This window comes from Crocodylus siamensis, chromosome 1, assembly GCF_052110815.1.
Source record: "Crocodylus siamensis isolate JL-2025a chromosome 1, ASM5211081v1, whole genome shotgun sequence".
NCBI lineage: Eukaryota > Metazoa > Chordata > Crocodylia > Crocodylidae > Crocodylus > Crocodylus siamensis.
This window is the reverse complement of record NC_143395.1, coordinates 156398035-156542213: the sequence shown is the minus strand read 5'-3', so window position 1 is coordinate 156542213 and position 144179 is coordinate 156398035. Positions and strand designations below refer to the sequence as shown.

The following is a 144179-nucleotide window of genomic DNA, read 5'->3' as shown; positions in this document are numbered from 1 at the left end:
GATGAAAGTCAAAATCATTTCAGAAAGCTGCAGTCAATCACCTTTCCAATGATGTACAACATCTCAATAATTTCTGGTTCATTCCTTTTTCCTGGAGAGGAAAAGCACTTGCACTTCCTGGTTAAAGCACTTGCTCTGCAGCCTATTTCTGTATGTGCTCTAAGCTCAGATATGAAAACTGCCATCAGATTGTTGGAACTCTGATACTGTAGTTTTCCTCATTTGATTTCTATATAATTCAATCTTCTCTTACTATAATTACAGTCTTTCAAATCTTATGCACCCATACACCACAGAAAATAAAGCAAAGTATTATTTATGTAAGCTCTCTTGAGAGGTAACTGTCTCTCTTATTTTGCTGTTGAAGAGTAGTGCAACAATGGTGTCCTCATCTGATTTTGGGCTTTTGCATACCACCACATTACAAATAATAACTACGTGTGTTCTCTTTCACCATGCTCCACCAGGCTGTTTAGTGGTAAATAGATTTGGTTTCTATTGATGAGTAGGGAGATGCCTAAAATGTGGGAACTACTGGAGTTGAAAGAAAATAGGAATGAACTTGTAAGTATAATTATTACCTGTATAAATGTCTAACCTGTGCACATAGCACTAGGTCGGGAACTGAGCTGCGTTGTTCCATTATTCATGGATTTTACAGATTCAGAGATCAAATGTTTTATGGACAGAATTTATTTCTGACTGCTTACATCATGTGACAGTAACCAAGCAAGCACAGTATGTAGTTACACACCTTGACACTACTGATTTGGTTTCCCACGCAAGCTTAAACTAGCTGGTTCACATGAAGCTAAGCTATGAAACCCATCATCAAAAGGATTTTAAAATCTTATTGCATGAGCCAAATATTTCCAGCTGTTGTTATCTTCCACTTATTTCCCACAGCATCTTGGCTTAGGTCCACTAGTGATCTTTCTTCTTCAGTGGCCTGAAATATTAGTAGAGTCAATGTTTATGCTGCACAGAAGGATATTCTTCAATCCTTACTTCATTAACAATTTTAAAAGCTTGTTAACCTGTTTATCTTCAAAGGATGGAAACTCTTTTATGCAATGTAAGTTGGACAAACTTTATGTAAATGTTGATAATGAGGACAATCAAATACCAAAGTAAGCTCTATTATAAACTGGGAGATTTCAGCCAGATGTCAGCTGTACATTGCTAAAGCAAGAGAGATTATTCTGTATATATGTGTGTGTTTTAAACAGTATTGCATTTGCTAACTCCAGTCCGATAAGTGGCACTGTTCGGCATTTTCGAAAGAAAACAAGCACAAAAATGTTTGATGAGTGGAAAATATTGGTGGATGATTGTAGTGGCTACTAAACTGTTGGCAGCATTATGGCATAACATTGACCAATCCATGGTATGCCTAGCTTAAAACCAAAGTGGATGTCTTGGAATCAGCTGTCTGTCATGAAACTTTATACAGGGTCCTGGTGGAGTGTGTATGAATACACAAAGCTTAATTGCATAAGGCTCTTGTTGATCAGCCCACAATACTTTTAAAAAGCTATCAGGTTAAAAATATTTTTCAAAACCAATTTTTTCTCTATACTTCAAATAACTCCTTAGATGATTAAAATGGAAAATTTTTTTATTTTTACTATGTATTCTTTCAGTTTACTTTTCTTTCTGTTTGAAAAATGAAAACAAATTAGTCAGTCTAACATGGGTTTATAAGCATTGGCATGTATATAGCACTTTATAATTCTTAATCAATTATACTCACTCTGAAGTGGGTGAATAAGTATTATCTCACTTTACTGATGGGGAAAGTAAGACATGGAGTGGTGGCGTGACCTGCTTAAGGCCATGCAGTGAGTCAGTAACACAGTCAGGATTTAAGTCTGGCTTTTGAGGCTTGCTCTAGTTTATGGCCAGTTTCAGGTTATGGTTCTCAGATTAATCCTGGTTGCAGTGTTGCTAGGGTCAGATTTACCTTATTTTAAGAATTGGTTCTGTCTGGGATCACCCTGTTTTTGATAAACAAAGATTTGTATTTGAATACAACTGAAGTGTTAGGTGTCATCTTACTTTTAAAGCAGGAGCAAGTTACTAACTATACCATATCAGTCACAAAAATAAGACTCTGAGGGGTGATGATTGATTTCCTCCCCTGCCTCTTCCTCAGGTAGTATGCAGGGAGGGAGTCCTTCACTCAAAGATTTCCACCTATTGGGTTGAGAAGCCTCTTTTTGTTGCATGCCTGCTTCCAACCCCAGAACATGGAGGGCCTGGCTAAGTTGTATGATAAGAGCCAGGGATAGTACAGCTAGAAATGTATAATGTCATCTTCTACATGCTCCACAGGGATACTGCCAAAACACCAATGCAACTGCATGTATCCCTCTGTGTCTGCCAAAACCAAAGGAGCCTCAGGAGCTCTTGGAGCCATGAAAGAGGTACCAGATTTTTGCCCAGTTGAACTATGCATCAGGCTGGTCTCCAGGCATCTGTGCAAACACCTGCTTTTCCGAAGGGACAGCACCATTTCCTTCCCAGCAGAAAAGCTTGGAGGAAATACAAGGGGAAAGTAGCTCTTGCCTTATTACATACTAACCATAAATAGTACAGTCCTATAATTTCTAAAGACATAAGACTCAGAACAGAACCCAAATCTCCATTGTCTTCTCTGCTACACTGCATCCGGTGACAGCAGAAACAGCTTTTGGGGATAATATACGTGCAGAATTACTCAGAACAGAAATTAATTACTATTGCCATAAAAGCTCCCTGGCTTGGGGAGATCTCTCAGGCCTGGAGTCCCAATCTGGTCTTTATTTCAGTGTGTTTTGACTATACTACTGATAAATACAACCTGAAACTATTCCCTCCTTGTCATCATACACACCGTCTGGCTTGCCTACTAGAACAGAATGACAAAGACGTGGAAGGGAAGAAGAGGATTTTCCAATTGAACTCACTCCCCCTTCTGCTCCCTCTTCCCCTACTCTTGCTTAGACATTGCTGAATAAAATCCAAGCCTCAAAAATTTGGTTTTGAGGCTTGTTTTCTTGGTTGGTTTGTTTTCTTGTATTCTAATATCTTGTTCTAAAGCTCTTTAATTCTGTGAAATAATAATGCCAGCTGGTCTTATGATCAATTTTGTATGAGAGAATTCTTTATTTACTCAATACCAAGATAAGGTTGTTCCCTCCATTTAACCTGGGGCTAGGAAGCCCTTCATCTTGGAATTGAGCATGAGGCAGTAACAGGAGAGGCACCTGCTGCAACTCCGGCTTTGGCCCCGACTCAGGTTCAGGGGTGGAGCTGCATCTCCTGCTTGCCCTCCCCACTGCCTTTTTTCCATGCCTGCCCAACTTCACAGCCTCAGGCCCCCTGCCCTCTGCCTCTTCTCCCTGCTTGCCCCCCAAACTCCTCTGCTTACCTTTGCTCTGATACTGGCAGGTTCCATCAATGCGCCAACTTGGGGCATGAAGTATGTGCTTGCCCTGGCCTGGTAGTGGTGGCTGCTGTGGCCAGAGTTGCTACTGGGCCAGGCAGGCTGGAGCAAGCACATACTCCATGCCCTGGGCTGGAGCTACCAAAGCACCGCCACTGTTGCTGCTGCTAGGCTGCACTGGAGCCAGAGCAACCACAAGCAGTGAAAGGCAGAGGTGGTGGGGAGGAAATAAGTAGCGGGGGGGCAGTGCGCTGGTTAGGGTGAGATACACACCTGATTCTGTGATGTAAAATGAAGAAAAAGATGTTTCCAGAGTTATGGTTGCATGCAGCAGAGGCAGAGCATAATCTTTAGCTCATTAACCCTTCCTTTCCTGCTCAGGCAAAAAGTTGCAGTTTTAAACCTTTCACAGCTGAATTCTCAGCTGCTCTTAGCTGTTCTACCAAAAGCTGAAAGTGTGATTGCTGCTGAAGACTGACTCTGTTGACAGATCTAGGATTTTGAAAAGAGTTAAAAATAATCTGCAGAGCTGTGAAGCAGGAGAAAGAAGACCAAGAGTAGCTAAACTGCAAATCCTTCAGAAAAATTGCCAAGGAAAGAAAACAGGCATACCTTGTTTTATTGCGCTTCACTTTATTGCGCTTCACAGATATTGCGTTTTTTACAAATTGAAGGTTTGTGGCAACCCTGCATCGAGCAAGTGTATCGGCGCCATTTTTCCAACTTCGTGTCTCTGTGTCACATTTTGGTAATTCTCGCAATATTTCAAACTTCAGCAACCACCACCCTGATCAGTCAGCAGCCATCAACATCGAGGCAAGACCCTCCACCAGCAAAAAGATTATGACTCGCTGAAGGCTCAGATGATGGTTAGCATTTTTTAGCAATAAAGTATTTTAATTAATGTATGTTGTTTTTTTAGACAATGCTATTGCACACTTAATAGACTACAGTATAGTGTAAACATAACTTTTATATGCACTGGGAAACCAAAAAATTCATGTGACTCGCTTTATTGTGATATTCGCTTTATTGCGGTGGTCTGGAACTGAACCCGCAATATCTCCGAGGTATGCCTGTAGTTGGATTAATGAAGCATTGAGACCATTAAAAAGGAGAGTGGGTCATTAACACCTGTTAAATAAAGCTCAGTGAGCAGGAAGCCATGAAGTCATGAGCCATGAAGTCAATTGAGTCCCTCATAATTGCCTGAATAGAAATGCTGCTGCTGCTATTCTGGACAGAAATCAGCTTCCCCGCTTAAAACACAGAGCTGAATTTTGGAGGTCTAATTTTTGTGAGAGGGAGATGAACATGATATGTGAGTAAATATGTTTGGTTTTCCATTATTAAATATTTTACTAACTCTTTTTTTTTTATGGGCTACATTCAGAGCAGTTGCCTGAGTCCACGGCTTTAGGTTTGCCTTTTTTGCTACAAATGGAAAAAATAAAAAATAGCTTGTTATTCCTAACTTGAAAAAAACCTGCAGTGCTAGAAAGATTTAGAAGAAAAAACTACCTCTTTCTTTTTCCGTTCTGGATTTCCAAACTATTTTTCTAACACACACGCTGTTTGCATTTTATTTGAGACATCTGGGGCCATGCTATACATTTTAGAGAAATGAAGAATAATACATTCTCAGAACAAGACAGAACTTGAACTTATGTTCTCTGGTTAGAACTGAAGCCAATATTTATCATCTGTATCACTTCATTCCAGTCTCTTCCTGTTTCCATATTTACAATCTGTACTTAACAACTTTGTGAATTTTTTTTTAAAACATAATCATGAACTTATACATGCTGCATATGATCTTTATTGCTGAAACTGCAAACTCTTGTGCTGTGTTCTAATACAAGTAGCTCTGGCTCTTTTATTTCCTGGAAGAATCTGCATTTCCTACTTTTATTATTTTATTCAGAGATGGAAAACCTATGAAATAAACAGATGTAGACAATACTTTAAAAAAAAAAAAGACAAAGGAAGAAAGTGCAGTATGAATGTACATAGTATTTAAAAATAAAGTATTGCCTACATCTGTTCATTTCAGAGGGTTGTCCATCTCTAACTAAATGTTTTCATTGACACTTACATTTGCCTCAATCTCTAAAGGCTTTATTTTTTATCTGAGTATGAAAGCCTATCTTAATATATCATTAATTACTGAGATCTGCTCTTTTTGTTTTGTCTAGTGTCTCAGATATCTTCAATTAGCAAGTGTATTTTTAGGTAACATCATCTTTCATGGACTTTTTTAATATGGATCTCTCACAGTGTATAATAAATACAGCTGGTTTTCCTAGTTTCTGTTCTGTCTTTTTTTTTAATGTATTTTCACCTTCAGAGATTCATTCTGGTACCAGGTTAATTTGTGCCACAATAGAGTATCTTTTGAAATTGGTAGCCCTAGGGCTCCCATCTCCCATGATATTCCAGCATTCCTTTTTGGTCTAGGACTGTTCCCAGTTTTAATGATGAAGTTAGAATCTCTAAACTCTCTCTTTTCTTATTGATCATCTAGTTCCTTATTTAATTTATGTGTCACTTGACGTTTGAACTGGAAATTATGACTTGGGTTGCTTTTTGCACTGCAAGGCTATCAACTCACTTTCAGCCTCCATGTTAATGATATGGGTCATGCCAGAAGCAGTTAGCAAGGATGACCATGGGAAGGTTGCCAGAATATGGCATGCTAGTATGGGCAGCTTTTCCCCGTACAACATCTGTTAACATGCAATTAAATACTGCTATGAAAATGGTCATGGTAATGCTGAAGTTATCATCACTAGCAATTAGACTCCCCTCTGCTTGGTCCTATCTTACTATTTAGTCTGTGATGAAAGCTTCTGATTTAGTTAGTATATGGCCACGTCTACACAAGAGGCTGACTGCACAGTCATTTAGTACTTTTTAAAACAAGTACTAAATGACGAAGCAGTAGTGACTGTGCAGTCAGCATCTTGTGTCGCTGAACAGCTTTTAGGTGATGCTGACTGCACAGTAGGTCATTACTACTGCACAGTAGTGTTGTGTCACGCTTCATGCTACATGACGCTACTGCACAATAGTAATGAGCTACTGCACAGTCAGTATCTGTACCTGTGGCTTATAAGGTGTAAATCTATTCTGCCGATCTCATCACCATCCCTCTGAGAAGCAACAATAATATGAAGTTACCATGCGTGACAGGGATCCATCCCCAAGCCTGTCTAACGTATTGTGTACCTCCCAGCTCTGGGTATCTTGTAGACTCCTGGAGCCTCATTAGCCATAGCAATAGTCTGGCCAGTAGCCACAACGTTCCTGGGTAGTTCTGCCGTGCAGGAGCTCTCTTCCCCTGGCCACTTGCCAGAGACCTTCTCCTGCCAGCCTCGGCCCTTAGGTTTATATGTGCCCTGAGGTCTATCCCCGTCCTATCAGCTGACCGGCCTGGATGGTTGGGCTATTAACCCCTACCGTCCTGGTGCTTGGTGTTCCTACATACTGGGGTCTTAAAGGGGGAGTCCTGTCTCTTAGTAACAGGGCTAGGGTGCCCTGTCACACCATGCAATAATGCACCCATATGTGCCAATCTATAAAGACTTCCAAAACTTCCTGGACTGGTGCCTCAAATTCAGGAACCTATTTTGGTCATTAACCAAAGCTTTAAAACACCTAGAACTTTATTCATCAGGTGAATGATACAGGTTGTGTTAAAACATTTGGGTCAGGACTTGATACCTTATTCCAAACAGTCAGCCACCTGTTCATGTTGTCTGTGCTGTCAAGATATGGATCATAGCATGTCACATCATAACCTCATGCAGCTGATTCAGTTATTTGGTATATTCCTGGAAAATTCAAGGCAGCCCAATGTGTGACTATGAAGAAGAATAGCCAGTGAACCACTGCCTTTGGGAGAAACCACCTGGATTCTTTCTATGTCAGGAGAATGGATGACAGACTTAAACACTGATCTTTTAATGCTGCTTTTCAAGTTGCCATACAAAGGAAGATTAAGTAGCAATCTGGACTTCTTAGGGTCCTATAGTATACCAGTTTCCAGGTCATTTGTGCATATGTAGCTGTTAACTGTATTCTTTCTGCTAGGATTTTGTCATTCCCTTTCATTTTAAGGAGTACTTTTAATGGCTGTCTTTGGTCTTCTTTTAGACATCAGTCTACTTAGTATTCTACTTGACTTGTTCTCCCACTCGTAGAAACCATTTTTTTTTTTTTTTGGCAAACAAGACTGCTGTCTGAGTTGTGTTAGGAGGTGTGTTATCTATATTTCTAGTGTTACTATCACATTTCTTAAACTCTCAGCAGATATAAATTTTTAATCATATTTTATTACTTCTGCAAACCATAAATGCATTCCTCCAAGGTCAGCCTGCTTTCTGTCTATTATGTTTCCTCCTATAACTGCACTAGACATTGTATTTTATTACCTACAAAGGTCATTTCAGTTCCCCTTTGTTGATACTTGACAAGCCTTCAGTTGAGAGAGATTTAACTTGAATGTAATTCCTTCTGGCTGGGAAGGAATGGCCTCCACCTCTCCCTACTGTGGAGGAGGCTCTTCTCAGCCAGACTGGCTGACCTGCTCCACTGGGCTTTAAACTAAGACCACGGGGGAACTGGGGAACTACTGCCACTGCTAGCCCGCTGAGCAACCCCTGTAAGGCACTTAAGGGAGCCCACCCCTGCCCCAGGCCTGGAACAATCTATAGGCAAGGCTAGTCAAGGGCCACCAAGGGGACCTGTACCCAAATGCCAGGAGCTTGGGAAATAAACAAGAAGAACTTGTCCTCCTGCTTAACACAAAGAAACATGATGTCATAGGGATAATGGAGACCTGGTGGGACTCCACCCAAGACTGGACCACAGGTATAGATGGCTATACTCTGTACAGGAGAGATCAAGGGGACAAAAGGGCCAGAGGTGTAGCTCTCTATGTCAAAGAGAGCTATGCGTCCCTGCAAGCCAATATTGGCAACCAGGGTGGATGACTGGAGACCCTTTGGGTTAAAATCTGTGGGGAACACAACACAGGGGACACTATGGTGGGAGTCTTCTACAGACCTCCCACCCAAAGTCAAGAGCTTCACCAGGAGTTCGCCAGGGAATTGGCTGAGGCCACATGCTCCTGGTCCATGGTTGTCACGGGAAACTTCAACTACTCAGACATCTCGTAGGAAGAGCGCTCGGTCAAATCCGAGCAGTTGCAAAGCTTCCTCTCGTGTGTGGATAACCTCTATCTGACACAAGAAGTCTACAGGCCAACGACAGGTAAAGCGCTGCTTGACCTGGTACTGGCAACTGGGGATGACCTAATCAGCAACCTAATGATTGAAGAGAAGCTGGGTGACAGTGACCATGAGCTGATCACCTTCATCATCCACCGTAAAGCTGGCAAGTCAGTCAGCAATACAGAAGTCCTTGACTTCAGGAAAGCTGAGTTTGATAAGCCTAGGAGGCTTGTCATTGAGGCCCTAAAGGACCACGACCCCAAGGCAGGGGGGTGGAGTTCAGGAAGAGTGGTTGCTCCTCAAGAGAGTGAGCCTAGCTAAGGCTATTCCATCTCAGAGGAAAGGCAGCAAAAGGGCACAGCAGCCCCCTTTGCTCAGCAAGGAACAAGCAGACCTTCTAGGTCTAAAAAGAAAGACCTACAAAGAATGGAGGACGGGATCCATCTCCAAGGAGGAATATTCTGCAGGAGTCTGGACCTCCAAGGAGCAAACCAGGAAAGCCAAGGCTGCGACGGAACTCCAACTGGCTACTAGGATCAAGGATAATAAAAAGTCCTTTTTCAGATATGTGGGAAGCCAGAGGAAAAGCAGGGCAATATTGGACCCCTGCTAAACCAGATGGGAGAACTGATGACCAATGCCCAGGAAAAAGCCAACCTACTAAATGAGTACTTTGTGTCAGTCTTTCACCAGTCCCACGGGACACCTCTGCCCATCATGGGACAGGCAGGTCTGAGTAAGGGAGATTCCCTGCCCTCCATCAATGCTGACCTCGTGAAGGATAACAAAAGTCTTTTTAAGGATAACAAAAAGTCTTTTTTCAAGTATATAGGTAGCAAGAAGAAGTCTCGGGGTAACATTGGACCCCTACGAGGCGAGGCAGGGCAGTTGGTGATGGACGTGCAAGAGAAGGCAGAACTCTTCAGCAAGTTCTTTGCCTCTGTGTTCCTGTCTGCTGACAATGGGGTGCTCTTGGGTGATAGCATAGAGGGGCCCGGGAAGGATGCAAGTCCCCCGACTGTTAGTTCAGACCTAGTTAAGGACTACCTAGAGGGCTTAGATGTGTCCAAGTCAGTGGGCCTGGATGACCTTCATCCGTGGGTGCTGAGGGAATTGGCTATGAGTCGCCAATGCGACGAAGCAATAGGCAGAGCCAACCGCACCCTGTCATACATCAACAGGGGCATCACTAACAGGTCCAGAGAGATCTTGCTCCCCCTCTATGCGGCACCGGTCAGGCCGCAGCTGGAGTACTATGTCCAGTTCTGGGTGCCATACTTCAAGAAGGACGTGGAGAACATGGAGAGGGTCCAGAGGATGCCACTTGTATGGTTGAGGGCCTCCGTGGCCAGCCCTATGAGGAGAGGCTGAAGGACCTGAATCTCTTCAGTCTCCGCAAGGGGAGACTGAGGGGGGATCTTGTGGCTGCCTACAACTTTATCAGGGGCCACCAGCAGGGACTTGGGGAAAGTGTGTTCACCAGGGCCCCCCCTGGGGTCACCAGGAACAATGGCCACAAGCTGAGGGAGGATAGGTTTAGGTTAGATATTAGGAAGAACTGCTTCACTGTAAGGGTGGCCAGAGCCTGGAATAGGCTTCCCAGAGAGGTGGTGCTCTCACCTTCCCTGGAGATCTTCAAGAGGAGACTGGATAGGCACCTGGCTGGGGTCTTATGACCCCTGCCACCCCCAGTGCTCCTTCCTGCCCATGGCCGGGGGTCGGACTAGATGATCTGTCCAGGTTCCTTCTGACTCATTGATTCTATGATTCTATGAAGGAACACCTTGACAGCCTGGACACCTATAAGTCAGCCAGCCCTGACAATCTGCACCCCAGGGTACTCAAGGAGCTGGTGAGCATCATAGCTCAGCCCCTGGCACGTATCTTTGAGAACTCCTGGCACTGTGGTGAAGTGCCCGAAGACTGGAAGAAGGCCAATGTGGTGCCTATCTTTAAGAAAGGGAGGAAAGTGGATCCGGCAAACTACAGGCCCATCAGCCTGACCTTTATCCCGGGGAAGGTCTTTGAAAAGATTATCAAAGAGGCCATTCTTAATGTACTGGCCCATGGCAACATCCTGAGGGATAGCCAGCATGGGTTTATTGCAGGTAGGTCTTGCTTGACCAATCATATTTCCTTTTATGACCAGATGACCTATCACCTGGACAAGGGAGAGAAGGTTGATGTATATCTTGACTTTAAAAAAGCTTTTAAAATCTGGCATCCCATGATCACCTGTTGGCAAAACTGGCCAACTGCGGCCTTGGGTCCACCACGATCTGCTGGCTGAGGAATTGGCTTCATGGTTGGACCCAGAGGGTGGTGGTTAACGAAAGTCAATCATCATGGTACTCTGTTACCAGCGGGGTCCCCCAAGGCTCTGTCCTTGGACATGTATTGTTCAACATCTTCATTAACGATGTGGACATTGGAGTCAGAAGCAGACTGGCCAAGTTTGCCGATGACACCAAACTTTGGGGTAAAGCATCCACACCTGAGGACAGGAGGGCAATCCAGGCTGACCTTGACAGGCTCAGGATACGGGCAGACACAAATCTGATGGTGTTTAACACTGAAAAATGCAAGGTTCTCCACCTTGGGAGGAAAGACCTGCAGCATCCTTATAGGCTTAGCAGTGCTATGCTGGCTAGCACTAAGGATGAAAAGGACTTGGGGGTCATGATTGATCACAAAATGAACATGAGCCTTCAATGTGATGCTGCAGCTAGTAAAGTGACCAAAATGCTGGCTTGCATCCATAGATGCTTCTCGAGCAAATCCCAGGATGTCATTCTCCCTTTGAATTCAGCCTTGGTGAGGCCGCAGCTGGAGTACTGCATCCAGTTTTGGGCTCCACAATTCAAAAAGGATGTGGAGAACTTGAGAGAGTCCAGAGAAGAGCCATGCACATAATCAGGTCAGGAAAACAGACGTTATGACAACAGGCTGAGAGCTATGAGGCTCTTTAGCCTGAAAAAGTACAGGCTGGGGATTGATCTGATGGCCACGCATAAGTTTATAAGGGGTGACCACCAGGATCTGGAAGAACGTTTGTTCACCAGAGCGCCCCAAAGGACAACAAGTTCTAATGATTATAAATTCCTGCAAGACTGTTTGAGGCTGGACATAGAGAAGAATTTCTTTACTGTCCAAGCCCCCAAGGTTTGGAATAGCCTGCCACCGGAGCTGGTTCAAACACCTACTTTGAATGCCTTCAAGAGAAAATTGAATGTTTATCTTGCTGGGATCCTATGACCCCAGCTGAATTCCTGCCCCTGGGGCAGGGGGTGGACTCAATGATCTTCTGAGGTTTCTTCCAGCCCTAATGTCTATGAAATCTATGAAATCCCTACTTTTTGACCTGTGTTTTAGTTACAGCACTGCAGTCAAGAATGGTGGACTTCCACTGGTGCATAGAAATGTGAGTTTGACCCACTTGAGGATAGCCAGAGATATCAGTGCAAACTGAAGGGTTTCTTCTTAGGGAGTTGCTTGCAAACATCTGTAAACTCAGTACTTTTCCTAGGTGCACATAGAACATGGGTGGGCAATTATTTTGGACAGAGGGCCGCTTACTGAGTTTTCATAAGCCATCGAGGGCTGTATGACAGGCAGCTCAGGGCAGATAAATATTAATTTTCTAAATTTTTTAGGGGCCCTGTGGGCCAGATAGAATGGCCTGGCAGGCCACATCTGGCCCCCAGGCCACACTTTTCCCACCCCTGACATAGAATAATTGTGATAGGCAGGGCTGGATTAATGCATAGGCAAACTAGGCACATGCCAAGGGCCCTGAGCTGCGGAGGCGGGAGAGGGTGGGTGTTGGTTGAGGGGAGGGCTGCAGCTGGGTGGGAGTGCAGAGCTTGTGCCCAAGGGGGCAGCAGGAATGCAGCTTGGGGGGGCAGGATGCGGGTGTGAGAGAGGGTGGTAGGTGGGGTCACTCCCCCCCATGGCGCACAGCCCCTGCCACCAGCAGCAACAGCCCTTGGGGTGCTCATGGTCCATGCAGGCCCAGGCGTGGCTCTGGCCAGCGCTGCATGGTGGGAGTGAGCTCAATCCCACAGGCCACCTCTCACACAGGGATCCATGCAGTGCACATGGAGCTCCATGCCACCAGGGAAAGCCCAGAGCCAACTGTCTTCCTTGCCCCCTGCCATTCAGATCTCAGGAAGCAGAGGGGCAGGGAAGGCATCCAATTCCAGCCCACTGCTTCCCCCCAGTAGTGTGGAGCTGCATGTAGGCTGCATGGAGCCCTGTACAAGAGATGGTCGCTACCACGATGCAGCACTGTCTGGAGCCGTGCATCGCGGGGCGCTACTGCCTGTGCGGACCCCGAAGGCAGCCACTGCTGGTGGCAGGAGCTGTGCACCATGGGGGGGAGTGTACAGGGGGGTCTCCACACCCCCCATATCCACACCCTGTACCCACAACCCCCCTCCCACATATATACCCCAACATACCCGATTTCCCCCCACACACACAGCCACACCCCTTCACACACCCCCAACACACACACACCTCCCTCCCCCACTCCCTTGTCTTTGAAATGTGTTGGGTTTGTTTTGGGCTTGTTTTTAAAGGCAATGTTGCTTTTTTTTTCTTGCAAGACTTGGTAACACTGCTCTGAGCCCCACTCCCTGCTGAAGGCAGTGCCAAGGTGGGGAGGGAGGCTCTTGACTGGCCTGGGACCCATGCATTTGTTTGCCCAGGGCCAACTAAAGGGTTAATCCTGACCTGGTGGTAGGAAGATAAAAGGTTGTTCTTCACTCTTACTTTGTTCAACTTCCTGACTGCTTCAAGAACAGAAAGCTAATTTCTGTGGTAGTGTTAACAGTACTATGACCAATAGTAGCCTCATAGAATTTCTGTTGTATATTGGTACCCAAACCAAGTGTGCCCTTTCACACTGGATTTTGATCTATCAGCTATGAAGCTTTGGTGATCCTTGTTTCAGTATTCTGTATGCCCTCTGGTAGTCTTGAGATTCTATGATTTTTTTTTTCTGTAGCCCCTAATTTTCCAGCTCTTCCTGGGTTTTTTGCCAGTGTTTTTTAGTTGAAATTTTACAGTTGCAAATCTCTTTCTGATCTTGTTCATCCTCAGTCTTGGCAATTCTGGAGTCCACTTCTGTTGTGGCTGCATTAAACTAACCACTGTGAACACTCAGTTTTGCATTAAATTTGCTGAAACAGGTTTGCAGCACCGCAGCTGAGAGGGCTATGCAATAGCTATATATATATACATATATTATATTCTTCCATGGGAGTGAATAAGTTGCTCAGCAACTTCATCATCCCCAATACTCCCTGTATTCTGAGTCTGGTTAGCAGCAGATAGTATCTACCATCTCTGGCTGAATTCAACGTGCTTGTGTTATTTCTTCATTGCAGCAGGTACTAAGAGCAGGACACATTTCTCTGGCTGAGAGAAAAATCATTCAGATTTCTTTCTTCACTTCCTTCCATTCCTGGGACACTGGGTGGATTTTTTTTACCTCTCTACCAGCGGGAGCCAGAGCTCACCCAGCCCTGAGATCAGTCCATGTTTTCAATCAGTACAAGGGGGGAGTTACAGAAGTGGTCTGTGCCACTGCTTTTATTAGCCATCTCCAGAGTTGCTGATTCTTTGGTTTGCATATTGCCCTCTTTTTTTTCTTTCTCTTGTTATCTCAGTTAAAGCTGCAGAGAAAGTGGGGAGTAAACACATTAGCCTGAAAAGCACCTTGTTCTCCTGTTTTACACTGTATATTCTGGGGCAAGAGGGAGGGAAACACTCAGCTCCATTAAGGCACAACTACCAGAACCTATGTTCACTGAACAGGGAGGGGAGGAAGGGGTAGGAGGTTGTGGGGAAGGAGAGAGAACCCCTTCCATTTCTATCAGCCAGGATGCTCCCCCTCTGCTGCCCCTGTTTTCACTTGCCACTCTGTGGATGCAGAAAATGAGGATGGGAAGGAGGTGGCCCCTTACCCAAACAGCTGCTGCCCCTTGCAAACCTTTGACTGGGGAGAGGAGAGGGCTAGACCACGTGACTGCTTGCCCTTGAAGCGAAGAGAGCATGTCTCCTCCTGCCGCTTTATCAATAAGTTTGAGGTGGAGGGCTATGGGGAAGGGAAGAGTTATCCTCTTCTTTGCAGTCCTCTGGGAAAGGGGAGAGAAGGGGAGATAGGTCACCTGTTCACCTCTCTTAGGTTCCTGGCACATGAAGAAAGTTTCTGTTTAGATTGCTCGGTCACTAGGAATTCAAACTATCTTGTGGCTTTTTAAGAAATATTTTAGGAAATTATGTTGGTGATGAGACCCTGAGGCTAGGAGTGCCAACCATAACCTAAGCAAAATGCCTGGCTGTACAGCGTGCCACAAGCTGGACAGTAACATTGGGCAAGAGGCTGATTAAAGTAGATTTCTCAGTCCCCAAGGCTAGAAGGCTCCTAGAGCAGGCGGTGAGTCAGAGCGTAGTATCAAGCAGCTGGATGTTGGTTGCACCAGGCAGTTTGGCTGCTGGGGCACGATGCTTGAGCAACTTCACATGGAAAGATGATCAGTGACTTAAAAATGGAAGACTACGAAGTCCACATGCGTAGGTAGGCACAGACTGGAAAGGAGGAAAGTTTGAGTAAAGACCTGACTCTACGGTGGAGCCATTTTGCTTTAATCTATTTTCCTTCCTTATCTTGAATCTGTGGAACTTCAGCTTGTCAGAGAAGGATGCTTAGTTTTCTGCTTGGAAGAAATAACTGGAACTGCGCACCTCCTCTTCCTAAGAATTTCAGAAGTGAACGATGAGCACAGCCAATAAACCAGAAAGGGAAGCATCTGCCTCAGTGAAAATCTAGATGAGATCCATTGGGACAGCATCTGTTCAGGCACCTACTTCCTTCTACACAGAAAGTAAACTTAGCTTAAATGTAATACTAAAAATGGATAGCTCATTAATGTGAGCAGCAGAGCTTAGAAGTCATGTACTGTAACAAACAGCCTAGAGAGTTTTTGGCATGCAGGATATTGTGGGGTTTGGGTTTGTTTTCAACAGGAGGGTATGAATTCAACTCGTGCTCAGGGGATGATCCTGTCCTCATCAGAGGGATGGACTAGATTACCTCCTGAGTGGACTAGATATTCACATAAGTAAAATTCATTGCAGATCAGGTGCCAGTACTACACAAGAGAATCTGCTGGTGTTTAGACACTCACTTTCATTTTTACCCTGTATCCTGTTTGGCATTCTGCTTTTCATTTTTCTAGATAATATAATTAAGCTAGTTACTTTCTGGTTCCTCTAGAAGAGTAGCATGATGAGGCACATGTAGGAATGATTTCCATCTTACAAAGTTAAGTTGGGTAGTAGTATTGGTATGCAGTGTTTATTGCTCCCGTTCTTGGCAAACATTTTCATTAAAGATGGGCCAGAACTAGTAGCAGCTGGATTAGGGTCCAAAACTTCCCAAAGGGCTGCAACATTTGGATCTATGATTTTGGTTTAGATTAATCTTTGCCCCTTTAGTTGCCCACCTGAGTGATTCAGGAAAGGCCAGAGAACCAGGGAATAAGAGGAAAAGGATAACATGCTTGAAGCCCAACACAATGGAAAATCAGGAACCAGTTCCTCAAAGTAGCTCAGCACTTGACAGTGCAGTATGCCCAACACTACTGCCTACCCTGAGGATACTTGATCTTGCGTACTGCACTTCTGTAACTGTGTCAGTGTCAACTCCTAATGCTGATGCATTTTTTACACTGTTGCAGAATGTGCATGACTTGCACTGAGGCAAATTGATTTAGTTTTTACACAACTGGCTTGCCCTTGTGAAGCTACAGTGGTATAGTATAAAGGACCCCATCACTAGCAAGCTCTGTATAAAGCAAATCAAGGAGTTCCATTAAAATAATACTGCTGGCCATGAATGGAAAAAGTAGCAGTGTGGGAGAGAACAAGCTAGCCTCTTGTCCACATAAATGGCAACTTCTTAGAAATGGGTGAATAATCCTAGAAATTCTGTTAATGCAAGAAACTTAAATAATATATTTTCTTTCAAATACCTTTTGTTGACAGCTGCATAATAGTTAACCCAGCGGTCTGTGACATCTGTCTGACTGAATTGTCCCTCTGTATTGACTACTAAGCCGAAAAGGTCTGCTAGTACCTCACTGGATCTTAATCATATTCAGTGGTGGAAAGACATTTCAGAATACACTCACAAATACTGTATGGTACCATTTTATAACACTATGCATAGAATGATTTTCCCATTACTGTTGTAACATCCTCCAAATGGCAGTGTATTTCAGCAATTCAGTTGGCAACATAGTTTACAGACAGTTCTTTGTTCTTGGGAAATTATTTGCAAGCTTTGCAAAATCCAAAATGGAAATCGCCCTGCTAATACAGTTTAAGATTTTGGTGGTTCTTCCATATCCAGTCATAAAAACCTAGGGCCTGAGTGTATGTCTCACTTTTGTGAGTGAATCGAACTCAGACCTGACACATCTGGGCAGTGCTTGGCTGGGCTGTGTGGAAGAGTGCTGTGGTTCTCAGAATATCCCTCTGAAAATCCACTGCACATTTTAAGCATTTGTCTAAGATCCTGTTGACACTGTCAGTATTTCTGTATGGTGTATCCTATTCCCAAGAAACTACCTAAGGAGGACATTAGATGTCAGAGATGACTTCATAGATTTTCATAGATTTCATAGACATTAGGGCTGGAAGGGACCTCGGGAGATCATCGAGTCCAGCCCCCTGACCAAAGGGCAGGAAGTCAGCTGGGGTCATAGGATCCCAGCAAGATAAGCATCCAATTTACTCTTGAAGGTGTTCAATGTAGGTGCTTGAACCACCTCCGCTGGCAGACTGTTTCAGACCTTGGGGGCTCGGACAGTAAAGAAATTCTTCCTTATGTCCAGCCTGAAACGGTCTTGCAGGAGTTTGTGACTGTTTGACCTCGTCATCCCTTGGGGCGCTCTGGTGAACAGACGTTCCCCCAGATCCTGGTGGTCACCCCTGATAAACTTATAGGTGGCCATCAGATCACCCCTGAGCCTGCGCTTTTCCAGGCTAAAGAGTCCCGTGGCTCTCAGCCTGTCATCGTAAGATCTGTTTTCCTGACCTCTGATCATGCGCGTGGCTCTCCTCTGGACTCTCTCAAGCTTCTCCACATCCTTTTTGAATTGTGGAGCCCAAAACTGGACGCAGTACTCCAGCTGCGGCCTCACCAAGGCCGAGTACAAGGGGAGAATGACGTCCCGGGATTTGCTCGAGAAGCATCTATGGATGCACACCAGCATTTTGGTCGCTTTACTAGCCGCAGCATCGCATTGCAGGCTCATGTTCATCTTGTGGTCTATGATGACCCCCAAGTCTCTTTCTTCTGTAGTGCTAACCAACTATAAGGGTGCTGCAGGTTTTTCTTCCCAAGGTGGAGAACCTTGCATTTATCGGTGTTAAACACCATGAGGTTCTCATCTGCCCATTTGCTGAGCTTGTCCAGGTCAGCCTGGATCACCCGCCTATCTTCTGGCGTGGATGCTTTGCCCCAAAGTTTGGTGTCATCGGCGAACTTGGCCAGTCCACTCCTGACTCCAATGTCCACATCATTAATGAAGATGTTGAACAGTATGGGTCCCAAGACACAGCCTTGAGGGACCCCACTGGTCACAGGGCACCATGATGAGTGACTGCCATCAATCACAACCCTCTGGGTCCGACCACGAAGCCAATTTCCCAGCCAGCGGATCGTGGTGGAGCCAAGGCCACAACTGGGCAGTTTGGCCAAGAGGTGATCATGGGAGAAAACAGTTCATGAAGTAATGATGCACGACAGGCACCACGTCCTAGGATCTGTGGATATAGAGCGAAGACATCTCTCTCCTCCAATGAATGAATAAAGGGGAAGCCATGAGTTTAAAACTGTGGAGTTTCCTCTGCCCTTTCCTGGAAAATCCCATGTGAAAGAGAAGTTGTCCCCTGATTGCTAACACTTCTTTTAAGTAGAACCAGGCCTTGGTACTTGTATTCGAAGACATTGTCATAATAATTCTAAACTACTTCTGGTAATCTCAATCATGATTTCTTGTTTCTAAATATAAATTCTGATAGTGATAGATGGAGGGATAAGAGCAATTTAGTCCAGGTTTGTGCACATTCCAGTGTTGTTTGTCTTCTGGGGGGTGAGGGCAAATAATACTTCAACATAGCACCACAGCTTTATTTTTAGATTAAGTGTTTTTAGTAACTTAATCTACTCTGTGCTTTAAGGAGTTCTCAAAATGAATGTGATAGAAATACAGTAACTTCTGAGTTATGTGCAAAGCCAAAGTAGTCACAAGTATTTTTCCTAGTGACACAAAATTGGGTCAGGTTTGATAGTGACATCTTAGTTTTTACAGAACCCAGAACTAGTTTTCACAAAATGAAGAAATTTCTCTTTTGTTTAATTCCAATACAGATATGGTGTGTGTTGGGGGAGGGGAGGTATTTATTTTATTTTTAATAAATCAGCGTTCCCCACTTTGTTTGGAAACCTTGTGCTGCTACTAGAAAACCACTCTATAGGTGGATGTTTCAAAATCCACATCCAGGGTCACATATTGGGCTGAATCCATACCCATGTAATTGGTATAATCACAAAATGGTAATAATTAATCATGTGTTATTTTTCTTACAGCATCTGCCCTCTGAGGATCTCAAAATACTGTAAAAACATTTAGCCCTTACATTTCTAAACTTCTCAATGTCATGCAGTGAACCAGAATCAGAGGAGGATGCAGAGCCCCCTAGTTTCAGTTTCTAACACTGAACAATTTGCCTTTATAAAAATAAAAGTTTCATTCATTTATAAATGTAGGTAATATTTCTATTATACTTCCTGTGGAAATGAATGTTAATATTTGGATTCTTGTATGTACCTGAAAATGTATCATTCCACTAATTTTTTGTACTTTTCCTACAGAGACCAAGCCCAGATACTGGAGTACATACAATTTTCAGAAACAATCACTCTCTCTGAGTTCCTGGGAAAGCTTTCCCAAATGTCTCTGCAAACAGGCTGGGCTTTCACATGGGGTAAGTATTTTAGAACTTTTCATATTCAGAATAAAAGTGAAAATCTGTGTCAATAAAGTAGTAAATATCCTTAATTAAGATAGATTTGATATTTGGATCAGGGAAGTGTCAAAAATAGAAATATAGAGAGCAAAATATGGAAAAATTAATGTACATTGCCAAATTCTGTCTGCGAGCACACAAACATAAAACTCTGACGGCAAGTCCTGGGCATTACTGAACACAATGCAATGTGGAATTTAAATGAATGGGACACACTGGAAAATAAGTTACAGGAACTTCAGGATGTTTACTATCAAGACACAAATATTAGATGAGGAAAAAAAAAAAGACTGATTGCCTTGGAGGGGTAGATGGAGAAAAGAAACAGTAAAAGATAGGAGTAAACAGAATCAATGCAATAGCATAGGGCTCAAGAAAAAAATAGATTATTAAAAATCAGAAGATGACACAAAGCCAAAAGTGAAAATGATGGGAAGGTAACAAAAGATGTGATGATAAACAAGTGCTTTATAATTGTGTCAGGAACAAAACTCTATGGGGCACCCTGGAAGCCAAGGGAAAAAGAGAGAGGAAGTTGGTCATGGAAGAAGCAGATAATGCTGGGAAATTGAGCAATTTCTGTGCCTCAGCATCCAGCAGGAAGAGCAGGGGAAATTTGCCAACATCAAAAAGGCATTTTTCTAGGGCAAAATGAAAAAAAAAAAAAAAAAGGAAAGGAAAAAACAAACAAACTAAGGGTCCGGGAACAGTCAGTCAGCATCCCAGACTCCTCCTAAAAGAAATGGCAAATGAAACCAAAGAAACTAGGAGCCAGAGATCTATAACTCACCTTGGAGAATAAGAGAGATGCCCCAGGGACAGGAGAAAGTCTCATATGATACTTATAGTGGAAAGGGAGAGACATATAAATGCTATGCACAGAGTAGCTTTCCTCCTCTCCTGTCCTCCCACATAATGTTTTATGTACTAAAGTCCTTGCACGGGTTCAGGCACTGTTGGACACCTTTATTTCCTCTCTGCCATATTCCTTGGCTTAGGAGGCCTGCTTGTTTCTATTCTATCAATGGAGTGGGCTCTGCCAAGACTGAACTCTGCGCTTGGAACCACCATCACCATTTCTCCAAATCCTTGTCTATTTAAAAACTCCAGGTGTCAGCTGATCAAGGTTGTGTTGCTTCTGTAAGGCAAACAGCAATTACAAACCCATACATCTGACCCCCATACTGAAGGTCAGGTATCTAATGCTGTAAGGTAAGGGGCGACAATGCTATAGCCCAGGCACATAAGGCTTTGGCACCATTTGGCAGAGGGGAGCTTCAGCTGCAAGGTGCTTTCCCTTACCATGGAGAGAAACACCAGCTGTGGGCACTTGCTAGTGTATGCCTACCTGCTTCTGACCCAAGCTGCTGACTGGTGCTTAAAGGACAAATGTAGGAGGGTGCATGGGAAAGTGGACATGTCAGGGTACCACAACAAAGTAATTTTCCCTTATACCACCCTGCCTCAGCCCCAATTTAGAGAGATTATCTCCCTCACACAGTCTGAAGGCAAATGACCTCTACGATTTCATAAACATTAGGGCCAGAAGGAGGGCAGTTCCATCATCTGGGATTACTTATTGTCCAACATGTACCAAAGAAACTGGCCCACTACCTTCTATGTCAAGCTCAAAATTCTGGGTTAGAACAAGTCTGAGAAAAGACTTAAAGTGACAGAAGATGCAACAAATCTCTAGCTCAATGGGTCCAATGGTTAATTGCCTTCACTTGTAAAGGTGTGCACCTTATTTCTAAATTGCATTTGTCTACCTTCTGCCTTCAGCCCCAAGTTACTTATTCATCCTGTGGGCCCTCTGCTGAGATTGCCAGCAAGGGATCATGTTTGGCTCTGTTGCAGCATAGAGGCTTTTATGATATGAACACCTGTTCTCCAAGGGTTGGAACAAGGAAACAAGTCCCTTAATCTAGTTGCCAAACAACCTGCATATAGTAGCAAATGAAGACAACTGGATTCAACCCAGCTTTCTTGAGGTAAAAGGCTCTCTATCCTATTACCAGTTTCCTGGCATAGAACTTGAAATAAATTCTATTTTTTTTGCGGATGTGACTAGAGAAAACTCGGTCGGGGGAACTTCATGTTATTATATCAAGAACCTTCTTAAATGTTTTCAAGGTTAATTAAATCATCCTTTTGATAGTCAAACAAAAACAAAAAAGCTGAGTTATTAGCCCGGGTGGCAGAGTGACGAATAACTGCAGATCACAAGGTTAGGGAGTACGACTGCGATGGAGATTGATATTCAAAACAGTCCTGTTTTACATTATTAATCTGTTGAAAGACAGATGAAGGAAAATGCCCATGTTTGTGTAAGGGGTGAAAAGAACTGGGGATATTTCTTGTATTGTCCATATTAAATGGATTTATTCAAAAAGTAAACAGTTGAAGAAAGCCTGGAATGCCCCAAGTTCAAGAGAAGCCTGTTGGTGGTTAATACAGTGGAGAAATTGTTCAAGAACAGTTTATCCTTATGAAAATACTACCCTAAGATGCTAGTAAGGCCAGCAAAAATGTGCAATATTGGCTGTTTTGCCTGTAAGCCAAACCTCTAAGTAGCCTCCAGGAAAGAAGGTCTCATTTGAAATGCTACACCTGGTGGTTTAAGACATTTTCTGAATTTTTGCTCTGGACCCAATTTATTTTTATTAACAGTTATTGGGCATGTCTACACATGCATTTACACTGGCTTAAATTTATTGCGCAGTACACTTGCAGGTGTTAAAGTGCATTAACACTGTGTGTGGTCTGACTTGGGACTAAAGTTAGTCTCAAGTCAGTCCACACAATGTTACTGTGCAGTAAGGCGTCTACACATGCGTTACTGTGCAGTAACTAATCAAAATTTGATACCTGCATGCAGGTATCAAATTTACACTCAATTTGGCATAAGTCACCATAATTACTGTGCAGTACAGGCATGCACATATAGATTCATGCCTGTACTGCGAGGCAATTTTGGTTACTGCACAGTAAATGCACATGTGTAGACATGCTCACTGTGTTTCCCCTCTGCATTTCACCCTCTGAAACTATGACAGCTAAGCTCAGAGATAGTTTATAGAGTAAAACCTGGGCACTGGTAAGTTTTCCTGGAAGCATCCAAGCTGAGCAGCAGGTGGGAAGATGTAAACTGCACCATCTAAAGTATAAGCCAGCAGGGTGGCATGTACAGTAATTCCATTACCTCTTCCACTGTTGTGTAGTAGTAGTTGGACTTCTGTTATACCCCTGTTTGACTGAGAAAAAGATGGAACGGGATACACATTGTGGTGTCTAGTCCCCCTCATGCTGCCTTACTATATTACTAAACTCCTTTCAGGCACCCACACTGTCTGCTCATGCTGTACTACAGAATCCTAGCCATTCTGCTGGGTTGCATGGAGCTGGTAGGGAAGCCTCTGGTGAGAAAGTTTTTATTAGAAAGTTGTCAATTTGTAGAAGCTGAAATTTTTTGCAGGCTTGTATAACTTAGTTTTGACAGCAAAAAGCTTTTTGGACCCATGATGGAGCAAATCTGAGAGCAAGCCACCTCACAATAGTGCTCAACTGGGATCCAAGATACTCAGGCTTTCTGTATACATGCTTTTTGGCATTTTAATTGGAACACGTGAGAGCAGACTCGATTAATCACTCTGACCCTGAATTGCCACAGCATCACATGTATTAAGCTCCCTCATGTTTTAAAATAGCCACAGGGTGCGTTAACTATTCCTCATCAAACAAGGTTTAGATAAAGCATCCCATGGCCATTTTTAAATGTGTGGGGGCTTAATACACGTGACAGTGAAGCATTTTAATTAGAGCGGCTGCCCAGAAACCACTCTAATTAAAACACTTCCCCAACCTCTGAGCATGTGTATAGGTAGCCTCAGATTCAAGCATTTGTTTTGAAACAAGGAGAGCAGGGATTTTGAACCTGGGTCCCACATCCCAGGCTAATGCCTTAACCATGATCTGTTATGGAGTAGGTACTTTTCTGTCTCTTCACACACACACACACACACGTACGCATGTGCGCGCGCGCGATCTCTCTCACTCTTCTGAAGCTCTTGGACTTGTCCCAGTATGAACCAGAACACTGTTTGAACTCCTGAAAACTTTAGAGGGATGAAAAAAGTTTTCTGTCCAGCTATAGTTTTTGATAACCTACTGTGTCTAGAAAAGAGGGTCAGTATTTGGCCCTTTAGGTTTTTGGTTCAAGATGTTTACCTGCAAACACAGCTAGTCCTATGCCCAAGATTTTCATACGCATAAAGTTTAAAAACTTTTAATTAATTTCAAATTAAATATTACATTCTGCAGCAACTGCTAGTGTGGACACAACCACATGAAGTGGCACAGCCCTGCTTCTTTTTTAGTCTTCCCAAAGCTGGGCTTGGTACTCTTAGGCTCCCCAAAACTTCAGGGCTTCTGAGAAAAGCACCCTTGTTCAGACAAAGTAACAGATCACACAAGTGGCTGGATTGCTCTTTGAGAATGGGATTTAGAAAGAAGTACAAAGGTGTGGCCTCATGTATTCTAGGATACCTAGAAGGAAAGCTGATCATCTTCTTATCACTAAGTAAATAATGCTCTGTCTTGGAGAAAATTCTGAGGTTTTGAAGATGTAAAACATTGACTGTAGCTTGTCCTTCTGTAAGCTTTTCCAAGCGAGAGGAGCACTTACCCCCAGGAGATCTAATGTAAAAGCTACATAATTTCTACATTCTAAAAATAGTCACTTTTTCATTTAGTTCTGTTCTCTGAAAAAGTGTAAAAGGATCTTCAGTTGGGTGCCTCAGTTTCTTAGTGTGGTAAAGAGATGTTGGATACTTAATGAAATGCTCTTAATCAGAGTCGTCTTACCATTAACATTCTGCTGCTACCACCTTGTGGGCATAACTATTAGAGCAGCTGTGATACAGAAAGACGCTTTGTTTTTGTATGTGAGTGGACTACAACTAGATGACAGGGAAAACAATCCCCAGAGGCTTGCTCTGACAGCTTTTTGCTGTATAAAACTTAACACAGCTGTTGCTTGGCCAGAGATTTTGGTTGTCCCTGATCCTACAGGTTCTTAAAGTAGGACTGGGGAGACAAAGACCTCCAGTGAAAGGAGAGACAATGGGGCTTGATGGTAAATTCCTATTCCATGCTATAGCTACGCTTGATGACCATGTTGGGAGTCCAGAGAAAGAAGGGAAGGCTTTTTTCCCCTTCAGAAAAAGGGGTAAGAATCACTATTCCCAATGTGTCAAGTTGCAGTTATCTTGTGGGTGTGACTATCTCAGTTTTGGACTGTCCCATATGCTGCCCCCTATTTGAATTTAGCCTGGTATTGTGCCATTCTTTGTGGTATTTTGCAAATGCCAAACCACAGCAACATATTGAGCTCAAGTAAGAAATCATCTAGGATTAAACCCTGGTCCTGTTTTCTCAACTGGCAAGGCTGATCTCTGGAAGCAAGTACAGTTGAGAAGAATTTGGAAACTAAGGTAGTGGCCTTGCAGATTTTGATGGGGAGTTTTTCCTTTGCATATGTGGGAGAATGTGCATAATCTTCTGTAAAAGAGCTGGGCTAACAAATGCAATGGCAGAGTGAAGGCTGAGAGGTGGTGAAGGAGCTAGGCACGTTCATCTTGCAGAAAAGACTCTTAAGAGGGGATACGATAACAGTCTTAAAATACTTGAAGAGCTACCGTAAAAAAGAGGGATAGCACCTTTTTGCTCTTGCTGCAGAGAGCAGGGTCACAGACCAATGGCTTGAAGTTGCAGCTAAGTAAGTTTAGACTGGATATCTAGAAAAACATCTTCACTGTGAGAAGAGTGAGGCAGAGGAACAGACTGCCTAGGGAATTTGTGGACTCTCCATCACTGGAGGTGTTCAAGAGGTTACACAGACACTGATCGGGGATGATCTAGGCATGGCTATTGTTTATGTTCTACTCAGTCTAAGATTTGCCCTCCCCATCCCCAAAGGGCAAATATGTGTTCTTTTCACTACAGATATAAACTATTCCACTTACAGAAAGCCACCTAAATTGATTCCACCTTGGGCTGTTTGAATGTCTGTACCTAGCCCTACTCTAAAAGTCAGCACTTTGTATTCACACCTTCCTTTTGACCTTATGGGTAGGAAAAGGTCTAGAAGAATAAGAGCAGGGTGCAGATTATGTCAATGCAACTACAAGCAGACAACAGAAAACTATGGCTTCCAAATATCAGATGTGCCTACATCTTCTAATATTTGGAAACTATGTTAGGAATACAGTGAGTCTACCTTCACTGAAATACATTGGTCTAAATTCTAAAAGAATGCAGCAGAAGGGAGAACACATTAAGTGTTTTGCTAACAGACAGAAACTGTCCCAGTTGGTATTTGAGTTAGATTCATACATCTGTTGGTAACAGCAAGTGGCCATGAGGAGAGGAAGGATGGTGGAAGAAATCTGGTAAATTAGCCAAATTTGGAAGGACTGACATTTCTCTGAGTGTTTAAACCTGAAGCTTTGTTAGGAGACAATGTAACCAGTTCTGAACCCTGCATATACTTAATAATGTTGCAGGTCAGAAAAAAGTCCTCAGGTTTATTTTCTAATATATAAGGAGCTGGATATTTCCAGTCAAACTTTCACGTCAGCTTGTCTTTCTAAGAGCTCATTATGGATGTCCAGCTGTCAACTGAAACTTCATATGCTCAACATTCAGCTCTTGATCGATCCCCTTCTCTTACACAGCTGAACATTGCTACCATCATAGCTGTCCCTCAGTTCATAACTGAGCATCTCTGGTTCAACCTTCTCTTTTGGCCTATACTTTACAGGCTGCACAACCCGTCAGAATTTCCTTGCTCACACTGCCTGAACTTCCTTCTAGGTTCTTATCATCTCCTGTCTTGTTTTGCAAAATCCACTCCTCTGCCAGTTACTGTTGCAATCTTGCCCTCCTAAAGCCTATTTGGTGTGTTGCTAAAATCATTATTCTTCCCTGTCACTTTGAAAGGATCATCCCTCTTTTCTAAGTCCTGCCATTGCAACCCCTCTCGTCCAGTGCACAGAACAAAAATTTGTATCTATACTTTCCAGACATTTCACAGTTCAGCTCTGCCCTAACTCTTCAACCAGTCAATCTTCTTACTATCATAGAGAAGTAGGGCTGAAACGGACCTCCAGAGGTCATCTAGTCCAACCCCCTGCCTGAGGCAGGATCATCCCTATCCAAACCCTCCCATACACATCACGGGACTCTTGATAAACCAGAGAACTGGGCTCTATCCAAGCCATCCCATACAAACCATACTCTAAACTCTGCATAAGACTACCATCAGCCCTGATGCAAAACAGACAAAACACCCTAACCTGCCACAAGTAAAGCAGAGGAACCGTGGCAACCAATGTCCTGGACTTGATGTTTACTCCTACTCCTTGGTGTTGGAGTCACAGGATCTCTTACACACATTTCCTAATCAGTGACATTTGGGGAAAAATGGTTCAGGTGGTGGTGGTGGTGGTGTGTGTGTGTGTGTGTCTGCACACGTACTTAAATCACTGCAACCTTGATCCTGAATGAAGCAAATGACTTTGCTATCTCTGCCTGAACCTGTAGTGATACAGTGTCTTACCAGCTCCTACTGATGTCAAAGGACAGATAGACTTGTTAGGCCTGTCTATACCGTGAGGTAATAACGTTGTGATGACACAACTGTAAGAACTTAAGAGCAGGCTGCACATGGCCATCCCAGACACGGCCATGTACTTGGTTAGTTAATCCATGCTCCTATGTATTCATTGCATTGTTACTGGAACTAGCTAGATTTAAGGTAGTATATTTGCACATGTTGCAATAAGATCTCCTGATTGCAGCATAGACATAATCTTAACTTCTTTATTGCACCAAATATAGGGATCACTTACATGCTTTATCATAATGTTGGGTTTTACATTATTTTAATTCAGTACTTCTGGCATGAACCAGGTTCTAAGAAATGTATACCCTCTAGGTAATGACATGTAAGTAAACTTGTCTGTGTTACATATTAGAAGTTGTTCATTCTGCAAAATTTCATCTTCCTTAACTGAGTCACGAAGAGACTCTCAGTTGAACTTACAGTTTTGTTTCAGCTTTAAAACCTAAATCTGGAAAAAGAAGGTGTTAAGGCTAGATACTTAGCAAATTAAATTCTGGTGATGACTTTAGTGCAGTTCAACTGATTTTCTGTTAAGCTGTACAAATTAATGATATCTGTGAATCTGGCCCTCACTGTTTCAGTATTATTATTCTTTTGCTGTATATTAACACAAATTCAGAAAATAAAAAGATTTAGCAACCTGAAGTAAAAATAATGCTGGGACAACTATACATTTAATTTACCTTAATAGAATCTAGTTTGTATGTAAGATCAGTACATGTTTTGCTTTTGCTTATTATCAATTGCACTTACCTAAATGTGATATAAATACTGATATACTGTATTTCAAAATCACTACTAAAAAAACTGTCTTTTACAGAACAAAGATAGTATTTCTTATCATTTCAATTTTTAAATACTGGTACTGAAAGTTTTTAAAGCTGTGGGTAGAGGGCAGAACACCAAACACATTAATGGAAGGAAGAGTATTACTAAGAAAACCTAAACTAAATATGAAAGCACTTTAAAAGGAAGGAGGTTAATTGTTTCTGGAAAGGCCACCTTTAATTCTTTTTTTAATGTGCCATGCATTATTCTCAAAGCACAGAGGGGTAAATAGAATTATTAGGTGGATATATAATGGGTGGGAAAACTGCAAACAAAGAGAGTAAATGTTACTGAATTGTTAGATTAGTAGAATGTCTAAAGTAGGATTCCAGAGAGGTCTGTTCTAGGCTTAGGGTTTTTTAACATCTATATTATGATTTATAAATGACAATAGAGAATGCACTGCTCCTTTTTCAGATAACCCAGAACTGGGAGGGATTGCAAATACTTTGAGGGATAGAAGTAAACATCACAGGAATCTTGATAAATCAGAGAATTGGGCTCTGGACAAAGACAAAGGCAAATGATAGAGATGTTAAAGGGTTAGGAATGTAAGCCATATGATAAAACTAACTGTGTTTACTTTGCAGAGAAGGAGAGCAAGGGCAGACATGATGTCAGCCTGTCAAATCAGAAAATTAGATGATGGATGCCACAGGGGGCAGAACAAGAGGCAATTATAGTAAAGTCCAATTATAGTAAAGCAGATTTAAACTAAAATCCATGGAAAAGTTTTTCCCACCTGTAAGAAAAATGGAACAGTGAAATGAGCTGCCTAGTGTTGTTATTGGCATTTTCTCTGGTGGTTTTCAAGAAGAGCCTTGTACAAAGGCTAGATGCATCCATCTAGAATGAGTCAATGCTTTGGGTGCATCCAGATGAGAGCACACGTGCCTCTTGCCCTGCCTCAAACCCCTTTGAGGTGGGGCAAGAGGCACATGCGGGAACGAAAAAAAGTTGCAGCGCGTGGAGAAAATCCCTGGATATCCAGGGGTCTAAAAAACTGCTCCACAATAGAGCAGAGTAAGGCACGGTTCAAGATGGTGCCCAGAGCCAGTCCTCCAAAAGAGACACTCTGGTTTTGGCCAGCGTCTCTTTGGTGTTCTTGCTGCCCCTGGTGCTGTCCAAGGTAAGCTGGGGTGGGGGTTTCTAGGTGTGGGTGGGTGAAGGGTGGCAGGGGGCTGTGGGGGGGGGGGGTTGGGGAGTGGCAGGGGGGATGTCCCCAGGGCTGCGGGGGGTGAGAACCTGGCTCAGGTTTCTGCGGCTCACTAGTCCGGCGTTGCACTAGAGCAGGTCGCACGGCTCCAGGAGGTGTGCAGAGGAGCCGTGCCTCCCGGAGCCCTGTGTCCCAGACTAATGAGCTACATGGGGCTGGGCCAGGTCCTCACCCCCTGCCTCTCTTCACAGGCACAGGGGGCAGAGGCAGGAGCCGGCCCTGGGGCCCTGCCCATGGTTACAAGACCCAGTGCGGCACACGGTCCCCGCGTGCCGTGCTGGGTCCTGCTGCCTGGTCAGACCCTTCCTATAGCGGCAGGACGTGGCCATGTGCGCGGGGACCATGCAGAGCTGAGCAAGGTCCTGCTGGCTCTTAGGCTACTCGTGCTGCCTGCCTGCCCCTGGCAGGACCTGGCTCAGCTCTGCGTGGTCCCCACGCACCAAGCCAGGTCCTGCCGCTGTAGGAAGGGCCCAGCCAGGCGCCAGGTCTTGTCACTAAGGAGCCATGCCCCAGGACCAGCTCCTGCCTCTGCCCCCTGTGCCTACAGGGGGGTGAGGACCTGGCCCAGCCCCATGTGGCTCGCTAGTCCATCTTTGCAAAGGAGTGGGTCACAGGGCTCTGGGAGGCACGGCTCCTGTGCGCGCCTGATGGAGCCGTGCGACCCGTTCCAGTCCACAGCCAGACTAGCGAGCCACAGGGATCTGGGCCAGGTCCTCATCCGCCGCAGCCCCAGGGACATCCCCCCAGCCACCCAGAAGAGTGGCCCCAAGGGCAGTAGGACAGTAACGCATGGTCCTCCCGCTGCTGCTGTTAAAGGTTAGGTACCAGCCCTGGGCGGGGTGGGGCTAGGGCCCTCCAGGGTGCTTGGGACACTGGGCAGGGGTCTGGGACCCTGTGGGGGATAAGGGCTGTGGCCCTCCGGGGGGAGCTGGGACCCTGGGTGGGGGGGAGCATTCCATGTGCTGGAGGGAGCTGCACCCTGTGGGGGCCAGGGGACTCACCCCTCCTGAACAGTCCCCCCACAAGGTTCCCCACATGCACAGTCCCCCCAGCAATTGCCCCACTTCTACCCGCAGTCCAACCCACATCCCTCCACACACACACACCAGCCTTCCCCCACATCCCTTCTTACCCCCTTTCTGCAAACACCACATCCCCCCATCACATACCCATCATGTGTGAAGAAAACCAAAAGCACACAGCACATATAGGTATTTAGAATGTATTTTTTCATGATGAAAGAGACACTGGTAGGCTTCCAAATTGCTTTAACATTGTAAATATACCAATAAAGATTTACCCAACTTATCACTCTTTCTCTCTCTCTTTCTCTCTCTAGATGTGTGTGTGTGTGCGTAGAGTGGTTTTTTGTTTTAACTGTAGAAGACCATGGATTTGGGGGTATTTTAAAAATGGATTTAGGATGCTGCTACAGCAGTCCAGCTGGCACAAGGGGTAGTGTCCCCAGATATCAATTGAATGGGCCCCAAAAGTTCCTGAGACTGAGTAGCTCTGAGCTGCTTGCCAGGGCAGATTTTGTATGGATTGGGCCAGGACAGGGTAGCTTTTTATACTGTTGGGGACAGCACAAGTGCTGGCCCTGGGCTCTAGATCCCCCTGGCTGCAGATCTGACCCAAGTGGCACAATTTGATCCACAACAAAGTTCATGTCTGAGCATGTGTGCTGAGGCAAAAAGCCCCGGCTCAAATTTGCACCATTTCTATTTGAGCTGCTGCAAGTGCATGTGCTTGCATGTGTGGATGTGCCCAAAGAGTTTGGACTCTTTGGAATCAGTTGTGTTAATGGCTATTATGAAGTGAACTTACTGCTCTGCTGTGGAAGTATGCTTACTTTTATGTCCAACCTGCTCCAATCCAGTGGAATGCACTGAGAGAAAGAGGGAGGGTGATATATTATACCTTAGAAATTAAAATTAGACTACTTTTTAAGGAACAGCTAGTTTAATCTATTCTCTATCTATAAATCATAATAATTTATAGATAAATGAAGAGATGCACTTTAACTGGTGTATCTTGTTTTAATTACCCATGGATAGCAGAGACCAGTTCTTTACAGGTTGCAAAAAGCATTCTACAGATGTGAAGTGCTTTATTAGTTGTTTACATAAGGCTATACTAGAAATAGTACAAATGCTTATTTCAGTGACACTTAGTTTCTAAAGTGTATTAAAAATTATAAGGCAACTTTTTCTCTCAGAATTTTACAATTCATGAATAATATATACTGAAGTTTTAAATACTCTTCATATATCAGATGACAGCAGGGGGTGCTGTTATTTCTTGTCTAGTTTGTTTTAATATTTCATTATATACTGTAGCTGGATCTACAGCACAATCACTTCTTGTCTCTTGCTATTAAGACTCCTGAAAAGTCACGTCATAAAATTTAGTGGAACTCATTTGGAGGTGAGTTAGAGAACAGCTTTGTAAAATGAACATACCTACTAATATCTGTTTAAAGTCAAAATAAATCACCTGTAACAAAGGAGCTACATCAAGCATTTCCCTAACGCAGATTGATCTGGTAGAAAAATTTCGTCTCTGGTTTGTTGAGTTTCTCTTTTCTTTAGAAAAATAAATTATAGGCCTCTAACAATCTTAAAATATTTCTATTGCACATTCATAACCCAGTAGCTTCCTTTCATTCTCTTTATAGAACCATTCACCTGGAAATGACGAAGAAAGGATACTTGCTAAATGGTTACAGCATCTTGACTATAAAGGATAATTACTTACCTGTAACTAGAGTTTACAGAAGAATCATTGGAACATAGAACTGGACAGAAGCTCCTGCCCCATTTGCAGGCATCATTTTACCCAAAAAATCCCCTTACCCCACATTGCCATTTCAGATCCTTACACATGACTACAAAATACAGAACTATAACCACTAAGAACTGCCAGGAACATGTCACAGGTAAAAAGTGGGAGGAAAGAGGGCAATGACATGCCCTACCACTACAGTGATAGAAGTAATTGCTTAATGTATAAACTCTTTACTGCTCCTTTATGATAAAGAAAGATATCCTCAAACTTAGTTTTTTTCTTCCTTCTGCAATTTCTGCTTGGGTTCACAGGTGAATTATCATGTCCTTGCTTCTCTATCTTGAACCGATTTCTGCAAAATGATGGTACTCCAGCCCCAGTCTGGCAAAGTACTTAAGCGCACACACCATCCCATTAAAGTCAATAGGGTCATTCATGTTTAAAGTTAAGTATGCATTTAATTGCATTGCTAGATGGGGAAGGGTACTAACCACTTCTCAGGATTGTGCCAAAGAAATTGCCAGCAAGTCTAGTCATTCACAACCCACTAAAAAAGAGAAGACTTTCTCTCTATGCAGTATCACTCCTGGTAAAAGTGACAAATGTATAACTCTATTCTAGAGCATTCTGGGGGAGGCAAAGGAAGTTACAGCCTATTTTATAGTGTAACTTCAAAGAAATTTATTCTAGTCCTCTCTATACTTGTTCCCTTTTGTTCCATCCCTGTCATGAATGCTGATGTCTTCGTTGTATGCAGAAGACACAAGAACTAGAACCCAGATTAACTGGAGGACACCCCATCAAAGCTAAAGTAGTTGGGTCAGTAGGATACTGAACTAACCTGTTCTGTTGGAAGGAAATTCACTTGTGGTTGAACTATGCAGGGATTTTGTGTGCAGCCTGGGACCCCACCATTGGCCCAGAGAGACCAAAGGCCTTGTCCTCAGTGGGCACATCTACACAAGACACTTAATGCCCACTGGACTAATTCTACTGCATATTAGTGCAGCTGGCAAAAACAGTGCTAACATGCAGTACACTAGTCTAATGGACATTAAGTGTCACACAAACAGCATTCATCTGAGCTAATGCACAGTAGTGCCAATTATACCGCATTAAGTTAGTACCCATTACTACAAGTACTAAACTTAATGTGATTACGGCTCATTAATGAACATGTAGACATGTCCAGTTTGTCTAAAGGAAAATAGCTCCATCAAAATCAGAAGGTAAAATCCTGTCCCACTGGAGTTAATGGCAAAACTCTTGTTGGTTTCAGGGAGGTCAGAGTTTCACATAGGGAAGCTGCATCCGTTCATGATAGCTGAGGATCTGACTTAGTGGCTGCCTCTACACGAGACACTATTGCAGTCATTACGGTGCATTGATTTAGTACTTGTACAAACAAGCACTAAATAAATGTGCAGTAACCCGAGTTACTGTGCAGTAGCACCAGTGAACACCTTGTTTGTGACACTACTGTGCAGTAGCATTGTGTCATGCTTCTTGCCACACGATGCTACTGCGCAGTAGTATCAGGCTCCTGCACAGTTAGCATCTCATGTAAACACACTCACTGTCAGCTGTTTCTGTACTTCTCTCCATGTCTTCTTTTAGCTCCCTGTCTCCAACCTGTCCCTTACCTTTATGTCACTCATCCCACCCAAACCCTCGTTTCTTTGTTGCCTCCATTTTTCACCTGGTGTACCCACCCCCTGGAGATGCCTCACAATCTGATCTGTGTCCTTTTAGGCCTGGACTGTTGTCTCTGGCCAAATGAAGCAGCTATTGAGTCTTAGGTCAACTGTTGTAGTGGTTGCAGGAATGGAAATGGGGAGCCAGATATCAGAGTGCTGCTGTGAAAAATCCCGTCCTGTGGTCAGAGGTGAACAAAGCTGCTCAGTAGAAGGTAGCAGCTGAATGCAGAGTGGCTAGCATGTTAACAACTGTGGTTTTTGATTTTTCACTGTTTCTTGAGGATTCTGCCTGGTTGCATTTAATTTGAGTACAACATGGAATTTTGCATTTTTCAGAGATGGGCCCAAGTTATCATCTTCAAAAAAGACACAAATAGGTTCTAGTACCAGAAAGCAATGATATTCTTTGCCAACTTTCTCAGGTTAGAAGCAGCTTCCATCCTCATCCTTGTTTTTATTTCCACTCTCATTCTCTCTCTCTTTTCCCTTTGTTCCATGTAGACTTTGTTTCAAGCTCTTCTTCAGTCCATTCACTAATTAGTGAACTGCTGATTATTTTAATACAGACATCTAAAATATTACCAAACATTGAAAGTAATAGGACAACAAGCTCACTCACCTCAAGCCCTGCATAATTGCATGAGGGACACATTTTCAATGTTTACTTTGCATAATGGATAAAACTATTTATCTATTGTCTATCTACTGTTGTTGGGGTTTTTCTTGTCCATTAATTGAGTTTAAAAAATCTTCAGAATCTGACTGTATTCTGCACCAGTTGCACCCGTTGAGCCAGATCTGACCCTTGGCCCAGGCATTGGATACCTGTGGATTAACTGGTTCACTATGTGGTCTAGTTCTTCCAGCCTTCATTAGGTTGATGTTAGCACTTGCTAGATGGATTTTTTTATTCATTTTGCTACTGATATTCCAGCTTTCTATGTGTACATCATCAGCGGACTCTCATTGATGAACGAAACCTTCTTATTTTATGGAACACAGGATACTTTGAGGCCAAATCTTCCATCCACTGTAGTGATGATCAGGTACTTGGACTGCTTTGGCTGGAAACAGACGTTGCTACCATAAAAATGTTTATGGTGGCACAAAGGCCAAGCAAACAGACATCGATGCCTCTTGTACTGCAAATGCCCCAGTTTGTGGCTGTGACAGGGGGTATGAATTTGTGCTGCTATTCTGTGGCAGACATCTGTTTGCTTTAAGGTGGGAGAGTGCTCCAGGTGGCATAGCCTGGAGCTTCCCCTACACTCCAGCTGCCCCAGGTAGGCACTTCCAGGGCTTCAGAGCCCCAAGCCTCTGTGTCCCAGGAATTCTGATTCAGGATCGGGCCCCTGAAGCCCAGGGAGTGCCTGCCTGGGTTTCCCTTTGGGTAGAGACCCATTGGTGAGCCTGATTTGGGGTGTGTTTCTGCAGATGGAAACCTTGGGTTCTCCCACTTGCAGAGCCATGTGTGGGGTTCACCTGTTTACAGAGATGTACCCCATGTGTTGTATAGCAGGCCCAAGCTCTTCCTGGGAGTGGCAGGGGCCTGATCCTGTAGGACAATGGGCAACATCTGTTTCACTCAATAAAGTGGATCGGCTATATTGGGCACATCCCAGAACAGCAGATCTGCTTCATTTGGTGACATCTGTTTATATCCATTGTCAATTTGTTGTCCCTTGGACTCTGTAAAGCAAACTACCAGGCTACTTCATGCTGAAAGCGTAGGGGTTCAGGTTTTATAAGTGAATCAGCTACCTCTTTCCGTTTCTGTATTTGTAATATCTTCAGAATTCACTCCTATACTAAAGACTGGATCCAGCTAAGGGAAGTTAGCTTTGTGAGCATAATGGTTTCCAATGTGTGCTAAGAGAGATGTCTGTAGCATTTTGTGCATGTGTATGCATGTGTGATGCCTGTGTGTATAAACTGGGATTGCCAAGAATGATAGATCTGTGGTACTCTGGTAGCAGATTCATTAGTTCTGACAGGATCTTAGATTCAAGACTAGCTTACAAGCAAGAATTTTAGGATTTTTTAAACACTTTGCATCATAGATTATTATGGATACAGTCAAACATTTCACTTGATAGGACATGTGAGGTGGGAGAGAAAGAGGATTGCTACTATGCTGCTTTCTGACTCATTCTGGGATTTTTATTTTTTTATTTTTATTTTTTTTGAGTTTTGCTGAATATCTTGTAGGAATTAGGTATGTTAAGGGTTGGAAATGGTTTTAAGCTTAATCTCAGTTACATAAGGTAATAGTGTTTCATCAAAAATCAATTCCTGAATGGTTTTGTTTTTGTTTATGATCAACATTTATCAGCAGACACACAAGGCTGTTGATCTTCATCTTCCCTGGTGGCTGTAAATTATGGCAAAAGTGATGACAGGACAACAATTTTGCATGATAATGTATCATGTCAGACACTACAGAAAGAAGGGGAAGTGTTGTAGATTCCTCTTGGAGGTCCCATGCTCCCTAATAGAGAGACTGTGCTGTCCTATTATCCAGAAGTTTTGTGAAATGGTCTATATACAGATGGAACTGATTGCAGCAGACTGCTAGAATGACAGATCAGCATGAGTGGATAGCTTTGCAGTAAAATCAACTTAAAACATAGGCAAACTGAAAAAATATTTGCAAGCCAACAACTAGCAGAAGGATTTGGAAGCATGAAGTAACGCTTTTTTTTAAATAAGTTGATTCAAATTGATGGTGTCCTTGTTCTCAAGACTTCTGAAAGTTGCTTTTGTTTGGTAATAACATTGCTGCCTTGTCCTTCGTTTTGCAAACCTACAGCATATTAATACTTTTTTGTACTGGCGCAGCATTTGCTATCTTTCCAGATCAGAGGCACAGGTGAAGCACTGTCTAGTGTCCAAAACTCCTTAATTTTAAGTACTATCTTACTGTGGAGTAAAAATCTCGGTAGCAGCACAGATGTAGATGCTGCCCTGCCTGGCTGGGGTATGAGGTTGCTTCAGTGTGGGGGCTGCCTGCCAGCTAGTCCCTGCACTGAAGCACTCTCATGCCCCAGCCACCCCCTCAACAGCACATTGCAGCCCCAGGCTGGCAGGCTGACCCCTAGAACCTCCTGCCAGCTGGGGCTGCTCCACGCCAGCTCCACATGCTGCACATAAATAAACTGTAGAACTTATTGCTCCAAAGTTAGTTGTTTCTGGGTGCACATTCAAATGGCATGCCTGGGAGCAATAAAATGTGGAGCAATAAGCTCCGCAATTTATTCATGCACCATAATTGTATGTGTAGACGTGCCCACTGACTGATTTTACAGTGCTGAAAAAGTGACTTGTCCCCTTTCTCTCACTTTCCCCATCTGCAATATAAAAATAACTATTATTTATTTTCCTCACTATAACCCCTGGCAGCCTTCATCACAGACCAAAACTCCACTGTCATAGGAGCTGCTTTACAAAGAGAACAAAAAGATGGTCCCTGGCCCAGACAGCCACATGTACTTTCCTGCCTTGCAAAGGAGTTGTGCTGACTGATTAATAATCATAAAGCACTTTTTTTCTTTTTTAAGCAAAGCTTTGGAATGACAAGTCTATTCAAATACAACATAGCAGTGTAAACAGGTAGAAGAAAAGAGACAGGTTGGCTCACTTGATGGAAAGGAAGGCTGTACAGGATTTCATGTGGGAAACTGCAATTTTTCCCACAGTAATTGCTTTCTGAGAAAAAACCCAAAAAGGGCAGTAGTCTGAGCCCTGGAGTTTCATAACATGTTTCAGCATTTTGCCTTTTGAATCATATCAAAGCTATGAGCAGAAAAGAAAATTATCCAAAATGTTTATAGAATGTTCATTATTTAAAAGTAATTGACAGGTTTGTTTTCTATTACAGTAGTTTTAGTATGATAGCATCTGACATTTACAGTTGACAGTATTGGTAGTAAGGGTGCATTCATCATTTTTTTCTCCTTCTAAAGGAGATCTTTATGAAAAGTTAGCAAAAAAACCAATTCATACCTTGGGTTTGTCCCTTCTAATTCTTTAACTGTACATTAGCTGTTTATGCAAAGAAAAACTGTAACTGCTAATATCTGAGGGCATTTATACACATGCTCTGGTTAGGGGTGTGGTGGGGGGGGGCTTTAATTATACTGGCTCTGAGAGCCACTCTAATTAAAGCCCCCGGCCCTGAAGCGTCTTGTGTATCAGCGTGCCCACGGTTCAAAAAGGCAGCAGGAGCACTCTAACTAAAGTTCGTCAAAAGAGCTGTATTTAAAGTGCCCCCACTGCCATTTTGAAGCATGGGGATGCTGATACACAAGTTGCTAGAGTCTGCTGAAGCACAGTAATTACCATACTCCAGCAGACTAAATGAACTGAGTCTGCTCGGATATGCTGTAATTACAGTGTATTAGAGCAGCCTCACTGCTTGTGTATAGACACCCTGATAATAACAACTAGGTATGCAAATAAAAATGGCTTTTAATACCGCATCAGATGTCTGAAGCTTTGAGGATCAGACCTTCATGGGTGACTGGTACCATCTCAGTCAGGGGGTGCACATGCCCCCACTAGTGACCAGTCAGCGGGTCCCCCGGTGGCCAGTCTCACAGACCAGGGCCAGGGGGTCCCCTGTGACCAATCGCACTCACCTGAAAGTGGTCACAGACCTCCCGAAAGTAGCTGCAGTCACTTCCAGGAATGCCACAGCTATTTCATCCAGTGCTTCATTCCAGCCAGCACTCACAGGGGGTCACTGGACATGTACATGCACCCCGTGCACCCCCTACACATTACCATTGCAGACCTTTCTAACGTAATAAAACATGGGACAAAAATCATCCTGTATCTTTAAAGATTAAGCTACACAGTGCTGGACTTTTAGAATAAAAATTATTCTAACTGACCTGGCCTAGAATAGAAGTGTCTTCTATTTATTTACTAATTGGTTCTAAAATACGTATACTCCTTATGATCAGAGAACTGAGGAAGAATGGTGTGCATTTGAAAGCTTGTCTAGCTTTATCCCAACTAGATGGTGGGTTAAAAGGTATCATGGTAAGAAATACTTGAGATATGCAAAAAGTGCAGTACAAAATTAGACGAGCACAAGTCTACCCACTCCAATCCAATTTATGTATTCTCACAGCCCTCGATAACTAAAATTAATGCAGACTTTGCCCCCTCAACTCCATTGAATTAATGAAGCCAGATGTTAATAACCAGTTGTTATTCTGTGTTAATGGCACTTAGCAGGTTGGTGTGTGTGGTTGTCCATCCTGAAGAAGAGTGAATTAGATTAGTCCTTTGGTACTTGAGAGAATTAATGCAATTTGTTCATCAGTATATTTCAGAACAGTCTGGCAAGCACATTGACTGAGAGAGATACTTTGTGGGGTTGAAAATTTAAAGCAGTAATGCCTCAAAATACTTTACTTCTCTTGACAGAAAAGTGTTTACTGAGGCTGTTGTACTGAATAAATTGATCACTGGTGCTGGGGTGTACTAATAATCTTCTAGTGAGGTTCTGGTTTCAGAGGAATCAGGTCAAACATGTGCCCAGGGTTTAAATGCTTCCCCAACTTTTTAGGTTAGGAAAGCTGGGATGAAAGTTTTGCAAGAGGTTTCCTTGTGAGAATTTCTAGGGCTTCTTGTCAGCTCAAGATACCCTAAGGATGATCTCTCAAACTAGTCTGCAACCCCTTCTGCTCCCAGAAGGAAGGAGAAAATGCAGAGGCTCATGAATTTTAATGTAATCACTAGAAAAGATTCAGATTAGATTTTGCAAAGAGTTTTGACTAAGATCTTATTTTATTAATCCTTTAGCATGAGCTAAAAACAGATGACCAGTTTAATCCAGGAGCTGATTAGTCGGAGATCTGACTTCCAACAAAAAAGGCCTGGGACAGTCATTTACACATGAGCTTTAAATGGCAATTAATGTGAATTAGCCATGGATGTTCCAGGGCAAAGTGTTAATTCAGATATTTTGCAGGTACTCAATGTGGGAGAATGGGCATCTGTGTAAGGTTTCAGGAGACTGTCTGTTTCTAGCCATAAAGTTTATTCCTGCTGTTTTTCTGATTGCACATGGTGTCCAAAGTTGCCAATAATACTAGATTTAGAAGCATCAGAGGAGTGTAGTCAATTTCACTGTATTGTAATTGCCTAGCTGAGAGTTTGACACTGATTTTGCAAAGAGTCTTTTGTAGCACATATGTGCCACAAGGTAATGAATGAATAGTTGACACTTAAATCATGGCAATGGTCTTCAGCCAAATTGCTGAGAGGTGCAAATGTCAAAAGAATAACAGATTATCTTCTATTTCACGCTCTTTTTCCTCTTGCCTACACAAAAATAAATCAGCAGCTAACTATGCTGCTCTGTATTTATAGGACACAGCAGTTATCATTTAGCACAACCCTAAGTCATTCCACTTTTTCAGTAACCTTAATGCTGTTTTCTGAACAAAGATGGATGTCCTGTATAATTTTAGTTATTAAGACTGACAGACCACAGATCTAAGAAATGCAGAGCAATCAAGAAACTCACAATTAAAAGCTGATCTCCTAACTGCAGCAGATGTAGGAGATACTTGCTTGATATTGTACCGAGTATGATGTAAGCTTTGATCATATCTTGCCATGTGCGCGCATGTATATAGCAAGTACTCTAGGGACCAAAAAAGTCTCTTTAAGAGGGTGGGCTCTTTAAATTGCTAGCTTACCCTGAATATCTAGTTGGATTATATTTATTATAAAGTGTTAGATCAAATGGCTGCTTTAAAATGCTGGCCTTCAGATGGAAAATGGCAAAGCTCCTAACAATGATACTCCAGCTGCTGTTTTTAAATGAAACTACAGCTTCTACAGATCTGGTGATGAACCTTGGTGGTCTGCATGTGACTTTATAGTGTAGCAATTGTTTTGCTCCAGGGTCTGTTTTGAAGCCATTCCTGGTCATAAAGAAATGATACTTAAGGATGGTCATTTAGGACAGATGGACACTAAAAATAGGTCTAATTAAGTCTACAGATATTTAATAATACAGAGCCAAGGACGAGGCTACAGTTGCACGCAGATCAAAAGTAACTGGTTGTCCCTTGCAAGCAGAAAACAGGCATTCAGACTCAGGATTTCAAACAGATATTAGATGGATCATAAATTTAATAGCAAACTTGTACGTCCTGTATCAAGATAGTTAACATAGTTCTGACTCTAGCTGACTTCCTGCCCCTGGGGCAGGGATGGACTTGATGATCTTCCCAGGTCCCTTCCAGCCCTAATGTCTGTTTAATCCATGAAACATTTGCTATTAATCTTTCTGACATGAACTACTTTACTTCTACACTGTGCATTTTAAATCTTTATGTTCTGTTTGAAAAGCATCATTTCAGAGATGCTGTATTTGTCCAACAGCAATAGAAAGGTCCCTTCCCCTATATACCAACTTCATCATCAGTCACAAAAGCAAAACAATGCCCTATGCTGTTGTAAAGCATTTCAATTTTTATTTCAAAACCAAGTGTCTTTCAACTGGGCAAAAGTTCTCCTTCAGAATGGGACTTGTGCAAAATCTGAAATGTGTAAGGAAGTTATTAAAGGCCAAATGCCAAAGAATCATAGAAATCATAAAGAAATGGGGCTGGAAAGGACCTTTGTAGGTCATCTGCCCCTGCCTGCCTTCATCTGCTCCTCCCTGCCCTGCTGTCTTTTCTTCCCTTGCTCTGCTGATTCCTACACATTTGCTAAGAGCTGCTTTTCTTCTCCCTCACAAACACAGAAGGATCCAGACTACACCCGGCGAGGGTAACCCTGGTAGCTTATGCTGAACAGGCTGGGGGCAGGGTTTCACTGGGCAGCGTCCACTAGCTTCTTGGACTTGTTTGAGGGCTAGTGGGCACTGGTTCATGTGCTCTGCTTGGTGTTCCCCCTTAGAGCACTTGTTATTAACCTCTCACCCTCACTCCTGTCCCTGCTAGTTGTCCCAAGAAACCTGCTGGCATACACTTGATAGCTCCCTCTAACTATAGGGGGGAGTGACCCATGTCTGTTTGGGCTCATGCCCATGATTCTTTTGTGCATCAAATATGCCAACCCCCTGCCTGAGGCAGGACTGTCCTGATCTGAACCATCCTATACAAATCCATAATCTAACCTCTTAGTAAAATGACTGTTAGCCCTGATGCAGCTTGAGACATGACATCCTAACCTGTCACAGGTAAAGCAGGGGGACCACGGCAGCCAAATGTGCATCTGAAACATGCCTTGCCTTAGCTTAACAAGGCAGTACTGTCCATGGTCTCTCAAAAAATAGCCATTTCCCACCCTCCCTTCAACCTTTTCCTGCTTGCTTCTGGGTTGACACTCCAAAGGGCAGCTCTGAAAAGAGAGAAAAGCAGCTGGAAACAACTGAGCAGAACAGCAAGCACATTGCTGTGGCAATGGTTGCTGTTGCCGATTAATTAATGTTGGGTTCCCCAGCCCCTAAACCCATTCCCATAAATGAAATTTAATGACAACATTTCATAGAAACAGAACGTTAGCTGCCATGATTTCCCTGCTTTACCCGTGGCAGGTCAGGGTGCTAGGTCTGCGTTTACATTATGGATTGTACGAGATGCTTTGGATCAGGATCATCCTGCCGCAGGCTGGGGTTAGACTAGATGACCGCTGGAGTTCCCTTCCAGCCCGGCTTCTCTGTAATTATAATTTTCCACTGAGAATAACAGGCCATGTCTACACGAGATACTGACTGCAGTCATTTATGCAAGTTTATGCCAGTACTAAATGACTGCGCAGTAACCTGTGTTACTGCACAGTATCACCGATGAACAGCTTTGTTGGGGGATGCTGACTATGCAGTAGCTTGAGATGCTTCATGGTTTCTGCCATGCGACACTACAGCAGTCAGCTCAGGCTACTGTGCAGTCAGTGTCTTGTGCAGGCACGGCCACTGTGGCAGAAGGATGAAAAGCAGAGCAGGACTGTACAGCGTATAGCTCTTACTGAAAGACAGGGAGCAAGATGAACTGCGCAGGCAGGACTGAGAAGGGTGTTTAGAGGGGCACTGCTTGGTCCTTCTCCACCCTGCAGAGCACTGGAAGGAGTTGGGACTAGGCTGCCATTTGGGCCAACGGCTCATAGGCTTGATGGCTGCTTTCTAGCTCCTGACCCCGGGAGCGCTTCAACCTCAACCCAGCAGCAGCCAGTTTGGAGGGGAAGCGTCTCATCTTTGAAGTAGAGCAAGGGGAGCAGAGGAAGGGAGAGGAGACAAACCCCAGCCTGCAACCTGCCCTCCCTCCTGGACCCACCTGCAACCCCTCAGCAAGGTCCATGGCTCAAGGACTGTGCTCTGCAGTCATCTCACAGCCCAAACCTGAGCTGCAGGACAGCTCATCCCCGGCCCAGGGACTGTCTGCGCCAGCAATCTATCTCCAACAAATGCTCGGAGGGCTCTGCTTCTTAAAACTCGTGTGAAGAGCCCAAGAGCTGGGCCCTCCCAAGTCTGTATTAACAACCTTTTATAGAAGCAGAATATTGGCTGCTGTGGCTCCCCTGCTGGGGCCCCTTGGGGTGTGCTGTGTCAGCGTCTCACGCAGAAGTTACATTAGAGCTTGCAGGGCTGATCAGGGGTTGGACTAGATGGCCCGTGGAGGTCGCTTCCCCCCAGCTTCTCTGTGATTTTATGAACTTTAGTCAGCGCGTACTCTTACCAGGGCTCAGCTATGCCACTGCCCCGGTGCCCCAGGCGTTTGCTGAGGGCGGGCTTGGAATGAAGAGGCGGCGGGGGAGGCGCAGGGCGGCTGGCTGGAACCGGAACAACGTTCCGGGCCGCTTGCTCACCGCGCGCCACCCCGACCCTCGCGACATCACCGCCCCGACCCGCCTACTACGCGCACGCGTGACTGCCCCTCTGCTGGGCGTGGCCTGCTGGCCACTCCCCCTTCCCCAGCTGCCAGGCCCGCGGCCTCGGGCTTTGCGCGCGGCCCGCAGCCGGGGGGGGACATGTCCGGCCCCACGGAGCAGAGGCTGGCTCAGTATCGCGCCTCCCGCGGCGCCGCGCAGCCAGCGGCCCCTGCTGCTGGGCCCGCCAGAGCCTGGAGGTGGGGCCGCTCCGCCCAGGTGAATGGCGAGGGGGAGGGCGGGGCTTGTGGAGGGTGAGACGTGGCCCTCGAGGTTGGCGGGGCGCGCAGAGGCCACGCCCCCTTCGGAACGTGGCGGGAGCATGACAGTTTAACTGCTGGGGCAGGCTGCTGTGTGCCCGAGGGGCGGGGAGGGGCTGCGAAGGCAGCTTGTAACAGAGGTGGCTCTTGTTCCCCAGGGGGCGCCCGGGCAAGCCGAGGCACCGGCAGGTCCCCCTTCGGGGTGGGCGCTGTGGCTGGCAGGGCACGTGTCCTTGCTGAAGTTCCTCCTGTGGCTGGTGCTGCTGGGGCTGTTCCTGGAGCTGGAGCTGGGGCTGCCCTACCTGGTGGTCTCCTCACTCTACTGGTTGTGTGCTGGGACCCGTGGGCTGGGGCAGCGACGCCGTGGGGAGATGAGTGCCTACTCCGTTTTCAACCCTGGCTGCCAGGCTATCCAGGGCACCCTGACTGCGGAACAGCTGGAGAGGGAGCTGCACTACCGCCCCTTGGCTGGGACCTAGCTCCCGTGTGTCCCATGAAGGCCTTACTTCGGGCAAGGACTTTCCTCCCGCCCAGGATGCAAAGGATGAGGTAGAGGCCCTTGCTAACTACATGTGGAGTTGGAAGTGCCCTACCGAGGAGCTGGGTGATCTGAGGGGGAGAGCACAGCAAGTGGAACAGCAGCTGAGGGAGAAAATGGTCCAGTTCTCCTTCTCCAACACACCTGAATGCTCTCCTGAATGTGGCAGACAAGATGCTAACCATACTGTGGAAAACCACTTACCACTGCGAGGCACTCAAGTACACTGACAAGCTGGCTGGAGAATTTGCAGCTGTGTCGAGTTTTCTACAAGACGCAGGAGCGGGTCCCAGACTTTGCCCCCCGCTCCCTGCACCTTATTGCATTTTGGCTCTGGGACTGGCTCTGTCAGCTGTATGAATACGTGCGTTTGGAGAGCTCGGCCCGTGTGCTCTCTGCTGCTGAATGGCTGCTTCAGGGTGGCTCTGATTCCCAGGGCCCTCACTTCATAGGTGTGTTTTTTGACAGTTCCTCTCCGTCTCACTCAAGGTGATGTTCAGCCTTGCAGTCTCTGCTTTCTCTCGGAATGAGCTGCCCAACCTGGCTGAGAGGGTGGCAACCTTCCAGATGCTGTGGAGGAAGATGGACAACTTTTTTTGGTGTCAGTTGAGAATGTATGAGAATCTTGTGCCCTTCCTTAGTGCCAGTTGCAAGAAGTTGGGTGGGGACACAGTGGCTCATGACCCACGAGATGCTCTCCTCTTTGCTCCGTGCCCACACCCCTCTGTCCTGTCTCTGCCTCTCATCTGAGAAATCCCTGCATTACAATTTAATTCAAGCCTATCATCCCCTGCCTTCCGGCTGGAACCTGCAGTTGAAGGAGAGATTCTCTTTCTTGATCCTGTGCCTTTAGTGTGGGGAGACCAAAGAGCCCTGGCTTCACATAATCCAGGCAGTTCTGTGTTGTCCCCATCATGCCCACTGCCAACTGTAGTCTGTAGCATACCACAATCACCATACACAAACATGGCAGAGACCTACGCTGCTGTGCCCGGCTCAGCCACTGAGGAGATTGGCTACTTGTGATGTCTACCCCAGAGGACTTGTCATTGGGAGATGATAGGAAGGCCCAAACAGAGAAGCAAAGTTGAGCTGCTCCTGTTGCACTGGACAGTCCTCTCCCCTGGGTCATCCTCACAGCATAGGCTGGTGAATGCAGCCCCCACACTTAGCATCTGTCCGAATCACCCGGACAAGCATTCCCTGCCTTCAGTTCACTGGCAAAGGATGCTACAGTGTGGAGGAATGTGGTCTCTGGCCTTTTGCATGTAATGTCCTTGCCCTCCCTCCCTGTCTGTCATATCCCTGTTTCCAGTTCATACTTCACTTTATCTGCCCCTTTTGTGTTTTATCTGTCCATGGCCCAGTCTTCCTTCAGGTGATTGCCTCCCATGCCTGCATGCCATCTCTGCCCTTGTTGCTTACCATCTGTTACTTCCGTTTTTCATTCCTTTTTGTTATTCTGCTATGTGTCTCTTGAGTCCTTTCAGTTGAGTCAGTTCAGCTGTTCATTGAGCCTTATTCTTCCTGTTCCCCACTAGCTCTATGCAGCCAGGAAAAGGGGCTGCAGGGACTCCCTGATGGCTTGACTATAACTGCAGGAGCAGAACACCCAAGTTCCTTTCTCCACCAGGAAGATTTCTGCTCTTGGGTTGCGTTACACTATCTAATAAACAATTCATGAAAAACCTTGACACAATGGTATGTTTGTTGTCTCACCTTGCCTCCTCTTTGCCAGGCTCCAAGCAGCTCAGGCCTTTCCCCTGCATTCCCATTAACCTCATGCTTGTAGGAAATCCAGGTACTAAAACATCCTAGAAGCACTTGAGCAATGGCTCTTCGTAGAGTGAGCCTGCCCCTACTGGAGAGAGGAATGACTCAGTGGTGACTAAGAATGAAAGAGTACTATCTGTTCCAGGTGAAATGTCTTATTTAAAGCCTGCTAGCTTGAAATAATGGCCACTTCTCACAATGGGCTGTCTGTTCCAATTTCATGCTAAAGTAGCAGAGTCGCCACATCTATGTCTTCTTGGCCTGCAAGGCAGTGAAAAGCTATCCTTAGCAGAAACTAAGTCAGCTCATAGCCCATTGCTATTATTTTCTTATGCTTCTGATTTTCTAAAGGAAGCAATTTATAAAAATCTGTTGTTTTAATAGTATGGAGCCCACAGGTGGGATACTAGGGGAAATGTACTCTGGAGAGGCATATAATAAAGCCTTCTGTATTCTGGCCTAATGAGACCAAGTTCTACTTCATTCGTTTCCCCTAAATGTCTATGTCAGGCAAGGCTGTAAGATTCATCTCACCCTACATGGGTGGTCCAGGGCTTGAACCCACACGTCAGCCCTAACCCTATATGGCATGCAAAGTGTGTGGCTCCAGTCTGGGGGGCCTGCACCAGACCAGCAATGCACAATGGATCTGCCATGTAGGGCTGGTCTTTGTGCCCAATCCAGACTAGTCCCATGCACACTTGCTCCAACCCAGCACAGCATGCAGTGCACAGGGCTGGTCTGGGGCACGTTCTGTATGAGGGGCCTGCACCAGCTTATTCCTGTGCATTGAATCCTGAATGGATAGCCTTTCTGTGGGCCAGTTTGGATAGATCCAGCATGCTGCCCTTTCCTGGCATCACATGCAGAGCAAAGGGCTAGGGCCAGTGTATACACTGTGGGTCATGTGATATGGCTCCATGGGCCATATCTTTGACACCCCTGGCATAGAGGAGAGGGCCTGGCTGCAGTTGTTCAGTTCCTGCAATATTTTGGCTGCAAACTAGAGGCTTGCAGTTGGGGAACCAAAACTGTTGCCTTCCTGTGTGGACCTGTGCAGGGAGCATGTCCTTGAGATTAATTTTCCGGTTATAAAGAAAGTTCTTGAAACATAGAAGAATGCTGCCCTCTAGAGTCCAGACAAAACAGGCACCTGGCTGCAGTCAGGTAGCATATTATCCAGGAATAGATGCTGCTATCTTGGAAAAACCCTCCAAAATATGTGACTGCAAAATCCCTTGGGTCTGGACTGCAGTGAATAGAGATAGTTTGTAGCTTGGAGTCACTGTCTCAAGCTCTCTGAAGATGAATTGAGGAGGACATCCCTGGTTAGATTGTGCTCAGGTCATATTTTCAAGATCATGTCTATGGTCACCAGAGCAGAAGACATTCTTTTCATTTAATTGCATTGAGATTCTGGAGCACACTTCTAAAGCAGAGGCTCAGTTTTGCAGCTTTCAAATGTAGAAAGCCCTGCTCATATTTGGCAAAATTGCATTTGTCTGTAGATGGGTCTTTAACAGGCATTCTTGTTTAGGAAGGAGCACTTTAAATGGAGTGTATAATATCCATTGTCAAGTGCCTGAGGACTCAAAAGTGACTATGTGCTTACCCGGCAGTATGTACTTATCCAAACTTCATGTCAGCAATCAGTGTTTTGTAAGTAAACCACTTTGTCAGTGTGATGATATTAGTAGCTATGACACTCTTAGTAGCTGTGGTAGGGTGGAATGGTGTTGTATCTGTGATGGGCCAGGAAATACGTGGGAAACAAGGTTCTGGGGGATAAGAACTTTTATTGGCCCAGCTGTACAGTTGGGAGAGGTTAGCAAATCTTTCCGGCACAAAATGCCAGACTTGAAGAAGGCTTCTTCAGCCTAACAAAGGGTGTTTGTACTTGATAGTTTGCAAAGAAGAATTTTTCCAACAGTTTCAGTTGATGTAATAAACGATATATTGGCTCTACCCAAAAAACCTTGTCTGCCTATGTCCTTAGACCAACATGGCTACAACCTATACCCCTGAGACCTGAAGAAGGGTACATTTGTGCTGGAAAGCTTTGCTAACCTCTCCCAACTGTGTGGTTGGGCCTATAAAAGATAATATCCTAAAAAAAACCCTTGTTTCTCATATACCTGTAACTGAAACTGTAGCTCCCATTATGAGAAGCTTCTACTGACAAGGCTGTGCACTTTAGAAACATTCTTTACAGCATGGTCAGTGCAGTGGTGTTAGTAGCCTCTAGACCAGTGGTTCTCAGCCTTTTTACACTCAAGACCTCCCCTGTGTAACTTATAACTTTAGTTACACCCCATTTAAAAATGTACTATGGTATGTAAAAAAACCCAAAAAACCAGACTGGAAACCCACTTTAACCTGGAAAATACTTGCGTGAGTAATATGGCAATAGTACAATTAATGCAACACTTGAGCTTGGCAGAGCCCCAGTGGAGAATTAGTGCTCTAGAAAGATACTATTATGGCTCCTGTCACAGTGGGATTTGAACACCGTACATCATAAATGTGTTTATTTTGGAACAATATTACGAAGCATAGGGTGAGATTCCATCTCCCTCTGAGCACTTAGAGGTTTGAGTGTGAGGGCTAGAAGTTGGATTTTTTAAAATGCAAAATCAGATTCCTTCTAGGAGTGGGGAGTTTGTACAAGACTTCACATATTTTAAGATTCACAATAAAACCACAAGTTTTCCCAGCTTGGTGGAAACTGGTCATTTTCTCTGTGTTGCCTAAAGAGGGGGCAGGCCTCTGAAGTGGGAAGGGAAGGCTCTATCTGTAGGACAGAGTTGCCTTTGCAGAGCAGTTAGGTCTGTACCATAGGAAGAGTCTGGCTCACACGGTCCAGTGTGGTGCAGCATGGGACACTAGAAGCTCCCACCAGCTGGCCCCAGGTCCTAGTCACAGACTCTCTTTGGGAAGAGTCTCCTGGAGTGGGGCCTCCTGCCTTGCCCAAGGAGAGAGGGGGCAGAAAGGACTGGCTTCCCCTGAGAGCTCCTGCCTCACTCTTGTTTTCAGTCACAGCTGTAGCTAGTTACCGTAAAGAAGACGTGAGCCTCTGTCCCCAGAGTTGCATTGGTTTATGCTGCAGCCATTTTCTGATCTAGCCCCCCGCTAGAAAAGAGGCATGGTGGGGTAGTTCAGCCTAGGAGTGGGGTCCAGTGTAACACCCATGAAAAGGTTGCACTGCATCCCAGTTGAGTGTAATTGCCATAAAGACTGCTTGCAGACATTAAAAAAACCCAAAAAACCTGCGCTTTACCAGAAAAAGCAGCACATTACTTGAACCTAGCTCTGCAGCACCTGTATAGATGAGGCATTTCAGCAGGGCTTTTTGGTGCTTTTATCTAAAGCTGATTCAATCAGCTATTACATAAAAGTGCTAAAAAACCTCCACTTAAAGTGCCTGATCGATACAGATGTTGGGTGACCCGGATTCAGCTAAAGCACTGCATCTTCTGGGCATGCACTGCACTTGGCGTGGGAGTGCACAGAATTTAAAGTAAAGCACTTGTTTGGCTTTTTTTTGCTTTTTTTTTTAAAATGTCTGCAAGTAGTCAAAGCAGCTAGCTCATTTTGGTTTTAAGGTTTTTAATACTCACTGCTGGGGCTTAAAATGAGGTGAGAGCAGCTGTGAATCTGACTAGTTCCCCTCATGTTTAAGGCTTCTAGCAGTGGTTCTTTGATAGTTACTTCCCCTTTGCTGTTTCTGGGGTAGGTAAAGACAGGTGAATGCAGTGAATTACAAGAGAGGCAGTGGGAATGTCTACACGAAATGTTTACTGTGGAGCTGCCCAATTAGCTCTGCCATAAATGTCATGGCATCTACAGGTGCAGAGCTATGATGCTGGAGTAAACTAATAAACTCAACAGCAGGGTAGTACTTGTAAATACAAAAACTACCCTGCTGTGAAGTTTTTTACTCTGCAGCATCGCATGTGTAGATGCTGACACAGCTGGCTAGGGCATGAGGGTCCTTCAGAGCGGTGGGGGGGGTTACCTGGCAGCTAGCCCCACACTAAAGCACCCTCATGCCTCAGCCAGCTCCTCTGCAGCATGGTGAGCTGGGGGAGTAGCCCCAGACTGGCAGACTGACCCCTGGGAAACCCTGCCAGCCAGGCCTGCTCCAACCTGCTACAGTCTCAGGCACAATAAACTCTGGAGTTTATTGCTTCATATTAATTGTATATGTAGACATGCCCAGTTATTGTTACTTTGCAACTAATTGGAGTATAATTAGGTTTCAGACTAGGCTGTGCAATTAAGTGGTTTATGCATGTAACAGGTATGGAGATAGATATATAATATCTAGCTAAAGATATAACAGGTATTCAGATATGCAGTAGGCCACAAAATGGAAGTGGCACTGTGCTGCACTTTTAAGTGAAGTATGCATTTGCCTGATTTGCATGCATGTGGAGTACATTATGTTTGCATTGTGGAGAGGATGGGGGATGTTAGCATAACTAATACCTTGCTGTAACTGGAAAATCGTTAACTTCTAGATGAGCTTGAACAATGCAGATTAAGGAGTATACCTTTTAGTAGAAGTCACAGCATACCAAGCTTCAAGTTGCCTCCCATCCAGATATACATCTCCTTTTTTAACACTGCATACAGACAGCAGTAGCAGCCCATTCTGTATTCAGCTGGTGAAGAGCTTTATAATCTTTACAATCTACGGTTTGATTTTCCATCTCCCTCATTATTTTTTGGGTTGGATTCTCAAGATTTTATTATGACAAATCACATGCAAGCAAGAGTGACTTTGGGTTTGAATAAGACATTTGCTTCAGGAGATGGAAATGGAAAATAATGATTAGATTTTCAGATTCCTCCTCTACCCAAGGCTGCATATTTAAGAACCAATATCTTCTTAATACTTACATATTTGAAAACCAAGATAGAGCATTTGATATTGCTTACTGGCAGTTATCTATGTTTGTATCTTTCAAGAAACTGTGTCTAGTTTAACTGGAGAGAGTCAGTGTATCTCAGGCTTGTCCAACGTGCAGCCTGCCAAGCCATTTTCTCTGGCCCGAGGTCCCTCGCTTGGGGCAGGCGAGGAGTCCTGGTGCCTGTTTTGCGCTCCATGGCGGCAGCGGGGCAGTGGTGAGGCGAGGCGGGCAGGCTGGCCCGCAGGCCCCAGCTGGCATCGAGGGGAGGGGAGCTGCTTACCCCCTGCGGGGCTGGACTGATCACATCAGCTGGGTGCTACTGCCCTGAGCGCCTGCTACTTCTCCTCTGGCCCTGCCTCTTGCCCCTGGCGTCCAGCTCACCTTCTGGGACCCACATGCAGCTGAAGCCGGATTCCCACGTGCTGCTGGGGACAGGAGGAGCCTGGCCAGGTCAGCACCGGCCAGCAGAGGTGGAGCCGTGTGCTGCTCAGGACTGACCGGTGCAGGCAGGGGGAAAATGCAGCTGAGCCTCTGTCGCTCTGGCCAGGTTCGTCCTGTCCTGAGCAGCACACAACTCCACCGTCGCTTCTGCTGGCTGGTGCAGACCCGGCGGGGCTCCTCCTGTCCCCAGCTTTAAACTTTGTTTATTTTCAATAGGTTGTATGTAACACAGTTGTGGGAACGTAGCAGTAGAGAAGAATATCAAATTGTGGCCTTTCGTCATACTGTTTGGGCATTTTTACATGTGCTTGGGGGGAGAAGGGGTGCTTTAATTAGAGTGGCTCTGACAGCCACTCCGCTCTGATTAAAGCGCTCAGACCGTCTCATTTGAAGAGCTTTAGATAAAGTGCCCCCACCACCACTGTGGAGCACTGGGACACCGATACATGAGACATGAAGGCTGGCTGGAACATGGCAATTACTTGATTACTCGATTAATTGAGTCTGCTCCAATGCACTGCTATTATAGCACATTGGAGCAGCCTCCCAGCTCATGTGCAGGCACCCTTTGATTGTATTTATTTCTTCTGTGATATCATATCTTTATTACAGTGATGTTTTAAAACCTGAGTTACCTGCAGGAATTGGAAAGTAAATACTTAAAGGAGACAGTAGCTTCAAGAGTGCTTATCTCTGGGTACAGACAGAAGTAACTTTTGAAATGTTTCCAAGTGTAATAGACTTGGAAACATTTCAAAAGAGTAGTGTTTCAGCTGGGGGACACAACATACAGCCCCTGTGGCACCTCTGGTTGGAAAACTTGTTTCAGTCATTATTTCACTCTGAACAGAGGGATGTGGAAATAAGAACAGAAAATTTGCTAAGTTTGTGTTGCTGATGAATTTTAACATTACTACTCAGATAATTGACGGAGCAAACTATCCAGTGCTAGGCACCAGAGTATACCCTATACAGGTTTCCCTTGCTTTATGCGCCTTCTGTATGAGCAAATTCACTGTTATTTGATGGCCCTTTTTATACCAAGAATTCATTATATGCAAGGTAAATTCATTCTTATGCAATTGGTGTTGTGGAAGCCTGCAGTCAGCTGCTTTGTGCAGTGCATTGTGGGAGTGATGCACACCAAAATACAGTCCTGTGTGGATCTGTGCTCTTCACTCGTCTGCGACACATGTTTCTGTAGTTGCCATCCCCTTTATGGCACTATTAACCACCACCCTGTGTGTACTGTCTGCTGTTGGCAAGTATCAATATTGCCTTGTAAAAGTGGTAGAAATTGGTCTGGGGGTTAGTACAATTGAGGTCTTGGAATGTATCCCTATTTGTTACATGGTAAAATGGATTTCCTTTATGCAAATTTGAGTTGTGCGCCATTTTCCAGGATCCGCATGTACAGCATAAAGCGAGGGAAACCTGTACTAAGCATCATTTAAGGAGCTCTCTATATGGCTGGCTTCCATACAACAACTATCCTTTCTCTCCGATTAACTCAATGGAAACATCTTGACATATCTCAGAGGGGGCAAAAATCACACAATTTGATCCCCCCCTCCCCTGCAGTCAAGGTCCTAACTTTTACATCTGCTCAGTTGGGATGTGTATAAAGGAGGTACAAGAAGACAAGGAAGTCTGAATATGCCTTTTTAGCCAAATGACTGGAGGCTATAGACTTTCACTGAGATGCTTTATATTCACTATGTAAAGAACTTTCTGTTTCTTTTGAAAGAACCATAAATAGTGGGTCTTTTAATTCTTCAAAAAAAAAATTCTATGACTGCTGCGTAAAGACAGGCAAAACAAAGATTTAGACCAATAACAGCAATAATGATAATTTTATGTGACAAATGTGACTTTTCTTACAAGGAAAAAAATGTACATCTGCTTACTGTACAGACAGTTTATACAGTATTTAAATACTTATTTTGTTCCTTATTTTATTTTTTTTTTACATGAAATACATGTAAAGAAACACTATTAAAATATAAGTTAACTTTTAAACATTCATGAAAACTTTTTTTTTAGCAGCAAGGATGGAAATGAAGCTTTTGCTCCCTATAAACCATAGCTACATAATTTTGAGGTGAGTTAAAGCCCAGGCCACCCTATTCCCTCCCCCCCCCAACTTTAAAACATAACCACAGTGAGTGAGCATGTTGCTGCAAGGCACAAGAAATACACATGCACATGGCTCATCTGTTCCAATTCATGGGGTTGCTTTACCTATTTTGAGCATTTATGTTAAAAGTGTACTTTAAAAAGATACTACAAATTCTGAAGCATAGGCAGCAAGAAGACAGTACCAAAGGGTTTTCTTGGAAATGCAGGTCAAGCATGGTGTGAAAACCAATTTACAACCTGTCTGAAAAACGTGGGTTTCAAGTGACATACTAAATTAGCATAAATATTTTTCTGATATACCAGCTAACCAACTGGCTTCAGGATTTTTTTCATTGTAACTGTTTCACCAGTAGGTTCTCACAAAACAAGTTAATCTACTAAAGGTTAATACATTTTCCCTCTAAAGAGAAGCTGAAGAAGGAGCAAGAACTTTGAAAACTTTGGTGGGGTGTCAATATATATTTTCCCCCAGAAGAAGATTTTAAAAGTTTTGCTTGTGTTTTATTGTGGAAGTACTGGGTATATCAAGCCAGATATTCCCTTCAGTGGACCTGGCACTAAAGGGAACAGCCAAGATAACACCCCCCGACCCTCTGATGGGGAGAGGGCTGCCTATTGCAGGGTCCCGCCCCCTCTCTGCCAATCAGCAGCACGGGTGGGACCGCACAATGGACAGTCTTCTCAGGCAAACAGTGGCGAGGGGCAGGCTTACCATGAAAAGGCTGCAAAATCTCTTTCACACTCTGTGAGTTAGGTAGATCCTTACCTGTGTCTGGATCTCTGCCATTTATTTGAAAGGGACTGACCAGAGATAAACATGCTATTCCTAACCAGATATATTACTGAGTTGGGCTACGGACAGATGTTGTATTTGTAGCACGACAAAAATTGGGTGAACAGATGCGCATGCCTCCTGAAGCACTACAAAAATGGCAGCAGCACTCTAGCTGTGGTTCTAAACCTTGTTAGACTCAATGCACCCCTTGGAAAATGCCAGCTCTTAGTTTTCACTCATTTTTGACTACAGAAAAATAACACAGCAAAAAACTGTTGCAAAAAACTCAGAAACACACAACAGGTCAGAATGGTTTTGTCACTGTGAAGTCCTATCCGAAGTCTCTGGATTTATCTTCACCAGAGTGTTAACTAGAGCACCCCAAGGGATGACAAGGTTGAACGGTCACAAACTCCTCCAAGACTGTTTCAGGCTGGACATAAGGAAGAACTTCTTTACTGTCCAAGCCCCCAAGGTCTAGAATAGCCTGCCGCCAGAAGTGGTTCAAGCACCTACATTGAATGCCTTCAAGAGATATTCGGACGTCTATCTTGCTGGGATCCTGTGACCCCTGTTGACTTTCTGCCCCTGGGGCAGGGGGCTGGACTCAAAGATCTTCCGAGGTCCCTTCCAGCCCTAATGTCTATGAAATTTTGTGAATCATGTTTGCACACCTAAGAATCCTAATATTGAGTATCACTTTGCTTGCACATTTAAAGGAGCTCAAAGTACCCTGGTTGAGAATCACTGAGCTACAAGACTGGATCTGGGGCTGCCACATGACCACCAACAGCCTGTGGTCCGTCGTGCCCCTTACAAAGCAGAGCTGCAGTACTGCGGGGACCAGACTACTGCACATTCACTGAGTTTTTCCTCTACAATGGGTGGGGAAGCCTGAGAAAAGTCACAGGGCTGAGCATCCCTGAATGGACAGTATAGTACTGCATGCCTTCTCATCCATTTTCTCCAGGCTGGGGGCTCAGCAGGAGTGCCTTGTGGGTCTTCACATCTGTAGTACTACCTTTGTAGTGCTTCCAAGTGCAGTGGCACTTGTAGGGCTGCAAATGTAACATCTCTCCATGACCTTAAACAGTGACATAACATCATTACAATTTTTCAATCCCATTTCCTGATGATCCCAAACTTAAAAAACCCAAACCAAACAAAAAAACCAAGCAGTGTAGCACCACGATAATACTTGCTTCAGAAGTTACCATTAATTTAGAACCCAGTAATATGCACAAGTAAAAATGCTTCCAACACACATCTTGCATTTGTCAGTTGTGAAGTCTGTCTACAATCATGCTGTCTATTCACCTAGCTTTGACTCTACTCCAGGAATCCTTTCTTGCTCACCCAAGCACTAAAAGCACATGTTGCAGCTTTAGTTAGTACTTTTATTAAGTTTCTCTGAAGTTCCTCAGTCTTTGCTAGCCTTCAAGAATTCAGATTTGGCTGGTAAAAACTAAGGCATGGAAAATTCCCTTTGAAAGAGAGCCTGGAACCTGCTTTTGTTTTGAAAGGAGACAAAAAAGAGAGGGCAGAGATGTGCAGAGGGCAGAGGTGTATAGAAGAGATTTAAACTTAACTTTTCTTGCAATGGGGGAGGAAAGGCACATTCAATGAGATTGAAAAGCAACACGTTTAAGCTGAAAGTCTATTTTTTGTTTTCCATACAGTGAATAAGTAGCCCCTGGAACTCACAGTCACAAGATCACATTGAGGTCAAGAGCTAGATTCAGAGAAAAGTTAAAGTGCTGCACTGAAGTAGCTAACTTTGAGATACTGAGTTAGGTGTGCAAGCTCCATTATACAGTCAATGTAGAATGCCCTCCCCCACCCTATGAGAAAACATGAACTTGTGTCTTTCACTTCCCAAGTGATTTCCCTATCCACCCATCTTGAAAGCATTCTGACATGGGATATTTTATAGCCCAGGAGAACATGTGAAACAACTTCAACAGGACAGACAGAAAGCCCCACCCAAAATATCTTCTAGTCCAGTTGTTAGTGCATGAGTAGGTTCATGAGCACTTTGGCCAAGGCCGAATTTGAACCTAGGTCTCCTACATCTGAAGTGAGTTATGTAAAGTTGCGGTGCTGACATCTCTCCTTCCATGTTTTTGCAAGAAGAGTAGTGTAGCCATGGGCACTCACTTGGAATTAGGCACCTAACTATGAATCCCTACACAGCATCCTAGCTTTTGTCAATTCAACTATGTGGCAGGGTACCTAAAAAATAGGGTTGCAATACTGGGCCTGCAGTCTTGAGTTGCTGTTGCATATATAGCTCTTACTGTTTTTCTCAAATCTTCAACACCACTGGAATTTAGTAGGAATTAAGGACAATTAGCACCTTGAAGGGGCCTCTCAACTGACTTCACCCACTGTAGGAAAAAAAGCTTTTGCATTTACATAAACAGTTTTACTAGTTAATTTTGCAGAATTTTAAGTGCTAAGATTCTAAAGTTCACAGCATTACGGTGAGTAACACAAGCAGAAAAAGAGGTCAGGGAGCTGTCCTCTGTGCTGAATATACTCAGTAAATCTTAGTTTCTGTCTGGCAGAGAAAACGAGCAAGATTAGAGACAAGAAAAACGAAAATACACTACAAACTGCTGGGGCTCCCATGATTTCAAAATGAAGTTTAGTAAGGTGCAGTGGCCACAAGATGATGGATGCATGTGTATACCCACAGGATGCAAAGCATACCTTCCACAAAAAAGGTTATCCATTGTCAGCCACTTGCGTGGAGGCACAACTCATTACTTCTATCCATAAGTTAATATTTGTACACCTATTTGAAGATGCCAAGTGCTATGTAAAAGCTAAGGGTTATGCATGCAGTTCTAACCCCATCAGTGTTAATAGAAAGGACACATTAACAGAATAGGTCCCTACTCTATACAGATTATGATCCTCCAAGTGACTCAAATTCAGAAATGTGCTAGAGAGGCAGCCCATTACCCATCCCAGTTATAGCAAAGTAGGCCTTCAATGCCTCTACTCCATTAAGTAGCTGCACAATCTCCAACCATAAATTTGGGATGCTTTTGCTATAAGAATATTATTTAAATCAAGTGATCGTACCAGAGAGAAATATGTTCATGCTTTACAAGTACTTCTTCCTAAAAATGGTGAGCATCTCATCCTTTCCTAGTAGAAACCTAAACATGTTTTTTTGTCAATAGTCATGTTCTGTATTTTTGTAATTGAATCAGCAGATCATTCGGCTCACCCACCTACAGTAATGAGCCATTGACCCTATGGTTTGTGACCAGATCAATGTAGCACTAAAGTTTTGGACACCTGGAGGCCTTGTGTGTTAATAGGAAGAAACTCTTTAAACTTACTTTAGGCATGATCAATTTTTCCTCTGCTGTGTTGATTACATTAGCAGATTGCTTTCCCTAGAAACCTTTGTCCAGCCGCCTGCAGCAATAAGCAACACATGCTTGCTTAAGTTGCTGGCTCCAGAAGGCATAAAAAAGCTGCTTGCCTGGACATTTAAGAGTTTTCAGGTGTGTCTTACACTTCTTTCATGCTGATCTGATTCATTTGCATTTTTGCCTGTAGTAATCTTAACTGAATGTGGCTTGGCAAGTCGCAGTATAGACACTGCTGCCCACCGTGCCTCCACTACTGATGCTGTTGCCTGGGCACTTCAGTGGTTTCATACTGCTGTCTCTCTGGACATAAAAGTGTTCCAGTCTCCAGCGCTCCCAGCTCTTCCGAAACTCCATCTGAACCTTTCACAAGCAAAGGAGGAAACAAAGGCAATTAGTAAGTATTAATCAGGTCTTGAAGTGATTCCAATATTTGGGCAGAAAAAACAATGCATAGCATTACTGAAGGATACTGGCAAGGTTTTATGGCTGCTTTATTATTGCTTCAAATAGTCTCCCTAATTACTTTATTAGAGCATCATAAGATTATTTTGTAAGTTAAATAATGGCAGCATTTTCTCTTACCTCTATAAATAAACCCATGTATTCTAAACATCAGACACTAGCTAGGCTAGTCTTGTATGATACTTTGCTCCAATAGCATTCAGGTGCAGTCTTGAGGGTGGGTTGGTTCTGTCTATACTTGTAATTAGATGATTTCAACGTGAATTCAGCTGCACCTGTTACTCACATCCATTGTCAAACCTTTTCTAATGCAGACGAAGTGACCAACTTTCCTACTTCATATTGTCACTGAAAATATTTTAGAAACCAAAGGCTATATATATATCCTTCCCGTGATTCCACTGCAAAATTCCTTGGAAGAATCTGGCCCTGTGAATTTTTAGTGTATTTGTCCCAATGAGGCAAACAAACAGTAACTGCTTTGCCAGAATGATATCATCAGCAAGCAACATAATCAGGACTTGCATCAATAAAGGACAGACTCAATTGAGAAAATAATTACGTTTGGAGCTTCCAGTAGTCCTGGAAGCAGCAGCAAGTAAAAGGAAAAAACAAATCATTCTTAAGGATTCTGTAAAATACCTTGGCAAAGTCCTTTCAAACCATAGCAACAAAGCCAAAAGGATTCTTATGTCTCTTGCAGTATGGTTAAGCATGGAAAATTATCTGTATAACACCATTTTGCCTAGCACTTTCATACATAGTTTTTCTATTACATAAAATCACAAAAAGTAGGGCTGGAAAGTAAATCAAGAGGTCATGCGAGTCCAACGCCTTACTTAAGGCAGGATCATCCATATCTAGACCATCCTACATAGTTGTTTATCTAACCTGTTCCTAAAACCTTAGAAACAGTCCTCACATACAAATACCAGGCAGATGCCGGAAACCTTTACATTATTAAACTGAAACATGGAACCAAAATATGGCATAGTACAATGTGGAAGTTTAGTGTACATACAGGAACAGCAATAAGAGGTGTCCAGATGTACTGGTTAACTTTCTCAGAAAAGACTATATGCACAAAAATAACTTTAAAGGGTTGGTTTCCATTTCCACGATGCATGGAAAGGATTATGTACACCATTTTATATCCCAAAATAAAATCACTGGTGGAGCCATCATAATTCTGGTACTTCCCTTTTATTAGGACTGACACTTTCAATGTATAAAATGTGCTCAGTCAGCCACAAATGTTGAATTCAAATATCTCTCTCTGCAGCTGCTTGAAATTTCATATTTGAAACTTTACTGCATGACCAGGAAATAATTCACATTCCCCTGCTCCTGTCTAATAAGAATCTCCATTCACTTTTAGGAGCACGGGGCCTAGGACATAAAAGTGAGCAGCGAGTAAAGCACAGTGGTGCCAAAAACACTACTAGTCATTTCATTATAATATGCATGTAAGTCAGAAAGACGCTTCTCTACAGGCAAGTTAGTCAGGTGTCTATTGTGGGAGTTTTGCATCTTCATTTGATTTTTCTAGTGCTGGCTGCTGTTAGACAAGATACCAAATAAAATGGTCTTATTTGGGTATGGCAGCTACTAGGCATGTTTTTTACAAACAGCTTCCTGCCAGACCCATTTCCACTCATGCATCCAACAGTGGTGGGAGGAAGCTTTCTTAACCAGTTTCTAGAATGAAGAAGAGGCCCCATGTGGTCATTATGATGGGCACTTCTACCCTAGCATATCAATTCTTATCTGCAATGTCCTCATTATTCTTGGTGTGGGAATGATATCAACCATAGGTAGCTAATTTTAGCTCTGAGGCAATAATGGGGATATCTCTCTAATAAGCCATGTTAAGAGTGTCTTCCCCCATCCTCCCTCTTATATGTACAATCTTCTTAGATTATCTTCAACTCTCATCTGCTGTTACTTAGGCCCCCTCTACCATTACAGTTATTGTGCAATTAATTGGTTAATTGTGCCATATTAGGCAATTCCTAAAAACAAATCCTGCAATTGTTCAAAAGTCTGAAACATTCCTGACTACTATTTGTGAATTGGAAAAAAGAAAGCTAACATTGAGGGTACCCAGATGCCAATGATTCTTTGGCATCACAATCACACTGGTGATTTGTGGCTTCTACAACTGCAAGGAGGACAGACACTTTTGAAAAATTGACAGCAAATACTCAATATCCAGAAGCTAGGCTGCATACCAAAGACCTCCTCAGACTGTAGACCAGAGCTACTTCATGGCCACCTCAAGGATTTTTATAACCTCTACATCACTGGCTAACAATTCCTCCTCCACAGAAAATAATGGCATGGGTTCACTGACTCAAACTAATTCATCTACAGGCTGACATTTACTTCCCTTGCTTTAACCTCTTTCTGAAGATAGGTAGAGTGAGTATGTACTGCACAACACCATGGAACACAAGGCAGGATCCACACGATACTATGTCCAAAATCCTGATCCCCCCTCATGTTGCAGTCTGGCAGGGCCCTCTGCAGCTGAGAGAAGAGGTGAAGAAGATTCAGCTCTAAGCAATCTTCCTGGAAGAATTACAATATATCCAACTAGGATTCTCATTAAAGGAGCTTTGATGGTTAGTTAGGTATGTGTGTGTGTTCCCTTAAAGACCTGATGAAGAAGATTTTACATTTGGCAGCTTGTCTAATGCTATCTTAACTATGCAGTTGGTCCAATAAGATATCACCCTATGAAATCCTTGCCTCTCTTAAAGACCTTGACATTTTCATGAGGGCTTCTCTGCTACAGTGGCCTTTTGGTGTTTAAACCTAAAGTGAAACCACAATCAAACTGTAATTAGCACAGCAGAGCTTGCTGCTATGGAATTGACTGGGATGGCACACAGCTAAAGTTAGGTCTCACTTGGACAGATCTGAACAAACAGAGGCCACACAACTATACATTTCCAGAAGTGAATCTAGGCCTATACAGGATACTGGAGTAGATGGGCAGATAAACATCAACAGACAACTTTATTGTAACAGAAAATCCCCAAAGCATTTACTGTTATTTACTCATTACTTGCAGTATTATAGCACCTAGGAGACCTAAGCATGGATCGGAACTTCTCTGTGTTAGACACTGTACAAACAAAATAAAGACTATTCCTAGCTCCAGACATCTTATTAGAGACAGAAGAGAAGAGATGGACACAGGCAGACTAGGAAGTACAAAGACATGCTAAGATGACACTGGTCAGCATGATAGAGAGCATGCTAAGGATAAATTCAATCGTCATTCTTGTTGTCGCACTGGCTGTCCTGGGATGGGTCCTGACACAGCTGATCTGTTTCACTGGGTAACACAGACATCGCCTGCTGTCTTGTACAGTTGAGCCCCTCCTGCTCCCAGGGCCTCAGGCATCTGATCTTGTGGAACAACTACAAGTTGGGGAACTGATTTGAGATGTGAGTGTGATATGTGCACCCAAGGAAGCCCCTGCCAGGGGATTTCAGGGGTACACCTCTGCAAACAGGGGCCCCTGAAGCCTTGTGAGTGCCAGCTCAGGGTTCCACAATTTGCAGAGGTGTGCCCTGAATCAGGGTGCAGTAGTATAATACACTTGTCTAGGGAATCCTTTGCTGAGTGATTCCTGCATGAACTTTGCAGAGGAATTCCCAGGGTATGCAGGACCAAGGCCCTGAAATCCTGGGAATGCCTGCCTGGAGCAGACAGAGTGCAGGCAGCTCAGAGCTCTCCCACCATAGGGCAAACAGATGTCTGCCCAAAAATAGCGACACAAATTAATACTCCCTTTTGTTGAGGCCACTGATTTGGGCATTTGTTGCATCACAAAGGGCAGGATGTCAGCTTACTTGGCCTTTGTCCTGATACAAACATTTTTATGGTGGCACAAAGGCAATGTCTGTTTTCAGCCTAACAGCCAAATATTATGGAGTTGTCATAAAAAGGGGAGATCAAGGATAATGTTGAAAGATGACATAGGCTTTGCAGATATTTTAGGAAAGTTTCCCCCAAACACGGGTAAGGAGATGAGGGGAGTTAGGGCAGAGGGGCAGCATGGGAGCAAGTACAATGAGTGACAGCTTGACATTACAGGCCACCTGGAGGCACAAGTCAACATCTTAAGATGCAGGTCCTGAGCAGAGAAAAAAAGTGAGTTGCCAGCATAGGAATAGTAGTTAAATTTGTGTTTATGTATGATATTGCCCAGAGGTAAGGTGGAGAAAGAGAAAAAAGGGGATTGAGGATGGAGCTTCTCAGGAGAAGCTGACAAAGACCTGGAGGGAGTGAGGAAGATCCTCTGAAAGGAAAAATAAGACAGGTAGGAGGAGAACTCAGAGGCGCATCTACATGTTCATTAGCATGCCGTATGCACATCAGCGCAGATTAATGCTTTTTTAGTGACATTAATGTGCATTAAACTAAACCTACTCAGTAGCAAGGCTTTGCCTGCCATGCTAATGCACAGTAAAATTAGTCTTCTGCTCACTAAGCCTCTCATGTAGATGTGCCCAGGGAGAACTCACCCATGGAGATGGAAGGAAGACAAGATTTAAGGAACAGCATGGTTGGATGTATTGAAGGCAACAGGTGGGTCAAGGATGATGGGAATCATCCCATCATCACCAGCACGTGTGATCACCACTACACCTATAAGCTGGGGGATGACTTTCTCAGCAGCACAGAGGTAGAAAGAGATCTCGAAGCCTTTGTCAACTCCAAGATGAATATGAGTCATCAATGTGATGAAGTAATTAGCAGAGCTAACTGCAATTTGTCATGCATTAGTAGGTGCATCACAAACAGGTCCAGGAAGGTGATGTTTCCCCTCTATGCGGCACTGGTCAGGCTGCAGGGGAGTACTGCATCCAATTCTGGGTGCTGTAATTCAAGAGAGATGTGGACAACCTTGAGAGGGTCTAGAGGAGGGCCGCTCTTACGGTTAGAGGCCTACAGGGAAAGCCCTGTGAGGAAAGGCTGAGGGTCCTGGACCTTTTCAGCCTCTGCAAGAGAAGGCTGAGAGGGGATCTTGTGGCAGTATACAAATTCACCAGGGAATAGGAGATGCTCTGTTTACCAGGGCACCTGTTGGAATAACCAGGAACAAGGGCCACAAGCTGAGAAAGTAGATTTAGGTTGGACATCAAAAAGAACGTCACGGTTTGAGTCACCAGAATTTGGAACGGGCTTCCAAGGGAGGTGATGCTCTCTCCTACCTTGGGGGTCTTCAAGAAGAGACTGGACAAGCACCTGGCTGGGATCACATGACCCCAGCACTTTTTCCTGCCACAGGTGGGGGGTCGAACTCAATGATCCATTGAGGTCCCTTCCAACCCTAACATCTATCAATCGATGGAATGGTGCACTGGTTCTGAGATTTGGCTAGAAAGGGATTGTTAGATACTTAGCCAAAGTAGTTTCAGTGGAGAAGAAAAGGTGGAATCCAAATTGTAGAGGGTCTAGGATGGAACCGGAGGGGATTAATTTTCTGGCAGCAACTGTGAACAGCACATTGAATAAATTTAGAAGGCATGGGTCAGAAGGGTCAAGGGTGGAGTGTGAAGCATCTTACTCTGTAAGGGGAAAGAACCAGAAGAGATTGAGTCACTGTGGGAAACAGAAGTTATAAATGGGTTTAAAAGGACTGGGAGCTGGAGTTAGCAAAGTCTTGCTGCCTGGAAGCTCTGCAGTGAAGAGCTGTTCAGCATGCAGGAGGAGGAAGGAAGGGGAGGAGGGGTTTACCACATTAATCCAGCTCTTTTCTGAAAACACTGAAGGTGACAGCCACTTCAATGAGGAACTGATGCTCGTCTCAGCACAGCTTTGTGTGAACTGGAATGGGTCCAGGACTTCAGAAGAACTATGAGCTCAGGTGTTTCAGTCTCCCAAAGGCAGGCTCTGTGTAGAAACATTAACATCTCTGCCACCTTCATTCTCACTCTCATCCTGGCATTAAGCTCATCTGCCCTGCAGAAGGAGCAAATTCTGTTTCTAACTGCATAGTTAAGAGGTGGGAGTCTGCTGGACCTAGGTACATTAAAGGCCATGCTATGCTGTTATTAATAAGGAAAGATAATGCTTTAGAAGCAGCAGTCTTCTGGTTTATCTGGAACTAGTCTAAAAACCAAACATGGCTTGCTAAGTCGAGGGCAGAATTAGAGTAGAAGGGACTTGATCTATTCAGACATGTTCCAAATTAAGGCCTTCAGACTCACATATTCAATAGATACAGGTTAATGGTTTTAGTCATGACTTAGGAGCTCTCTATTATTTACCTAGATGCTGAAATAAGGAAAATTCCTACCAAGCCCAGCATATTCTGGGTCAGAGCTGGGGAATTACTTTCCAAAGACAGCAGCTTGCACTAACTAGCAAGAGATAGATTCATAGATGTTAGGGTCGGAAAGGATCTCAATAGATCATCGAGTCCGATTCCCTGCCTAGGCAGGAAAGAGTGCTGGGTTCAGCTGACCCCAGCCAGATGCCCATCCAACCTCCTCTTGAAGACCCCTACTCACCAAGGTGACCTCCAGGGGCGCCTTGGTGAGTAGAGCCTCACCAATTCCCTTCTGCGCTCCCATGATAAACTTATAGGCAGCCACAAGATTTGAAGGCCCAGTGAGGTTTAAGCAAGAACTTTTTACTTATGTAATACCTGCCTTCAAATTTAAGCCACAAATAAAATAAGTTTAATGACCTTAGAGTTCCTAGCAGAGCCCTTTCCACATTGCAGTCACACTCTGCCCATGTGCAAATAGACAGTCAGACAACTAGTAGGTTCCGCTTAAGAAAAGCTAGGGCTGAAGCACCAGGGGATGCTACAAGTCTAGGCTAAGGAACATCAGTTGTGCCATACAGGCAACCCCTGCTTAACGCTGCTTCGCTTAGCACTATTTTGCTATAATGCTCATTTTAAATTGATACCTGATTTCACTTGGCACTCAGCGAGTTTTGTTATAATGCTCGCAGTTGCCATCTTGGGTCATTAAAAACAATTGCAGCCGCCATCTTGGGTCATCAAATACTTTTGGTTTCACTTAACGCTCATTTCGCTTAACACTCGTTTTTTTCAGGAACCAATTAAGAGTGCTAAGTGGGGGTTGCCTGTATTGGGGATGGAAAGAGTGCTATATGTCAGGGTGCTTGCTCAGTATCTCTCTCCCACTGTCCTTGGTGGTGCCAAACTTTGACCTTCGTGAACACTGTAATTCACACATTTTCAGAAAATATATCGACTGAAACAAAATCTCAGCAGTGAGTTACAGAAGCAAGCAGCCTCCTAAAGGGCTGGGTTAAAAAAGCATGCTTATTTCCTGTTTTAATCCAGCCTGACCATAACCAGCAAACAAAAGACTGTTTTTCTGTCTTTGTGCCATTTCCTTGGTGACACATCTGAATAGTCATCATCAAAATTGTCCATATTATAATTAGAAGCAGATTTAGCAGAAGTATTTAATATGGCAACATGCATTAGAGTTAATAATGCACTCCTCACTAAGCAGCATTTGCTTCACCCACAGAACAACTTCTGAATGCACTGGGAAAAGAATAGTTGCTTAAAAATTACCACTGGGGTTACCTTAATACAGAAGCATAACAGTCCTCTGCCTGGTAATAATTCAGGCCTTCAATATAAGCCACACAAGAAGCCATTTGTGACCACATAACTCAAGGTCCTGGTTAAAGTTCTGGTCTGTAGGATCAGAAAGGGAGGTAACACGACAACCTCTCTCCTCTGTGGTGGGCCATAAGAACAACAACCATATTTCCTGAGTATCAACTGCAAGGAAGCAAAACCTGAGCTTATCAACAAGTCTTTCAAGCCCGACTAGGTCAAATTGAAACTTCATTATTTTAAAGGCTAGAACCTTTTGTTAAATAGAAAGAGATGTAACAAAACATCTCTTGAGGTAAGGTAGAGTTTATGCTAATAGATGTAAAATAATTACTATAAAACATGCTTGTGTATTAGATTATGTAAGTATAGACTAAAGGCTAGGGTGTGAGGAGCGTGTTTGGACACCTTTGAGACTGCTGAGGCGACACGCTGTCCCTCAGAGCCTAACACCCTTAGGATAAGCCATATGCTTAGCAAGGCAACTAACTCATTGCTTTTTAATGCATTGTATCATCTCTGAATAAACAAAGTTTAAGAGTGGAACTCTTGTCTCTTCTTGTCCATCTCAACACTGACCACACCTTAAAAATAACTGTTTAGGGTAACACCGAAGGAATTCTAGTCCTAAATTTGGCAAAATAAAGGAAGTCCCAAATTAAGGCAAACTAATGAGAACAACTATAATCCAATGCAATGATTGCTTGGCAAAAGTTCCAGTAAGTTCCACAAGGTCAGGTGTAGAGAGACTCACAGGGCACCCTGCCCACAACCATCACTCCTCCACTGTGCAGCCTGAATCCCTGCATAGTGAGAAGTTACCCAACTAGTTGGTGACTGCAGTCCACAGGAGACCCTTTAACTTGTCCCACTATGGGGCCTGTTAACAGTTCAAGCCTATTTTCAGTGCGCTTTTTCACAACTGGATAGTGCTGCAGCAAACTGAACCGATTCCCAGCATCTCTCTTACCTCGTTATTGATGAAACAGTAGAGAATAGCAACCATCAGCCCCTGAAATCAACAAAACAAAAGAACAGCAGTCAGAAAAGCAATCCTTAAGGAGTGCCCTGAGTTTTGCTAATCCAACCTGGGCTGGGACAGGACCTAATCATGCCAGAGGAAAATGAATGCTCCATAGTTATAGAAATAAAATCAGAAAAGTAGAAGGCTTAATCCTCTGCTGAGAAAAAAAAATGGATGATACATTACCTCAAACAGCTTTAATGGAGCAAATGCAGTTTGGTTAAACACTAACTAAAACCATATACGGTCTTGAGAAAAAACCTGTAACTAAGCCAATCAATTTCATAAGGCTTTTCCATATGTGGGCCTTAAGACCTACCTCTTTTCTGACCTTAGGCTATAAATATTACATACATCAACAATTCATACAGACATTTTAAATGCATTCTCTGTAGGGATAGTAGCTGTGGGGATTTTCTCCCTCAACAGGGGAAAGTCTGGAAAAACAGGCCTGGGTGAGAAAATTGCTCAACAACAATTACTAAAGAATCACCCATGTCCTTTCCTATCCATCCTCTGTAACTCCCTCCACACCTGCAGTTACTGTTGTGCTGATATACTGTCAATGGGGCAGATTTCCAAAGAGACATTACCCCTTGGGGCAGGCACATACTTAGCTCGAAAACAGAAATGGCCATGGGCCTGGGAAGACTGAAGAAAAGCATGGTGACACACTGGGATCTAGCTAACAATAACTTTGCTAGTTAATAATAGTCTTCCTGCCTGCCCCTCTGGATACTGTGTTCCTCTGCCTAGTTTCACATTGATCAGAGTAGAATAAGGAAAGCTCAGTACTAATTAACTGTAGTTAACCTGGAACTGGTCTCCAACATGCATTTCCCAGATGCTACCTGAAAGGAGGCGAAGGAGAGTTCAGTAAAGAGCTTCACAAAGCGCAGCATCCCTCTGGCATGCTCATCTGTGACAAATGCAAAGATGACCTCGTGGGTCCCCAGCAGTGGGATCAGGGTCAGTGTAGACTTGGCCAATCTGAAGTTATAAAGAAAGGGAAGTCATAGCAAGCAGCATAGTAGCAGTGACAGAATCAGAGACCTGGGAGCCTGGCCTCCATGATTCCATTTCTGATTCAATATATGACTCCTTATGTTTCATAGTTTCATAGTTAGTAGGGTCAGAAGGGACCTGAGCAAATCATTGAGTCCGACCCCCTACTCTGGCAGGAAAGAGTACTGGGGTCAAATGACTCCAGCAAGGTGGTTGTCAAGCCTTGTCTTAAAGACCCCCAAGGTAGGAGCCAGCACCACTTCGCTTGGAAGTTGGTTCCACATCCTAGCCACCCTGACCATGAAGTAGCGCCTCCTGATATCTAGCCTAAATCTACCCTCTGCCAGCTTGTGACCGTTATTTCTAGTCACTCCTGGTACTGCTCGGGGGAACAGGGACTCCCCCAGTGCCTGCTGGTCCCCTCTGACTAGTTTGTAACAGGCCACTAGATCCCCCCTCAGCCTTCTCTTATGGAGGCTGAACAGGTTCAGGTCCCATAGCCTGTCCTCGTAGGGCCTGCCCTGCTGCCCCCTGATCATGCAAGTGGCCTCTGCTGGACCCTCTCCATGTTGTCCACATCCCTCCTAAAGTGCGATGCCCAGAACTGGACGCACTACTCCAGCTGCGGCCTGACCAGTGCCGCATAGAGGGGGAGGATCACCTCCCTGGACCTGCTCGAGATGCATCTGTGGATGCATGACAAGGTGTGGTTGGCCTTCCTGACTGCATCCCCACACTGCCAGCCCATGTTCATCTTGGCATCAGTGTTGACTCCAAGATCCTTTTCTGCCTCTGCACTGCCGAGAAGGGAGTTCCCCAGCTTGTAGGTATGGTGCTGGTTCTTCCTCCCCAGGTGCAGCACCTTGCACTTGTCAGTGTTGAAACCCATCCTGTTCTTGTCCACCCACCCCTGTAACCTGTCTAGGTCTAATTGTAGCCTATTCCTTCCTTCTAGTGTGCCCACATCCCCCCACATCTTAGTGTCATCAGCAAATCTGAACAGGGTGCTTTTTACCCCCTCGTCCAGGTCACTGATGAAGATGTTGAACAGTGCAGGCCTGAGGACCGAGCTCTGGGGGACCTCACTGCCCACATCCCTCCAAGTCAAAAATGACCCATCCACTACCACTCTCTTGCCCAGTGTGATTTTGGACAAGTCACTTCACCACTCTGTGCTTCAGTTTCCCCATCTCAAGGCTGGGGAGGATACTATTTCCCTCCTACTTGGGGAAGGATTAATTTGTTAATGTTTGCAAAACACTTTGAGATCCTTGCCTCAGAGACATTAAAGCCAAGCAAAGCATGGATATATAGAGTGACGGGGGTTAGGGAGGTCTACTGGGACATAGAGTATATATGGCTATTTTCTGGAGGCCTAAGTTAGTCTTCATTTGGCAGTTGGTTAATGTCAAGGAGAAAGTCATAAAGAACAGACTCTGAGGGCTATAGCTGCTGGTTTCTGCCAAATGTAATGGATGAGCCCTCAGAGGCTTTCTGGAAACAGTCCCTGTGGGAACTTGCATTAGGTGAGGTTTAGTGGGGACCAAATAGTCACCAAAGAGGGTGCTTGGGAAGGTGGAGGGAAGAAACTGCTCCTGTATGTTGTATGTAGACACCACCAGATTACAAAGGGTTTCACTGGCACAGTAAGGGGCTGGCCCTTTCCAATGAGCTTGAGGGAAGAAGAGGTGTTTCACTTCACTGCATTTGGGCACCTGGCAGGTTCCTGGGTTGTGCACAACTGTGCTCATCCTGGCTCTGAAGGACTACATTCTGGGAGGGAAGGCTCAGCTTTCCCGACAAAGACGGCTTAAACTGACGTGCCTTTTCAGAGGGGAATAAAAATGGTCCTGACAAGTCAGGACATATGCATGTGGAAAAGAATAGTATACTAGGCTGGCACCTGAACCACTTCACAGAGCAACAGGGTTTTACTCTGAAGGAGCAGCTGTACAAAGTCTGTAAGAGGCTGCTGGTGTATGTATGCACACACACATACAGAAATTAAAATGCTCTATTCTTGTTTGCATACACATGGCTTCATGGCAGAAATACCGGCAAATACCTGTGTCCTGCCCTTTGGACAAATGTATTTGCAAGCAAGTAAAAGGGCTACAGCACTTTGTGCATTTCTTCATATAACCTCCACCTCCCAAAAACCAAGTACCTTTCTCAACTTTCCTCAAGACCTCCTTACAACACTTCCTATGTTGATCTCACTGTCACCATACCTTCTTGTGCCTGAACTGTTGGTTTCTTGAACATTCATTTCACTCCTGTAAAGCAGGAATGATGATCAACGCTTACTTCTGTCAGGGGTTGGGGGTTTGTAAGGATTAAGGAACAAGCCATTCATGAAGAATTTTTGGTTCAAGCAAGATGCTTTTGCCAAAAAAAAAAAAAATAATAAAGATTATTTATTAATCTTTGGAATTTACATAGGCCTTACATCTTCAAGTCACTGTAAATAATGTGAACAGTAAGCTGCCAAGTTTTGTTGAAGGACTGAAGTAATCTTAATATAAAAGAAATGAGCTCTCCTCTTTGATAGTTCTTGTTTAAAAGGAAAACTCTGGAGACCAAGGACATGGCTAGCAAGGGGGAAAAAATCAGAAGTAAAACAGCTCTGCCTAGTGAGACAGCAATAAGCAGGGACAAATGCAGGGGAGGAGAAACATGCCTCTGGACACAATAATTTGTCACTGTCTGACAACACGAGGAAGGTATAGAGAAGCACAGCACCATAACTGAAGATGACTGAACCTTAAGATGGGAGCTTCTATGTTGCTTGGAACCAGCGAACCTGCCAGTGTGCTGGAGGCATCTCATGGAGAGCTGTCATTGCAGGGGAGATGCAAGCTGTTCTTCCAGGAACACAAAAGCAGAACCTCCAACAGAGATACAGGCTGTCAAAGTTGAGTGAGTAATGGATAAGAACATAGCCACCACCTATCCTGGTACCATGAGTGGTGCTGTGCAAATTGCCATATAAGCAAAGAGAGGTGAGGAATTGAAGCAGCTACATAAATCAGTCTGCCACTGCAGGCAAGCACAGAAGCAAGCTCCCCAACTGACCGAGGCTGGCAACTCCATGGAACAGGTGAGGGGATGCTTTTAAAGGGAAATCCCCTAGTGGGATTAGCTGCACAGCCACCTGGGTAAACTCACTTCAGCCTCTTGTGTCCTTGTATGGCAAGAACTGAATCTGTTCTAGAGATGCCTCTGGGAGTTGTGGGGGCAAAGGTGGGGAGGGGGGAAGGCCCTGTTTTTCTGTGCTGCAGGCCCTCTTAATGTGTGTATTACCAGTGTGAGCTGTTTCAGAAGGGAGTCCCACATAACTGCTCAAACAGGTGGTCTTGAAAACACTGCTAGGATTGGGATGGGGACACTGGACTAACCTCATGGGATAAATTCCTTTTGTGAGCAGGCAGAAAGCTTCCCAACCACCCCAGCTTCTCCATAAGGAAAGGGGGTTTGCTGCCCTAAGATCTCTCTCCAGTAATGAGAGGGGTGGCAAGGAGGAGAAAGAGCAAACTGTAAGAGGGACGAGGAGTGCCTGTCCTGCTCAACTCCAGCTGGGAAAGGGCCAATGCCATTCCAAATAGCTCAGCTGAAAAGAACACTGTTAAAGTACGTGGATTTTCAAACAACATCAATGCTTCCCATTCCCTTAGATCAAACCATGCCTTTCTCTTCCAGTCTGCCTGAGCTCAGGAAGAGAGTGGAAAAAAGAGAAGGAACTGCTAACTTGCTGTGGAGAGCAAGGGAGAGAAAAAAGCAGCCCTGGCTCCAAATCTAATTCTCTTTGGAGAAGATGATAAGAGCTAGATTCTCAGAGTGAAGATGATCCTATTCAGGACTCCCACCCATAACTGCTAACGGCACCCAGAACAGATAGGGTGATCCAAGAGGCTTACATCTTCTTTGGTGAAGAAGATGAGGTGAGTCAGAAGAGTCCTGTGCTGTGCCTAGAGTGAGACTTTGCTTATTACAAGGCTTTTCAGTGCATGCTGGAATGAAACCAAAACAGTACTCAGAGAAGGATTCACAGTATCAAATTTTGGGAGTCATGTATCTCCATTGCTAGCAAAACAGATGTTGTAATGGAAATAGATAATGTGGCCCTGTATTGTGTTTTATTCCTTGAGAAAAGAGCTTGACAACTAGTTGAACTTTTAACTGTGAGGCAACAAAGCTGAAATAGCTCCTAGAATTAGCCCCAGTGATATTAATTGATGATTAACTGTCCTGAATGTGAAGGTAATAAATATTCTGAGATGTGGGAACCTAAGGCAAGTGAGACATGGAGAAGCAGATACCCAACCCACATCTCATACAAGGCCATATAAGGACTTCCACACACACACACACACACAATGGACCTCTAGACTTCACCACAAGCAGGTGAACCTCAAAACCCAGCCCAAATGGTCCCACATTTGCAAGTATCACTCAGAAGCTTCCAACAGCAACTGAAAATGGGATAAAGCTGTGCTAATGCCTTCAGTCCATGAAAAAAGACCCCGCTGGGTTCCAAATATTCTTTAAGGCAATTGTAATTTCATGAGGAAAGAAAAGCCAGTAACACAGAAAATGAGCAAGTGCCACAGTGAATGATTAAAACAGAGAGAACAAAACTGAATGAGAAATGGTGAGATCTTAACTGTTTCACTTAGCCCAGGAGCTACCTTCCCACCATATCCACATCCAGGGAGTCCTCACTTAATATGTGCAGTCATGCACAGACATGTCATAATATTCTACCAGAACAATCGGTTGGCATTGGAACACAGGGTAACATGAGGACCCACGCTCTCATGCTGAGATACAATATCATTGGTAGATGGGGTAAGCTTGTTAGCCTGCAAATATTAATTGTGGTGGATAATAGGTGTGGTGATGGAATCTTAAAGCCAACTTTGCAGCACAACAAGAAAGCAGCCAAAACAGAATATATCTACAGTGTAGCTAGAGAACAATGCAGAGATATCTGAGACACCTTTACACTAACTAGCTCAGGTATCGATCACCGTATATGCAAAACAGCATGGACTAGCCTACTTCGATAAGACCCAGGTAAATTAGCGTGTGCTGGACTCACTGTTATTGCAGCTACACTGGTACCAGTACCTGAGCTAGCAAGAATCTCCCTCACCCTGGCTCTTGGCATCCTCTCCCTTCCCCTGCATACTCAGCCACATCTGAGCTATCCTACACTACACTTCTGCCTGCCACAGTAATGCAGAGATGAAGGATATGGGCCTAGCCATTAGCAAACAAATGATCTGACTGGATGAGCTGCAACCTATGTTAGGTGCAAAGAAGAACACAAGGTAAAAATTAAACTCATCTGCAATCAGCCTAGTATACTGTGTTAATAAAACAGACATGCCTGGAAAATTGAGGACAAATGGGTTGCAAGGAGCAGATGTGGTAACAAGCGGATAGGAGCTCAGCAGTATCTCTGCACTCCATAGAAGATTAGTGCTTTTCTCTCGTAAAATGTCTTGAAAATATTTGCCTCATAAGTATTTTCCGGTCCTCAGAAGTGACACCAGAAGGCATTATGGCTACTGTTTATCTCCACAGCAAGTCCAGCAAGGGGCTTGGCAAAGCTAGCTTCCCATAAGCTCTGCATTCACCAGTCAGATTCCTCTGGGACTGACTGTTTGATGTAAACATACTGATGTGGTATGGCCATCTTTGTCCTACTATGTCAATATACTTTTGCCTGCATCTCCCATCTTGAGAAGGCCAGAAAGGCTAGTACATCACATAGCTTACCGGCATTTTGTGTCAGTTTTGCACATCAAATTTGCTTGCAGTTTGGAAATGATAATGCATATAACTCTGATAAAGATCAGGAAATTCACCTAGAGGAAAATAGAAGAAGCAGCTGTTATCATCAGGAAGCATATGTGAATGATAGGGTTCTTGCAAGAACATGCATTGTGAATGCATTCTGTAGTCTCAGAATTTGCCATGTAATTCAGCCCTTTGCAATAGAATTGGCTTTCTATCCTTAAATAAATAACCTCGACAAAGTTGCTGAATGTAAACCAAAGCAATGCCTGCCTGCCCAAGACTGGATGGCCAGCTACAATCACAAGTTAAGACCTGGGGACCACAGTATTCATTTCAACTGCACATTCCACTGTTTTGTGGATAAAAAAAATGCCATTTTTCAGAAAAGCTATAAAACCTGTCATTTTGCTGTATGTACTCTGTTGTCTGGAATTTTACTGCCTGCCTCCTTGGCTTGCTGGAAACCTACCTGCAGCTGTCTCTTGCTCTGTAAGCTATCCCCATAAAGAAGTAATTAACAGGATTATAGGCTTCCTGCCCTCCTACATGGACTCCGGCAGTACTAGTTGAGGAGAGTACTGGAGACAAGAGGCAGAGGAGCCAGAAGTGTATATAGACTGGATGGCTCAGCTGCCTGGAGAACAGCACAGCAGGAAGGACACAAGGAACTCCTGTATCTTCCTCTGGAAGATGAGGAAAAAGAGGCCACTGAGACAACACCAAGGGATGGCAGGGGGGATGCAGGGAATCAAAGGGGTGCAGTAGTATGGTTGTACTCCCCTTTTAGATCATGGTGCAGAACCAGCAGCCAGGGCCTTTTTTAAGCCCACGAATCAGACAATTCCACCCCCACTTCGCCCTCCATACTCAGCATCAGCAGCCCCCATCTGTGGCTGACCCAGGGCCATGGGGAGCTCCAGAGCTGCTCCTGCTTCACTCCAGCTGGGCTGTGTGAGGAGTCAGGCTCAGCCGGGGCCAATGGGAATCGGTAGGTTTCTCCTCCTTGACTGATTGATCTCCCCCAGTTATTCCCCACCAGCCCTGGAGCAGGCTTAGGGAGGAAGAACAGGTCTGCCACTGCCATTACTGCTACTGAGCCCAGCTCCCTATGCAGCCTAAATGAAGTGGGGCAGAAATGGCTCTGGAGCTCTCCCCACCCCGTCTTAGCTGGGGACAGCAGGAGCTGTTCATGTCTGCACACCCCCACAGTGCTTTATTTTTGTAATGGTACAAAGTACTGAGGCAAGCACTACAAATGCAAGTCTGTCCATGGCCACAGTCTCTCATTCTCATGCAAAGTTGCTCCATGGTAGCTTTATTAGCAGAAGCGTATCTCTAGCTACACTAGTCTGCCTCTCTATAACAGTAATGTGCTCTTAGTCACTTACCGCAATAGCAATCAGAATGGGCAGTCTGATGATCAGCCAGTAATTCATGTTGTAATTTCTGCTCCAACAACTGGTGGCAGCAGCAGCCAGGTGAAACAAAAGAAAAACCTTTAGTACATGATAAAGAAGGGATCTGATCCATCATACATCTCAGAAATGAAAATGGAAAACACTATTGAGAACTAGGTACCAGAAAGGCATATCACACCAACATGGAAACAGATGCAGCTGCTTGGTTCTTAGAAACATCAAATGCCATGTTCTAATTTGCAGTGATCATAACCCAGTTGGATGCTATTATCCAGGCTCTCTCATCTGGCTGAGTGGGAATTTGTTGGGATCAAGCCTTGTGCTGCAAGGCTGCTACCCTAACCATTCCATTCAGCACTACTTTCATTAATCCTAAAAGTCCCAAGTCAACTTCTCGTGTTACACGAACTGTTCTTAAATGTTCTATAGGAGGAAACTGCATCTTGCTCACATTACCAGCCTGCCACTTTCCCAGAGTCAGTGTTAAGTGTCTAGCTGTCCATGTATGTGGAGGTTTCAGTCTCAGAGGAAGTTTTTAGGACAAAGATATGGACAAGTAGAATCAAGAGTTTATTCTAAGCTCTAAAGTACACATCTGGGCTATGCAGACATGCCATGTTCCTTATATTTGTATAAACTGTGGTTAATAACTTTATTACCCTCTTGTCAAAAGCAACACTTGTCATTAAGTCCAACAGGTGAAAACAAACATGGTGTTTGTTTCCAGGTCACACAGTTTAGAGACCAGACAAGCCATAAACAGCTTTAAAAATCCCACAACTAAGTATTTACACCCATTTCCCTTTCCCAGTCCCCCTCCAGTCTCATTGGTTAGAAATTACTGGATCGAAGTCATCTTAAAAATCCTATGAAAGTATTATACTGGCAAAAGAACACTGCAATTAAATTTCAGCTCACTTAATGCGAGTGGGGTGGGAGGTCAACAAAGAAAGACTTGTGATGGGAAAGCTAGTTTCAGCTTAACTGTAGGGTGACTAGTCAACCATAAGCCATGCAGAGAGGTCACAACACTAAAGACATTTAAATAACACACAGAAAAGTGAACCATGCAGCTCACAATCTCTCTGTCCTGCAGGAGTCACAGGTCTATTTTAAAAGGTTCTGCTGTTTTAATTATATTTCAGTTTTGTACTCACAATAAGTATCTTACTTTAGCCTACCTGTCTTACTATTTGGGCACATTCTATTGTATTTAGCCACTGGTCAAAGGGAAGTACGTATTCTGAGTGCACCTTAAGTGGCAACTAGGTAATGGAAAAGCCACTTACTTGCTATGCATGACTTAGAACCAACTTCATGTAGCCTTTAAAATCAATTTTTTGGGGGCAACCTTGCGGCCTCAGCCTGGAATAACAGGCATGGCTAGAAGTGCACTTTAATTTCTCTGAGTAGCTGCAGTGGAAGCAAGCTCAATTTTTAAAGCTCCTAACAGTGACAGGAGCTGAAAAATGGTTCTTTACATTAACTCTGCTACATTTCCGTATGATTTAATTGGTTTCCAATGACACATAGCAGCTTTAACTGCTTTTAAATTTATACAAATCTGAGCAATGAAAACATCATTAGAATCCGATTAAAGTGGCACAGCAATTAAAATGTCCAAAAAATATAATGGATAGATCTCTATATGATTTTGCATCCGTTTGGCAGTTGTTATACTGATGACATACCAACATCGTGTGATTAGGAATTATTTGCTGAGAGACGATTGTGCTCACCCCCTCACAGAAGACACTTGGCAACCAACAGTATCAGGTCTATAAAGGGGATGCCACCCAGCTAACCCAATGGCACTTTTGCTTACAAATCAAGTATCACCTGAAAACATTTACCCTGTCTTTAACAGGTGGATCTGGGTGGCTCAGTTTTTTAAAAATTTATATAAATCCCAATTTTTTAAAAAGGTCATTCATCCCACCTTTTTTCACAGCCACAACTAACTGCAGGAACAAATCAGAACGTGTGGGATGAGTGTAAATATCAGCTTCATGGACATGTTTTCATCAATAAGAAATATAATATGCCTTCATTTCCATCTACAAATAACTGGACCCACAAAAAGGTAAAGTAGATTATAAAAGGCCCCAGTGTCTACATTAAACAGATGCGGTAACTGTAACAGTTCAGAAAATATGCAAAAAGAAGCGATTTTTGTGGGTGATCTCTTTTATTGCGGCAACTGCATGTTTGGGATAGACTTAGACAAGATCTTGTGTGCCACAGTACCCTTTCCCAGGTACTGTGATACCCGAAAGCTTGTCTTAGTCTATCCCAAGCATACAGTTGGCCCAATTAAAAGATACTGCGGGAGGTTTTTGTCTTCCACTGAAGCATATTGTAGAAGTTACTGCCAGAGGCAGAGTACTAGAGATGGTCTGATAAGGCACAATGACTTCTACTATGGATACTAGCTGCTGAAAAACAGATATCAAGATGCATGCCTTCCACCTGTGTAGGGAGGGATACATTTTGACATGCTCAAAAACCTAAGGAAGGAGTTTATGTTCCTTTCAGAAATGCTATGCAAAATCTTTAGGCAGAACACAAGCAATTGCATGACATTTCTGTACATCACCAAAACCAAACAACCAAAAAGAAAAATTAAAAAAAAAAACACCCCACCCCAAGCCCCATTACACACACAACACAATGGAGATATCAGCTAGAAATCAGAACTGAACGAACCCCTCATCTTCATAAAGGTACTTGACAGTTCCCCAGAGGATAACAAACAGCATTGGCACACCTGAGAAGAGAGGAGACAAGATAGACACTGACAACCAGAGACAAGGAAAAAGCAAAAGGAAGGACTAAAACTTCACACAACAAGAAGCAATGCATTTTGCCTGGGACAGTTACAAGCTCCCATCCAGTGTACTTTCAAGGCCCACAATTCCTGGAAATATGTTAGCATTCTAAAGTATTTGGTATCCCTAACTCATTTTATACCAGCCACAAGTTTAACTCCTAATGGACAAGTGCCCACATGACAAAAAATATATCATAGCCATTAACACTTAATTGGTAGGAGAGGCCATGGATTGAATAGACCAGGGAGACTGAATTCCCTTCTAGCTTGTATGTGGTCACCTAAATCAGAGATCAGGCAGAGAGAGAAAGATGAGTGCAATGCTGGAAAAACCTTCATTGCTGTCATTTATTTTTAGTCTCAGAGGTCATCAAGTCCAGCATCTTTCACTCACATTAAACTCACACATGCATGCACATGTTTTCCCTCTCTCAACTGTCCCACCCAATTCTGGGAACATTAGGCGATAATGTAAAAGGGGTTAGGAAGGGATGCTCCTTTATTTTGGATGGGGAAAGAATTGCTAGAAAAAATAAAATATTTTCAAAGGATGAGCCAGGTGTCACACTTCCATTACTTCTTTGCAAGTCTGCCTCCTCCCTACTTCCCAGGTGCCATATTTATATTAATACCTGGTAGACTGGCCAGGAATCATTTAGGTTTTGCAAGGGATGTATCAGGACTTTAAAAATGACTGTGGAAAACGTTCACAACATATCCATGGGCAACACAAATGCCAGGCACCTCTGCCAGCAGTAGTATTGTATCAATACAACCTCACTGCATGTAGCATTAAGAAAATACTAGAATACTATTCTTGATAGCAGGAGCTGCAAAGGAGAAGGCCCTTGCACCAGGTTAGCAAATCATGAGCAAATGAGTCTAGTGCTAGGTAAGCAGAGAACGCAATGAAAGAAGTGGCAGGAAACGCATGGCAGATAAGTCAAGGTGGAGCACATCTACTGGACTGCAAAGAGAAACAATACAAATGATGTGAGCCGATGTGGCCTGAAAATTCTCAGATCAACAGCTGCCATATGAATTATGATGTAACACCTTTCTGTTGTGTTGTGGTCTATTCTTGCCCAGCCCACCAGGAAAGCTAACCAGAGACTAAGGATTATCCTTATAAGTCAATGTGAGAAGAATGAGAATCAGCAAAAGGTGTCGATAGCAACAAGAAAAAAAATAATCAGGAAAGTTGTATAACTAAAGTAATAGTGAGGACAGAGAGCAACCCAAGGCAGGCTGCTGAATAACTGTCACTCGAGGTATCCAGTGCTGAGAAAATTCAAATCAATGCTGCTATGATACATGGGAAATAGATTAGGACAACCCACTGCAGATAATTTCCAAACCCAAATGAGCTTTTGATTCACAGAAACTATTTAATTAGACTTTGAATTTTTCCCTTCTTGACTTTGCAGGGAATTAAGACACCTTAATATGAGATTTACAAGATGAGACACGAACACTCTGAGAGAACAAGCTGTATTTCAGTAAAAGGAACAGATGTGGAGAGTGATAACCACTGTGATTTGTGGAGATCTCCATAGCCTGGGTACATCAGAAATCTCTCCATATTTAATTGTATTACTTGACATTTGGATTAAGTGAGATTCATTTATTAAGGAGTGATATATTTTAAAAGGGCCAAAGTAGACAAAGACTGTCACTGCCGAACAACATCAGTATTTTGATTAGAAAATATATCATGAAGAAAAGGTAGTCTGGTGACTTATTTATCTTCCTATACCTTCTCCCAGTTCTGTGCAGGGGCTGGTGCCTTGTTTCCACAGCAGCCATTAGTTACATGAACCCCACTAGTCCTGTTTCACAAGGCACTAGGCTCAGCAAACAGATCTTCAGGTAGGATTCTGTGGGATGGACTCACATTTATTGTTCCAAAGTCCTGGCTGGGGATCTAGGCAGGAGGTCTCACCAGTACATTATTAAATCCATTTAAATCCTATTTGTGTGATGGGCTCTGTGTGATATGAAGTTGATGTCTCTTCTGCAATTTACAGCACAGTATCCTGTAAATCATTTGTTTTCAAGAATCAGAATTGCTTTGTATAAATTAGAATTTGAGATCCTGTCTTGATGGCTAATTGACTTAATGTACCTGAATGGCCAGGTACTCCAGCAATTAAATCTAAGATGTAGCTGACAGTAATTTTCCTGTAAATATACTATGGATGTGAGGGAACTCCTAACATCACAAAACTCAGAAGTGTAGCCACTGAGAAGGTTTTCCTTCTCAAACCAACCCATTATGTATCTCATTGTGTATATGTGGCTTTGTCTAAATTAGGAAATGAAGCCAAAGCGAAGTCCAGGTTTCACTACATGTTAACACAGGGCACATTTCTGTGATGAAAAGATCAATAAATACAATTTTCACTAACAATGGTGGTGCTGAGTCCAAAAACTTGTTCTCCAACTGCAGATGTCCTAATTTGGGGTCTGTTCTTCAGTTGCCTTTTTTCTCAGATGCTTCCATTCACAATTCACTCCATGAATTGATATGCAAAGTAATAAACTTGCAATACCCTGCCTAATTCTGTGGCCCTAGATTATATAACTCTGGATCCTGCCAATACTGGAAAATCACCCCTTCAATGGGAATGCCCTGTTTATCTGTGTCAAAATGATGAGGTTTCATAAAAATCACATCTGACACTGAAACTGCATGAAAAAATCAAAAACTTATAAAAAATGAGTCAGTCTACTAAGACAATTATGACAAAGAAAAATAAGACATGTGGCAAAATTATTTTGTACCAAAATGACTTATTTTGACTCAGTGAATGTAACGTTAGATCATACGTGTAACAAATTTCATTATAAGCAGCTAAGAAGGTTTTCAACACAATCCACCAGGAAAAACTATTCGACTAGATCTCCAACTGAGATTGAAACAGATTTTTCCTCAGCTAAGGTTACTTTAGCTAGAGTTTGCATCTCAGCTGAGCCCTGCAGCAAAAAAAACTCCAAAGCTATATACATTAAGAACTGGGGAAGATTTAGGTACAGAACTCTTAGAAGCAAAGATCAAAATAATGGACAAGCCCTATATTCTGCCACCTTCTCTTTGGCAACAACAGAGATCTTGGTTAAATTACTACACCAAATATCTCACTCTACCTAGACTTAAAATTTCCAGATCATAGTTGGTACATAGCAGTCTACACATGCACACACTTACTTACTGCACAGTAAATCTCACTAATCACGAGTACATATGGTACCTCCAAAAGTAAGTAGCAAATTTACTTATGACTAGTTACTGTGCAGTAGTGCTCATATAGACACTTGACAAGGAAAAAATCTGCTCCCAGTCAGCTGGTCACCAGGGGACAGGATAATGCTCCCTGCCCCCAGGAGCTGCCTGCTGCCAGGGTGGGTTCTGCCACTGAAGCCCAGGCAGGGACTATGTCCTCCTGCCCCAGCAGCAGGGAGCTCCAGGCAATCACAGAGCTGGGCCAGGAACAGGCTCCCCAGCCGCCACCCTGTGATCACAGAGTTGGGGCTGGGAACTGTCCTGGTCAAAGACAGGTCCCAGCCCCATGCCCCAACCAGGTGATCAAGGTGCAGGGCTTGGAAAGAGCTGCAGGGGTGGGGCAGGTCCCAGCCCCCTGCCCCAATCTGCCACTGGGGCAGCAGATTGGGGCAGGGGGCTGTGACCTGTCCTGCCCTTGAAGCTCTTTCCAAGTCCCTTGTCCCTGACCAGAGATCTGAGCCCAGGAGCTCCCTGCTGCTGGGGCAAGGGAACATTGTCCCCACCCCAGCAGCAGGCAACTCCCCTGGGGGCAGGGTGCTATGTCCCAGTCCCAGCCTGGAGACAGCTGTCTCCTGGCCTGGTGCTCCCTGCCAGCTCCTGGGCTTGCTCACAGGAGGAGCTTAGAGTTCACTTTGGTGGTAGCAGGGGTACACTGCAAGGGCCCAGAAAGCAGGAGCAGTTTGCTGCCATTAGCACCAAATCTGCTTCCACTTTCCTGCATGTGTGGATGCCTGCCTGGGAGTGTTTACTTGTGAGTAAATTGCTCCCAGATCTTATGCACATGTAGACACATCCACTGTAAGCTATGTTGGAATGGCTGGGTACAAAAAGGTACCTTCATGCATATGTGAAGGATTGCCCCATTATACAGGCTTCTGGACATCGGTTAAAAAATATTCATACAATAACTGAGCTGTTGCTCCCATTTCAGCCAAAATTTGCCTCCTCAGGGTATTTCTCAAGCTTCCAGCCATAGGTTACCACAGATCCCTATGCATCTGCCTCATCAGTTCAGAAGCTGTCAATGTGATAGCCAGAGCATGGAAACCAAGAGGGAGAATGGACAGAGAGAAAATGGACAGAGAGAAAATGGTACATGTACATCTTCTAAAAGTCATCCACTTGACTAAAGGACAAGTATGAGGGTTTTTATGTCAGCTGACTGCCATGCTACAGCATTTAACATAGGCAAAAATAACAACACAACACAACATATGGGTTTTGAACAGGCATTCATTTCTGACAGGAGAAAATTCTGAGAAATTTCTCCTGCTAGAAATAATTCCAGGAAAGGGGATTGTACAGGTGTTCAGCCTGCAGCTACCCCCTCTTCCCTGCTCTCCGCACCTTCCCCAGATTAATCATCAGTCTGGGGAAGGCATGTGGAGCAGGCTATTCCACTTTTCCTGGTCACAAGGGCCTGTAGTAGTGGTTCAAAGCTCCCCCCGCTGCCCCACAGGACCCTGGTGGGTTGCAGGTGTAGGCTTGGAAGGTGCCATGCAAGGGAGCTTCCCCCCACCGCAGCACTTTTAGAGCTGTGCATCTGCAGCCTCAAGTGCAGGGCTGTGGTGCCAGCTTTGAAATTCCACATGGCAGAGAAACTTTCCCCTAGTGTAGCACTTCAAAGCCAACACCTGCACTTCAAACTCACAGCCCACTTCAAAGCCCAGCCTCCTCCCACTCTCCAATCTGGTGACTCTAGTGTAAGAGTCAGGTGGGGAGTGGCAGACAGCTGCTCCTCCTCTTCCCTCCAATCTATGGGGTGGGAGCAGCTGCCCCCTTTGTCTTCTCCATATCAGGATCACCCCAGGAGCCTTTCTCCACTGTTCAACTCCTTCCGGGACTGGGAAAAAACAAGACTTAGCTGACTCTGGTCTGGGGAGGAGCATTTCTGTACTGCTCAACTCCTGGTCCCTGGGAGGAGTCAGGCCATGGGGAAGTGTACAGGCATTCATTTTCTTAAAAGAAACTATCCCAGGAGGGAAGTCCACTGGGTAAGAGATGGGTTATTTTTCTCCCAGAACTGCCATTTTTGCTCTGGCAGAAATATAATACCTATACGTGGCCCTAGTCCTTTCCTCCTTCTAAGCAAACCTAATGGATGATGACTTTGAGGAAAGTCACTGAAACATTTGTATAGTCTATCACAGCTTGTTCCCCAAAATGTGCTTTTATTATACTGTTCATTATATAAGTTAATGATGCGGTTTTGGGGTTCTGTTAATGCTCCCATGAGTTTAGTGCTCATGAAAGTGAGGGTTTAACAATGCTAACTTAAGTAGCCTGAAAAAGTTCCATATTCACAGTTCCCTTAAATGCACTTGGATATCAGCTCTGACCTCCCGTTATTCCAGTCCAGGCTCTCCAAGCCTCACTCAACTGATAATAGGGATGGCCCTGTGCACCCCAGGTCTAGCTTTAGTGGTGCTTCTCTATCCTGCGCTTCCCTCTCACATCTTAGCCCTGACCTGTAGCTCCCCTCACTGCCTCATTTCAAAGGGTATCACTAAGATAAACCAGTCTGCAAACACCTTCTTCAATGCACATCAACTGACTTCCCAAAGAGCTAATCTCTGAAACTTGAATGACTGGCTCTTCTTGGCCTTCCTCTGCCCCTCAGATCTCTAGATACTGCTAAGCAATTCAGTTTCTGTACTAACCTGTAATGGAAAAGCCTCCAAATTTTAAAAGAGCAAGAGCTAGCTTCATTGACAGTCAGAAATTGCCATCAGCTGCCTCTGAAGATCGGTGCCACATTGTCCCTTGCAAGATTATAAACGGACTTAAAATATCTCCAACTATATTGAGGAGATGAGAAATGTCAAGCATGCTAGGAAATAAACCTTCTGACAACTTAAGGAATAAAGTTCAACTTGCAGATGATGGGTCTTCAGAACAATGGGCTACAAAGGAAAAATATTGTAGCTGATAAAGGAGATGTCAGATCAACAGATAAATATCCCACTGAACAAATATACATCTGGAGCCGCTGGTTCCACTCTGTCCCACCCCAGCAGATGCTCCATCACTCTGAAGAACAAAAGTCATTCCTATTTATATTGACTATCCCTGTGAGGAAAAATCAGTGAAAACTGCGACCAGGCTGGGAATGACCCATTCAGAGTGGGGCTAGAGAACTGGAGGGCATGTCAGCAGATAAGAAATCATATTTGGAAATCCGTTATGAACCGCGTGGGGCAGCTTGTTCTGCTTTCTGCAATGAATAAGTAGAACAATTGCTGAGACTTGACTGTGATGCTGGACTTAGGGATGATACAGAAAAGAATGACCTGGCAGACAGGAGTCTTTTCACTGCAAAGAAGTGTATGTGATAAATGGAAGTTAAGATTCAGAACAGGGTGGAAAAGCGACTTCCTTATTTGATGGAGCTGGTCTTTTGGCAGGGGGCTAAAAGTAGTCCAGGACTCTCCTAGAACCACTGTGTAACATTTATTACAGATGTCAGAGGGGGCGCTGTTACACATAATCACCGTATCATCTTTCTTTTCTTTTTAATTTTTTTCAGACAAGTTCATAAGACCAGCTGAACTGTTAGTTTTGGGTCATGCAAAGCTTTTTAAATACAGGCAATTTCAGGAAAGAGGGAGGTGTGCCTTAATCTCTAACTAGAGTAAATACTTGAGGCACATGAGGAACAAACAAAACAAACTGGGCATTGCTGGGATTCCTGGATTAAGAAATGAGTCTGCATGCTGCATAACAATCTCATTTCAGGACTGGTATACATTGTACGTATAATTACACTTTAAATGATCAATTTTCCTATCCTGGAAAGCTGAGCAGTAAAGTACAAGATATCTTTTGACACCTAACAGAAAGAGGAGATACTGGGATCAGAAGAAAGGGCAACATTATTTTTTGTCAGAGGCTCTCCAGAACTGTCTGAATTGGCATCATATTGGATACATCGTCTCATGAGAATGTGAAGAGAGAAACTGAAGTAAGAGAATAAGAGCAAGTAAGAGATGAAGGAGGGACAGAGGAAAGATAAATCAAGGAAAGCAGTGGGAAAAGAGAAGATGACACAAGATGTAAAGATCTGGTTTAAAGAAAGGATGAAAGAGTGGAAGGCAGAAGATGGGAAATTAGACAAAGGAAAGAGTCTTCTCTTCTTGCACTGCTTCTTCATTCTTCCCTTCTCACCCTCTCGTATCTTTTTCCTCTCTCTCCTCCTTACCCCCTCGTCCCTTCCCCCCCAGCCTATTCTGAGTAAACTAAATCCAAACATCTAGCTGATACCCCTGATTGATGCATTTTCCATCAAGCTCAGTCTAATGCAGAGCCAGTATCTCAATATCTTTATCTCAAACAAACTTATTTGAAACAAAGCAAGACAACGGGAAGCAACTAATGAAATTAATACATCTAATACCTATGCTGTTTTCATACAAACTTTGAAAGGAGATCTCCTGTCTGCATCTTTGCCAATCAGATCTTCCTTGCAACCCTACTGTAAATGATGACTTTCTAGCTTTGTTTCCTATATTCAGTAGCTTCATTCCCTCATCTCTTTCTTTCTTGAAACAAAATTGGACTGTCAGGGAGTTTTCTGAACAGTAACTTGCCTGCTGTGAGCATAGCTAAGTGTAATATTGTGGGAACTCAGAAAATCTGTTTAGCTTGTTAGTAATATTTTCCTGCTAGTCTTTAGTGCTGATAATTGCCTTCTCATGTCATTGTCTCCACATGGACGTTGCCTGTTGCTCACTGTATAATGGTGTAAAGGTTCTTGTGCTTTATCACTCCCCCTTGCTCTTCCTGAATGTAGTGAGTTCCCTTTCTCCAGTATCTGCCGGTGGGTGTATGGATGGGTTGCAATGCAATCTGCTGTTCTCAAGAGGCTATTTCATACAGCAGTGACGCAGTTGCTAGAGGTCAATATTGGGTTCAGTGCCTTTTTGTTCAGACTCAGATTCGGTGAATGTCATATTGCTATCTTGAATATTATAGCTGTGGATAATATATGCATCTTGTGAAGCAAGAAAACAAAGAACTAACTATCCCAAAATACTACCTCAACCACCTTGTGGTGTTCTCTTTCCTCTCCATCTTCTACATCTGTTTTGTACTTTTTAGAGAATGAAATATTTGGGGCAAAGAGTATGAGTTCTTTTATGCTTGTGTAAGTACTAATGCATTGTGCATTGTGCATGCTACCAGAAATAAATAGAACAATATTGTCTTTGTTGCAAATGACCTTGGATGCTTCTGCATCAATAATCTGTTTAGCTACATTACCCCGACCACCTGACTGAACAGAACATCTACCTGCCTTGCCATTTGCCCACTGTGACCCAACAGAGTTCATCTGCTGCTCCTCCTCTACAGTAGGATTTTTTTTGTTCAGCAGCTAGGAATACAGCTTACAATATTATTTTTGCTGATCAACAAAGAGAGACATGTGCCTTGTGGTATACACTATGCACAGTATATTACAGATGTACATGTTTGAAAACCCATTTGTTACTTTCTCCCCACCCTTTTTTAAAGACAGAGACAAAAAGTTTTCTATAATCAGCAACAAAAAAAAAAGGTGTGTGGGGGGGCAGAAATATAGTGCTATTCTTGCTATCCTCTCTGTGAATCCCCCTCTCTGGTATTTCCTACAAGGATTTGGCCATAATGGAAATGGAGATTCCTGACAACAATAGCAGGGAAGGTTTGTTTGAGGAATCCCATGGAAATCACGGTGATATTCAGGTCTATAACTCACACTGTGCATATCTACACATTCATTAATGCACCTTTGCTACTCAGGGAGTTGGCTGATGCGATTGCAGAGTCAGAGGCCATCATCTCTGAAAAGTCATGATTATCAGGAGATGTCCCAGATGATTGGAAAAATTCAAATATAGTACCCATATTCAACAAAAGGGAAAAGGAGGATCCAGGGAACTATAAACCAGTCAGCCTCACTTCAGTCCATGGACAAATCACAGAGCAGATCCTCAAGGAATCCATTTCTAAGCACTTGGAGGAGAAGGTGATTAGGAACAGTCAGCATGGATTCACCAAGGACAACCTGACTGTTTTCTATGATAACATAACCGGCCTTGTGGACATAGGGAGACCAGTGGATGTGGTGTATCTTGATTGTAGCAAGGCTTTTGATACAGTCTCCCACAGCATTCTCACAGGCAAGCTAAGGAAGTACAAGCTCGATGAATGAACTATAAGGCCAACAGAAAAGTGGCATCAGGCTTAGAGGGTAATAATTGATAGCTCAATGTCTAGTTGGCAGCCAGTATCAAGTGGAGTGCCTCAGGGGTTGGTCCTAGGGTCAGTTTTGCTCAATATCTTCATCAATGACCCGGAAGGTGGCATTGAGTACACTTTCAGCAAGTTTGCAGATGACACCGAGCTGGGGGGGAGTAGTGAGTACATTGGAAGGTAGGGCTAGGATTCAGAGAGACCTAGACAAACTGGAAGATTGGGCCAAAAAAATCTCATGAACTTCAACAAGGACAAGTACAAAGTTGGGCACTTAGGATGGAATAATCCCATGCACTGCTACACGCTGTGGACTGACTGGCTAAGCAGCAGCTCTGAAGAAAAGGACCCGGGGTTATAGTAGACAATAAGCTGAATATGAGCCAGCAGTGTACCCTTGTTGCCAAGAAGGCTAACGGTATCCTGGACTGCATTGGTAAGAGTATTACCAGTAGGTCCAAGGAAGTGATTATTCCCCTCTATTTAGCACTGGTAAGGCCACATATGGAGTATTGTGCCCAGTTTTGCACACCCGCCACCCCCAGAAAGAATGTGGACAAATTGGAGCGAGATCAGCGGAGGGCAACAAAAATGGTGAGGGGGCTGGGGGGCATGATTTCCGAGGAGAGGCCGAGGAAACTGGGCTTATTTAGTCTGGAGAAGAGAAGACTGAGGGGGGATTTAATAGTAGCCTTCAACTACCTGAAGGAATCTTTGAAAGAGGATGGAGCTGGGATGTTCTCAAAGGTGGCAGATGACAGAACAAGGAGCAACGATCGCATGTTGCAGCAAGGGAAGTTCTAATAACTGCTCTAATACAGGATATGACATAAAGGTGCATTAGCCTGAGCTAATACACAGTAGCAAAGGCAAACAGTTTTTTTGTAATGCTTAATGCATGGTAGACTAATTCTACTACACATTAACGTGGTTTGTGCCATGACACATTAATGTGCAGCAGAACAGTCCCCTGTGTGTTAAGGTGCCTTGTGCAGACGCATCCACTTTGTAATGGATTAATTTACTTCTCTCCCTCAAGAAGGCTCTACAATACTCCCAGTATACTATAGTTATTTTGTAAATAATACGTTCTTAAAAAGGGAATGTTTGCATAACTAATTTTGTCCTATGACAAAATAAAAATAATTTTTTATCTACATTCACATTAATGGGGTACATTTTGATAATAGTTGCAATAATAATCCATCCACATAATATTAAAAAATTAATGTTCAAAATGTACTTGAAAAATTACTTGAGAACTTGTAATTTTGCTTTTTATTCCCAGTTGTTTAAGCTTTCCTAGAGACATGAAATAAAGATATCCTACAATGTGTGCCTTTTCCGAGCTTTGGGGACAGCATTTTCACTTTCATGTTTTGAATGGAAATGAAACGAACGTGGTAATATTGGTTTTAACAACCACCTCTTCATATTCCCACCTTGAAATTGGAAAGTTTTTAGAACATTTCAGACTCGAGGCATGACACTTCTCAGAATAATGTGCATTGGTTTGCTGTTTCTCAAAAGATAACCTAGGAGCATGAGTTTTGTGGGTTCTGTGGGTTCTCTGAAAACATTAATAAATACTTTTTTGTTTAGAGCATTTTTTTTAATAAGATACAGCAGACTTTCCCCAGCAGCTTATGACAAATCTTAATATAATTTACTATTTCTGTCTAAAACCTTGGCAGGGCAGATCTGCTGGTCAATATACACAGCTGAGGAGCAGTTTCTAATGTGGAAGTCAAATTTATCTGAAGCATAAATTTCCTTGTCTCCTGTTACATGAGGAATTAATCTGGCCTGCCACCTTTAACTACGTGTTATTTGTTCTGTGACTTCATGCAGCACATTTTCTAAGCACAAGAGCTGTCAGAGTAAATTCTGTAAACAAGCATATCTACAAATATTCAGGTGAACAAAGCTTGTGAATTGAACTCAACAGTTGTTCATGAACCTGGAGATAAGCCAGGTTTTGTTCACATGAATATTTGGGAAAAATTCAACCACAAACACAAGTGAAATCACACGTGAGATTATAAAGTCAGTAATTTCCAATCAAGGAACAGAGGGCTCAGACAGAACTTACATTTGCACTACCTGCCCCTTGAAAGTGCTCTACAGCTATGCCCTGACAGAAGAGTACAGCTGCAGATCACTTTAAAAGTGCCCGATCATGTGGCAAATTAATCTTCACTACATAAGTGTCCAAATTAAAGCAGTCCAAAGTTGAGCACCTTCATTAACTTCTGTCTGATAGGGGCCAGGATGATATGGCCCAACCCAGCCTCCAGTGCTATCTGCATGATGAAAGGTGGGGAGAAGGGAGAAGAGGGAGCTCGGGCTAGGGTTTGCCCAGCCTGTACTGGACAGGGGTCAAGTGGATTGGAAACTAGGCCTGTGTGAAGCAGCTAGTATTCACTTTGGATTCAGATTCAGATGATTTGGGGGACAGTGATTTGATTCAGTGATTTGAATCACTGTCCAAATTGATTCAGCCGAATCTGATTCAGAGATTCAGCCGCTGCCGAACCAGCCGAATCTCTGAATCGCACAGGTCCCATCCCCCACCTGCTCTCAATGACTGCCCCGCCTGGCCCCAGCTCCTGGGTCTTTAAAAAAAAAAAAGCAGCACCCCCCTCACTAGGTGCTGCCCAGCAAATGAAGCAATCCCTACTGCCCCATGCCATGTGGGGGGCTCTGCTACAAGCCCCCTGACCCCTGCCTGCTGTCCCAGCCCCCTCAATGGCTGCCCCACCCACCCCAGCTCTTGGCCCTTAAAAAACCCCCAAAAAATGAAAACCCCCGACCTCATCGGCTCCTGCCTGGCAGGCGGTGATCCCCACTGCCCACCACTTCCCCACACTGCATGGGGGACCCTTCCATGAGCCCCCCGAAGCCCTGAGAGCACTGCTGCAGCTGGGAACTCTGGGGTTTTTGTTTTTAAAGGGCCGGGAGCTGGGGCGGGTGTGGCAGCCATGCGGGGGGCTGAGAGAGTGGGTGGGATGGGGGGGCTCATGGCAGAGTTCCCCATGCAGCATGGAGCTGTGGGGGGCAGTGGGGATTGCCCCCCACCTGGTGAGTGGGGGCTTTTTTTTTAAACAACTGGGAGCTGGGGCAGGTGGGGCAGTCATGGGGGGGCAGCTGGGAGAGTGAGCAGGTCAAGGGGTGCTCAGGGGGGCTGGGGGACCAGGCAGGGGATGTGGCCTGGCAGGGGTCCCCCCATGATCCCTTACCTCTTCCTCCAGTCCCCCCTCCCCGCCCCCTACTTATCAGCATGGAGTCCAGGTCCATGCCCAAATTGCTGAAGCTCTCTGGATCTTTTCTGAATCGATTTGGAGACCTTCAAATCTATTCGGAGACCTTTTAAATTGGTCCCCTGATTTGATTCAGATTTGGAAATTCGGCCACCTAATCAGGCCGAATCTCCTCCAAATTGAATTGGTATCCAGTATCACACAGCCCTGTTGGAAACTCCTGACCTGGGGAGCCAGGGGGAGAGAAACATCTCAATTCACTCACCCCCACTCCAGCACAGGCTGGGTAAACCCCAGCGAAAGCTCCCTTCCCTTCCTTCTCCCCACTCCCATCAAGCAGACAGCACTGGGGCTGGGAGGAGGGGGGTGGAGTTAGGGGAGAGAGGCTGCAGACACTCAGCTCCTCAGATGGATTGGCTCCAAAGTGGAGCTTGATCCCCACTTTCCCAACCCAACAACAAATATCCGCTGGGTCAGGAGGGTTTGTCTAACTCATGGTGCTTTCTGTGAAATGCCATAATTTAGACTGGGGAGCTGTACATCTATCCGTGCCCACAGAAAATATGTGGTTTCTGTAACCAAACACACAGGTCCATTTCATCAGTGTGATGAAACCATCAGCAAAGCTAACAGCACTTTATCATGCATCAGCAGATGCATGACAAATAGCACCAAGGAGGTGATACTTCCCCTCTATGTGGCATTGGTCAGACCGCAGTTGGAATACTGCATCCAGTTTTGGGTGCTATACTTCAAGAAGGATGTTGATAGACTCGAAAGTGTCCAGAGGAGGGCCACTCATATGGTTAGGGGCTCCTATGAGGAGAGACTGAGGGACCTGGACCTCTTCAGCCTCCTCAAGAGAAGACTGAGAGGTGATCTTGTTGCTGCCTACAAATTCATAAGGGGGACACTACAAGAAATCAGAAATGCCCTGTTCACCAGGGCGCTTCTTGGGGTAGCTGAGAGGTGGTGCAAGCACCTACTCTGGACTCCTTTAAGAGTCAATTGAACGTTTATCTTGCTGGGATCCTGTGACCCCAGCTGACTTCCTGCCCCTGGGGCAGGGGAAGGGACCTTGATGATCTTCCGAGGTCCCTTCCAGGCCTAATGTCTATGAAATCTGTTGAGGTCCCTTCTCACCCTAACATCTATGAATCTATGAATTACAGAAGAAGAAATCATTAGCAAGTAAATAACTATAAGAAGTTTGTGAGCAACCAAGACACTGAATTTTGATGTAAAAAGTGTTCATGGGGCAATACTGGGTAAATTAATAAAGATTGCAATTTGCTTGGAGATAACTCAAGCCCAGAGAAAATGGCCTCAAGACATCAAATGCATCATTTAACAAGCTCTGGCAAAATTTGAAGTCTGCATTTGGTTCAGATTTAGCAGGTGAGATTCATCTGCTAATTTACTGCTAGATAACAGCTACCTGCAGGAGCACTAGTCAATTCCTTAAGATATTTGTATGCCTTTGGACTCCAATCTTTGGAGTCATTGCCTGTCCATGATCCTCTATTGTTTGGTAGGTGGCAGGATGGGGCAGCAACTGAACATGTCAGTTGTATTTTTTTTGTCAAACCATTTATTCCTTTCTGTTGCTAGGGAGATATTTTAACAGTTGATAACCTGTTTCAAAGAAGAGGACTCTGTCACCTAGATCAGGAACATCTTGTCTCTTTGAAGGAAATTCACAAAGGTAATACACTGAGTCCATAAGCCTGTTCACAATACATCTGAGTGTCCTTAACAGAGACATCTGAATGGGGGTCTTGCATGCACAAAGACAACATAGCAAGCAAGGCAGAGAGAGGGATATAGACATTATTCTTGTCCTCTTGTTCCAATAGCTATTATTAAAATTACCATCCAGTTCCTACAATAGGTGATGAATATTTTGAGGAATTTCTAGGAATGAAATAAAAGGCTGCCTCTGAGGATGAGGAAGCATTAGCAGGGCTTTGGGTAAGTTGCTAGGGGTAAAAGAGCAAGAACTTGTGGAAATGAAGATTGAATTACACTGGCAGAACTTTCCTAGGAAGTCTGGATGAAGACTGGACATTCCATACCAAGTCTGGCAGAAGCAGCTGTTTTCAAAATCTCAAAAAATCATCCAGAAATGACATAACCTACAGTAATAAAACTTTAAAGATTAGGGAGAAGAAACAAAACATATTTTTTCCCCATCATTTTCATCTTTTGTTCCTGTGAGAGGCAGAATTCCAATAAGAAAAGTTTCAGGCAAAAATAAAAATGTATATTTTTATAGAAGGATTTTTTTTTTAAACACTACCAGGATATGGCTGATTTTTTCCCCCTATTCTGCTTTCCCCCACTAATGAATCAGATGCCTTAGGACACATTGTTTTCAGGAAGGGCATTCCTACTCATATAATTTGAGCTATGAAATGTTTTTAATAATTTTATACACATGTGCTCTGGCTATATGTGCTACGTATGACAAGAAAGAAATGGAACTTTGACTACCACATTCCAGCAGGGATCTTTTATTTATATTTATTGGCTTGCATCAGTACATCAGAATGCTTATACCTTCCATATATCACTGTACAGTAGAACTGGGTGAACAATTGCAATGGATCATTTATATGAATTCCACTGATAAAAGTGACTTGCCAGAATATTTATGGGAGGCAAACCCAGAAAAGAAAAGAACACCGTGAAAGCCATTTAAAAATTCCAACTTGTATTTCTGAAAGTACTTTCTGTGTTTACTTAAGTTTACTTTCCGTTTTCCAGACAGCTCACAATTAGAAAGAAAACAGGAGGGGAAAAAGAGAGAGAAAGTTCACACACGAGAGAATGGAAGAAGAAAAAGAAAACGTGTCCTGAACACTAATATTGTTAGAACCTACTAAAGCGACACAAAAAATATCAGAGTTTAGCATTTCCAACACAAGTAGCTCTGTCTCAAAGGACTGAAATTTATCCCATCCATCACAGCCCCTAATTTCTCATGCACATGCATAACAAAGTCACTGACCACCTCATTGCTCTAGATAACTGCTCAATCTACTTTTTTCTATTCAGCTGGTAGAGCTAACCTACTGTTGGCTTCATTCAGCAGCTTCAGTGATATCCACATAGCTCAAGCAGTCAGCATGTGTGTACCTATCTTCCTGCACTGGTACTAGATAATTACTCATTCACATCTACAGGTGGCTAAGATGTTCACATGTTGAGGAGCTATTGTCATAAGCTCCATTCCTGCCTGACCAGCTTCATCCCATTCTAGTCACAGTGCAAAGGTCCTTCAGGTCAAGCAACTAATAATGTGTAGTGGGAAAAGTTACTATTATACCTATCAAAAAATTACAGGAGTTTTCATCTCAGTATGCTTTGTGAAGTCTTGAGTTTCCGTGGAGTAGGGTAGGGTAGTCATTGCAGTGATGGTGTAGAACAGGGGTTAGCAACCACCCCCAGACTTGACTTGTAAGATGTTGGTGTGCCAGGGGCAGATGCCAGGGGAGCTGCAAGGGGCCCAATCTTTTGTTGTGGCAGCGCAGCTCTGGCCCTTTCCATGCTGTCCACCCTGAGGCACCTGTGCTAAGCAAAATGCCTTCACCTGCCATGCTCTGGCACATGTGTCAGGGGCTTCTGACCCCTGGTGTGGGCAAATGCATGCAACAAGAAGAGGATAAATAAAAACAAAGATCGACTTACCCCAGCCAATGCAGAGGAAAAGCCGAAAGATTCGTTGCTCAGAAAAAACCGAAAGAACCAGGAGTGTATACAGGTACATGCCTTCCACCAACAGCCAGTAGTAGTTTGCAGCCACAAAATACTGCATCATCACAAAGACCAGGCGGCAACTGAGTGACTCCTGTTTGAGCAGAAAGTGCATTTCAGTGATTGCAGAAAGGGCTGCAAAGACAAGGAGCCAGGTCCAAGGAGCACCTCACCTTAGGTATTGCAAAGCAAAATTAGGCACCTGGTGCCAAGAGAGTGATCCAGATAAAAAGAGTTGGGAAGCCTACATTGGGTGCCTAGATTCCTAGAATGAACAGAGTGAGCTACACATCTAGCTTGCCTAGAGTCTACTGATGAAGACACTCCCCTGAGACAGGAGTGTTCTTAATTCTGGTTCCTGTTCCCAGGACTGTTAATGCATTTTACATTAGACAGTCACTAGTTAATAAAGCAGAAATCACCCTGGTAGTACAAACTGGAACCAAGGACTCTGCCTCTTCCAGGTGAATGCTCCAACTATTTAGGTTATTGAGTCAGGCTACCTCCAGCTTGCTCTTCTCCTGACTACAAGGCTCTTGCTTCCCTCTCTTCCCGGTGGGACAACTTCAACCACCACTTCAACTGGAGTGCCACCAGCCAAGCTATTAGATGGCCTGGCAGACCGGTTGCTCTCCTGGGAGGCAGGAGATGTTGGTTTGATTTGGAATTTCCTAAGACTGAGGAGGGCCTGGAGCCCAGGACTCTCAGGTCCAGGGAAAACACTCCAACCACTAGCTGTTCTGCAAAAGGTGGACACCACCACCATGTACTGCTAGTGAAAGCAGATGTGCTCCAAGGATGCCTAGTGATCCAGCCCCTCTAGAGCCTTTTAGGTGCCACTCCAGATCCATTCCAGACCACAACAGAGCTTAGATGGGAATGAAGCAGAAAGATGCACATTTACAGATGCACAGGAGCCCAAATCTAGATGTCCAGAGAATGCTGCAATCAAAGAAAGAAACACTGAACAACTTTAAGAGCCTAACACTTTTTATGGCTCCTAGAGCAAGGCCATTCTGGATTGCTCTGGAACTTCAGCATCTAAATTTTGCCAAAATCCTATATAGGCTCCTATGAGATCAATATGGATTTTGCCCACAGAGACTAAACAGGAGTTCCAGTAACATGAATGGAAAATGGAACTAAGTTGTCCTCCTCCCTATCCCTAACAGCCCTGTCTAAATGGACCACAACTAACTACTGCAATGACAGAAGGTCAGCTAACATTTTTCAAAACACAGCTGGTAACTGTATTGGAGAACATTTCCCCTCTTTTTTTATGCATTCATTGCTGCTCTGTATTTTCCCTTGTCTCACATCACGGATTAAAAGAAAAGTATATGTAGGAAGTAAGAAAATGACGAGCTAAAAACTGTCTGATCACCAAATTCAGTCAGTGAAAATTTCCAGGTTCATAGATACTGTAATTCTATACCTAAGAATTATTCTACTCCAGATGCTACAATACCATTAATTCTTCAAAGGTAAAATTCCTGTAATGGCAAAGCTGTATTGCCCGATGCATCAATGTGACTGTAAAATACTGTAGGCCTGTAAACTACAGCAAAGGGGCTACCAGGGAAGCAAAGACTATTTTTTTCACTTGCCACATGCCTCCAATAAAACACACACCTCATTTTGGGGAAGACAGAATAAGGAAGGGGAAAAAAGATCATTTCAGAGCTATGGTTACAAGGAATAGAGACAGAGCCTTAACATCAGCTTATTTACCCTCCCTTTCCTGCACAGGCAAAAACTACAGGTTTTCAGCCTCTCACAGCCACTTCCTAATTGCCAGCAGCTTTGGACTGTAAAGCCAAAACCTACTGCCAATTCCACAACAGCTGTAAAAGGGTTAAACTTGTAGCTGCTGCTGAAGACTGAACTTTGCACTCCTTCCATGTGGCTGGCTGGAGGGAAGAAAAAAGCGGCAGCCATTTTACTGAGTCTCCATGCTTGACATGCACCCCAATTTCAGAAGGCTAATTTTTAGGGAAAGGGTACATGGAGTATGATAAATAAATATACTATACAAGATCTCATTAACCCTGTCACTTGGCCAACAAATCAAGAAACAAATGGGAGATGACTAGTGCTGTATATGTAGTATACAGTATGTGGATAAAGCAACTCAAAAATTGAAGACCAGCTCAACGGCTCACTTGACTGAATGGACATTCCTATCCTGACATCACATAGTATGACATTACTATAGTAAGAAAAGTGTCACTTGATGTCATGGAAAATCTATCAAAATTTTAGTCACTCCTAGAAAGGCCAAATGTGGACTGGAAAAGGAGGTGAGGGGTAATTACAAATACAAGGGGGGAAAAAAAACTTAACTCCACCCAATGTTTCCTCAGCTGGGGCTAAATGACCAGAACTATGCAAGACATGGAAAAAGACTCAGTGGCAAACCCAGGGGAGGTAAAGAAATACAGTAGAACTCAGATCATTCCTATCCAGGTGGTTTGCAACTCCTTTAGTTTACAGTGGATATCTGAATTAATGACAAGCTGCTCAGCTGTTTGCTGAAGCTTTTGCTTCAAAGGGCACTGCTTCTCCACGCAGCTGACTGGAGAAGTCACACCCTTGGAACTAAAAGCCACAAAAAACAGCTGGAGTCCCTCAGCAATCCCATAAAATGGTTTGCTGTGGCTCTCTGCCCCTGGATAGTTCACAAACTCTCATTCATGGAGGGAGCTGCAAAAGAACCTAACTCTGGAAAACATCTGGGTTTCAGTGTACATTTTGGACAAACCTCAGCCCAATATGAGACTGCAGATACTAACCTCAGCCCAACATGAGACTGCAGATACTAACCATAATGATGGTCCCTTGACCTCAATGGGCAGCATCCCTACCTGGTAAGAGATAAGGCCTTCCCACTGGTGCTCTTGAGTGGCTGTCTTATACATCCATTTCAACACAGAGTCCTTAATGAAGACAGACACAGCACGCAGAATAAAAGAGGTGAAGAGGTTCAGGTGAATATAATTCCTGGTGCAATGCAGATGCCTATAGAAAAAAACATCAATCTTGATGCAATAATTGTGTGTGCAGCCTGCCATAATACTATGGATATCAATGGGGGTGGAAATTACAGGCAGGTTCTGTTCAAAATAAGTGCATACCAGATGAGTCACTGGAAACTTGTAACTTAAGAAAGGCTGCAGGGCTCTCATACGTTCTACAGAAAATATTCAACTTTGGCAGATGCCTAAAATGGAAAATTGCAACTCAAAAGATGAATGTTTCAGGAAAAAAAAAAATCAGCAGGTATGAAAAATGGGAAATTATAATGGAAAGTGATTTACAACCTTAATTACAAGGGTTACATGAGAGGGCAGTAAAGGATTCCTGTTTTCCACACTGTTATATCTAAACTGTTTGAGTAGGTTTCAGGTAAACTGCTTTACCTTGGAAGAGTAGTCATGTGTAATACAGCTTCCAGCTGTTAAAGTGTCTGTTCCACAAAGGGAAAATATTCTACATATAAATCATTACTTAGACAACAAGAGAAGACTGTTCAAGTGTCATTCTGAGGGATCACAAACAATTTCTGTGGGTCTAAAAGGAACATGATTTTCACCTCTGTTTTCATAATAAAAAACCTGACAAAAATCATCTTCACGAATTTCAACAGCCAGCTACAGAGACAACAAAATTACTACTTGTCAAGGGCAGTGTGTTAAGGGATGGTAAAGAAAACTGCAGTCGTGCGAAAAAAAACAGCTATGAAGTGCTGCCGATATTTTACTGAAATATCTCTACAAACATTTTCTCCTCGCAGCCCTTGAGAAACTTCATGTAACATGAACACATATTCTGGAGTAGAAATGCGAAGGAGTAACTGGTGAGTCTATTAATTTGTTCTGCATTTAAACAAAGAGTCACTCTCCCAGCTGGAGCTGAAGAAGGAGGCAGATCAACTTGACAAATTCATATTAACCTTTGATGAAAACAGGTTCTTTTTTTTGCTCTTCTGTTCCTGAAAAATACATCAGGCATATCACAAAGAAATGGTAAATGCTTCAAAATGAAAAAGACAACCATCCTACATATTAAAGCCCTGTTCTTGCTGCCCTCTAAGTTTGGCTTGTAACACAGGTTGTATTCAAAAGGCAAAGGAGAACATTCTTGCAAAGTTTGAAGAAAATTATCAAGCCATTTTTGAGAGAGATGTCATTTCAAAATTTACTCACATCTCCCTTCAGCTCCAAACAAGCTTGCTGCTACTTTTCAAAGTCACCATGTACTTAAAACTTCTTGAAAACTCCTATATTTTCAAACAAACAGTTGTAAACAAACACAGTCATTTCCTTGTGGATAGGATAAGTGCCTAGTACTGCTCCCATAGATTTCAGCAGGATGTGCTGGCCCAATCTTGCTTCTGTTGATTAAATTAGAATGTTCATTTGCTTTCAAAGCAAGCAGAATTGAGTACTATCTATAGTCTTTTCTATTGGCTGGTTACATCCTAGAATGAGCATAGAAGTTCCCTCTGTAGTTAACAACTGTCATAGATCTTCCTTCAGTTCAGGTGGTGAAGATTTGTGAACCAGGTTTTCTACTCTCAGCTCTGTATGTATACAGTTAATTATGGATGTGTAGCAATAAACCTGATAAGAATCCAGCTACAACACAGTTGTTATTTCAAAAGAACAGTTCAAATACTTGTGCTTCCAAAAAGCTTAGGGCTCTGGTGTAACAATCAATAAGTTGAGTAAGAACTGTTGCAAACATGTAAGTTTTTAAAATGAGTCATTTTAATGTTTTTTGAAATCTCTGTCACTGATTTCCTTGTGGTTATAAATGATGCATAAGGCAAGCAGTTTTATCACTTAGCAACCTTCACTGTTTTTTTAAACTACGGCTCTTTGCTTGTGAATTGAAAGCAGAGTTCACTGTTCAGCCAGTGTAAACTGAAGTACAGTTTGAAAGTTATTCAGGATTCCCAGGTAAACTTTTAGTTATTGGTGTTCACTTGCACTCAAAAATTGGCAGGCAGGGACATTTTGATCCACAGGAGACATAGGGGGACTTTAAAACTATCTGGTATTATGTTAGCTGAATCCCTGAATAGTGCTACTGGTCAATGTGTGAATCATAATAATCCCCTAGGTTTTTGAAAAATTTCAGTTTGATGGAGGTCATTTGAAAGCCTCCTTAGGGTGCCAAATGCTGTTGCTTATCCTATGTTTCTCTGCTGGAAGGAAAAATTATAATGCAATACAATGCAATACTGAAAGCACTTGGCTTATTCAGTCTAGCAAAACATAGATTGAGAGGGGAAACTTGGTTTTTAAATACACTTGGGGATAAACAACAGGGGGGAAAAAAGAGCCAAAGGACAATGCTAGCACAAGAACAAAACAACAGAGACCAGCCATAAAAAATTTAGCCTGGAAAGTGGAAGAATGTTTCTAGCCATCAGAGCAGTAAAGTTCTGGAATCATACAAAAGTAGAGCTAGGAGGAGTCAAACTCCCTACATGAGGCAGGATCATCTCCATCTAAACCATCATATACTACTCCCTGTTTAACCTGTTCCTAAAATTATGAGGACAATTACCCAGACACCAATTGCACCCTAACCCACCATAGATAAAGCAGTAGGGCAAGGACTGTCAACCATACCATGGCAAGTGTTGTTAAAATGCACTTGAGATCCAAGGAAGAGGACTATGTTCCCATCCCTCTTCCTGCGCTACAGAAAAAGGCGATAAAAACCCCACCATCTGTATCTGACCATGGGATAAAATGCCTTCCTGATCTCCAATGTGCAAATCAGGCTGATGCTGGATGCATCTACAGGTACAATTAATTCAAAGCAATAAACTTGGGCGATTATTGCACTGCAGTTTATTGCTCCCATGTGCAGCATTTGAATGTGTGCCCAAGGACTGCAGCATGTTGAGCCGGGTCAGAGCAGCTATGACAGGCAGAGGCCCTAAGGGTCAGCCTGCCACCCCAGGGCTGCTCCAACCCAGCTCAGCATGCTGCAGAGGGGCTGGCTGGGGCAAGATGATGTTCCACTGTGGGGCTAGCCAGCAGGCAGCCCCTGGACTGAAGCAACCCTGTGCCCCAGCCAGCCCTGTCAGAGTCTATATGTACACTGCTGTGAAGTAAAAACCCATATCAAAGTGTGTAACTTTGGAAAATGTATCAAAGTGTCTGTTTTTTACTGAAACTTTCATGCAGGAGAAAGGGAAGAAGACAGAGTTGGAAACTGGTTAGGATCCTGCTTTGGGTTGTTGGAGACCCAAGCTGAAGTCCCCACTATACTTAATTCAGAGCTGAGGTTTTCAGCCCAGATCACTGAGGGATTTCAAATCATTCTGAAATTACATACAGCATGAGGCTGGATGCTGGGTCTCTCATCCTACCCTATCACCCCAACTTCTAAGCTACAATATAGAAGAGAATCAGTGTTGGAACTGATCCATCTCTGCAAAACATTATCACTTTGATGAAGTAGTATATTCCAGCAAAATTCCATTTAGTCAAAGCTGTTCCAATCCCCTCTGTTTAGTATAGTTTAGTAGTTTATAGGCTTAATCATTTTTGGAGAGGAAATGATGGTGATGGGGAGTAGGGTGAAAAGAAAATGGAAGGATCAGAATGAGATGACTGGAAGGAGAAGTCAAATATTTTGGTCAAAGCCTGATGCTATTTCACCCACACCCACTCTATTTGGAACTGCACCTTAGTTACCTGAATCCAAGAAGAATAGCAGTTGCTATTACAAGGGCAGAGAAGGAAAGAGCGTATCCAGTAGTGTATATGACTGACAGGTATAGAAGCTGTTCCTCTGGTGCATCCTGAGAGCATACAAGAAAAGAAAAGACAACATTAATTGATCCAATTGGCCTTTTCCTATTTCCCTAGCAACCTCCCTCTAAGTCATCTCTTATAATACTGCTAGCAATCCATCCCCTTCAGTGCTCAGGTACGTATATATGCTGATTACTAAACAGTCTTCCAGCTTTCATACTCCCAGAACACCCAAAAAATCTAAATCAACTTCCTGAGCCCTTCTCAGAATGCCAGAAAGTTAACAGAACTGGAGACAGTGGGTGAGGCAAGTGACCCTAAGCCAAAGGATGCTGAATGGACACTTGGGCCTCATACTGACATTCAGTTTTCCTGGGCAAATCATTCCTCTCCCAAGAGAAATCATAAGTGTACAGATGTGCAGGCTTTTTCTCAGAAAAATGTCCACTCCAGGAGAAAAATAGCCTGGAAACTAGTGTGGTTACCACTCCCAGGAGAGTTTCTCCTGGGAGAGTGTGGATGTACATGCTGTCAATTATTTCAGAAGCGAGCACAGTCCTCCAGCATTCCCCTCCCCTCCATGTTCTGCTTTAGCAAGGAGCAGAACATGTCTCCCCATCACAATCCCCACACTATGCTGCAAGGAAATGCAGGCTGACCAAGGTCACGCAATCAGAGCTGCCTTATGCACTATTTCCATCTGTCACCAGGAAGATTAAGTGAACCCACAGAGAACACTGAGATGTGTGCACAGATCCCCGCTCCCCCCAGCCGCAGTGTCATCACTGCAAGCTCTCTACTCTTCAGGACTTCAGCATTTGATTGCTTGTATGCACAGCTCTGAATATAGTTTTCTACCAGGAGAACAAACCTGGAAGAATTCTCCCAGATTATTTGAATGTGTGTATATAGCCTTAGATAGGAAGAACAGACAAATATCTTAATATATCAACTCTGTTGTAGCAAACATAACATTTCCAAACAAGGCTACTTAAAGCTAGGCTCTTTGGCATGTCTCTATCACTACCTGTCTATGCCAGGTAGTACTGCACTGCTCCATCCATGCTACTTTTGGAGCCAGAATTGCAACCTTATCACAGCACTGTGAGCCGGCTAAGTAGCCATGGATACAGTGCCATGCTAAGGAGGCTATATTACTCTTCATTCAGCAGGTACTGCATGGGGAACAGTGAGGCATGTCTCCACATTTCAACTACAAATAAAACTATTCAAAAGGTGCATTGTGCTGTGTGTAATGATTCAGGCTGAGTGCTGATGCTGTCATTAAAAATTGTTTTTAAAAAAGCTTCTAATAAGAAAGCATGTGAAACCTGTTAATGTGAGAGGGTGAGAAAGACTCCTTTACAGTCAAAGCCCAGATGGCCTACTAATACAGACAAAAATTCAAAACAGACCAAAATTAAATTTAATACTTAAAGAAAATTATTTTCTTTAGCAATAATTCTCTCACTGGCTTTGCATTTTGAAGATGACTAAAGCACAGCACACAGTAACTTTTATGTAAAACAAGCCCCTTGTGTTTTGATGCATAAACAAACCAAAAAGCAAGCAATTAGGAGCTATAAACAAGCTAAAATGGAAAAACAGAAATAAACATGGCAAGTCATTCACATTTCAGGTAGCGTAACAGTGTATTTAGGGCTTAAAATCATTGCTCCCCCAAGCACTGTATTTCAATGAAATGAAACATGTGCCAACTGACCAAATGTTGTCATTAGGCATCTGTTTCCCTGGCAGCTCTCAACAGTTGCAAAAGAAGCCTTAAAACAGCAAGTAGGAATAAATGAGCAGGCAGACAGTTTGTGTTAGGATAATGCTCTCTGCTGGGATATCATGGTGTTCGGAATTAGTGGGATAAAGACTGAGGCTGCAAGATGGAAATAACTTGAATTCAACACAGCTGACAAAGTTTAGAACATCTTGCTTCTCCCCCAAGGCACTTCTGTACCCCAAGCACTTCTCCTGCTTCCTCTGAAGGACTGAAAGCACTGTAGAGAAGGGAATCCTGAGGGAACAGGTACTCCCAGGTGGTTGTAATGCACCTGAACTAATCTGTATTAGAACACAACTCCTTAGGACAGGGACAATTCACTTTGTCCTGTAGGGTACCAAGTGTTCTCTGCATAGACTAGAGCAGTGGGTTTCAACCTTCTTAAGACTCAAGGCAGCCCTCAGAAAATGCCAGGTTTTGGCTCCCAATCTTTTTCTGACTGAAGAAAAACACTGGAACAATTCTTTTGTTGCAAAAAACTCAGAAAGCCGCAACAGGTCAGAATGGTTTTGATGCTACGGGTTCCTGTTTGAAACCTCTAGGTTTATCCTGTGATCACACATAGGTATTTGCATACCTAATAGTGCTAATATTGTGCAGCATCCATGGCACTTTTAAAAGGATTTAATGGCACTCTGGGAAGACCTGGGGGTGAATCTGACCCTCTAATTTTACTGCTCATTTTGAGCAGAGGTTTAAAAAAACCTAAACAAACCAAAACATAAATGCTGAAAAGTATTCTTTTTTTTTTTTTTTTTTTTTTTTTACAGTTCAGTTCACTTTTATAATCTAAGCAGTTATTAATAGCACAGGAACAGAAAATGGTTTTTGGCCCAATAGTTTGGAGAACGGGTTGCTAAAGATGACTGCAATATGAAAATGTGGGATTACTTATTAGTGCTTTAACAACAAAGACAGTTCCCCTTACCCTGTCAGCTGCCTCACATTCAGAAAGGTTCCTCCAGGGCAGGGTCGAATTCTCCTTCAACAACCAAGTGCCCTCACTAGTACAGAAGCGGTAAGCCTGTCTTTGAAGCACTGCTGAGACAAGGAGGGAAAAAGTAAGAGCAATGGAGGGGAGCAGCGCAGAGCAATTGTGAAATCACACGTTATTTCTCCTCCATGTTGCTTTGTTAACTGCAAAAACAATGGGCAGTGTTCCAGCTGTTCTTTCCATTTCTTTTCCGTAACAAACACTTCCATGCGCTCATTATCATAGACGCTGCATACTGCTTCCAAGAACTATACTACAAAGAGAATGAACAGCATGTACTCCAAAGAAGATTCCAAACCTTCAGCAGCAGCAACCATTCACAGTATCTGAGGTTGAAAACATAAGTGGGCTGTGTGGGGAAAAACTTTTGTGTGCATTTTACAAGGAGTAGAAAACCCAGGAAAATGAAACTCCAACTTCAACAATTTGCAGAAAGCTTCATCTGAACTTTGTGATGCAAATCTCTCTTCCTTAAGGATTTACATATGGTGTTTAGATCCCTGACAAAGAGCTATTACAAAATTCAGTGATGCCTAAGGAGAAGTATAACAACATACCCAGACGTGCTTGAGAGGGAGGCATGGAAAAAAGCACACATGCTTGTGTTAGTCTCAGAATCAGCAACAGGAGAACATAAAAAAGTGGATGCCAAACGAAGCACCCAAAAAACACAGATACCTATGCAAAAAAGCAAACCCCCCCTCCAAATCCTCTGTTGCTCAGCTGCTTACCTGTTTCTGACTCATCCTAACTACATGCATAGGTACTAAGAAAACAATAAATCAGGAGCTGTTCAAACTCAGTTGCCAGTCTGATACTATAAAAGCAGACAGGATGAAATGACATGAAATAAAATTAAAGTATACTGAACCACCAAAACAGAATGAAAAGTGGGGAGCTTTCAGCTGCAGGGTAATAAAGGAGTCTTAGTACCAACATAAGGCTCATCCATGTGTTTAGAATACAGCTCCTGTTGTGGTATACAAGTATCCCAGAGATTGAACATTCAACTACAGAGTAGATGATGCAGGATTACAGCCTGATTTCCAAACACTTTTCTTGCTAACACACATCAGCCTCAAACTAGAATGACCCCATTTTTCTTGGGGTGAAAAGGTACCACAGTTTATTCCCCCATTCCAAGTCAACCCTAGCCCCCTGCTAAGACAGTATTTTGATAGACATCTACCTGCTAGAAAACTTAATTGAGAGCACTACTTTGTTTTACACAGGTTACCAAAAGTTTTGATAATAGCTTTAGCTCACAGCTAGTCTGACACAGGTTGCATCTATATCACACTGTCCTTCCACCGAGCTTATCTATTCCCTGCATACTGCAAATGGCTGCTTGAAACTTTCTATTACATTATTTTAAAAATAGGGTTCAATGATGATTTTTTAAAAATTAAAAATATAAAGATTAAAATAGCAAAATAAATCATTTTAATTGGTAAGCAGTAATTCGTATTGCAATTGTTTCATCAACTGTTATTGACCAAATGGTCCAGAGACTAGGCATGACTGCCATAGCACAGAACAGCAGACAATGGGCAGTCTGGTTTTAACCAGTAAGTATCTAGACAGAAACCTGTTAAGAATTATCATGTACAAAAGGAAATTCCACTGTGTTCTTGTCAAAGAATTATTTGACAAGAATTGATTTTCTTTTAAATTATATTCTTGATTCTTTGGAACTCAGTATGAAGAATGAAGATTTTTTAGTTCCAAAAAGTCAGGTCTACTCAATATGAAAATTTAGCATGCGAATCTTAATTTTTCCCAAGCCAATGGAAGTAGAACTTTAAACTTCAGTTTTCTTGATATGGCATATTCACTTCAGTTGTCTTTATTGATCACAGGTCCTCTGAACAAAGCAGAATAGAAAAGAAAATTTATTTTATTCTGAAGCTTTGGTATGTACATAGGGGAATATACTAATTTATGTTCCAGGGTACGAGGAACCTCAAATTTTCAGCCACCTGAAAGACAGCACGATTTCTCTAGAAACTAAAAAAAATACAGCTAATTACTATGCCATGTTACTCTGTATATTTGTATATATTCTGTATATTTGACTCTGTAACAAGACAGGTGCAAGAAACTACAATATAACACAAGGAATTTTGAAATGACATGTCCTTTTGATACAAGAAATTACGGCTAGCCGTTACATTAAGGTCAAAAAGGAACCCTGGACTCTACCAAAATCCGGCACTGTTATTTTTTAAATGAATTTTTATCACAAGTGACACTTTTCCACAGAAAATTTCGGTTTGCATGAAATTATATTTTTCAGTGGAAAAACTTGTGAATTTTTGGTATCAACTAGTATCACTACAAAAAAGTATAAAGAACTTTTTCCTCTTTTTCCACCAGAGAGGTAAACATTTATATTTTGAATGGTGACTAATATGGATGTCTATGGAACAAATCACAATGGTCTAGTAAAGGGCAGTCAAACTCATTTGAATTGGCAGGACAGATCTGGACTGCAGGGTTTCTTGAGGGCTGCATGATTGGCCTCTAGAAGTGGATGAGTAGTAGTAGCAGAGGAGCAGTATTACCTGCCCCCCACCGGCTGACCATGCTTCTGAAAGGAATCCTCAACTGGGATCTCAACCAAGAAATTCAGCAGTAGGGACAAGCACCCATGGGATTAATGCCACTGCTGCTTACCCTGCTGCTGCTGAAAGGCATCCCCAAAGGGGGATCTCAACCCAGAATTCTCCCGCAAGGTGACTGGTGACAGTATTAACTCCTGGGCACTGGCCCCACTGACACAATGGCTCTGTGGGTTAATACCGCCACCTCTCATCCTGCTACAAAATTTCTGGCCACTTGGGCCATGATTTAACCATTCTCAGGCTGCATGCAACCCATGGGCCACTATTTGGACAGTTCTGCACACAGCTTTCTAAGGACAATTAGGCTAGGGACAGATATTACACATAAAATGGCTTAAGTCATCAGAAACTGGTTTAAACCTTTAACAGACATTCAGTCCACATAAGCCAGCTTAAGAATGGCTGAAACCACTTCGAGATAAACCTGGTTGAATGTAGTATCAGACTTAACTGACATTCTCTCTGGGCTGGGTGGGGGTCTCTGCTCCACAGCACAACTGGTCTGTCCCCTCTGCTCCTGGCTGCAGCTCCAGCACAGTCTGCCTTGATGAGAGGCATCTGTGTATTAGCTAGCAGACCACATGCTGCCTACGGTCCATGCTGAGTCAACAAGCAGAATCAACAGGTAGCTGGCAATGTCCCTCTGTTAACAAGTCCCTACTGGGATAATCAGAGCATCCTGGGCACCTGGCCACACCTCCCACCCTCAGCTCAGTACTGTCAAAGGGAAGGGAGGGCTGTTCTAGCTCCCCCCAGCTTCTAGCCTGAGCCACTACAGACATGTGCCTGCATGTCTGTGATGTCTGTGCAGTTACAAAGTGACTCAGGCTCAGGCTTTTTGAATGTCTGTCGCTAGCCCTAATGACACAGAATGCAGAGCAGCCCAGAGGTGCACAACAGGCAATGTTTGACATTGCTGAGAAATGATTTGGGAAAACCTAAGATAAGAATTTTATATTTCTGTGCCTTTGCATGCATGTGGTCTCAGGGATCTTCTACTTACTAGATGGTTTTGTTTATGAGTAAAGTCAGAATTCAGACTAGAGTCTGACTACTGCCTAATACAGAGACATAATTAGCCTGGTAGGAAGAGCCCAGACAGAGCACAAACTAGGCAGAGAGAAGAACTGTTATTTCAAGGATGGTGACTCCCAATCAGTGCTTGGAATAGAAAGACAAGCCTCCTAATACTAAAATTGGATTACTTTTCAATGTTTGTTAAGTGAAATAAAAATTGATTATGTCAGCACCTGGCAGGTTCACTACCACTGGCTAAGACTTCAGTACAGACTCATTTTGCACTGCATTGTTCTAGCCTCCCCCCCCCCCGCCCCCGTTTGTCCATGTCGCTTTCCTAGAAGTAGAAGGCAAAGGGCCAGCATCCACTCATCTTCCTGGCAGCAGACTCCAGCACACACAGATAAAGTCTACTGCTAATATGAAAGTGACTTTGGTAGTTGGGAAGACAGTCCATATGAATTGAAAGCTCTTTTTACTGCTGTTTCTGCCCCACTAATGAAACAAAAAACAAACCCAGCAACCAATTCAGTTTGCTTCAGTGCATCTCCATGTCAAGTTTTCTATATGGAGCTTGCATGTCTTTCTAACAGAATGATGCTTCAGTTCAAAGTAATAGCAGCAGATGAAACAATCTGCATTTGAGACAGGACTTGCATTGACTCAACATGCACACTTTGGGAGAACTGCAAAGGCAGTCAAAACCCTCTACTTACTTTTACAACACCTAAACTTAGCTACCTGCAAGAAGCACCAAAATATCCTGCTTTTTACTGTATTGCAAAAAACCACTTTTTTTAAACCTGAAAATTGTTTTCTTTTTGTACTGACATATCAAGTTCTAGGGTGAGACAGCAATATTTTCCATGCTGGATTCCTTGCATAGCTTTGTGTCTCTAGCATTATCCAGAGTTAATGCAGACTCCAGAATTCCAAAAACAGGATATGATTTTCAAAAACCTTATTTTTAAATAGTGTATGTGTTGAAAACTAACATGTACATAAAGATCTTGGATTTAAACAAAATAAATATTTAAGTCAACCCTCCTGGATTGTCACATGGAGAAGTGGTGTTTAAATCAATATTTCTTCATTGTGGGTCCAATCTAAAGACTGCTTTTATCAATGGGAGTCTGACAGGCAGTAGTAGACTTTGAATCAAGTCTTAGGTAAAAAAAATCATATAGGTACATAGGGGACTAATAGTCAAAAGCTTCAAAAATCACCTATGTCCACAGAACTCAGGAACATGCAGTTCACAGTCTCAGATATCTACCCATCAGCCATTCGGTAGAGTAGGAAATAAAACATGGAGGTGACCAGTGTGCACCTACCAACACACACCAAAAACAACACCAGGAACTGTATATGGCCTTTACTGATTTGACCAAAGTCTTCAGCTGTTAACCATGAGGCTCTATGGAAGATCTTATTGAAGTTTGGCTGCCCAGGGAAATTTTTCACCATTCTAAGACTCCTTCATGGCCAGATGACTGCCTCCATCCTATGTTGTGGCTCCACTACGGAGTCCTTTGCCATTCAAACTGGTGCGTGATCACACCAATTCTGCTTACCATCTTTCTTGTAGTCATCAAGATGATCATCCATGACCATCTGCCACATGATATTGGCATCAAGTACAGAATGGACCAGAACCTTTTCAATCTTTCCCACCTTCATGCCAAAATCAAAGTTACATCAGCCTTGTTTCAGGGCTTTCCATACGCCAATGATTGTGCTGTCATTGCACATACTGAGCAGGACCTACAAATGGCCCTTAACTGCTTCTCTCAAGTATACCAATGCCTGGGACTGACTCTTAACATTGGTGTGACAAGGGGCCAGCCCAGGATCATGATCCCACATCAGCCCACCCACCTGTTTAAGTAGGGCAGTCAGCCTAGACTCACCTGCCATGACTTGCTGGTTTAATAAATTGGTGTTCTAAATGGGACGCTGCTCATTATAATGCCCCGATGCCAGGGGGTGCAATCCAAGGCCTACACCATGGCCCATACTTCACAGGTGGCATCCAGAATCTTATTGTATTCCTGACCTAAAGCCAGACCAACTTAGTCCTCTGTCAGGCCTCTCACATGCTGCTCTGTTCTGAGCCTCACTCATACCACCCTCCTCTCACTGGGGCCTCTTTCACACTGCTCCCCGCCAGGCCTCCTTCACTCTGCCCTGCTCCTCTAAGCAGCTCCCATAAGCCATCAGGCTTATCAGTTTCACTCCTTGACTGGCTGACATGCAGCCTTTTGGGCCTCCCCAGTGACCCTTGTCTGGGTAAGTGACCAGCCAATTCACAAGACATTGGGTTATCTTTGCCCTAGCCCCTTATTGGGCACTCCTACCCATACAAAACACACTCTTGTGGGAGTTGGCCTGTGTGCTCCTCTGCTGACCATCCTCCAGCCCTACTCATCACACCCTCTGATGCAGCCCTTCAGACTGGCCTTCAGCCCTACTCTGCATCTTGCTTATGACACTGCCCTGCCACAGGTAGTCCTTCCAGGCCTCCCTACCCTAGCAGGGTACAGTTTCAGGTCATGCCCAGGACCAAGAGACTCCTGCCATCCCCACTGCTCCTGCCCTTACCTCCAAGATATTGTGAGCAGCAGCTCTGCTGGGTGATGTTGCTCACTTGGCTACAAGCAGCAAACTACTGCGTCTTCCTGCCTTGCCTAACTTTGAAAATGGCCACCTTAATCAAGCACCTGCCAGCTGTCTGCTCCACCCCATAAAGTAGAAGGCACCAAAGGAGCACTGCCACAATCGGAAAAACAAAGGTGCTTCACCAGCCTGCTTCAGGCCAATCAACTCCCCCACGAAGATCCTCACTTACAGACAGGAACTGGAGAACACTGAACACTTTCCATACCTCAGCAGCTCTCTCTCAACGAAAGTTAATATCAATGAGGAGATCCCAATGTGCCAGCTCTGCTTTTGGAAGACTGTATCATCATGGTTAGAGACAGACATTCAAAAAGCCAGAGCCTGAAGTGATTCAATCTTCGCAGGCATCTAGATTAAACCAATTTGCAAGTAAATAGACATTCCCTTTTCACTCAGGAAATGCAGGCACACACATGCGGTGGCTCAGGCCAGAAGTGGGGGGCTGGAGGGAGGAAGGAGGGAGGGGAAGTGGGGGTGAGAGCAGCCCTCAGCTGCAGGGAAGCTGTGCTGGGGAGGCATGGTCAGCCCCCTGGCCAGGGAGGGGGTTTAATTCCCCCTTCCCTGTCCCACCAGCACAGACCCAAACTGGGTTCCACCTGGCGCTCCCCCCTCACTGCAGCAGCAGTGGGGGTGCAGCTAGATCCCAGCCAGCATGGCACCCTGAGGCAGAGGGGACAGGGAGGAGGTTTACTCTCCCTTTTGCCCCCTGGGGTCTACTGCTGCCTCTAATTGCTCCCAGCACAGGGTAAGTGGTGGCATAAGCCCCCTCCATGCCCCTGCCACCAGAGGGAGGGATGAAATAACCCCCCTCTGTATCACCTCACTTAAGGGGGCCATGTCAGCTGGCCTCTGGCTGCACCCCTGTCTCCTGTGCTGGAGCAACAAGGGGGCAAGGACCTGCACAGGTCCAGCAGCCCCTGCTATAGTTTCCTAGGAGTGCAAGCCTCTTCCCAGTGTGGTCAGAGGCAGGGACAGGTGGGATGGGCAGAGCTGCTGCAGACTACACAGGGCAAGCGGCAGCACTGAAGCTCAGAGAGGTGGCATAGCCCCCCAAGCCTCCCCTAGTGCCACTGCTGCTCACCCCATGCAGCCTGTGGCAACTCTGACCTCCCTGCCCCGCTCCCACCCACAGTACAGCCCCCCCACCGGAAAGAGGCTTGCACTTCCCTGAAAAACATGAGGGGCTGCTGCCCCCATCATGGTCACTCCTCCCCTGCCGCTCCAGTGGCGGGGGGCACAGCCCATGACTAACCAGCAGAGCCCACTTAGACAAGAAGCAGGGAGGGGGGTTATTTGCCTCTTCCCTCCAGCGTCTGGCAGAGGGGGCAGGGAGAGGGCTTATCCTGCCATTTGTCCCACACAGAGAGTGACTGCAGGTAGCAGTCGGGGCTGGCAGACCCCAGCTGTGGTTCTGGGGAAGGAGGGAGGACATGGGGGGGAAATAAACCCCTTCCCTGACCCCTCTGCCTCAGGGACCATGCTAGCTGGCATCTGGTCATGCCCCACCCCTACCACTGCTGCAACGAGGGGGAGCATCAGGTGGACTTTGGCTCAGGTTTGTCAGGGGAATGGGGGTGGAGGGCAATTATATCCCCTTCCTGGCCAGTTCACTTGAGGCTACTGCCGGGGCTGGCCATGCCCCCACCTCTGCAGCAGCAAGTGGAGAAATACTTGACAGGTCTATACAGGTGGGACAGGGGAAGGAGGGGGGAATAAACCTCTTCCTTGCCCCCTTCACCTTAGGGAGGGCTGGCATCTGGTCATGCCCGAATCCCTGCCCACCCCCTGCTTCAGCTAGGGAACACAGAGCAGAAGGCACAGCCCACTGGAGCAGAAAGCACAGCCCCACTCAGGGCTGCAGAACGTGCCAGGATGTTGTGGGAGGACTCTGATTTAACTTAAACCAGAAGGCATCTGGGGCAAAAGTTCCATAAACCGGTTTGAGCTCAATCAGTTAAGTCTGATACTGCATTCAACCAAGCTTATCTCAAACTGGTTTCAGACATTTTGAAACTTGTCTACGTGCACTGAACTTATGTTGTGTTACAGCTTTCATAGATTTCATAGATTTCATAGACATTAGGGCTGGAAGGGACCTCGGGAGATCATCGAGTCCAGCCCCCTGCCCAAAGGGCAGGAAGTCAGCTGGGGTCATAGGATCCCAGCAAGATAAGCATCCAATTTACTCTTGAAGGTGTTCAATGTAAGTGCTTGAACCACCTCCACTGGCAGACTGTTCCAGACCTTGGGGGCTCGGACAGTAAAGAAATTCTTCCTTATGTCCAGCCTGAAACGGTCTTGCAGGAGTTTGTGACCGTTCGACCTCGTCATCCCTCGGGGCGCTCTGGTGAACAAACGTTCCCCCAGATCCTGGTGGTCACCCCTGATAAACTTATAGGTGGCCATCAGATCACCCCTGAGCCTGCGCTTTTCCAGGCTAAAGAGTCCCATGGCTCTCAGCCTATCATCGTAAGATCTGTTTTCCTGATCTCTGATCATGCGCGTGGCTCTCCTCTGGACTCTCTCAAGCTTCTCCACATCCTTTTTGAATTGTGGAGCCCAAAACTGGACGCAGTACTCCAGCTGCGGCCTCACTAAGGCCGAGTACAAGGGGAGAATGATGTCCCGGGATTTGCTCGAGAAGCATCTATGGATGCACGCCAGCATTTTGGTCGCTTTACTAGCCGCAGCATCGCATAGGATGCTCATGTTCATCTTGTGGTCAATGATGACCCCCAAGTCTTTTTCTTCTGTAGTGCTAACCAGCGTAGCACTGCCGAGCCTATAAGGATGCTGCAGGTTTTTCCTCCCAAGGTGGAGAACCTTGCATTTTTCGGTGTTAAACACCATCAGGTTCTCGTCTGCCCATTTGCTGAGCTTGTCCAGGTCAGCCTGGATCACCCGCCTATCTTCTGGCGTGCATGCTTTGCCCCAAAGTTTGGTGTCAGCGGCGAACTTGGCCAGTCCACTCCTGACTCCAATGTCCACATCGTTAATGAAGATGTTGAATAGTATGGGTCCCAGGACAGAGCCTTGAGGGACCCCACTGGTCACAGGGCACCACGATGAGTGACTGCCATCAATCACAACCCTCTGGGTCCGACCACGAAGCCAATTTCCCAGCCAGCGGATCGTGGTGGAGCCAAAGCCACAACCGGCCAGTTTGGCCAAGAGGTGATCATGGGATACCAGATCAAAAGCTTTTTTGAAGTCAAGATATATGACATCAATCTCTTCTGCCTTGTCCAGGTGATAGGTCACCTGGTCATAGAAGGAAATGAGATTGGTCAAACAAGACCTACCCGCAACAAACCCATGCTGGCTGTCCCTTAGAATGTTAGTCTGGGCCAGTCCCTCAAGGATGGCCTCCTTAATAAACTTTTCTAAGATCTTCCCCAGGATAGAAGTCAGGCTAATGGGCCTGTAGTTAGCCGGATCCACTCTCCTCCCTTTTTTGAAGATCGGCACCACATTGGCCTTCTTCCAGTCTTCGGGCACTACACCAGAGTGCCAGGAGTTTTCAAAGATCCGTGCCAGGGGCTGGGCTATGACGCTCGCCAGCTCTTTGAGTACCCTGGGGTGCAGGCTGTCAGGGCCAGCTGACTTGAAGGTATCCAGCTTCTCAAGGTGTTCCTTCACGAGGTCAGCATTGATGGAGGGTAGGGGATCCCCCTCACCCAGATTTCCCTGTCCCATAGCAGGCATGGGCATCCCGTGTGACTGATGAAAGACTGACGCAAAGTACCTATTTAATAGGTTGGCTTTTTCCTGGGCATCAGTTGTCAGTTGCCCCATCTGGTTTAGCAGGGGTCCAACATTGCCCTTGCTTTTCCTCCGGCTCCCCACATATCTGAAAAAGGACTTTTTGTTGTCCTTGATGACTGAAGCTAGTTGGAGTTCAGTTGCAGCCTTGGCTTTCCTGGTTTGCTCCCTGCAGGACCGGACCAGCGCGGAGTAATCCTCCTTGGAGGTGAATCCCATCCTCCATCCTTTGTAGGCTTTCCTTTTTAGCCACAGTAGGTCCGCTAGGTCTCTGGAGAGCCAGGGGGGCTGCTGTGCCTTCTTGCTGCCTTTCCTCCGTGTTGGAATAGATTTAGTTTGTGCACTGAGGATCGCTTCCTTGAGAAGCAACCACTCTTCTTGAACTCCCAACTCCCTGGGGTCATGGTCCCTGACGGCCTGACTGACTAGCCTCTTGAGCTTGTTAAAGTCGGCTTTTCTGAAGTCAAGGACTTCTGTGTTGCTGACTGACTTGCCAGCTTTACGGCGGATGGTGAAGGTGATCAGCTCGTGGTCGCTGTCACCCAACTTCCCATCAGTCACTAGGTCGCCGATTAGGTCGTCCCCCGTAGCCAGTACCAGGTCAAGCAGCGCTTTGCCTCTCGTTGGCCCATAGACTTCTTGAGTCAGGTAGAGGTCATCCACGCACGAGAGAAAGCTTTGCGCCCGCTCAGATTTAGCTGAGTGATCTTCCCACGAGATGTCCGGGTAATTGAAGTCACCCATGACAACCAAGGTCCTGGAGCAAGCGGCCTCAGTCAGTTCCTGGGCGAACTCCTGGTCAAGCTCGGGACTTTGAGTGGGAGGTCTGTAGTAGACTCCCACCGTTGTGTCCCCTGTGCCGAATTCCCCACGAATTTTTACCCAGAGGGTCTCTAGCTGTCCATGCCGGTTGCCAACATCAGCTTGCAGGGACATGTAGCTTTCCTTCACATAGAGAGCTACACCCCCGCCCCTTTTTTCAACACGATCCCTCCTGTACAGGGTATAGCCCTCTATCCCCGTGGTCCAGTCATGGGTGGAGTCCCACCAGGTCTCCGTTATCCCAATGACATCATATTTCTTTGCACTGAGCAGGAGGACGAGCTCGTCCTGCTTGTTGCCCAGGCTCCTGGCATTAGTGTACAGGCAGGCAAGTGTGCCCTTGGGGGCTCTTGCCTTGCCCACAGATTGTGCCAGGGCTGGGGCAGGGGTGAGCTCCCTTAAGTGCCCCTTTAAGTGCCTTGGTCCGCTGGCTTTGCAAGGGCCGTTCAGCGGGCCAGCAGGGGCAGTAGTCCCCCCATCCCCCAGCGGGCTTAGTTTAAAGCCTGGTGGAGCAGGTCAGCCAGCCTGGCTGAAAAGAGCCTCCTCCCCAGGGGAGAGAGGTGGAGGCCATCTCTTCCCAGCAGCTCGCTGCCTCTCTCTCCAAAGAGCGGGCTGTGGTCATGGAAGCCAAAGCCTTCCCGATAACACCAGCGCCGCAGTCTTTGGTTCACCACATGGATCCTCCTCTCCCTCCTCAGCCCATAGCCCGAGACTGGGAGGATCGAGGAAAACACCACCTGAGCTCCCAGACCCCTAAGCCCCGCTCCCAACTCCCTGTAGCACCTCATGACCTGGCTGGGGGTGCTCCGAGCCGTGTCATTGGTGCCCACATGAATCAGGAGCATGGGGTAGTGGTCTGTAGGCTGGAGGAGCTGCAGGATCCTCTCCGCAATGTCTCGGATGCGGGCCCCCGGGAAGCAGCAGACTTCCCGGGCTAAGGGGTCGGGGCAGCAGATTGCCCCCTCAGTGCCCCGCAGGATGGAGTCTCCCACAACAAACACCTTTCGCTTTGTCTTGGGGAGAGCGGGGCCAGTAGCTGCGGTTGAGCCTGGGTTGCCTGCGGGAGCTGGCAACTGCGTGGGCTCTGCTGGGGCTGCAAGAGGTGCAAACCTGTTGCTAAGCTCCGGCAGGGCAGGGGCCTTGGTGCGGCAGGCCTTGGGGCCCTTGACCACCTTGGTCCATGCCCCTGACTGGGCAGAGCGGGAGGTCCCAGAGTCCTCCTTAGTCGTGGAGGGAGATGGAGCTCTCCCCTGCGGCTCCCGGGGGAGAAGGGCCTGGCAGTAGGAGCTTTAAACGAGTTTCTGTTACCTGCCCAACTCAGCCAAGGGCAAAGGACATGCAAGGACCAAAGGAAACACTTCAAGGACACCCTCAAGGTGAACATTAAGAAGTATGGCATTTACAGAGCAAATTGGGGAAAACTAGCCCAGGACAGGGCTACATAGTGATGCCTTGTGAGAAAAGGTATGTCTTACTTTGAGAAAAACTGTTTCACCTTAGAGACAGAAAAACAACAGAAAGGAAAGGAAAGGAAACAAGACCAAGAAATCCATGGTCCACCCCTCCCTTTAACCACCACCGATGACATCTGCCAGAATGTCTGCAGCTCTAGGATCCGCCTTCTTAGCCATCAGTCACCATCTACAGCTCTATACTTGACCCGTGGGAGTGATCATCCTTGACTGTGAGAGATCGCTGATGAGGAACAGCACAATGAATGAGAGTTTTTCAAAGTGGCTCAGACTCCTCTCATCTCCTTGATGCAATCATCTTGCACAGGTCAGGCAAAGTTAATTTTTTTCTATAATGTTGCTTCAAATGACAGCACCTTAGTGCTTCTTCAGAACCCCTTTTTGTACTATAATTGTATAAAATTACAAAAGTGTCTAATCAGTAAGTGTCTAATCTCACACTAAAGGGAGTGCAACAGAATCAGCCAGCATCTTGTAGACTTAGTGGAACCCATTGTCAGTCTCCTTGGGGCTTCAATTTATTCAACTAGCCTGCTAAATGCATTCATTCACAGTTATAGCATTAGAAACTGGTACTTAATGGAGCTTGTTTGTGTGAATGGTGTCAATTACATCTCATTAGTATTAAATGTTAAAATGTATGGATCAATGGCTAAAATTCAAGGGGTCCCTATATGGTGATAAAAGACTGAGAAGGGAGGCCAAGAGTTAGAACCAAAAGTTAATGTCATCATCTGTCTTATTCTTGGATGATCCTGTAAATCAAATCAAATACTACATCTGGCTAAACACTTTTATATATGGGAAAATATGTTATCACATGCCAGGAGGCTCACAAATATTTCATTAGCTAGCTCCCTTATGCTAGAAATAAAACCAAATTAAATGATTTCTCTGCTTAGAAAAACCAACCTGATCTACATTTTACTACAGCCCAGTGTCAGGGATGGTGTGAGATTAGTCACCCAATTGTCCTTGAGGATAAATTACCACATCGTTTATCTTTGAAACAAATTACAGGGTGTCCTAGCCAATTGCTTTTATTCACACAGGGAGAGACAGGTTGAGATGGAGAGGAAAGAGAGAAGTTCAGGCAGAGGAAAACAACAGGAAAGAAAATGAGAGAGACTGGAATTTTGCTTCCATGTTGTATGTCAAGTAACATAAACCTTTCCTCAGTTAGTAACTTTTCTTAATTCCCAACAGGGGAAAAAAATCTTGAAAAGGTAGCAATTTTCTCCAGAAGGCAGAAATGACTCTGTGGTGTATAAGAGCAGGAGGACTGGCAGTGGCAGACTGCCTTGCTCCCTGATCAAGTGTCTCACCTTTTATCAGGGACAAATGCATTTTAAAGGAGGCAATTCCTACCCTCTCCCCCGCTAAAATTCCTCTCAGCTCATTCCTAGCTGAGTTTATCACAGAGTTTATCATTTAGCATCACTTGAACAGGTGGCATTCTGGTTTTCTGTGCGGGGGGAGAGGAAGGTGGAAGAGGATGGACTCCAGTTTTTCCTGCATGCCTGGAACTGCATTCAACTAGCTGTGCATTGATGCTGGGCTCCTCACCAGAGTTTCTAAAATTGTATTCCATCAACAAGCTATTTACGCACAAACACTTCATTCAGCACCCCTCCCCACACTTCCTTTCATCACAGGGTATAGCTTTTATCATGACTGTTTACCATCACTGCGGCAAAGCACTGACAAACCACAGGGGCTTGGATTATGCCCTGATAACACAAAAGTCTGTGGACACTCTTGCAACAGTGCTATTTAAAACTAGGCTGAATAAAGGACCCCAGAACATACTCTGAAGACATCTCTACACTGCTTCCATGCTGTGCCTAGGACAGCTACAACAGAGCCTGCCCTTCGAACTCACCTCACCCTACATGTGAAAAATTTGGAACTGAAGCATGCTAAGGCAATGCTGAGTATGCACCCATAACCACTCTTAGGGATGCTCTGACATACTTATTGGCACCTGCCCAGGGCTGTTCCATGACAGCTGCATTGCCTCATCTCTGGAAGTCCAGTGCATGCAGAGCCAGGGCAATTGGTGAGACTCAGGACTTTTGGGTTCTATACAGAGTGTTTTCTAGAGGTTGCATACCCTTGTGTCCCCCTCCCCAAATATATTCCTGCTCCTACTCTTTCCCAAATTTCTACCCTACTGGCACTTGCCCCTGTTTCCCCATTCACTCTCCCTTCTTTCCTACATACTGGGCACATCTACGTGTGCAATTAAGGCAAAGTAATAAACTCAGGAGTTTATTTCTCCAGAGTTTATTGCTGTTTGAACATGTGCCTGGGACCACATCACACTGAGCCAGGTCAGAGCAGCTCCAGCTGGCAGGGGTCTAGGGAGGTCAGCGTGCCAGCCCGAGAGTGCTCCCCCAGCTCAATGTGCTCGGGGGTGCTGGCTGGGACATGAGAGTGCTTCCGTGCCAGCTTAGGCAGCAGGCAGCCCCCACACTGAAATACCCTCTTGCCCCAGGTAGGGGACAGTGTGCTGCTGTGGACCTTTTTACTCTGCAACAGGGCAGTGTTTGTATTATCCTGCTGTCGGGTATTTTAGTTTACTCCAGCCTAATATGGGCACATGTGTACACACCAACATGTTTACTGCGCAGCTAGTCAGTCTACTGTGCAGTAAACATTTCATGTAGATGCACACGCTCTCTTTCTCTCCCTTTATCATCTGTTTTTTGCCACCCTGTTCCCAATTCCTCTGAACTGCAGTTGGGCTGTTCTCACTGCTTGGTGCCAGCCCTCTTCTTGTTCTCAGTTTTGGTGCCTACAAGGGATAGGAGGAGCAATTGCACTGAAAGTTCTGTTCAGCACATAAGAACATAAAACCATAAGTTTGCAAGTCTAAAGTAGAACATGGTCACACGTGCTGTTTCAAGGCTATCAAATGTATGGCTAGTGGGTTAGATCCAGCCTGCAGAGTCATGTCATCTGGGCTGCAGGGCTTCCAGGCTAGGGACAAAAGTCACACAGAAACTGGTTTATGTCATCAAAACTGGTTTAAAACTGTAACAGCTCAGTGCACATAAACCAATGTCAAAATGGCTGAAACTGCTTGAAGATAAACCTGGTTGAATGTAGTATCAGATTTAACTGATTTGGGTCAAACCGGTTTATGAAACTTCTGTCCCAGACCCCTTCTTGGCTTAAGTTCAATCACAGTCCCCTAGAATCCCAACATGTTTTCCAGCCCTGTGTTGGGTTGTGCTGTCTGCTCCAGCAGAGAAGGGTCGGGCAGGAGGGTGGGGGGAGAAAGAAAGTCCCAGCATCCCCTCCCCACCACCAAATCCCAGCTTGGGTCTGGGGCCAGGGAGGGGTTCAAACACCCATTCCCCAGAGTACAGTTTTTGCTGTAAGAGCTATTATGCTGATTGCAGATTTGCTCCTGTTCTTTCCTAACTTGCTTCTTGTTATCTTGATTGTCAGAAAGCCGAGTAAATTAGCCCCAGGAAGGCAAGATGAGCCTGGCAGCAATCCAACAACTGCTGTCATTATCTTCATGAAACAAGCCATAAAAACGGGTTCTCTCATAAATAAGCTACCCATAAGGACTTAATTCCTGGCTCACGTAAAATTTAAGGTGATGAATGGAAATGCTAAAAGTCGACATTTGGAGTGTGTTTGAGGACAAATCTTTATTTGCCGGTCTTCCAAAATACGTGACAGGGACCCAAGTCTCTTAGGGAAGATTTGGCCTATCAGAAAATCCTCAAAGGGAAAGTTAACAGCAAAATATATGAGAGGGGGAAAGGGCAATAATGCAGATAAATGAAGAGGCTGTGGGCAACACTGAAATATTTTTCCCTGATTAAATCAAAATTGCAACCATTTTCTACAGCCTCGCATTTGAAAGTTAGTTACATTCATGAAACTGGCTTGAAAAGGGAATTTATTTTAAGAACATGTATTTTAATAAAACCTATTTAAAAATAAAAAATGCTGTATAACTGTCTACTTCTTTCTTGCATACTATTACAATACAGAAAGCTTTTCTATTTTCAATAGCTATTCAAGGCAACTATTAAAGAAAACAGAAATAATGAATGGCACAGGAAATAAAAAATGCACAAAACTGTAATCTCATTCAGTCCCGGCTAAGCCACACTTGCAAGATTTCCAGTCCTGCTCTTACCACCTCATGACTCTCCTTGATTTCAAGTGACAGCCATGTACACTAGAGTGAGAGCAGAATTTGACCTCATGTGCATGGCATGGCAGAAGAAAATACATGACACTTTAAAGCAAATTGGTATACTGAACATTAACAAGTCACCAGGACTAGATGGTAATTGCCCAAGAGTTTTGAAGAAGTGCAGACATTAAAGGAGTGAAGTGTTAGGTCAGGTATGTAACCTCTTGCTAAATCAACCCCCGTGCCTGCAGGCTGGAGAGCTGCTAATATAACACTAATCTTTAAAGAGGGTTCCAAAGAACTGTATGCAAATAAGTTTCTATTCCCGCAGTACTAGTAAAATCTATAATAAAGATAGAATTAGTGCTTTCATATATAAATGATATGCAAGGGAAGAGTAAACATGGCTTCTGTTAGCAAGATGGAGTACTTGCGAGAATCTCAACAAATAAGCAGAAAAGGAGCTCCGTTTAATATAGTATCTTGGATTTCTCAAAGAGCTTTTGGGAAGGTCCCTTTTCAGAAAGGTCCTTTTGGCAAGTTCCCTCTTAAAGAAACAAAGTTGTCCTGAGATCCGAGGAAGGTGTTTCTGTGAACTGAAAACTGAGTAAGAGATAGAAAGCAAAAGGCAGAACTAAATGGTCATCTTTCACAATGGAGGAAAGTAAACAATGGGATCCTTCAGGGATCTGTTGAGACCTGTGCTATTCAACATATCCAGATCACTTGTAAATAAGGGAGTAAAAGGTGAGGTGCCAAAGCCTGCAGATGATATAAACGTATCCTCAGTAGTCCAATTCAAACAAAAAAATAAGAGTTCCAAAAAAAAAAAAAAAATCCTCACAAAAAACTGAGTGAGCACACAACAAAAGTAGATGAAACTCAAGTCCGGTAAGTGCAAAGTAATGCACGTGGAAAAGAAATACAATCTTAATATACCTTACTATCCTGTACAATGATGGGCTCAGAATGAGCTGTTACAATTCAGGAAACAGATCTCATTGTTTTTAGATAACAGCTCAAACTGGCTCAATGGGCAGCAGCAGCAGCCTCTGACATGAAGGCAAACAGAATATTAAGAATCATTAAAAAAGGAGCTGAAAACCAAAAAAAAATCATTATGCTACTACATAAATTCAAGGTGTACCCATATCTTGAATACTGTGTATAGTTCTAGTCACCCCATCTCAAAAAACAATATAGCAGAGCCAGAAGAAGTAGAGAAGAGCAACAAAAATGACTGGGGCATGAAATGGTTTCCACACATGGAGAGACTGAAAAAACACCACCATGGCATCTTCAGCTTAGAAGAGAGAATTGAAAAGGGATATAAATAGAGGTGTATAAAATCTGGACTGGTGTGAAAAAGTAAAAAGGGGAAACTTAGGGCTCCTATATATGAGCAAGGGAGGCTGCTCCTCCTGAAGCACATCTATAAACACCCTTATTCTCGGTGCTTCATACTATATGAAATTTAACAAAAAAGTCCTTTTATTCATTTTTAAACAAAGTACGTAAATTAAGTTGTGGAATTCCTTGCCACAGAACTCTGTGGAGAACAAAAATAGTGGGTGCATCTACACATTCATTAATGTGCTTTAGTTAATGTGCATTAAATGTAGTACCTTCATTGCGAGATATTAGGAAAATGCGTATTAGCCTATCTTAATACAGATTAACTAAAGAGCATGGGGATTTATACACATACCTTTTTGTCCTGTGACACTCTGGAGATCCAGCGGGTTACAGCAGACTCTGTATGCAAGCTGGCGTGCACTGCATTGCATTGTGTGGTGCATATGTGGCAAAATGCATGTCAGTGCACAGAAAATGGCAGTGGTGAACTTCTGAACTACAATGCTTTTGAGGTGTATTAGTTCAAAAGTGTACCATCGCCATTTTCTCAGCACTGACATGCATTTTGCTGCTTATACAACACAATGCACTACAGCATGTGTACAAATGCCTATGGTTTTTAAGCAATACTTAATGTCCATTAGCCTATTTTAATGCACGTTAATTAAATAGTACTTTTTTAGCGACAAGTTAATGTACATGAAAATAGGCTAATGTGCATTAAAGTGCACATGTAGATGTGAAAAGGGATTAGACAAATTTATGGAGGATATGTCTATCAGGCACTGTTAAACAACAGCTAGTACTTCCCTAAATTTATGACTGAGGGTAAATGGAAGGCATGATAGGGGACAGAACATTTCACACAGGTTAACCTAAGCAACTAAAGTCTATTTACCTAGGTACATATTGCATAAGGAGGACTTGAATTAGGATCTAAAGATCAAGTCAGAGTTCACACTTGCAATGCCATTTTTCCTTATAATGGCCAATAAATTAGAACAAAATAATGTGTAATCATGGCTGAATTCCTTACCTCTCTTCAGTACTCAATGGTAGCAAAGTATGCTCATTAAGAGATGCAAAATTAAACTGTTCTCCTTAAAGTAATGGGTCATATTTCAGACATCCAACAAAAGACATACTTGGTATTGTGAAGGAGTTGTACATATATAAATGATTTTTCATAGGTGTCTGTCCTATGCCAATGCCACCACAATTCCACAAACTATTGATGTTTTCCACAGATTAATTTACAAGGAGGTAGTGTTTTGTGCTGTATGCCTCATAACATGGCTTTAACTAGTATTGTTTCCTTAGAGCCCAATGCAAAACAAAGAATTTGCTTTTGTCCATTGATCTGTCAAGTAAACCTATTAATGGAATTTCTAATTATTTATTCTAACAGTCCCCATACCTGCCCTTGAGAGACAGATGGCATATGTTTAGAGCTTACTGTTTTATAAGCAGATGGAGGTTGACAAATAGATGCAAAGATAATCTGTGTGTTTATAAAGAATTTTTCATATTATTAGCAAATGAGTTTGCCAGTTAGACTGAGGTCAATTTGTATCCAGGGAAGAAGACTAAACTTTGGAATTGCTTTAGGGTTAACAAATGTAAAATTAACATTTTTTTCAGTGTTATATCCCACCCCTTTCCTAATTATGAAATAAAAGTGGGGCTGGTAGAAAATTAGTGGTTTTGATGTATAAAAGGAAGAAACCATAGCAACCTCTTTGCCAAATGTATTCAGTATTTGAGGTTGAACTCTTTGATGAGTGTTTATACTATAAAAGGAATCTTAGTTTAAGTACAAAATAAAATATTCAAAGAAACATCTAAAGAAATATTCCACTACATCCAATAACATGATTTAGCATCTTCATTTAAAGTCTGCTCAAATAAAGATGACTATGGGTGCTCAATATGCTCCAGCCATTCAGTTTGTGGGAGTTCAGTTTTCAAGCTATTTAGTAAATAAGGCCACCTCAGAGCCGTCTGAATCAGAATGAGGTTTATTCAACATCATAGTACGATCATTAGCCTTAAGTGTCAAGTTCCTTATAACCTGGATCCTGAAGCTGGATCTTAGATAAACACATCCACAAACTTGGAAGGAAAGGGAAGAGTTTGGCTTTAGAACTGTATGCTATAGCATGGGGTCACTTCTGTTTATGAACCCCATGATCCACAGATGTATCAGCAGCAAACCAGAAGATCTGTGATGCATTTTATTATCACCTATTCAATGCCTGTTTCAATTAATAAGTTGAATCAACAAACAAAAATCTAAACTTCCAATCTACCTGAAGCAATATGAAAAGCAAACATTATCTGTCACCGTGATACTGAGCCTTGACTACACTCCACTCAGTTGCAGTTAACTTCTTCACCTTCAGTGGCGAACATAAAACCCCCCAAAGCAGTTACTGTGCTTATAAGTCTTATTGGGAAGTGTGTTTCTGGAAGATTTTTTAAGAGGATTTAGTGCTATTAAGCAATAAAATAAAGGACTCCAGAGGAGGCATAAACATAAAATGAATTGTACTAACAGTGCCACATTTTTCAGATCTATCTATTGGCAACTGGCTTTAAAACTGTAAAAAAAGTAACAAAATGCACTGGCAAATGCATAACCAGTGACAGTGACTGGAGGTGAACTGGAGGTCAACACCTTTTTAAAAAAAGTATACTGCTGTCCTCCTTTGCATTTCTTGCCTGACCAATCTCATTTCCTTCTATATACAGGTGACCTATCACCTGGACAAGGGAGAAGAGATTGATGTCATATATGTCATATATGTGAACTTTAAAAAAGCCTTTGATCTGGTGTCCCACAACGTCCTCAAGGAAAAATTGGCCAACTGCAGCTTCGGCTATCCCAATCCAATGGCTGGGGAACTGACTCCAATATTGGACCCAGAGAGCAGTAGTGACTGAAGTGTATCATCATGGCACTCCATGACCAATGGTGAAGAGAGACTGAGAGCCATAAGATAAGTAAATGTATTGAATGTGCATGCATGAATCTTAAGTTACTTTCTGTTCAATTGCTCATGTATAGTTTTACTTGAGTTTACAATATAATTTGTGCCTGCCAGATGAGTGGCACCCTTTTCCCATGCTTGTGACTGGAGTCATTTGTTTGTGAATGCCTTGCACAAGCATAACAAGTATTAATCCACTATCTTTCATTGTTACTGGGATTTCAATAGAGGTGGCCATGTTATAACTGAGAGCAGAATTTGATGCACTATGCTAACCAATAATCAAAATATCAACATTTTGCATCAGAAAGGCAAGTAAAAGCTTTTCTGAAGCCTCTGCATTGACACAGGACCAACCCAAAGTCTATACCTAGTCACTGTGGCTGCTTGCAGACATTTAAAAACACACTTTATCAGAAGCAGCAGCATGTTACTTTGACCCAGCTCTGCAGCATCTGTAGAGATCGGGTGCTTCAGTGGGGCTTTTCAGCACATTTATCTAAAGCTGGTTCAATCAGTTATTAAATAAAGGCACCAAAAGAGCTTTGATGTACACTCGTCATATCAAGCAGTGACAGTTGTGGTGCCAGGCAAGGATTAATCTGGATCTTGGTGGCAATACTGGACACCTCTTCTCACACCAGCAACTCACCTCTGCTCTACTCTGAACAGAGACTCAAGCCCCCTGCCTCCATTCTGCACGCCTCTGGAGGGCAGCAATCAGAGCAGCCCTTGAAGAGGAGTCAGGGCTTCACATACCTACAAGCTGGGGGGCGACTTTCTCAGCTCCACTGAGGCAGAAAAAGATCTTGGCGTCACTGTTGACTCCAGGATGAACATGAGTCACCAACGTGATGAAGCAGTTAGCAGAGCCAATCGCACTGTCGTGCATCTGTAGGTGCTTCACAAACAGGCCCAGGGAAGTGATTCTCCCCCTCTACGTGGCACTGGTCAGATTGCACCTGGAGTACCGTGTCCAGTTCTGGGCGCCGCACTTCAGGCAGGATGTGGACAACCTGGAGAGAGCCCAAAGAAGGGCCACTTGCTTGATTAGAGGCCTGCAGGGAAGGCCCTATGAGGAAAGGCTAAGGGACTTTAACCTCTTCAGCCTTTCCAAGAAGAGGCTGAGAGGGAACCTTGTGGCAGCGTACAAATTCATAAGGGGAGAGCAACATGAAGTAGGCAATGATCTGTTCACCAGGGCACCCCCTGGAACAACAAGGAACAATGGCCATAAGCTACTGGACAGAAGGCTCAGGCTGGACATTGAGAGAAAGTTCTTCACGGTTAGGGTTGCCAGGATCTGGAATGGGCTCCCAAGGGAGGTGGTGCTTGCCCCATCCTTGGGGGTCTTCAAGAGGAGATTGGACAGGCACCTGGCTGGGATCACATGACCCCAGGGTTGGTGAATCTTTTCTTGCCTGCCAGGGGCAGGAGGTTGGACTGGATGGCCCACTGAAGTCCCTTCCAACTCTGTGAATCTATGTGGCAACCTTACCAAAAAGTTTGACCTCCACTGCGCTAAACTACAGTTCCGTGTTCTGGCCTACTTCCCCCAGTGGTGGCTGTACCTGCAGCTACAGAGACAAGGAGACTACTAACAGCTCCAGGCATTGGGGCAATGGTACAACAGATTGCTGCTAAGTGTCCAAAAAAACACCAAAACAAACAAACAAAAAAACTCCAAATCATTTTGAACCTACTGCCTGGCTAGTCATCCTGCAGAGCTGCTTCTTCCAGCAGCCCTAATGGGCTGTCAGGGTAGCAGGAGGGAGAACAGGACTTGTGACAAAGGAAGCCAGAGAAGCTGTTCAGATACAAAAAACTGGGAAAGCCAGTAGTGTGCGGAGAGAGAGTTCTCATCTCTCAGTGTGAGCTCTCAGTCTAAAGTCTCCCAGGCATCTACTCCGGCTGGTACCAGCTCAGGCTTGTAACAGAACTGCCAACAGCTACGTGGAACACAATTATTTGTTAATGTAAACAATCATGTTAAACAGTTACTGGGAAAAATATCCCAAACCCTAATGTATTAAATAGCAGTGCAGTTTTTTGAGTTACTTTGCTTGTTATGTTCCATCAGTGACAGCTTCAATAATCAACTCTCCCTAGTGAGTGCGGTAAACTCCACCTCCCACTGTGCAAACTGGAAACAGACCAATTGCCATATCAGATTGCTGTGATCCTATACAGGCAAGTGACCAGTTCCAGAGGAACTGTGCAGAGAAAAACCCTGTAATGGTTTGTTCCTAAACTCCACCTATGTGGCCAACTTCCAAGCAAAAAAAGGCCAGCAATTCTGCAAAAGTCTAGTTGCTCTAATAAAAGATATCACCTCTACCATGAGTCTTGATTGCTTCTTCCTCAAAACCAATATGGCTACAACCTGGATACCTGACACATGGAAGATATTGAATTGTAGCCGATTTTTTTAATGAAATATTCAAATTTTACAAGGAGGAAGCAACTTTGACCACCTGAATGCTCCTGCCTTTGTTCGTGGTAATTTGCATCATCACAGAGCCTCACAAGAAAGCTCAGAGACACCTCACCAGATAAGAAATGCCAGCCCAGAACCATCTATTTACTCCTCTGTGAAATATGAAACACCATAACCAGAAGGAAATATGCCCACATCCTGCTTACTACCAAACAACTTCATGGTAAACAGACTATTCCAACTTTTCTCTGAGCCTAATCTGCATATAAAATAAACTTTTCCAAACAGGAGATTTTACCACATCTTCAACTGTCCTATGAAATATGAGCTTTCATTTCCACCCAGGAAACCTTTTACAATCTTTCCTCTGATGCCTGATGAAGGGTGTTTGTGCCCAAAAGCTTACAATTAAAGACATTTTTTGCAAAAATCTAGTTGGTCTAATAAAAGATATCATCTCTACCATGAGTCTTGAAAGTAATCCTTAAAGTACTTTGAAGTTCAGGCCCAAATGAGTAGGATTTACATTTTTCCAAATTCAGCAGTTGCACTTCACTGGGAAGTATCAAAGTGTTACCAGGTAGCCCTTCAAAGTACTTCCTAAGCATGGCCTCATTCATCAGCAAACAAGCAAACACAAATAAAGTTTCAGTTTGCTCCATGTGTGGAACTGAATGTGAATATGGTTCCAAAGCCAGGAGAACTCGATCCTGCTTTGGAGTTATGGAAGAGGCAGCGCTCTGTAAAAGAAAACCATAGAAGGATGCTTGGTGGTTACAGCACGGAATCAGGGTCCCCTACAATATTTCCCTACACTTTTAAAAGCCATTTCCTTTAGGAGAAAAAAGTTTAAGAAACTAGTAATTGGGCAACCCTGGGACACCTGCTTTCATAGACATTCAGGCTGGAAGGGACCCCAGAGGATCATCAAGTCCAGCCCCCTGCTCAGGGGCAGGAAGTCAGGAGGGATCATAGGACCCCAGCAAGATAAACATCCAAAAGTGTCTTGAAGGCATTCAAAGTGGGTGCTTGAACCACCTCTGGCGACGGTCTATTCCAGACCTTGGGGGCTCAGACAGTAAAGAAGTTCTTCCTTATGTCCAGCCTGAAACAGTCATGGAGGAGTTTGTGACCGTTCAACCTTGTCATCTCTTGGGGCGCTCTGGTGAACAGACATTCCCCCAGTTCCTGGTGAGCACCTCTCATAAACTTATAGGTGGCAACCAGATCACCCCTGAGCCTGTGCCTTACTTTGTACTGGAGTAATTGACTTCAGTGTAATGGTGAGTCAGACCATGGTCTTCAGACTCCCAGATAATATTTCCAGCTGTGATTCTTAACTTCTTGCATAATCTTGGGCAAGTTATTTCACTCCTTGTTTCTCTTTCCTTCCCCCATCTGCTGGGGTTATAGTGGGGACAATAAGGGGTATATACAATGATGAAGAGGGTAAGTTTGTGAGGTTTAAAGTGTTTGTGAAGTGCCTTTGCAATCCTCCCTTAGAAAGCTCAGTAGAAATACAAAGCATCGCTGTTATTTTCACTGACAAATATTCTGCTTTCAGGATAATTAATTTTTTGCTTATTTGCAAAACTATATGAAAGATACTGCACAGTCTGATAATTTATTAACCTGCACCATTGTGTTAAGCCCTGGCACCTCTCCTGCAGCGATAGTTTCAAGTGCTGTTGGAAGTCAAATGACTGCACGTAGAGTCTTAAAGATTGGAAATAAATGGATTTGCTGGAGGGAAGAAGTTTAATCCTGTAAGAAGGTTATTAGATACCCAGAAGGATTAGAGTTACTGGAAAGAGTTCTGGGCTCTTAGGTCAAGTAATTGGGAGGTAAATATTCATTCTGTACATTAGTAAAGGAAATTTTAAATAGCTTTAAAGATTTAATATCTTTATTAATGAGCTGGAGAGGGTAAACAAGCAGCGTATTAATTCAATTCACAGAGGATGCCAAGTTGGTAGTTGCAACCAACACCAAACAAAAAATCATACAAAATGGATTTGGGGAAGTCAGAAATATGAACCAAGGATCAAAATTATATTCACTTTGAGCAAATGAAAAAGAAATATATCTAAGAAACAACAATCCCCAAGACGGACAAACCACAAGCCGGTAACAGTAACACCAGAAACACACAAGTCATTGCAGACAAAAGTGTGATGTCAGATGGGCTGCTCATTCCTACCAAAAAGGATCTGTGACTGGGCTATTCAGGCAAATAGGGAAGCAAGTATGACTCCACTGCTGAGATTCTCTCCTATATGTAATAAGTTCCTAACTGCTATGCATCCAGTGTAGACAACCTCCAAAATCCCCACCTTGCAACCACACTAACCCATATCAGGGGTGAACAGGCATGCAGGCTGTGACCCAGAAAACTCACCATTGGTAGATGGCTCTGCTGGAATTTAACAGCTAATAAGTTTAAAGCTACTATAAATTCCATTAGGTTTGGTTTGAAGCTAGCTAGAGAATCAGTGGGCCACAACGATCTGCTTGACACCTTTCCCTCAAGCCACTAGACCCAAAACCTAGGTTTTTTATTTTAGTCTTTCCTATTGACACAAGTGCAAGCTACTGGAATAGATTTAAGGCAGCTGGTAAATCCTCAAACACTTGAACTTTAAGTAAAAATGGAAGGTCTTTCTGAAAGGCATGCTCCACAAGTAATTGGTCTCAATACAAGTGTCAGGAGATGAACTCATATGACCTGTGTCATGCAGGAGATGTGACAACACAATCAAAATGATCCATTTGTACAGCAGTGAAGGTTAGAATGCCTCCCAAGACACCTTCTTCCCTGACCACAGGCAAAATTGTACATGTCAAAATGTCATGCAAAATTGAAAGAGGAGCATTAAAAACTCTCCTCAAGTCAACCTAAAGTAGAAAAGTACAAAGAAACTTCCAGTTTAGCAGCTTCTTATTTAGGTTTTCCAATTGCACCCCGTGGCAGGGCACTGTTGGTGCCTGCCACTTTAAGAGCCGAGCCAAGCAGCCAGCAGGTGGTTGATTGCGGCATCTATTTTCGATCCTTGGCTGCCTATATAAACAGGGCAGGCAGTAACATTGCCTGGCTGCAAGGCTCCATGCAACATACTGGAGGTAAGGGCAGGAGCTATAGGGGATGGCTTGGAGGCTCCTAGTCCTGGGTATAACCTAGAACTGCACCCTGCCAGGAGTGAGTGGCCTGGTGGGGCTTCCAGTGGTGCAGGAGCCCCCAGGAAATGCCAGGCCAGTTACCGCCCCGGTGAAAAGCGAGTCAGGGCACCTTAACCCTAGCCCTCACCTTCGGGTGGGTTATGTAACATCGGAGGTAGTGGGGCCAGGTATGGCGGGGGCCACCTGAGCCTTGTGGGGTGCAAGACCCTGGGGGTGTAGGACCCTGAGGAAAGGTAGTTGGGACCAGGCATGGTTACAGCCACCTAAGCTCACCAGGGAGAGAAGCGCCATGGCCCCACTGTGGGGGCTGTGTGTGGAGCCCTAGTGAAGGGAGTGGCCCCAGTGAGGGGGTAGCATGTGGAGCACAAGTATGTGCAAGTCAATAGAGTTGCTCCGGGAGGGGCCAGAGCAAGCTTAGACCCAGTCGGATAATTGGCTGGCCACCACCACGCTGAGGGTCATGGGAGAGGCCCAAAAGACGGTACATCTGCCAACCAAGGTATGAGCTAGCTAAAGCCTATGGCCTAAGGGGCCCGCTCCAAGAGGGAGGAAGGCAGTATAAGTCGTCGACACGTGAAAGAAACCCTATGAGAGAGGGTGGAGTGTGAGAGGTCCTAGTGAGAGGAGGACGGTATGAATGTGCGTGTGTCTGTGGCTAAGCTTAGTCTGACTACAGGCTGGGAACACTGACATTGGGATGCCATCTGTGAGGCTTGGGCTGTCATGTAGGGGAGGAATGGAGCCTCAGATAATGCCCCCTGGCATCAGGGCAAGAATGGACAGCCTCCCACCTTAATTAATATCCTAATTAATTAACAACAAGGCATGGCAGGTGAGACAGGTGAGTGGTGTGCCCAAAGGCAAGTGAGGAAAATAGCACAGTGGCTAGTAGGGGAGCCCCACTTTGCCACACACCCATACATACTGAGTTCAGATTACAGTTAGAACAAGCATTATGTGATTATAAGATCCCTGGACTCTATTACTTGAGCATCCAAACATAGGATTGGATCACACACACCAATCAAGTAAAAATTTTTTTCTATGACCTCTTCTCCCTTCCTTTATTTCTGCCTATAAGAAGGCAGACTGTAAAGAGGATTGATCGGCATCACTGAACTAGAAGCTTTAAAGTGTCCTAGCTGATTCACAGTGATCTGAACCAAACCTTAATCATGTAGTGGTTTGTGTAAATTCAAGAGGCTGCTGGGAGAAAAGCATCTTATACTTGGTTTTGGTTTGCCCAGAAAGGAAGAGCCCCTTACCTGTGCTGGCCCAAGGAAGATACCAAGGGCAGCTCACATTCACAAAGGTCCCAGGCAGCCCATCAGGCCAGCAAGCATAGTTGTCAAAGGTTCTGTTGCAAAACTTGCCTTCTGCAAAGAGACATACAATGGGGTCAGGCACTGTCCTTGAATTGCTATAAGCATGAGGAGCAAACATTGAGAAACAGAAAGATGCAGAAGGAGCTGCACTGTACAATCGTAAAAATAGTTTTTGTTGTATCTTAGGGGGGAGAAAAAAATTCCTGGACATGCTCCTGGAACACAAAGAAGCAAGAAAGGGACTGATTTTGGAGTGCTGCTCCCTGACTAGGTGAGGTGTCAGTCACAGAGGTGACACAACACTTTTCTGACATAATGCTGCACAGTGCCTGTAGCCAGCAGCTTCCATTCTGCCCTTTCTCAATGTTTTTTTTTTTGTGCATCTCCCATCTCTCATTTTGGCTCTCTCAGCAACTCATCCTTGTTATGAATACTGCATGTAATCCTTCCCTGAGAATCAGTTTGCTGTCATGCCATTGCAGGTCCTCAATTAACACACTGCTGAAAGGCCCGCATGTATGACCACTGATCTGCATAACTGTTCAGTCAACATGCTAATACTTCAGCTTCAGATTTATTAAACCATCTGTCTCGGAGGGCAGCACTTAGCAGCACAGCATAGCAAAGGAAGATGAATTGTAGCAATACAACTAATAGAGGCTGACATGAGGAAAATGGATAACACTTTTCAAAATAATGTTTAGGAAACATAACTTGAGACCCGTCTGGCCTTTTTCAGGGCTTCACTGTAGCCCTGACAAATGCATGCAGTGTGAGTGATTCCAATGTGGGGTCACATGGACAAATTCCTGGGATCCACTGAAAGGCATCATGAGGAGCAGATTGCAGCTGCCCTTGTCTTTAATAAGAACATTATTTGTCTGAAAATGAGCTGCATTCTCATGTATACTAGAGATGCTTGTAGTGCTCCGACACTGCCAAACCCTACTTTACAGGTATTAAGTTGCTTTAAGGCCCCTGCAAGTCTATCAGAGACACGTGCAGGTGCCCTGGTGTAACGCTGTATTCTGTTTATATGTCCCAGTGTAGAATTCTTCCCCTTGGAGCTTCCTGTGAAACTCCTTGCTAGGACTGTGGAGCCCGTCTGCTTAGTAAACTTACCACGCCGGCCAGCTCCCTAAAGCACACTCTGCCGTTCCATGCAGGCCTCCTAAACCAGGAGCAGCACAAACATGTCTCAATTGGCACAGCTGAGAAACCATGCCCAACAGCCACTTCCATGCTCATTAACTCATCTTCAACATCACACAAAAGTGATGATATTACTTCCTGTTCAGAGCAGCATAGCACTAACTAGTGAGGGTGCTGCTACCTACCACACAGTAAGGTTACTGTAAAAGACTACAGCCATGTCTGCACTGGCTCCTCTTCTGTACTCAGGGCTGCAGAACATACTGAAAATCAGCATGAACTGTATATATCCTGCAAGCTGCACTGCAGCTACCACCTGTGAGGTCTGGCACCCCCAAGATGTTGTAGACCAGACAGATGAATGCCAGCAAGAGAGCAGCTATAAAGCCGATCTGTTCTCCTACTGCCTGGGTGGGATCCTGTTATCCCAGGAAGCAATCTAATGCACAGTGGGCTGGAGGGAGTGGGGGAAGAGGAATGGGGGCAGAGGGCCTTTTGAATCCCTAAGGTGCTTCCTGGCTGCTGTTAGCAGACATAACATCAAGCAGTCATCCCACTTGCTTAAAATTGGACTTGCCTGCCACAACGGGGGGAGCCTCGTATAAATACTTCAGGCACTGAAGCTGGTACTCTTTCCATCTCTGCATCATCTTCGAGAGGGATCCATCTGAATTCTGGAAGAAAATCAGAGTGCATCTCAGGGATGTTAAGACTCAGGTTGGCTCTGTCCCCAGCAGCATAGGATAGATAACAATGTAGCCCACGTAACAGAACAGCAGCTAGGAGCAATACAGCAGCCCCCTCAACAGTTCCATAAAGAGGGAGCAGGAACAACAAGTTTGTGGTCACTGCATCTTTCACACACCACTAAAAACTGTTTTTCCTTTTTTTTTTCCTTTTACTTCATCTGGCATAAGGATAGCGACTTCCCATGGAAAGGCAATGGTCAAGAGGCAAGCCAGCCACCCAGCTCACTCTCTCAAAAACAAGCACTTTCAACAAGCCTCCTCAGAAACACTTCTAGCAGGCAACCACGTTTCTGCTCAGGGGTGGGATATGCCAGAGTAACCCAATCTTCCTCTCTTTCATATGGCTGATGTAGATACAGAACTGCAACTATAATTTTACATTTAGATGGTTGAGCCAGACAATTGCATCAGGAGCAGCAGAGCATATTGCTGTGAATACCTCCTTCATATTTGTGAATCAGGCATTGAGTCGTGTAACAGAAAGCCAGGGGCTCTCCGTTCCTTTAGGGCAGAAACTGCCCAGCCAAGGGGGCACTGCAGGCCAGGCAGGGTGCAGCAGCTGCAGGTCACTGTGGCAACAGGGCATTTGGGCCAACTAACAGGCACCTGCAGAAAGTCCAGGCAGTCCACTGAGCGGAAGTGGGCAGAGCCCTGGGAAGATATAAGCCTGAGGCTCAGGCTAGTGAGCTAGTCTTTCCCTGGGAGCCACAGAGTGAAGAGCTCCCAGCTGCAAGGAAAGGCCCCCTCCTGGAGGGACGGTCGTGCTGTATATGGATCCCTGGTTAGGCTGGAGGAGCTCACTAGGATATAGTCTAGGGCTGGGAAGCTAACATAGCTGAGAGGTGAGGGAAAGTGTTCCCTCTTAAAGGGGCAGAGGGCTGTTTCCCATTTTGGTGTTTATGTAGCAGTCTGGGGGCTTATGTTTATGTTGTAGGTATGCTGGCGGTTTGGGTTGGGACTGTAGGGGCAAGTATACTGAGGTCCCATTGGTGTCCATGGGGCATGCAGTCACCCTGAGCCTTGCTAGGGGCAGGTTCGAAGGCTGAGGAACTGCTGAGCCCAGAATGGGCAGAAAGCATAGGAGACTGGTGCCTCCCAAGTCAAGGGTGGGGGGGGGTCCCCCAGCAGCCAATCACCGACCAGGAGAGGGATCCCCCAGCAGCCAATCACTTAGCCAGCAGCGAAAGCAGAAATACACTTCTGCCAGCACTTCTGGTTTCATACATGCATAGATTTCTACAGTCAGAAGGGACCTGGTAGATCATGGGGTCTGATCCCCTGCTCCAGGCAGGAAAAAGCACTAGAGTTAGGTAACCGCAGCCAGATGCCTGTCTAATCTCTTCTTGAACATTTCCAGGGTAGGGGAAAGCACCACCTCCCATGGAAGCCCATTCCATATTTTGGTGACCCTTACTGTAAGCGGAGAGGAAACGAGTGGCAGCCGAGGAGGTGAACGATGCAACACCTGCAAGGTTTGAGGTATTCTACAGAGGAGGACTGGAGCCACACAATTAGCCCTTAGGGTTCCAGGTGTCCTGCAGTGGCACAGTTGTAAAGAGGCCCAGTGAAGGGCCTGGGAATAACAGAGCAGAGACCAGTAGGGTGCTGAGGAACCCCAGTGAGGGTCCCGTTGGACTGGGGCCACGTGAAGGTCTATGGGCAACCTCCCTTTTAAGCTCATTATTCCATCAAGGGTCAGGCAGGCAAGAAGGGAAGGCACTCCAGGGGCACAGCAGGGCACAGTCCCAGAGCCACCAGGGGGTGTCATGGCTGCCCCATGATCCCCAACATGCTACAAGTTGTTATATGTTTCATTGTCTGTTCTAGGTGACCACAGTTGCACACTGGTCAAAAAATTGATCCTTATCTTCATCTTGGCAGCTACCTTCTTCAAGTGGTTGTAGAAGTTTAACATAAGGACTAGCCCCACTCTGAGGTAAGACTGAGTGGGGTTGTACCACACAGTGTTGCTGCTACAATGCAGTCAGCTGACATTGTTCAAATGCTCCTCCAGAAGAGGGACTGAACCTTTCCTTCAACTGGCAGCAGCTTCCCCAGGGTCAAGTTCCTATTTTGAAACTGAAGAAGAGGTCAGGGGTCTCCCTGTTGTACTTCTTAACAGACTGCATAGATACCACTGGCGATTGCCAAGTCCCAGGGAAAAGATAGGTGTGACCTCCGTGATTGGTCACTAGTAATCTATCTAGCCATTGTTAAGCCAAATGAATGAGTGGTGACTACTCATCTCAGCCCTTCTGTTAGTTCTGATAGGTGCCCCAGATGTCCCAGTAGCCACTTTTCTGCCTATATTTCTCTTCCCATGCCTGTGGGTGGGAATACAATCAAATACAATCAAATTAGCAAACTGAAATTACAAACATAAGAATTACCATTCTGTAAGTGACCAATGGTCCATCTAGCCCAGCATCCCATCTCAAAGAATGGCCGGGCACAGATGATTCAGAAGGAAACATAAAAATCACCCGCACGAACCTAATTGCGCAATACTTGAATACTGAGTGGTTGGACTGTCATCTAACCCCAGCTGCTGATCAGTTTATGAACTGAAGCATGAAAATTAATAATCCTTGTAATTTTATCCTTGCTGCTTTAACTGCCATTTTTTTTTTTTTATTCCTTTGCACCTCCAAGTCTTTTTGGTGGAGGAAGGGAGAAACCAAGAGCCTGAAAAGTTTCCTAGTTTCCTAGTTAGGTCAGAAGGGACCTGGCAGATCACTGAGTCCGACCCCCTACCATGGCAGGAAAGAGTACTGGGGTCAACCAACCACAGCAAGGTGTTCGTCTACCCTCCTCTTAAAGACCCCCAGGGTAGGAGCCAGCACCACTTCGCTTGGAAGTTGGTTCCAGATCCTAGACGCCCTGACCGTGAAGTAGTGCCTTCTGATGTCTAATCTGAATTTACCATCTGCCAGCTTGTGACCATTATTTCTAGTCACATCTGGTCGTGCTTAGGGGAACAGGGACTCCTCCAACGCCTGCTGGTCCCCTCTGACTAGTTTATAATATGCCACTAGACCCCCCGCGTCAGCCTTCTCTTGTGGAGGCTGAACAGGTTCAGGTTCCATAGCCTGTCCTCATAGGGCCTGCCCTGCTGCCCCCTGAAGTGGCCCTCCTCTGGACCCTCTCCATGTTGTCCACATCCCTCCTGAAGTGCGGCACCCAGAACTGGATGCAGTACTCCAGCTGCGGCTTGACCAGTGCCGCATAGAGGAGGGTCACCTCCTTGCACCTGCTTGAGATGCATCCCCACACTGCCAGCCCATGTTCATCTTGGCATCAATGATGACTCCAAGATCCTTCTCTGCCTCTGCACTGATGAGACAGGAGTTCCCCAGCCTGTAGATTCTTCCTCCCCAGGTGCATCACCTTGCACTTGTCAGTGTTGAATCCCATCCTATTCTCGGCCACCCACCCCTGTAACCCATCTAGGTCCAATTGTAGCCTATTCCTTCCTTCTAGCATGCCCACATCCCCCCACATCTTAGTGTCATCAGCGAATTTGAACAGGGTGCTTTTTACCCCCTCATCCAAGTCACTGATGAAGATGTTGAACAATGCGAGCCCGAGGACCAAGCCCTGGGGGACCCCACTGCCCACATCCCTCCAGGTGGAAAATGACCCGTCCACCACCACTCTCTGTGTGCGGCCCTCCAGCCAGTTGGTGACCCATTTGACTGTGTAGATTGTCACGGCGCGGGGCCCTAGGAGCGACCGTGATCTCTCCTGGCGCCCCCTACCGTGCCAAGTTAGCATCCAAGCATCCTCATTCTTGCCCACCACAACTTTGCTGGTAATATTGTTAAAGGGAGGCTGCCTTTTTGTCCCCTTGGACATGGTGTTCTTATTTATCCTGGCCCCTAATGAGCTGTATAGCTTGATCTTTGTTGCACCCAGCCTTATGGGCTATGTGTGGCTCCTACCACCCCTTATACCACGCCCCAAGCCTCTCCGTTGTACCGGATGTTGTTAGGTCTAACTATCATTGTTACGCTCACCCTTCCGAGCCCTCGCCCACTTGGGGGCTTCTCTCAGTGCGCTCGCACCCACCCCCACACTGGGGCCTTGCTTGCGTTCGCGCCCACACCCACACTGGGGTCTTGCTTGCGCTCACACAATCGGGGCTCAGGCGGCCTCGGCCTTACCTGGCCCCAGACCCCCTTCTCTGGGTCTTGTGCCCCACTGGGGCCTTTCGCCTGCACCCACACTGGGCTCCTCCCGATATTGCCTACACTGGGGCTGGGGTCGGGACACCCCAAAAAAACGCAGTGCCACTCTCCGGTGCCAAACTGCTGTGCCCTCTCTGGCACCAGGAACCCCCTCGCTACTGGGGAGTTCCTATGAGGCCTCCTCCAACCCCTACAGCCTCATCCGGTCCTCCGGTATAACAACAAACAAAACCATTGGCTGTTCGGCCCCAACTCAAACTCAGGCCTCCTAGCCAAAACATAAACCCTAAACCATCATGCTCTTTATCTTTCCCAAATCCCTACCAGGAGCTCCTCTGCCTGGTATCCTCGCTCATAAGGTGCTCAGGCCATCAGGCTCCTCAACTCAGCCTGCTCCCACAAAGCTCCATTTTCCGCAACTGCCAGAGGGGAACTGCCTGCTTGGCCCCAGCCTAGGCTGTTTGTATAGGCCAGGCCCTGCCCCCTTCCGGTCAGCTGACCGACTGCTGTTACCCCGGCAACCAACACCTGTATCTCTTCCTAGAAGCAGGGCACCAAAGTGCCCCTGTGACATAGATGTTGACACCACAGTCCTCCAGTTTTTTTAATGAGAACAGGGTGAGAGATAGTGTCAAAGGCCTTCTGGAAGCCCAGGAAGACTATGTTCACTGCTACCCCTGCATCTAAGGATTTGGTGACCTAGTCGTAGAAGGCCACCAGGTTGGTCTGACAGGACCTGCCTCTAATGAACCCGTGTTGGTTGCCTCCAAGCATAATCTCCCCTGCTGGCCCCTCATGGACATGTGCCAGAATAATTCTCTCAGAAAGCTTACCCAGGATCGAGGTAAAACTAACTGGCCTATAGTTCCCCAGGTCCTCCTTCCTCCCTTTTTTGAAGATGGGAACCACGTTGGCCCTCTTCCGGTCCTCTGGCATCACACCAGAGCACCACAAGTGCTCGTAAAGCTGTGTCAGGGGTCCCGCAATGACCTCAGCTAATTCCCTCAGCACTCTGGGGTGGAGATCGTCCGGACCAGCTGATTTAAATACATCCAGTCCCTCCAGAAGTTCCCTGACTAGATCCTCACTGACCCTTGGCCTAGATGCACCTCCCCTGGGGCCTGAGGGGGGCCCAGCGAAGGGGCTGATCTGGTCCCTGCTTAAGAAAATGGAGGAAAAGAAGTCATTAAATAGGTTAGCTTTGTCGTCTTGGTGTGACGACCAAATTTTCTAGCACGTCTTGCAGGGGCCCCACGTTACCCCATACCTTCTTTTTGCCCCCTATATATTTAAAAAAAGAATTCTTGTTGTCCTTGATTGGGGAAGCTAGTCCCAGTTCCATCTCCACCTTGGCCTTCCTGACTGCCCCCCTGCATCCCCAAGCAACCGCAGTATAATCCTCCTTGGTGATGGCCCCTCCCTTCCATTGGGTGTACACTTCCCTTTTAGCCAGAAGACATTCCTGGATGCTTTTGGTGAGCCATGGGGGCTTTTGCACCCTTCTGCTCCCTTTGATCCTTGAAAGGGATTACCACCCTTTGGGCTTGGAGGATCATCTCCTTGAGGGGCAACAACTCTTCTTGGACACCTGGCTCTCCTCCCCTCCGGGGCCTCAGTGCTTCCCCAACTATTCTCCTTAACTCATTGAAGTCTGCCTTCCTGAAATCTAGGGCTGCTGCCTTGCTGCAGGCCTTTGCCACCTTGCGCTGGATGGTGAATCCCAGCAGGCGATGATCGCTGTCGTCCAGGTGGTCGACCACCCGCAGCCCCCTTCACCAGGTCATCACCCGTGGCCAGCACCAGGTCCAAAAAGGCATCTCCCCTGGTGGGGCTGTGCACCTCCTGGGTTAGATGGAGGTCCTGCATTTTGGCTAGGAACCTATGTGAGCAGTCAGACCTGGCTGACTGCTCTTCCCAGCAGAAGGTTCAGGTCACCCATGATGACCACGTCCTTTGACCTAAATACCTTCGTGAGCTGACTTAAGAATTCCTGGTCTAGCTCTTCCCCTTGGTTGGGTGGTCTGTAGTAGACCCCCACCGTTAAGTCTCTTTCCCCTCGACTGCCTTGTATTCTGACCTAGAGCACCACCATGTAGCCCCGCTCTGACTCTTGTGTTACCTGATGAGGATGTGTGTTCCTCTTTAATGTAGAGCGCCACACCCTTGGATTTCCTCCCTGTTCTGTCCCTCCTGTGCAGCCTATAGCCCTTGATATTCACCACCCAGTCATGCGTTGGGTCCCGTCATGTTTCAGTGAGCCCCGCTATGTCTGGGTTGGTGTCAGCTAGCAGGAGGGTAAGTTCCTCCTGCTTGTTTCCCATACTACAAGCGTTTTTGTAGAGGCATTTGAGGCCTCCTGAGGATGTGTGCACTGACCCCCTAATCTCAGCATTTCCCTGGCCCCTATTGCTTACCTGTGTATATGTTCCACTCATTGGTCTAGGCTGGGCTGTACTTATGAGTGCTGCTTGGTTTAGTGGTCCAAGGCTTCCTCCTCCCTCATCCTCCCTTCTTAATTAATTTTTAATTAAGAATTAATTTAAAAATAATTATTTTTCAAAACAAGAATAGAAAGTCACTTTTAGAATGACCAGGGATTCAGGTTTTCCATTCACCATGGAAAAACACAGTCAAGCCTGGGTTTTCCCATTTTAAAGAGAAAAACCCAGATTTCCTCCTTTAAAAGGAAAAAAACATAGGAAACAGTGGGTTTTCCCTTGCAGGCTGACAGTTCCAGTCTGCAAGGGGCTGGGGGGAGCGGGAGGAAGGCCATTAGGCAGGGGGTGCCATGTGCATGTGTGCGCATACACATGCACATGGCTGCCAAGCAGCCTGGAGAGCAGCTACCACAGGCAAATCTGTGGGGGGGGAAGGTAATTGAGGCCATCATAGTGAGGGAGTTAGGCAGGGCTGGGACTAGGGCTGCTGCTCAGCTGGGACAGTGTGTGGGGCTTGGGACCTGAGACCAGAATGTACAGCCACAGGACTTGGGAGGGAGCAGGATGGAACCACAGGTGGTTTGTCTGGGGGGCAGTGGGGGAGCTGGGTCCCCACCACTGTGTGCACTCCTGGGGCAGTATGGGGGACACACCCCCCCCAGATTTGTGCATGGGAGGGGCAGGCTGGGCTGCCTGCTACAGGCTCGGGGCTCTCCACACTGCTGCCCTCCCCTAAGGATCTTGGCAGCCCAGCAGTCAGGACCTGGCATGGCAGGACAGAGTGGAGTGGGGGAAGCTTGGTGCTAGCACTGTGCGCCCTGCACCACCATGGTAAGGCACCCCCTTCCTGCCCAGAAGCAGCAGGGGTGGCAGCTTAGGATTGGGCTTGCAAGTGAGGGGCATTGGTATGGGCAGGGCACGGGCATGTCAGGGCTGTTCAGCATCACAAAGCAGTGGGGGGGATAGCCACAGCTGGACCCATATCCAAGTGAGCAAAAGGGGCAAGTGGAACTCTGATTTTTCCATGATAAAAAACCCAAGGCCAAACACCAAAATGTATAGGTATCTAGAACTAATTGTATTTTAGTGATTGAGGCACTGCTAGGCTTCCGGATTTTTTTAAAAATTGTAAATATTTCATTAAAACCTTGTGTTCAACTGATACCTATAGATGCCCATTCATATTACATATATAAAACTGAAAATGAAACTCCACTAATTTCTTTTATATATATTATAGTGGAGTTTCATTTTAATCATGGACATGAAACACAGAATTTAGGGGGATTTTTAAATCAGAGAATTTGTGATTTTTTGACAGAGAAAACCAGGATCCCTGGAAATGACAAGTATTTTAGGGAGACCAAGCTGAATTCTCTCTGGTACAACAATAAGGCTCCACCAACACAAATCAAGTGCTCTGGATATTATGCTCCAGAACTTCTAACATGGAACTTTAGCACATCCCCCCTCAACCCTTGTACTTCTATAATATGAAAAAGCATTTGAAATATTCATAAAGAAAAATGTATAAAAAAAAGCAAGCTTCTTCCTGCAGCAACTGACCTCCTGAAAACTGGGACACTAACAGGAGCACATTACTGACAGGTTGAGTCACAGCAACGCTGCATTTGCAAAGATGTGCGCTATAGCCAACGCATGCTTTTAGGTGCCCTTTCACTCTTGTGTTAACACATTAATAATGTTAATGCAGACTAGAGCTCATGGAAAAGCCAGCAGAACTCTGACTGTGCTTACAACTGAGAAAACACACAAATTGGTCTCACGTAGCACATGGCCATTATGTTGAAACAGAAAGATACTCTCAGCAAGGCACAGTAAGGAAGACTGACAAAGCTGCCTGAGCACAACATACATGTGTAGTAAGTGTAAAACAAAAACAGTTACACAGTTGTTACAGTCCTTAACCCAGAGGTTTAAGTAATTTTAGTCCCAAACTCCTACTGGAGTCACTGGGAACAAGTCCAAGTCTTTTTAAGCGTCCTCGTGTCCCACAGATACAGAGCACCCTGGCCTAGCAGCCCAGTCCTCATGGGCAAAGACCAGATACAATCATATTACAGGGACTAAAATTCAGTTGACTGGGGCTTTACGGATACATTTGTAAAGGATCCAAGAATGCTCAGCACATCTACAAAGGGTACCTAAAGTTAAGAACTAAGGGATGGATGTACGAACAGTGTAAAAAGAGGGACCGTGGGCTTTACCATGAAGCAGCTGATGCACGGTAACTTGTGTCCATGTGCTTGTTTGTACCCAGCAACAAGCAGAAGCTAAACCATGGTAGCTCAGCCCTTACTGAAGGAGGGATCAATTAAGTTACCGCAAATTAGCTTCTCTGTAGTGCAAGGCACAGATGGGACATGGACATTGTAGCAGGGTGGTGTGCCCTTGAAAAGGGAACAGTCAGTCTTGTTGAGAAAGCCCAGTTGCAGGGCATTTGGATAATGAGGGCATGTTGCACTGGCAACTTAAAACCCAGAGAGGAAAGCAGAAAAGAAAGCAAGCTGTGAGCTGAACTACTTGCTGAACAGAGGGTCCAGGCTGCCGAGCTGGGGACAGAGCCAAAGGGGTTCCCCTCCCAGTTTCCAGGACAGAGCAATAGGATTTTGTTTTGGCTGCTTAGGAGACTTCTTTATTTGGGAGGACTGACTGAGGAGCTCCTCAGGGAGCAAAACCAGCCTGCAGAAGCTGCCAGGCTAGGCAACCTGCTTACAGGAACTTACCATGGAGCAGCTGATACATGGCAAAACCTTCTCCGTTCATCCCACAGGGAATTGGTTTGCATGTCTGTAGCGTTATATCTGAAAATGCTAGCCTTCCCCTTTACTTGGGAAGCAAGCCATTCACAAACCAGTATGTATCTTCTTGGATAGAAATCCTTGTTCTCAATTATTCGCCAGAATGTCTGATGAGGTTTTTTCCATGTTATTTATAAATTATTTGTTTTTAAAAGTTTTCCACTCTGGTTGTGTAGCTGGCCACGCAAGTTCTGTGGCAATGCTCCTGCTGCCCAATTCCGCAGTGACATATTTTAGCAACAGAAAAGAAAGTAGCTCTTCCATGAGGAGGTATTTACCCAAAATTTTCAAAGGTAGCTGGATATATACAAGTGTCATCACTAGTGTCAACTACATTGGAAACATCCAACCATTCAAATGCTTGTCATATCATCCTTTTAAATTAAAAACAATGGTTTGTCAATGATTTTTAAGTTCAGCAAACATTAGCACTTCCTCAATGCACTAGTTTTTAAACAGACAATAAAAGTCATGTTAAGAAAGTAATTTTTCCTGATTTGATTAATTGCCATATTGTCTTTATGAATGCAGGAACAACCATCTTCAGTTAGGTGAAGGGAAATGGAAGTTTCTGTCCACTTCTTTAATCAGAAGCAGGTATTCTATTTATAGTAATTTTGCGTAATGTACTAGATAATTCCAACAATGT

At 44.5% G+C, this 144179-nt stretch overlaps 2 protein-coding genes and 1 pseudogene across 2 annotated transcripts; 2 read left to right on the top strand and 1 right to left on the bottom strand.

The window, feature by feature from the left end:
* The first annotated feature begins 43895 nt into the window (after nt 1-43895).
* SAYSD1 (SAYSVFN motif domain containing 1) lies at nt 43896-45766 on the top strand. Its single transcript, XM_090046677.1, has 2 exons — nt 43896-44086; nt 44286-45766. Exons 1-2 carry the CDS (start codon nt 43970-43972, stop codon nt 44604-44606), a joined length of 438 nt encoding a protein of 145 aa, XP_089902803.1. The 5' UTR covers nt 43896-43969; the 3' UTR covers nt 44607-45766.
* LOC149873538 (ribosome assembly protein METTL17, mitochondrial-like) lies at nt 44608-45756 on the top strand (annotated as a pseudogene).
* Nucleotides 45767-57907: 12141 nt separating the features above from the next.
* On the bottom strand, nt 57908-139514 carry GLP1R (glucagon like peptide 1 receptor; the record flags this gene model as incomplete). The annotated part of the gene is made up of 13 exons (XM_090031518.1): nt 57908-58455; nt 67156-67197; nt 68061-68199; nt 73999-74087; nt 75408-75477; nt 78144-78204; nt 94732-94891; nt 97662-97815; nt 101514-101620; nt 104294-104403; nt 132123-132233; nt 133912-134008; nt 139506-139514. Coding segments are annotated over 13 exons (1317 nt in total), but the record flags the coding sequence as incomplete, so codon positions are not given.
* Nucleotides 139515-144179: the final 4665 nt, after the last annotated feature.

Bases quoted from the DNA above. Each gene is read 5' to 3' on its own strand.
- SAYSD1 (XM_090046677.1), top strand. From the start codon at position 43,970: ATGTCCGGCCCCACGGAGCAGAGGCTGGCTCAGTATCGCGCCTCCCGC. The intron at 44,087-44,285 runs GTGAATGGCGAG...CTTGTTCCCCAG, and splicing joins GGTGGGGCCGCTCCGCCCAG to GGGGCGCCCGGGCAAGCCGA.